Source organism: Rhamphochromis longiceps, linkage group LG6, assembly GCF_057381845.1.
Source record: "Rhamphochromis longiceps isolate RC_006_pf linkage group LG6, R_longiceps_female_GT1.1, whole genome shotgun sequence".
Classification (NCBI taxonomy): Eukaryota; Metazoa; Chordata; class Actinopteri; order Cichliformes; family Cichlidae; genus Rhamphochromis; species Rhamphochromis longiceps.
In genome coordinates, this window is record NC_140562.1 from 27,584,532 (window position 1) to 27,706,427 (window position 121,896).

The window sequence follows — 121,896 nt, forward strand, 5'->3', positions numbered from 1 at the left end:
TCAATTTCTAACGAACCAGCTAAAAATAAATAAAGCAAAAACAACTATATGTGCTGTTCAAGATTTATCTGGGAACACATGATATGACCCGGAAAAAATAAACAACATTTTCAGGGATTTCTATAAAACTTAGTATTTGTCAATATAAAATTGTACTTAGTAGTCAGTATAAGCTTTTAATGATATAAGTTTGCATATGATAGAATACTGCATGATGACCTTTTTATGACTTAGTCTGTTGTCCACTACAAGACTTGTTTTATAAATTCTTTCTCACAGCAATAATAGCTGAACAAGCTGTTATTATTTCACTCCTGCCAGGAAGAGGAGAGCTGGACACTCTTATCTGCACTCCCTAACAAGAAGAGGGGCCACGTCCTTCAGAATCACACACACACACACACACACATACACACACATACGCACTAACATTCCTCTGTCTATGAATAGACGTATTCACTGTTGTATTATTTTTGTATATAAATAAAGACAAGTGCAGCAACAGAGCGCACATCACAGGGCCCCCACTCTGGTGTGAGCGTTCTGTGATCGCCCTTGCAAGTAAAAGCTGCAGCGTCTGTGTGTGTCTTCACTCTTAGACTCTCAGCTGAAGAAATGTCATTTAGAATAAATCTCTTGACATTTATTCACCACAAATAAACCCATCTAAAAACGAAACTGATCAGTTTTTGAACAACATAACGCTTCCAAAATTATTAGACACTCAAGCAATGGCACTGGATTCACCACTGACGCCAGGTGAACTCCAGGAAGCCTTGATAAGTGTGCCCAATAATAAAGCTCCAGGTCCAGACGGCTTTCCTGCAGAATTCTACAAAGAATTGTAATTAATTCATTAATTCATCCTGACCAAACTGGTTTCATAAAAGGTAGGCACTCATCAACAAATACACGTAGATTACTTAATTTGATAGACTACTCATACAGTAAAAACATCGAAACTACAATATTTTCTTTAGATTCAGAAAAAGCGTTTGACGGAGTTAACTGGAAATTTCTATTTGCAACTTTACACAAATGTGGTTTTGGTGGACGGGGCTATACAATTCCCCAACAGCTTGTGTCAAAACAATAGTGATGTGTCGGTTGCAAACGAAATGGCTCTTAGAGCCGGGTCTTTGACATGAACGACGCGAGCCGGCTCCTTATCGCGAGCCATGGTTTGTTTTTTTTCTTTCTCTCACCCTCTCTCTCGCACTTTTTTCCCACTTCACTCCGCATGCGAGCCTTGTGCTTTGTGCTGGGCAGAGGGGGGAGGGGCGGTAGTTACACTCTCAGTAGCACAGGAACAGAACAGGAGGGAGAGAGAGAGAAAGAGAGCCAGGGACAACAACGTCACATTAGAAAGGTATAGTAATCATCCACAACTATTTTCAATTGCGGATGATAAAGGATTCAGAAAGTTTATTCATGCAGGTCCATATGACAGAGAATATGAATCTTCTTTTTGTTTTCATATTTTAATTTATATTTAATTGTGTTGTGGTTTGCAGCATTTTGTGTTATTTCATTTTAAAAGGAAAAAGCTAAAAATTTAAATAGTTGAAAGTTGAACTGTGACTAGTTGGTTTTTGTGTTATATGATTTATTTATTACATGTTATGTGGAGTGAATAAATAAAAGTATATTTATGGTGGCCCCTAGAGACAAAACACGTAAAAACTTCAAAACACGTACAAACCCTGAAGCACGTACAAACTCCAAAACACGTAAAAACTCCAAAGCAAGTACAAAACACAACAGAAGTGCTCCAGGATGCTAGGCCCAGTGTTGAGCTTTTGTTACCTAGAGGCTACACAAGCCAGCAAGTACCAACGACCGGATTTGGTGTGTGGTAGTAACAGGTAAATGAAAAATTTTTTTAATTTTTTGAATATATATATGAGTGCTTGTGTATAAATACACAAACAATACACATATGCTTTCAATCTTGTAATATAAGTGATCTAGGTAGCTCTGCTTTGGAAGTTCAGTTAACGCTAGAAATGTGTTTTGGAGTTTGTATGTGCTTTGTCTCTAGGGGCCACTGTATATATTTATATATAAACATATATAAATAAAACCACTTTTTTTTACATTAGTAATTCCTTTTGTGCATAATTTTATATTATTGTTAATAATAAATTAATTAAAGCAACAAAACAACCTGAAGAGCTGGTTCTTTTTAGTGATCCGAGCCGAAAGAGCCGGAAATCCCATCACTACAAAACAAATGACCAGGCATCCCTGTCTGTCTCCTGAGGGGCACCAGGCAGGGATGCCCACTCTCCCCTTGACTGTTTGCAATTTTTATTGAACCACTAGCAGCAGCAATTAGACAGAATACAGTAATTAAGGGCATAAAATGCAAGAACGTGGAACATAAAATCAGCCTTTATGCGGATGATGTGTTACTTTTAAATAAAGTAGAAGGCGATCTGGCTAGATGCAAAGGTCTAACCATATCACTCATGGGAAGGGTTGCCACTATAAAAATGATGGTCTTACTAAAAATAAATTATTTATTTTCAATGATCCCAACTAAATCTCCTGGGTTTTATGTGGCTCCCCACACCCTCTAGCAGATCATTACATGAAGGAACCTTTTAAATACAAGCGCGCTCATACTCACAAGTGTGCTCACAGACACAAACTCACAGACACAAACTACACCCTTTTTGGCTCCTACCTCAAAGCACACTATGCGCTATCGATTCTACGTGCTGCACAATAATATTCAATATTTAGTATTTACTGTTATATTCACATAGATCATCGCGATGATGTTGTTTATTATATTGCTCTCTCTTTTTGCTTTTTTTCTCTTTTTCTTTCTTAGCAGGTGATCCAGGTGATTGATATATGTATTTTTTGTCTGTTTGTTTTGTTGGTTTTTGCCCTTTATCACCGTTCCTCTTCTCCGCTGTTTTTCTTTCCCTCTTTCTTTCTCCCTTTTCTTTCGCCCAGTCATGTCTGTCCCATGTGTAGCAAGTGAAAATAAAATAAAATAAACAATAAAAGCAAAGGTGAATCAAATAGACCAATATGGCAAGGCTGGGATGGTCCATTTGGTAAAGTAAATCCATTGGGCATCTTTCTTTGCCTTTAGACAATAATTCTGATGGCAAAAGAACCAATCGGGACAGGCGGGGGGGGGGGGGAATTAAAAAATAAATAAATAAATAAAAGGTAGACTGCAACATCAGCAGAATACTTTCATGAAAGCTACAGCCCAAAATAATGCAACACTGAAAGCTAGCTTTGTTGTGGCTGGAGAAATGGCCCAAGTTTCAAGTATTTCGTGGAGGGTGCATTTTTTAGGTGCTGCATGCCAAAGGTGAGCAGGTAAGTCCCAAACACTACACTTGCTACATTCTTTTTGAAAGCTATAAATTTACAGTTGTGTATTTTTTCATAATACACATCAGACAATTGAAGTGTGAAACTGTCAAGACTGCAAAAAACACAACCGAGGGTAACGCTATGTTCCTAGTAACTTAATACAGAGACGTTTTTGACTGACACTCTACTTAAGTATCATCTGGAAAAAAAACTTTGCTCTTGATGTCTAGACAGTCACAAAACATCACACCAATAGAAAACAACCACAGAATGAAAGGTTTCATTCAACTAGCCAATCATGACTTGCATTTCCTTAAATGGAAAAGTTTGTGCAGGCAACACCCAAGAGTCAAGAAAGATGCCAGTTTTAGTGTCTTTTTGCTGCAAGTCATCAAACATGGAGAGGCTTAACACCCTTCTTGTCCTTCTTTTAGGTAATACTTTAGTACTTTTAATAAACTATTTATTATACTGATTCTATTTGGCAATCTACATTCACTTCTGTACTCAACAGCTACAAGCATTTAGTATGATAAAAAACACTGCCGACATTTGCTGTTGTGTTTGTATTTCAGGACATCGTTGGATTTTTGGATCAGTAGTGAATGTGACAGTGGGATCAGGAGAAAACATTACTCTGTACTGTGACTGTAAAATATTGACTGATGAAATTATTATGTGGTACAGAAACTGTACACATGAAAATCAGCCTCCTCTTGTTCTAGAAAAAGAAAAGGATCCATTCAAACCCACCAGTGGCCGTGCAACTCTAGTGAATTTGCTACCTCGCTTCCATTTTGTAGAAAACCAGTCCTCTAGTTCCTATGATCTACTGATCATGAATACTTCTGATTCTGATGAGGGCCTCTATTACTGTGGAACTGAGCGGTCACAATCAGTTGGTGGAAATAAACACAAATATATTTACGGATATAGCAATGCTACAACACGGATCCGATTCAGTAAGTACTCTTCTATTCTTCAATTTTTTTTTAAATAATACCTTTGCCTATGACAAATAAGAGAGTGTGCTCTTGTATTTAGTGGAAATTATATTCGATGGTGCAACATAACCCTCTTGAGGTTGCACCGAGCTTAAACTACATATACAGTAATAGAATATGTATATAAATATGGTTTATTTGAACAAGTTGAAAGTCAAAAGCAAAACGACTTGTGCTAGACAATAAAATGAAGGAGGCTAGAAGGAAAAATGCCGATGCTAATGTGATTATTTTATTATTTTTGCTATTTTAATTTTAAAAAGCCATCAAATACTAAAATTTTAAATACATTTTATACACATGTGCAGGTTAAATACCCCACGGATAGCTGCACTGCTGTGCATTGTGCACATAATGGCAATGTTGACTCATTATTAGCAAAGAAGAGCTTTTTATGAAAAACACCTTTGTGGTATAAAAGCAGAAAAAAATGGTTGCTATGTGTTTAATCTCTTTAAATAGCTGTTATCTGGTACTGATGTATGAGATTTGTGTAAAAGAGAAGTATAAAAATATACACAGAGCTAACTGAAACAGTTTGTGAACAATTTAGAGGCCAGTGAACAAATTTCAACTGATCACCCAACTCTACAAGACTGCAGCATATGTTGGAAGCTGCTGTTCATCCTGTGTCCAACTTTTGCTGTTCTGTCCTCTCTACTTATCTCCCTTCTTGTTCATCGCCTCTGCCAGAAAACAGGTAAATACTAAATGAAGTAGTTTTATTCACTGGATCCTTTACTTAATTCCATGACTTAGTTTTGTGATTGGTTCTATATGCAATATCAATTTTTTTTTCTGAAGTCTAAAAGGACTTTTAATTACACAATAAAGCTTCACATACAATTGCTACTAAAGTCATTTGTAATGTTAGATGTTATTGTTTAATAATGTTGTATTCCTTTTTGTGGCTAAAAGATGATCAGCCCAGATTTCAAACCAGTGGGCAAACAAGAAGGAATCAGGTAAATTACATCAGTATCAAATTTGATTTTTATATGTGTATTGTTTTAGATTATTTTTTTAGTCACTTTCATAATTCATTCCCTCTCAATTTTTTCTTTCCCTAAACAAACCAAATGTACAGGGTGGGCCATTTATATGGATACACCGTAATAACATGGGAATGGTTGGTGATATTAAAGTCCAAACAAAGAGAAACTTGTAAATAACTCATGAAAGAATAAAGCTACGTTGAAACCAAGCACACCATTGTTTTTCTTGTGACATTACCAATAAGTTTGATGTGTCACATGGCCCTCTTCCTATTGAAAAAACAAAAGTTGTATCCAAGATGGCCGACTTCTAAATGGCCGCCATGGTCACCACCCATCTTGAGGAGTTTGCCCCCTCACATATAATAATGTGCCACAAACAGGACTTTAATATCACCAACCATTCCCATTTTATTACGGTGTATCCATATAAATGGCCCACCCTGTAGAATGTCTGCAGTGAGTTATATGTATATGCAATATATGCAGACTTTGTATCTCTGATAATTACTCATCATAAACAGCATTCTATGTATTTTCTGCAGCAACAATCGCAAATAATAATTTGACATTATATTAACTTCTGTACCTACTTACCTATACATCATACCCTGTGTAGACATTAAAAAAAATCTTCCCTGGTATAGTGCCATGAAATTAGACTGTGAGCAACAAAATCCAGCAATGATACATAAATACTTATATACACACATAAGATGTGAACTACAGTGAATAATTTTAGGTGGTTAAGATTACTTTAAAGCTACCTGCTAGAAATGGTAGCCAAGTACTCACTGAGGAAGGAGGGAGGAGATTATTAAGCATAACAGAAAAGTACAGCTGTCTGGGTTAGGGTTAGGGTCGTCAGCATAGCAATGATAGGAATGTGACACAGGGGTAACTTATAAACTGAGCACAGAAGCGATCTAAGGATTGAGCCTTGAGGGACCACATCTATACAGGGTGGTTTATATTAATAACATACAGCTATTTATTTAAATTTGGTAATGTCTATCAAATCAGTATGAATAGCATTTGAGAGCAGTGTCAGAGATGCCAACCCAGTTTTATAATCTGTCAATCAAAATAGCATGACTATTGGTGAAAAACTGTGCACCTGAGTCAAATGGAATATTTGACTTTATCCAAACTCAAAAGAATATTGTCAGTAATTTTTAGTAATATTGTTTCAGTGTTTTCAGTACCCAGATTGGAATTTATTAAATATTGTTTTCCTTAACCGATCCAAGAGAAAGAGCGATAGAAGAGTGATCTCAAGATTTTTTTAAATGATGGGATCTAGCGAGGGTTTTGTTATTAAAAGGGAAAATGCTGGTTGTTACAAACGTGAGGCTTCACCTTCGTAATTCTGACCAGAAAAATGTGAGTGAGTGCTAAGCATCTGATTATGACTGTAAACAACAAATGTCCCCTCACAGGATGAAGATGTGTTTTATGCTACAGTGGAAACCCGTCAAGCAGCACACAAATCAAAGAAGATAACCTATAGTTCTGACATCTGCACCTATTCTGCTATCAACACCTCTGGCATATAGATTTAACAGTATTTCATGTTGTGAATTTGTCAGCATTCTTAGCTTTACCACAAGAATTGACAAGCGCTGGCCTTTTGCCGTTATGGAGAAGTTACCTCACTGAAAGATGAAGCAACTTGATTATTTGCAACATTGCAATAGGCCTGTGCTCAGAAACGGCCCTAACCAATCTGGCGCCCTAGGCAAGATTTTAGGTGGCGCCCCCCTACATCAGCAGTGTAGTGTAATGTTGTAACAAATAATATTTCTATTAAATAAGCTTTACTTTGCATTTTAATTAACGTGGGATTATTTTTTGTATTTAGAAATAATAGTACCAACTTTTTTTTTTTTCAACATTTGTGGCACTGGCGTGGCGCCCCCTGATGGACGGCGCCCTTAGCATTTGCCTATACGGCCTATGCCACGGGCCGGCCCTGCCTGTGCTGCTGGAGTGTTTCTTCTTAACTAAACTTTTTTTCACTCTCTGTGTTTGTACTTTGCATTTAGTCGTTTGTTATTATTAATCTTTTTTCCTGTCTTCCTCACCTTGTATCCTACTGGTTGTGCCAGATTGCTCCCCATCCCTGAACCTGGTTCTGCTGGAGCTTTTTCCCTGTTAGGGGAATTTCGCCTGCCTACATTAGTGCTTGCTCATTGAAGGTGATCTGATTTTTTTGTGTTTTCTCTGCATTATAGAAGCGTCTTTACCTTACAATGTAAAGTGCCCTGAGGTGACAGTTGTTTTGTTTGGCACCATGTAAATAAATTTGAATTGAATACTAAAATGTGATTTTATTTGTGATGTGACACTGTTTGCAGTGTCTGTTGTTTTGTGGTATAATTAGTAGTATAAGTAATAAACATGAAAAGGAACACGTACATGAAATATATGCTACACTTAAGAATTTTTTGTTCTTATTTATAACAAAATTCCTTCTGTCAGTTGGTGCAGGGTCTTTGGCACTCTGTATCAAGCATTTCTTAGCATTAAAATCATGAACTAACTACACAAGATAGTAATTATATATACATTTTGCTATATATATATTTTTTTCTTTTTTTAATTGTTAATATTGTATTATTAATAATATTTGAAATTAAGTTCGACAAAGACCTCAGCCATCATGAAATGTAGTCTGTGTGATCATTAAGCTATACAGGAATTCCACACCGACATGAGTATCAGTTACCTGACAAACAGATCCACTTGTGGCTACAAACAAAAACTAGGCTCATGAAAATCACTTTCTTCAAGAGTTAACTATTATCCAAGCATGAAGCCTTGAATGCTTATACAGAAAAAACAGACATTAGACCTAATGAGGTTGCACTTCCCTCTGAATGAGTCTCATTTACAGTGTTTCTTTCATCACTAATTAGTTGACTAATGTTCATGAATTGACAACAAAAACATTTTCAATTGGTAATTGGATTTGTAAAAGCTTTCAACACAGAAACAAAAATATTACTGCAGAACTTAGTCATTTCTGCAGTAACCTTGGGCATTTTAACATGAGACTTTACAACACACAGGCCCCAGAGTTTTTGAGAATTAACACATACATACTAAAATACCTCCTGTTGTATAACATATTTAAACACCAGGTATAGATATATTGCATCTTATGTAATGGTTAGCACTGTTTGCAATATAAGCTCTGTTCTTTTTTTTTTCTTCTTTTTTTTGACAAACTACTGATGTCATAGCTGTCGGAGTCAGAGGCTTACATGGATTGCTGTTTTCGGTTGCCTGCTTGAAATCATCTTGTATAAAAGTTACTGTAGCATTGCACGTTGTGCCATGGGTTCCCCAGTTTCACACATTGTGGCCAACTTGTACATGGAAGATGTGGAAAAGAAGGCTCTGTTATCCTACCCTGAAAAACCACTGGTCATTGGTTCAGGTATGTGGATGACACCTGGGTGAAAATCAAATCGCAGGACATACCGCAATTCACTAATCACATTAACTCGGTGAACCAGCACGTCAAATTCACCAGAGAGGCTATGAAAAGTGGCAGGTTAGCCTTCTGAGACTATGAGATTTCTATAAGTAATGGGGGTCATCTAGTCTATCCTGTCCTAGCCTATCGGTCTATTTACACCTACAAGCCACTCTTTCAGTAATGACAATGTGCACATCCTGCACAACGAGGAATGCTGGTTTGAGCATAGAACAAGGGGATCACTTATCTGCAAAACGAATGAGTTGAGTAGAGGACCTAAGGTTACTTGTTTCACCATTTTACAATGCTTTGACTGCATCCATTCCCCAACTCTCTATGAATGGTATTCATGGCCACTGATCAATTGTCATTAATCAGTAGTCTTTGATCAGTGGTTGTTGATTAGTGGTCATGACAATTTGCATATTACTGATCATGAAACTGACCTCACGGCCCATTGTTCATTCAGTGGTGAAGTTGTTCATTCAGTGGTAGTTTCAGTCATTGTGCAAATGCACTGTTTACAACAAAGGCTGTGGAAACCTGCAGTCAGCTGAGACTGAAGAAGCCACTTGGATGAGTGACAAAACATTTCTTCCATGAAAACACTATTTGCAGATGAAAAGAATGAACTATTTGGGATTTCCTTACCTGGATGATTGAGCATGCATCAAACCATATTTAGAGGAGTGGCTGAGCTTCAGTCAATGTTGGATCATTAAATGTCCAATATTCAGTAAAATCCTGGTTCATGAGTAAAGGTTTGTCTTAGCAACCCTTGGTAGAAACTTACCTTTCATTCTCCTTTCTGTTTAGGAAAACTGTGGAGCAATTTTGGAGAGAGAGCATTGGCCTTTGCACATAATCGCTCTTGGGAGATGAATTACTGGGAGCTGGGATTATCACTGCTCAATGAAATCACATGTCATTGATTGATTTCTGCTTTTCCCTAGTGGAAAAACTGACAATTTGTCATGTTGTATTTGTTCTATTTTTAATTTTGTGTTGCTTTTAAATCTGTAATTGTACTATGAATTGGTAAAAGATTTTGTGAGTCATGTCATTGAGCAGTGCTAAACAAATATATTTTGCTTGCTCTTTCCTAGACTGAATATTGGGTGGATTAATCTTATTGTTGATCAGCATCAGGAATTTAAAAGATGTTTGCATGTTTTCTTTGCCAATTTGTTATCAGACTGTTCATGCTCTAACGGTTAAGACTGAAAAGTACATATCTGACACACTGTCATCTTGAACACAAAAAAAATTGTATACTGTTACAACAGTAACGTCAACAGAAAACAACCACAGAACAAAAGGTTCCACTCAACGAGCCAATCACAGCAAGCATTACCTTTAATGGAAAAGTCTGCGCAGACCATGACATTCAAGAGTCAGGCAAGCTTTAGTGTCTTTTTACTGCAGATCATCATCAAACATGGATAGACTTCACGTTGTTCTTGTCCTGCTTTTAGGTATTAAACAATACATTATTTAATTGATTATATTTACAATCAAAATAAAATTTTGTATTTAACAGTTAAAAGCATTTGGCATGGTTTTGTGTTTGTATTTCAGGAGGTCATTTGATTTCTGGATCAGTGGTGGATTTGACAGTGACAACAGGACAGAACGTCACTCTGAATTGTGACTGTGAAGCATTATCTGAGGAATATATTGTGTGGTACAGAAATTGTACCCATGAAAATCAGCCTCCTCTTGTTCTGAAACTAAAAGAAGATGCATGGAAAAAAATCAGTGACCGAGCAATTTCAGTGAATTCTCTATTACGCTTCCACTTTATAAAGAATCAGTCCTCTGGATCCTATGATCTGCTGATCATGAATATTTCTGATTCTGATGAGGGCCTCTATTACTGTGGAACTGAAAAGGAACAGTGGGCAGATGCCACAGACGTTCAGGTCAGATATGACCACAGATATGCCAGTATCGCAACAAGAATCTTAATCAGTAAGTACTCATCTGATTTTTTTTTCAATGATCTAAAGGAATATATCCATGACTTAGCAATTAACATTATAGGGAAGTGTTCTCAGGTATTCAGTAGAGAATTATTTATTTATTAATGATGAAGTGACAAATGACCATTATAAAGTCAAATTCGGTATATTTAAGTGAGTTCAACCATACACTATTATGTCAGAGTAATATATCTGATTGCTCAGTAGTTTTCTTTTTCAAAGAGAACAACAGGGTGACCAATATAAAGCAAACTATCTGTATCTTAACAGAAAATAACAGTCAGGATCGTTTTCAGAAAGCATTTTTATAAAGGACAAAAGTGAAGTTAATAATACAATACAATACAATACAGTTTTATTTATATTGCACATTTAAAAACCCGAAGGCACACCAAAGTGCTTCACAATAATACAGAAAACCAACATAAATCAAGTCAACTTGCTCTTGATTTTCAATTTTTTACTGTAAGGGAAGAGTAATATACCATGATTGATCAATATGGTTATTTTTTCAAAGAAACCCACAGTGTGACCAAAAAAAAGGAAACCAAATTTGTATCTTAAAAAGTAACACTCAGATGAACAGAATCAACCTTTTGGTAACTATTTGGCAATTTTTATTTTAAAAATCCCTTAATATTAAAATGTTAAACACATGTTGCGTATATATCCAATTGATTACTCTGCAAATAGGACATACTGTGCAGTGTTTACACAATGGCTAAGTTAGATCGTTATTACAGAAAAAAGAATTGTTTACAAGCAGACAAATATTTTTTTATTGACATGGCATAATTCTTTTGAAACTAGACTGACAGGGTACTAATGTTTGAGTTTTGTGTAAAAGAGAAGTATCATAAATATACTCATACCTAACTGAAACATGTTTGTGAACAATTAAGATGCCAGTGATACAACTTCAACCCATGAGAGGACTCCACAGGTTGAAGATTGCACCATGTGTTGGAAACTGCTCTTTGTCCTGTGTCCAACTTTTGCCGTTCTCCCCTCTCTTCTTGTCTCGCTTCTTGTCCATCACTATTGCCAGAAAACAGGTAATTACTATAAATTGTACTTGTATTCAATTAGTCCATCATCAGTTCACTACATCACTGAGGTTTTTGATATACTCAGTTTACAATCTCAAATTATTGATCAAAATCTAAGAGTATTTTTAATCCCATAGTAATGTTGGATGTTGTTGCCTAATGATGTTGTATAATAATTTCTGTGGCTGAAAGTTTATCACCAAAGACCTGAAACCAGCAAGCAAACAAGAAGAAATCAGGTAAATTACATTCATATTCAATTTCTGTAATAGCACAGATAATTTTTTCATAATTATTTCTCTTTTTTTTTTTATTCTACATATGGCATTTGTAATGGCAGCAATCTACTTGGCAATTGTGCTTGATGACACACTAGTATGTAAAATTTATTGTGAATTCTCTTTAACAAGAACTAATCATGAACAGTGTCCTATCCATTTCCTTCAATGGTAACCCAAACCAATGACTTCATTTCCTTTTTGACTGACATATATTTATTATTTAATCAATACTATTAATGATAGTGATTAAAAAAAACTTTATTTGTACTTTTAGTCCTTTAAAACATACACACAGTTAAAAAGTGCTTCGCAGTTTGGATACAATAACATATTAAATATAAGTGATCATGTCCCACTGTACAAATATATATTCAAATACATTGTCTTACATTAATTCTGACATAAATAATTCTATACACATATTAGATGTGAACTATAAAGAAAAATAATGGGTAAAAGATTAAGTAAAAGCTAATCTATAAAAAAAATCGCAATGAAGTTTTCACTGAGATTGGAGAAGCTATCAAGGTTGTTAGGCTTAACAAAAAAGTACAGCTTTGTATCACTAGCATAGCAATGATAGGAGATGGCTTTGCAGCTAATAATTACATATCCCATGGGTAACATATAAACTGAGAACAAAACTGGTCCACGGATTTAGCTTTGCGTGACCCCTCATACAAGGGGCACAGGAGAGGACAAATTGGGATTTATATTAATTTTATGTCAGATGAATATGATGAGAACCAAATAATAATAGAGCCAGAGATGCCCACTCTGTTCCAAATCTGTCAATCAGACTAGCTCAATTATTGGTGAAAAAGTGTTCAGACAAAAAGGAAATTTACCTTTTACCAAGTTATACAATACAATACAACTTTATTTATAGAGCAAATTTAAAAACAAACGGTGTGCTTCACATAAAAGACAGAAAATAAGACATAAATTTTTTTTTAAATATCACAGAGAAGTGATGTGTTTCTGTCAATAACTAAATTGGGATTTAGCAAGTATCCCATGTCGCTCAACCAGTCAAAGTAACTGATGAGCAATGACTTTCTCAAAAAAAAATTCAAATGAATGGAAGTTTGGAAATGTAATTATCTAACACTGTGGGCGCTAACAAAGTTTCTGTTTTTTTAACAATATGTAATACACTAGCTCTTTTTATTTTGAGGCTTAAAATTCTGGTTGCCAGATTTAAATGTCAATATAAAGACTTAAAGAACATTATCACTGTCAAGCATTGGAGCATTTGGCTACTGTCCTGACTGTAAATAACAAATGTCCGTTCACAGGATGAAGATGTCTTTTATGCTACAGTGGAAACCAGTCAAGCAACACAGAAATCAAAGAAGAAGATAATGCATAGTTCTGATTTCTGTACCTATTCTGCTATCAACACCTCTAGGGTCTAGATTTAACTTTGTTTCATTCAATTATGCATAATGAATTATGTTTGTTAAACCAACTTTAATAATCCGCAAGGATTGACAGTAGGTCCTTTGCTTTTCCCCTCATCTATAAATGAGTGAAAACTGTAGTGACCTGACTGTATGCACATAGCCTAAACCACAATCTCCTCGCTGTCCTGTTTAGGCATCATATCAGAATCTCTAGGTGCCAGTACTAGATGTTGATGCCAGTAAATTAAAGTTATGCATCTTATCTGTGAATGTTCATGCTTTGGATCATTGGTATATACATGCAAAACAATTTGTATCATTTGTCTCATTTTTTTTTTATTGTTGTTCATTTATATATTTTTAAGCAATTATAATAGCAAAATCTAAATAGTTTTAGCTTTATACATTACATTTTTGCTTCTCCCTGAGTAAAATGTGTAATTATATATTTTAATTGAATAACTTAACAGCTGAAAAAAGAAACATTTACTAAACAAAAAACAGAATTTAAACAGAAACAGAAGTAGTTTACCAATGCAGAGATGTAATGTTATCTGTTGATGCAGTTAACATACTAGAGTGTGATTGTATTTGTGGTCTGATGCTCCTTGTAGTTCATTTTTATTTTGTTTATTTTGTCTAATTAGTATTTTAAATAACAAACATACAATTGTAAACAAATTCCACACTTAAATACCCTGTGACAACTAGAGCAGGGTCATAAACACTGTGTTAGAAATTTATAAGTACAGTGGTCCCTTCCTATGACGCAGTTCACCTCTTGCAGCCTTGCTGTTTCGCGGATTTTTTTTGGTGCAATTTTGCATGCTTTTTTTTAACAGCGTATTGTGTTCTGGGTCTTGATTGGCTTCAGACCATTGTCAATTAATCTCCTCTGTGTCGTGTCTCCTGTCAGTACAAAATGCGCTCAGCTTGTCAAATTTACATAAATCTTCGATCGCTAGTAGTGTGACTCTGAAGTGCTGTACTGTATGTTTGTAAGTTTTCTCCCAAACGAACACAACAATATCGACGAAACGTTTTGCACCGTAAAAAGGCACCTGCGGTAGTTCCAAAAAGGCAAAGGAAGATGCTAACCATCGCACAAAAAGTTGGACTTCTAGACATGCTAAAGGAAGGTAGAAGTTACCATATATTTTGGACAATAAGGCACACCGCATTATAAGGCGCATTAAGCAAAACAAAACAGTCAGATAAGTCAAACTTTACTCAACTGATTCTTCTTGCTTCCTCCACTTGATTCATTAATGTTGAATTCTCTCGCAGCTGTTCTATTCCCATGTTCTGGACCTGAAAACAGGGTTTGCTCTTTGGTTTCATTCTATAATACTGGACTTGCTTTTCTATGAAGGTTTGAACTTTGGGAGCGTTTAAGCAAGAGAGAAAAGTGTGAAAATGTTCATTCCTGTCTAAAAGTGTATAAAGTGTGTAGTGACAACTTTTGCGGCCTTAAAACATCTATAAAAATTGTAAAAATAAATAAATAAAGCTGGCTACTTCACGATACGATTTCACCTATCGTGGGTTATTTTTAGAACGTAACTCCCACGATAAACAAGGGAACACTGTAATGAAATTTGAAAAATAAAACAATACTTCGTGCATGGAACTGTGGTTTCATATTTTGTATATATTTTTTTAATTATGAATGTTAGAGAAGAATAGAAAAACCCTTTTTTGTCATTGTACTGTAGATGTACCATGTAATTATGCGTGCTCCACACCAACTGTGTCATGGTACTGGGTCATGTGACCCAGTATGTGGGTTGTTAGTGTGTCATTTTGTATTCATTTGTGTTCTAGTTTCAGTTTAGCTCATTCAGTCAATTTCTAGGTTGCTGTTAGTCCTTTGTTTCTTCCCCTGTGTTAAAGTTCATCTTGTTGTTTATTGGGTGTTATTGCTCATGTTTCTTGCCTGCCTGGTTAATGTTGTCAAGTTCGTGTCATGCCAGCTTCTTGTCATGTTTTCCTGTTTATTTTGAAAGTCCAGTTTTCATATCTTTGTGTTTGGGTTTACATTTCCTGTGCATCATTATGTTCATCCTAGTCAGCTGTTTCCTCGTGTGTCTCCACTCCCCCTGATCACCTCATGTGTATATTTAAGTCCTTTGTCTCTTACCGTTCTTTGTCAGATCGTCTGTTATCCTCGCCACAGATTTCATAGTTTTCCCTCTTTGTTTCACTGTGTTTCATAGCATTCCTAGTTACTCTGCGTTCATAGTTTTTCATAGTTCTTTCACAGAGTGTCATAGTCTTTTAGTTTACACAATCTTCTTAGTCCCCTTAGTTTTCCCAGTTTCAGTGTGTCTCTAGAGTTGTTCTCATGCCATTAGCCACAGTAAAGGCTCGCTTTATTTTTGGAAACTTAGTTCTGTCTCCACCGTGCTTTTGGGTCTACCTCATCTACACATCGGCGCAGCCCGCCGTGACAAACTGTGCAGGAATAAAATATAAATAGTAAGAGGGAGTAAATAACAAACAGGAGAAATATATATACATATATATACATATATATATATACATCTATATATATACATATATACATCTATATATATACACATACATATATACATACATTATATATATATATATATATATATATATATATATATATATATATATATATACATATACATATATATATATATATATATATATATATATATATATATATATACATACACATATACATATATATATATACACATATACATATATATATATATATATATATATATATATATATATATATATATATACATACATATATACATATATACATATATATATACATATATGTGTGTGTGTGTGTGTGTGTGTGTGTGTGTGTGTGTGTGTGTGTGTGTGTGTATATATATTTGTATATATATGTGTGTATGTGTATATATTTAAAAACAAGAGAAAGGCCCACAGTGGAGAACAAAGGGCTTGGAAGTGTCAGGGTACCTGGGTCCCTGACACAGTGCTTTTAGTTTGGACTTTTGTCACTGTTTATTTTCCCATGTGTTTCCTGTTTTATTTTGATAACCTTTTGGTCGCGTGCATTATTTTTAGTTTTACTTCCTGTGTTCCATTAGTTAGATTCATTCCAGCTGTGTTCTTACCTGTTTCCAGTCCTTTTTATTCAGTCTATGTGTTTTTCCGTGTTTTTCCTGTTCGCTCAGTCATCCGTCTTTAAACACCAGGCACTTTCTTAGCAGTCCTGCATTTGGGACCTATCTTTTCATTCTCCACACATCCGACCTTGACAGAGCGACGAGACCCGTGCTGCTAACACAGAATGGAACCAGTGGACTTCAAACTATATGAGCGGCAGCAGGCAGCGCTTTCCCTGTTGGAGGGGAAGCTGAGGTGGAAACCATGACTCATATAAGCATATCTTCTACAGGACTCATCTGGCTCTGGGGGGTCCTTGAAGCAGGCGCTCCTCCACCTGCTGCCCCGTCTGCACCCAAGCCTCCACAGCGGAGAGTGGGCATTACTCGATGATATACTCGGCTGCTCACTCTTCTGCCTCTCTGCTTCACGCCACTCATCCACCTGCCTCCTCATCAACCAACTCGTCTGCCTCTTTTTCAATTCTCCACACACCTGACCATGACAGGAAGTAGTGCAAAGGACTTGGACTGAGTTTAGAGTCCATATTTGAGTGGCTTGAGTAATGAGGATACTCAGACCATGGCTCAGATTGGTGAGGTGAGTGAGCAGGGGTGGGGTGTGGGGGGATAGTATTTGTTAACAGTCCAAATGGCCCAGGAAAAGAACCTACTTGTGAGTCTGGAGGTGTGGAACCTGGTGGACCTGAGGTGCAAACCAGAGGGCAGCAGGTCAAACAGGTGGTGGCCGAGGTGTAATTGGTCTCCTGTGATGGTCTTGTTTTTCCTGAGACAGGAGGATGGCCTCTGGGGGTGGCAGAGGGGAGCCACTGATTAATCTACAGTAGACTGAAACAATTTCATACAAAAAAAACCATTAAAAACATGTAATATAGATACCAAAAGAACTGATGTAAGAACTATTTTTGAATGCCTCGTCTGGTCCAGCCTCCGCTTCAGCTTCCGCCTCGTCTGGTCCAGCCTCCGCTTCACCTGGGGCTGCAGGGGCCACGCAGCCTTCAGGTCCCCTACTACCACCTCCACATCGTCGGTCATCTGCCTGGCCGCTTGTTGGGCATCTCCGCCACCGTGGACGCCCTCCTGAACGCCGCCACTGCCTTCCGCGTGGCCGGCCTCCGGACTTGTTTCCACGCCGCTGTTGCCGTCCGCACGGTCGGCCCCCAGAACTGTTTCCACGCCGCTGTTGCCGTCCGCACGGTCGGCCCCCAGAACTGTTTCCACGCCACTGTTGCCGTCCGCACGGTCGGCCCCCAGAACTGTTTCCACGCCACTGCCTACTGCGTGGCCGGCATCGGGACCTGCCCCGCTGCCATTCGCATGGTCGGCCTCCTGAACTTGACCATCTGGGCCTTTTTGGACTCTGTCCCTCCGTCCTGGGCCCCCTCCGCCCACCCTGGTCGGGTGCTTTTCTTTTTTGGTTTTGGTCCGTTTTTGTGTTTCTGCTGGGCTGTCTGGAGCCAGCCCTTGACGGGGGGTACTGTCATGGTCCTGGGTCGGTGACCCAGCGCTTTTAGTTATCATTTTCTAGTTTATGATGATGATTATTATTGTTTGAGTTCTGTGTGTTATATTTGGTCTGCCTTTGAGTCTGTGTCTCTGTCTATGGTGTCACCCCATCTGTTTGTGAATCTGTCTGTTTAGTTCAATGTCTTGTCTGGTTCCATGTGTCTGAGTTTCCTGTTTTATTGTGAAGGTCCGCGTCGTATGTGAGTGTGATCAGTTTACGTTTCCCCTGTCCCGTCAGCCCAGATTCCTCCCAGCTGTGTTGCCCTCCTGTCTCTCATCCCCTGATTACTGGTGTGTGTATTTAAGCCCTGTGTGTTCTCCTGCCTGTTGCCGGTTCGTCTGTGTTCCTCCGTGTCAGTCTGTGACCCTGTGTTCCACGGTGTCCTGTTCCTCGTCTGCGTCTCTCTGCTATTCATCATCCGTTGTCATATGCTCCCAGGTCTGTTATTTTTAGTTCTCCCAGTTTAGGTGTCTTTAGTTGTTTGTTATGCCCCACTGTTTGTTTGCCACTACACCTCTGTAAATAAAACCACCGGTATCTCATCCACTGCCTGCATCTTGGGTCCTCCTTCTAAATCCACACGGCTCGCCTCGGCAGCCGTGACAAAATGTGGTATTCTGGACAGAAAAATCCTGAACAAGGTTTCCAGACATGGATGAGCACAAAAGACGGGTAGCTGGGCAGGCAGGCAGGGGTGAAGTAAGGGAATCTCAAACCAAAAGGGGCTGATTATCACCATGATGGTGGAGAATAACCACGCAGTTCAGCACCAGTGTATAATTCATATTAAAACCAAAATTCATATTAAAGATTATTAAAAGATCTGAAATGAAACCTCATATATTTCTACACTGTGTTATGTTCCTGAATTGACTGATATGTGTCTTTGCTACACGATGAAGGCAAAACAAAAAAATTCAGATCAAAATGTGAGTCTGGAATCTGTAGGAGTGAGGTAAAGATCAAACTTTTCATTCTGTTTACTAACAGCTACAAGACAAAATGCAAGATATGTATTTTTCAAAGAATCCCCCATTTACCATTTGGTTGGCAGAAATCTGCACAATGTTGATTCTTGATATAAAACAAGACTCTTTTTTTTCTTGTAATTTTTTTTAAGCTACGCTTTAAATTTCCACTTCAGCTTTAACGCATGCCCCATATTTTTGGAAACTCTCACAAGTTGAAGGTGCTCACAAACCACCACCATTGTAGACGATATAGTGAGCAGTAGGCTCACAGGAAAACCACAGAAACAAATGTCTACTCGGACGACAGAATGCAACATGTTTTTGTGAACCCCGTACTTTATTCAATCTTTATTTTTTAATTCTAAAACCAAAAGACAGAACAGATTTCTGATAAGAGGGACGCACTCTGTTGTTTCAAGTACAGAAATCACCATCACTATAGACATATGTCATATTTTTATAACTCTATGCTAAGTGAGTTTGACCAACTCACGACAAAAACGTTACTCTTCAGTTGTTGAATGTTCCACTAAATTTACCAGCTCATAGCTTTTTATGCTGTTTTTGGAAAATAGTGTTTTCGATCATTGCTGTAAGACTGAGCCAAAGCAGTAATTCTACAGGCCATTGAGGCGACTTTTGTTGTGATTTGGCGCTATATAAATAAAAATTAATTTAATTGAATTGAACTAAAAAAAGAATAACTGAAACATTTTAGTAGTAATAGAAGTAGTTTCGAGTCAGATAAAGTTTACATCTGTATTCATATGCATCTAGCAACTTGATTTGTTCATTTTTATTGAAGTATGAAGCGGATATGCTAGCACACTGAAAATAGTTTGTAACGTGGAGATTTGTGCAAGTGTCACACTAGATCTTGGTAAACCTCCCCCAACCCTCTCCCTGCGTGGCACACAGAAGGTAACCTACAGCTGATAAAACCAAATGTTTCTGTCATGTGTTCTCTAAATAAATTACATTGTCACATAGTCATCATTTAATGAACTTAGATGGTCACATAGATGAACTAGAATACACGACATATTACACTGTGTCTTTATCTTAATAAATAATAATCAGTTCTGTTTGTTTGTCTGTTTGTTTTTTCAAATTGGGTCAAGAACACACCAGATGTAAAAATCAATAAAAGTTTTTATGGATCGCCTTCAAACTTCACAGTATGCTAGACCTTGGGGTACATGAGTATCTAGGTTGGCTAAGCATTTCACCTTGGCCTTTATATTGTTAGTGCTCAAGGTCAAAGTTGACCTTAAATAAAGTTTCAAGGATGCATATCAAGTAATATGTCATTTTACTGTACAGCAAACTTTTAACCTTTTTAATATGATACCATATGACATCAGAATGATGCCATAAAAGACTGATGTCAGAATGTTGTAATAAAAAAAATCATAGCTCATCAAAATTCATGTGTACCTCTTGTCCTTTGGGAGAAGATGCAATCCCTGAGTGTTCTTGTTCATGTCTATAATGGCTAAGACTGAAAAGCATGTTGAAAAGCAGTCTGTCATGTTAAAAGAACTTTAATTTTTACATCCAGACCATCACATGACATTGCACTGACACAGTGTAACCACAGAATAGAAGGTTCCACTCCACCACCCGATCGCAACTTGCATTTCCTTTAGTGGAAAAGTAATGTGTAGGCGATGACATTCGAGAGTCACACCATTCTTACTGTCTTTTAACTGCAGGTAATCATCAAACATGGACAGCCTTCATGTCATTCTTGTCCTTCTTTTAGGTAATATTTTGTACAACTAATTAAATTATACATTAATATTATAAAACATTAAATGAATGTGTCAACTCTATTTGGAAATCTACATCACATCTTGTACTCAACACTGGCAAAATTTGTTATTGTGTTTGTATTTCAGGAGGTCATTGGATTTCTGGATCAGTGGTGGATTTGACAGTGACATCAGGACAGAACGTCACTCTGAATTGTGACTGTGAAGCATTTTCTGAGGAATATATTGTGTGGTACAGAAATTGTACCCATGAAAATCAGCCTCCTCTTGTTCTGAAACTAAAAGAAGATGCATGGAAAAAAATCAGTGACCGAGCAATTTCAGTGAATTCTCTATTACGCTTCCACTTTAAAAAGAATCAGTCCTCTGGATCCTATGATCTGCTGATCATGAATATTTCTGATTCTGATGAGGGCCTCTATTACTGTGGAACTGAAAAGGAACAGTGGGTAGATGGCACAAGCGTTCAGGTCAGATATGACCACAGATATGCCAGTATCGCAACAAGAATCTTAATCAGTAAGTACTCATGTGTGATTGGGGTTTTTTTGTTGGTTTGTTATATATATGCATACAGTACTGTGAAAAACTTTTAGGCAGGTGAGGAAAAATGCTGTAAACAAAGAACGCTTTCAGAAATGGAAGTGTTAATCATTTATTTTCATCAATCCACAAAATGCAGTAAATGAACAAATGAAAGATAAATCTCAATCAAATCAATATTTGGTGTGACCAACTTTAAAACAGCATCAAATTTTCTAGGTAAACTTGCACACAGTTTTTGAAGGAACTCGGCTGGTAGGTTGTTCCAAACATGTTGGAGAACTAACCACAGATCTCCTGTGGATGTTGGCTTCCTCACATCCTTCTGTCTCTTCATACACTCGATGGTGAGATCATGGCTCTGTGGGGGCCATACCGTCACTTCTAGTACTTCTTGTTCTTCGTTAGGCTGAAGATAGTTCTTAATGACTTTGACTGTAGGTTTGGGGACATTGTCCTGCTGAAGTCTGTTTAACAAAGACATTGCTTCTGTGCATTACATCTACTGTATTTAATTCTGACATAAGCAAAAATCTTTACCCATCCCTCATTTTTATTTATTTTTTATTTTGTTCCTGATTTTCAGTGCAACTCTTGGGTAATTTGGCCAGTTCTTTGGTAGAAAGAGCTAAAATTGCTCTTATGATGTTGAAAGTTGCCGACCCCTAGCCTAGGTGAACCATACATGTATCAACTGAAGGGCCAGCTGCATTTCCAGCTGCAAGTCTTGGTGGATTGTTTTTTAACATTTTCTTAAGGAAATCACTTTCAAATGCAGTTCATTTGGTGTAGATAGTGTTTTAGGTCTTCCACTTCTTTTGTCCTGCACTTGTCCAGTTTCCACAAACTTTTAAGTACACACTGCACACCAAGTTTTTGGCTATTGTTTTTGCAACACCTTCTTAGTTAAAAAATACTCATGTTTAATATCCAGTAAAATACGTAAAGGAAAATAATAAACTGCAAATGATGTTAATATTATTAAACCTGAATTTTTTTCAAATGGGAATGCAAAGGTAAGTCTTGCTGTAAAAAATGTTTCTTAATGTGTTTATAATTTTATTTGCTGGTTTGAAGTGTTTGAATATGCATTATGGTATTACTTTTGTAAATAATAGTCCGTTTAGAGTAGAAAAGACGATAAAGCAGGATATACTTTAGTGTGGGGCTTTCTTGTGATTGAAAGTCTTCTTACATGAAGTAAACAGAGCAGTGTGCTTGCCACTTAAGACGTACAATAACTAAAGTCAGTACTAAACTAGATTGCTACACAGTGTTTCTATATTGTGTAAACTAAACACACTATACAAAGCACTATACATAAGTGGATTGTAGTAAAAATGTAGATCTAATACACAACTTATTTCATGCAGATTCACCTCACACAAGTCCTTGCCCTGATTCCAGTCCTTGCCCTGACTCCACTCTTCACTCTGACTCCAATACTCGACCTGACTCCACTCCTCGTGCTGTCTACGACAGAACCTGTGGTTCCAGTCTCGTGCCCTGGCTGATGATGTTTACACCAGGATTTTCTATTCTCATTTCATTTTTTTCCTTTATTTTTATTTATCAGTTGTGTCGGAAAACAGGTACTGTATATTTTAATTATTAGAATTTAATTTTTCGAATTGTTTGACTCACCTTCAAACACACACACACACAGTCCTCCACAAAACTATCTACAACCATTAAATGGCAAATTCTTAATGGCACTGTTGCTGCTGAATGCTCCAGTATGATAGTGCATTTTTGTTTATGCAGAAAAAGAACTTCAATTTTTTCAGAACAGACCAGATCACAATAATCAAAGGAGACAGAATGAGGTAAACTTTCTCTTCTTCATTTTCTTATCTACACTTGTTTTTGTTTTTTTATTGCATAAACAGCTGTGTGTGGGTCACTATTCAAAAGAGTAATGTAATACACATTATTATCAATTACTTACTATAAGATCATCAATTACTGTACAAAATTACAAAATGATGGATAATTTTTTTTAGCTAGTCATTACAATGTTTTTACATCACATAGCTAGCAGTTAACTATATAAACCTTCTGTTACAGTCCCACACATTAACATAATCTCTATCCTAATGGGAATGAACCCAGGTGATTAACTTTTAACAAAGAGAAAAGGAAAGGGGAAAAAAACTTATAACAAAAAGCTGACAGCGTTAGAAAACAGACCAAATAGAATAGAATAGAATAGATCTTTATTGTCACTGTTACAAGAACAATGAGACACAGTTTTGCACCATGTAGATTTAGATTCGAATTCTTTTAGGATAGGAGAATAAGATAAAATAGACTTAAGTTTCTGCAAAGTTACATAAGTATCTACACACAAAAAAAGGATTGGTGTTGTGGCCTGGGCACAGTTTCAACTCTGTCACCACATGCATGTCTTTTTGTGAAATAAAAATATCCAGTCTCTTTAAAATCTGTAGACTGCTGTACAGTTTATCGTTTCCCACCACATACTCTAAAGTGAGCTCATTATACCACAAATGCAAGGGGGGATAATTACTGATGTGACTCATGTGATTACTGAATTTATTACAGTTATTCATTACATTACTATACTTGAGAATTGAGTAGAACCAACTCTTCTCGGTAGTTCAGTTCCTTGGAATTCAGTTCACTTCCTTGGAAATTAACTACTGGGAATCCGGATCAGAAGATAGTGGCGAAGTCTGCAGCCTTTATATAGACATTACTTTTACTTTTAATGCACAAAAGGATGAGAGCAGGAGCAGAAGTGCAAACTGTGTCCAGAACAGAAACAATTGTACTATGCAAATAACATAACTTCAGTGCTTTGAAAGCATGCCAACGCTACCTAGTGCTAAGATAGCCAAAATCCCGGAGTAACATTAAAGTTAAATGAGTGCTGACCCCAGCAAAACAGCCAGATTTTTTTTATAACAAAGGAAGTGATTAGCAGTCAGGCTGAAGCCTCCATTTCTACCTGTTCATGTTTCAACAGAATCAAGTCTGTTTGTGCTTGTTTTCAACTTTGCTATGTGCTGTCAGCTTTGGGTTCATACCTAAAAACTAAGAGAAAGATCAATTGTGTGTCCTTATTAGCACAAGTACTTGTATTGTGTGTGAGTGGGTGGGGTGGGGGGGCTGTAGCTCATAGGTTTATATTGTTAAATGACCACTAATATCAGATAATTTCAGGATAAATGCGAATGTAATGTAATAAATTAATTTCATTAATACACTATTTCATTAGAGAAATGACTGCAACACTGATCACAACAAAGAGGGGAAATACCTGCAACATTCGCAGACATTAGTCCACACAGCATGAATAACTTGCACAAATGTAATGTCTTTGATATGCTTCTTACTGATGGTGCTGGCTCTCAAAGTGGAGCTGATAAGGAATAAAATTGATAAGTGATATCAATAATGGAATCAGAATTGCTAAATTCTTATCAATTCCCATCCCTAACTATAATGTGATTATAACAGTTTATTAGTTTGTAATACATTACACACAACACTGATAAACACAAATAATGTGTCAGTACTTTTTTAATGACATATGGCATTCAAACAGAACGTCCTTTTTAAAATTCCATATTGTTCTAATGATTGCAGTATTCATTTAAGTAATTACTTAATAAAAACAAATAAAAACAAATTTCCCACGTGTGGGACTAATAAAGGTTATCTTATCTTATCTTAATATCAGAAGAAGTTATGATTCTAAATGTCAAATTGTTTCTCAGGATGAAGATTTGTGTTTAACACAAGTCTGGTTCCAGGCTCAAAATGGACAAAAAAATCTTTAGACGGATTCAAGATGGAGAAAACGCTGTCTTCCACTGAAAATTATATACGTAGTTTGTTTTATTTATTTGTAACTGAACAGAGTTAGTCATTATTGAATTTTAATTTTTTGTTTTAATTGTTCTTTATGTTTTCCTTAAATTGTAGTTTTGGTGACTGTTGCATGTAAATAACTTTAGAAGTAAAACTAACAAAGTATCTAGAAAAAGAGTGATGAATTCTGATGATTTTGTCAGATTTGTGTAAATTACAGCGCTTATTATAGGAAACTAAATTTTTTAAATAAAAAATATCTTTTCATACCCATGGTCTGTTGAATGTCTTTAGAGAGTATACTTCCTTTGCCTTTTTTTAAATTGTTGATTTAGACTAATCCTTGAAATTATATACTCTCTAAAATTATTATCACTATTTTTTTAGATTTCAATCAGTTTTTGGTTATCTTTTGTGTCTGCGGACACACCACCACAAGCCTCAATATGCAAACATATTTTCACTGTTGTACTTTATAAAGATATTTATGCACAAGCATAACATCTCATACCAAACCAATGCTGTGTTCTAATATTTTCCTTGGCCTTTATTTGGAAATAAATTGCCATGCAAACTATAATTACAAAACATTTCATATCAAATCAAAGCAACACAAAGCAGCTCACGGGATTTGGAATATGACGATGTCTGCGATATCAAAAATACATAGATGGTTCATTTCTGAGAGAGATGCAAATGCAAAAGAAGGTAGATGGAACTGAGACAGGGTGAGCACATGGGACAGCAGTCATATCCTGGAAGACCCAGACAAAGTGTGTCAGCAATGCTGATCTTGTTACCCTCTGATAAGCAGTGTTGGGTAAGTTACTTTAAATTAGTAACTTAGTTACATTACTAGTTACTTCTATCAAAAGTAACGCAGTTACTTCAAGTTACTCGTTACTTTCAGAGTAACTAGTTACTAGGGAAAGTAACTTTGGTTTTTCTCAGAATTCTCTTGTTAATGTGTTGCTTCCGTAACTGGATACCCAGCAAGATTGCCAGTCTTCTAGCTTGCTTACTTGCCACAAGTGCACTGTGCCACCTACCAATAGAAAGGAAAAAATAATGTGCACATTTCCACGAGAGAAATCCCACACCTGATTCTATCCTAGCCTGCTTTTTACATCCAACACAAAAACTGCAGTCGTGGTGCTTTCGATTGTACTCAGAACTCGGAAATTCTGCCTTCTGAATAGGAAGATGTAGGTAACACCAGACTGCAGATGAGCTGCATACAGGGCTGGACTGGGACAAAAAAATTGTCCCGGGCATTTTGACTAGAGACCGGCCCACCATTATAGGAAAAATCATAAAGCCTTTGAATGAAAATAAACACTGTTGTGACAGTGATGTACACTGTTCTGGTGGTATATATGTATCAATCTATCAATTGTTTGTTGCAAGACTCAGATAATAATTTTTTTAAAAGTGAGACATTTTAAATGAGAATAAGAAAGTATTTCCTTGTGCCCCCCTTTCCCTTTTAATGCCCTACATGGACCCCTGGCAACACTTTGCTAGACCCACCCCTGCATAGTTACCAGCTGTCAGCTACTTAGAAAAGGATCCTGGGGTTATTTGTCTCTCAGAAACAGTTCATAACTTCCCTTCAACTCATTCATTCACCTAAAAGGTAAACCTGTTTCTCCATCACAGCTCTGATGATTCAGTAAGGACATCTCCTGGTTTCATCTTCACGTTTCCCTCTCATCACATAACCAAACCGATATCATGACCAGCAGGTTTACAGCTGTGGCTCCAGCCAACATCAGCTGATACTAGAAATTAATATTAAATAAATTCTAACAACAGCTGATCAAGCTTAAAAGTGCTGCTGTTGTTTACCGCGACATCCGCTGGTTTCCTCTTTCTGGCGCAAAGTGGGCGATAAATAAACAAGAGAGAAAAGCCGATCAGCTGATCATTGATCAGTTTCATGATTGAAGTAGAAACAGGAGAGGGAGAGGATGAGAGAAGAAGAGGCAGCTGTGCAGCGTAAACACAGAATAACTCCAGCTTTGTGTCTTTTTCATTGTAGCTGAATTACAGGACAAACTGTTCCTTTTCACCTCAATACAAAACGCGTAATATTTTCTCTGAATACGAGACGATTCCGTTTTTTACGGGATGGTTGGCAACTCTAATAATTAACCTTATGAACAAAATAAAGTTCAACATCAGTAACATAGCACCCACCCAGCTGTATAGAAACTCCGTCATGCTAGCTAGCACGCAGTACGAAAAAGTCAGCATAACGAAAATAAACTCCACCTAAACTTGGTTCATATCTGACCCAGGTGGACTGCAGGTTATAACTTCTTACCTGAAGTTCAGTTCACCTGACACTCGGACCAGCGGCCGCTTCGGGTCTCTCCTCTTGCCTCCCTTTTCCTTCATCCACCTGCTGGCTTCCACCACTTGCTAATGTTATTGAATCTGTGGAAGCTCCGCGATAGCCACCACACGAAGTAATGAATAACGAGCCTATCTAAATCCCAGTAACGAGTAACGCGTTCCTGGTTTTGGCATAATAACTAGTTACCGTGCTCGTTACCACAATAATAACGTAGTTACTGTAACGCGTTACTTAATAACGCGTTAGTCCCAACACTGCTGATAAGGGGACATTCTTCAAGACAGAAGGGGTGAAACAACAGTCTCCACCATATTTTCTTCACGGGGTTGGATGCCCTGCTACCCAACCCTGGATTAGCAGAGAGTTGTGGGACTCTCTTTTCCAACACCCTGGCATAGACTTTCCTGGGGCTGATGAATGTGATCCACTCATAGTTGGGGCACACACTCCAGTCCCCTTTCTTAAAGACAGGAACCACCACCTGGTCTGCTAATTCAGCAGTACTGTCCCTGATTTTCATGAGACACTGAAGAGGCATGTCAACCAAGACAAGGGATAGCGTGAGAAGTTTGGCCATTGGGGTGGGGCTCAGAGTAGAGCCGCTATTTCTCCACATTGAAAGAAGCCCGTTAATTTGATATGGTTTTTCTTTTTACATTAAACAGCCGAACACACACGGCCCCTTTAGATTCTAATTCAATCCATTTGTTTTGACGCAGAAATCTGTACTTCATAATATTACACTGACTCTTAGTTGTTATAAGATATCTTTTTAAAAATTCTGTACAACTTCACACGTCTTCCCTTGCACTGTGCTGGTAAGCCATAAGTTCAGAAAAATTACTGTGAATCGAACAGAATTACACTGTAAGCCTAACACACAGATGCCCTTTCAGTGGTCTCTGTTAACAGAGCTGCAGAGCGAGAAATATCTTAAACCAGAGAACAGAGTATGAGTCTGAGGATGAATGTGACATGATATAACTCTTTTCTCTTCTAGCTGTCTTTTTGTATTTGCAATGATTATACTTTAAATTTCCACTTCATCTTCAATCTATGAATGGTGCATTTCAAGGGTTCGAGATAACAGAGTTGACAAATCATAACCATAATGTAGACCATCTAGTGAGCAGCAGGCTCACAGGAAAACCACAGAATAAGCATGCCCTCGGACAGCTGACTGCAGCATGCAGAACAACACAATCTGCACACTGGTGGCCTGTTGAATGCTTTCATGCATCCTTCAATTTGTGCATTCTTGACTGATGGCCAGGCTCATAACATACATTACAATAAGAAGTAATGAAAAATGCTTTATTTTTTTCTATATGTTCTTTTCAAATGAGCCAGAAATGAGGAGTCTGAGGTTGAAATACTAATGAATCACAAAATATTTCTTTTGGTAAACACTGAAACGCAACAGTTAAACCTAAATGACAGTTCTGTTATTAGATGCCAGTTTTGCTCCTATTAATAAACTGCCATAACATACTCTGCATGCATATATGGAAAGTGGATTGCTTTGAACCTAAAGCTCAGAAGTGGTTGCTGCGCAAATCACACCCATATATGACCACAGATACACAAAGTATCAGTATAGCATAAGAAAACAGCATAAAAAATAAAAATAGTAAAATTACTCACACTTCTAATCTTCATATAGATTTATAATTTCTTAAACTTTTATCATTTTCATGATGATGCTGTTGGAATTTTGTTCACTTCTTTGGAATGTAAGCAAGAAGACTTCAGTGCAAACACTTTAGGAAGATCTACAGTTACTTTCCAATGTTAAGTGACCTCTAGTGGTTGTGTGAGGAAGTCGATGCTGAATGTTTTCAAGAAGTTTGGCATTTAGATCTTTAGCAGCATTATTTGGGATTTAAATATTACATTTATTCTGTTTGCACAATGAATATGTGCCATGGTTACTTTACCAGTAACAATAGTAGAGACCCCTGCTATGTAACAGACCACAAGCATTACAACATGATGCATGTGTGCCAGATATTATCTGCACGATACATTGTCAAAGTTTATAAAGTATAAAGGTTTATTTTCTGGGATTGTCTTGAGACTGGTTGATACATCTGTGTGATAATTTTGGAGAATGTAGTTTGAGGTTCTGTTGAACTGTGTTGCATTTTACAAAGGTATGTTGCTGTTATTTGGCCTACTCTCATTTACATAAATGCGATGGACAGAAACCAAAGATCTGCACCTATCCTGCAATCAAAAGACACTTGGGGACCAAAATATATGAATATATATAAATTCATTGTGTTTTAATTAATAATTTCCCCTACATGATATATTAAACAGGATGTGTAAATACATATAAAGCAGTGCTCACTCTTGTGTACTTCTGTGGGATGTTAAACAGAAACTGTCTGTATTATTTAAAAAATAAACAAACATAAATACTTAAGCCACTGGTGCTGCACATGTGATAAAGAAGATGAAAAAGTGTTTTCTGCAAGAGATACCAACACGCATCATTACACCCACGAAATTGGGCCAACAGGAAACCCACAGAGACAAAAAAAAAAACCTACATCTAGGCTGGTCAAGATGAGTGGCCTGTTGAAGGCGTTGCCTCATTGCTTTTTTGCACTTAAAATATGTTTGTTGACATGAAAAAACCCTAAAACCACAGACAACAGAATGCCCGGTTATGTTACAATAACTTATGCATTACGTTTGAAAATAAGTCATACTAGTTGTTTTTTGGCAACTCATTTGGTAAACTGATTATCTTTGCATGACTCTTTTTTTAACAATGAAATTCCATTTTTAAAAAATAATATGAATAAAGACATATTACGAAAAAAAAAATGTAAAACACCAATATAATGAATGCTTATCATGTGACTAATTGGCACAATGCAGGTTTTTTTTGCTACAGGGTTTTAGCACATTTGCTAATGTGCAGTGACAGTAGAAACAGAGAGAACAGAGAAAAGAAAAAAACAAGAAAACCTCATTGACACCTTTCGTTTTGTGTCAGTAATAAATGCAGGGTAACGTTTCTCACTGTTTCTAAAGCTCATCATCACATATAAGTTGGTTGCATAGTTTTATCTGAACATTTGTTTGTAATTATTGTTATTTGTCTCTTTTGGGTTAAAAATCTCACATTTTAGATTAGATTAGATTAGATTAGATTAGATTAGATAGAACTTTATTAATCCCTCGGGTGGGTTCCTCTGGGAAATTCGATTTCCAAAAAAGCACAGCACCGACAGAAGTTTCAGAGTTACAGAATATTATATATATATATATATATACACATACACATATACATATATATATATACACACATACATATACACATATATATATATACATACATACATACACATACATACACACATACATACATACATATATATATATATATATATATATATATATATATATATATATATATAGATATATACATATTATGGAATGCCCTTTAGGAAAATATTATATATATATTCCAACCAAAGTCTGAATATATAGAATGATCTTTTGAATATATAGAATGAAGCTTGAATATATAGAATGAAACTTGAATATATAGAATGATCTTTTGAATATATAGAATGAAACTTGAATATATAGAATGATCTTTTGAAAATATAGAATGAAACTTGAATATATAGAATGAAACTTGAATATATAGAATGTATGAACCTCTTTTTTAGAGATGATGTGTTTCTGAATTCTCTGCCTTTACAAAATGGCATCAGCTGAACTATTTCAGTACTTTTTAGAGCTTGACAACTGTTTTGCGACAGCTGTTCAAATTGCAAATGGTAGAAATAATTTGAATTTATACTACGTCACCTTGAAGAACACGTTTTCATTATTGCAACATTTCTAGTGCTCATGAATAATGTTCAACAAAATGTTTCTGGGAGAAGATTATGCACACTTCTTGAGGGAATTTATCAATCACTGATGGAGATGTCAACTGAGCTAACACTTCGAGCAGAAGCTGAAGCACATGTTATGGGCTCATTATATCATTCTACATCTCAAAGAGGAAGGTCAAGGTAAGTGATAAAAATGGAAACAAATTCATTCATAATGTGTATGGCACTTGAAAGAGTCAAGAGATGGCAAACAAGATAATGAATGCAAGAAATAAGAAAGAAGTTAACAACATATTTCTTCTTTTGTTTCTAACTCTTTTAGGTACAACATGTCAGTCAGCTACTCAGCTGACTGACATGCGAGACTTGGGGTTTAGTTGGATGGCCATATCTCAAATGTTGTCAGTAAATGTTGGAACACTGTACAACCACAGGATACAACTAGTGGACTATGGAAATTTGCAATTTGAACAGCTGTCGCAAAACAGTTGTCAAGCTCTAAAAAGTACTGAAATAGTTCAGCTGATGCCATTTTGTAAAGGCAGAGAATTCAGAAACACATCATCTCTAAAAAAGAGGTTCATACATTCTATATATTCAAGTTTCATTCTATATATTCAAGCTTCATTCTATATATTCAAAAGATCATTCTATATATTCAAGTTTCATTCTATATATTCAAGCTTCATTCTATATATTCAGAAGATCATTCTATATATTCAAGTTTCATTCTATATATTCAAGTTTCATTCTATATATTCAAGCTTCATTCTATATATTCAAAAGATCATTCTATATATTCAAGCTTCATTCTATATATTCAAAAGATCATTCTATATATTCAAGTTTCATTCTATATATTCAAGTTTCATTCTATATATTCAGAAGATCATTCTATATATTCAAGTTTCATTCTATATATTCAAGTTTCATTCTATATATTCAAAAGATCATTCTATATATTCAAGTTTCATTCTATATATTCAAAAGATCATTCTATATATTCAAGTTTCATTCTATATATTCAAGTTTCATTCTATATATTCAAAAGATCATTCTATATATTCAAGCTTCATTCTATATATTCAGAAGATCATTCTATATATTCAAGTTTCATTCTATATATTCAGACTTTGGTTGGAATATATATATATATAATATTTTCCTAAAGGGCATTCCATATATATATATATATACACATATATATACATATATATTAGGGGTGCAACGATATTCGTATCGATATTGAACCGTTCGATACAGTGCTTTCGGTTCGGTACGCATATGTATCGAACAATACAACATTTGTAATTTATTTTATCAACTTTCCTTCTGACGATGCTGTCTGTGTTGAGCGCTCAGTGAATCTGCGTTCGACTACTCCGCCTAGGCTGCACTGTCGAGCGCAGATCCACTGAGCGCTCAACACAGACAGCATAGTCAGAAGGAAGAGCGCAGGGCAAGCTAGCGAGACAGAAGTTAAGCTCTCCTTGCAAGATGGACCTCCCCCACCCTCATTCAGATCTGGCGTTTGGAATTATTTTGGTTTTCATGTGACGTATGACCCTGAAGGTAAGCGAGTCATGGACTAAAGTAAAACAGTATGTTGGATGTGCCATGCAATGCTTAATTACATTGGTGTGAACTAGTGTGTTAGCGCAGTTAGCTCGTTAACGTGTTGGCCGTCTAGCCCAGGGGTGGGCAAACTTTTTGATTCGTGGGCCACATTGAGTTCTAACATTTGACAAAGGGGCCGGAACAGGAGTAGATAGATGGCATGCTTTGAAAACATCACCTCATTGGGGGAAAAATACACATCTTGGGATATGGAGAAAACATGTGCTTTAATTTCCAATGAAAATGAAGAAAAGCATTACAATAAAATCTCTGACTTCAAAATGAGCCTTTAAACACTGAAAATCAAATAAATGAATATTTTATTTTAAAGCACTGAAAGTTCTGTTATCCTTCAGGATATCACATCACTCTCCTCCTAACTCTTTTTTTTTTTTCCAAAAACGGTAGGAGATGCAGATGTACTTGTCCTGTTCCTTTTATTCAATTTGTTTCCCCGGTGCCAAAAGTCAACAACGACCAGTGCAAGGACGAAACAGTTGCAGCAAGTCAGTCTGTGAAGCGTTATATTTGATCTGCGCGCACTGTTCATTTTAACAACATGCGTATCACGGAGAGACACACATTTTAATGGGAGCAGTGTTGTTGGTCTCCTTTTTTAGCCAGCGCATCAAAGTCTGGAGTTAGTTTTGTTGTGGCGATTCTCAGGATTGATCTGAGGTGTAGGTCTGTTAACTTGGATCTGTGGCTGGCTTTGTTGATGTTCATGACGCTGAATGTCTGTTCACACACGAAGGTAGAGCCGAACAAAGCCAACATCATCTGCGCTTTTCGCCTTAGATTTGGAAACGCGGCATCATTGAGTGAAGCATAGAAGTCATTTAGTTTCAGAGAGCTGAACTTCTCTTTTAAGGCAGGGTCAGACTGAAGGTCGATGAGTTCGAGCTGAAGCTCCTCTGGAGCTGTTTCGGGGTCTTGTGACAGAGGAAAGGCCACCAATTGAAGTGACTTGTCAATTTTATCGAAATCCAAAAACCGACGGCAGAATTCTCCGTGCAGTGCATCCAGTGACTCACTGTATTTCTTTACTTTTGCTCCGGCCTCTTTCAGCGTGGCTAGTGTAGGAAAATGAGTGAATGACTTGTTCAAAATCTGCCTGGAGAATAAAGCCAGCTTGGATTTGAAGGCTTTCACGTTTGTGTGCATGTCATGCACAAACTGCTCCTTCCCCTGCAGTTTCACATTGAGCTCATTCAAGTGTGAAAATACGTCTGTAGCAAACGCGAAGTCACACATCCAGCTCTTGTTGCTCAGCTCAGGAAATTCATCAGTCTTCCCCTGCCGCTCCAAAAACACGCCAATCTCCTCTTTGAGCTCCCACACTCGTTGAAACACTTTGCCCAAACTCAACCAGCGGACACGGGAGTGATAAAGCAGGTCCTGGTGATCCGCATCAGTTTCCTCCAGGAACGCAATGAACTGACGGTGCTGAAGTCCCCGTGCGCGTATGAAGTTGACAAGTTTCACCACAGGATTCACAACATGATTCAGCTGTAACACCGATTTACATAGAGATTCCTGGTGGATGATGCAGTGGAGGAAAATCACATCCTGGTCAGAGTTTTCATCTTTCACTTTATTCTGGATTCTCCTCAGCAGGCCAACGTTTTTTCCCGTTAAATTTGGAGATCCATCTGTGGTGACGTTAACAAGCTTACTCCAGGGAAGCTTCATGTTTTCGATGGCAGCAGACACTCGTTCAAACAAGTCCTCTCCCCGTGTTTGTCCTTTCAGAGACTCCATTGTCAAAAACTCCTCCGTTATTTCAAAGGTTTCGTTGATTCCTCGGATAAAAATGAGGAGCTGAGCAGTGTCTTTGACATCGTTGCTTTCATCCAGTGCTAAAGAATAAAAAGTGAATGACTTCGCCTTTTTGTTTAATATGCTGGTGATATCTTCATCTATTAGTTCTACACGGCGAGTCACTGTCCGCCGTGATAAACTGATTTTCTCAAATTTGTCTTTGGTCTCCGGGCACAAAATACCTCCTGTCTCTACCATACATTCTTTTAAAAACTCGCCCTCTGACAGTGGTTTGCTGGCCTTTGCTATTTTGAATGAAAGCATAAAACTGGCCTTGGTACTTGACTCTTGAATGGCAGTTTGACGGTGAAAAAAACTTTGCTGAGCCTTCAAATTAGCTGCCAACTTCTCAGCAGCAGATTCCCGTTCTTTTGTTGAGAGCTTGCTAGCATAATTTGCGTGCTTTGTGGCAAAGTGACGGCTAATATTATACTCTTTAAAAACCGCCACAGTTTCTTGGCATATCAGGCAAACAGCAGATGATCGGTGTTCAGTGAAAAAATATTTAGTTGTCCACTCCTTTTTGAACACTCGACATTCTCTGTCCACTTTCCTTTTCTTGGGTCCGCTCATCTTCATAGAGGGGCGGTAGGTCACAGGGTAAAGTGCAAACGTGGAGTAATAGGCCTACGCCGCTTCACCTCAACAAAGCCAATATATCTAGAGTGCGCCATCTAGTGAGGAAACATCAGAATTGCAGGGGAAATAAAACATTAACAAGGTTAATTTATTAAATTTTTTTCAAGTTTGGCGGGCCGGATCAAAACGGGCCGTAGTTCGCCCATGCCTGGTCTAGCCCCATGCACGGGGCGATCGGCGGTAGCTCGTTAACGGAGATTTGCCGTGTTGTGGCGTTAAGGTCATTTCAACGAGATTAACCTGAAAGCACTAGTGGGAACACAACGAATATGACTGCACATTTACGCCGACATCATCCTAGTGCAAAAACAAAAACAACAAGCATGCTACTAACTTTAGCCGAGTCATTTAGACAGCTGTTAGCACATGATTCTCCTTATGCTGCTGAGAATATAGCCCAGAAGAAGCGGATAGTATAGCTTTTATTTTGGAAAGAGACATTTCTCTGTAATAAACTCTCTTTTCCAAAGATGAGTGATTCCTCAATCAGATACAGGGCTTGCAAAATCGCTAGCCCGACGTCCCGGAGCTAGCGATCTTTCCAGTCAGGCTACAAAAATCTCTCTGCCCTGCCCGTCGGGCTATTGTAGGAAAAATATATGTCAATGCTTTTGCATTCTTTCAGAAATGTAGCTGGGTAATTATGTCATTGGCATCGGTGAGCCACTGTCAATATGTGACATATTGAAATCGCGTTTGAATTTGCGCTTGTTTTTTTGCTTTCACTTTGCAATGACAGCACTGATCTGTGAGTGATGATAATTTGTGCACCAATTCCTCTGACATCGTCTTATTAATCGTTAGCTTACTATGCAAACATGACAAGTGAAATCTCCCGCAGCAAGCTTAAACATGTGAGAGGTTGATCGCGCAGAGAATCGCTGAGCTTATGTGAGTCCGTGTGTAAAAGTAGCAGTATATATATTTTAGTTCTGCTGAGCCAAATAAGACAGGTCGGGGTGAAGAAGTGAGAGCCAAAGAAAAGCTTACCACAAAACGGAGAAGTTATGACAAATCAGACTATAAGGCAAAAAGAAAGTGCAGCTTTATGGTTTCATGGACAAAAGAATTTCTGTGGCTGCAATATGACGAGCTAAATAACCAGGGCTGCACATAAGTGGTCCGCAGGTGCGCATTCGCTGTCAAAATAAAAAACGCGCACAAGGGTTAGGGTTAAATTTAAAAACTGTACTTTTGAGTTAAAATATATATTTATAATTTTAATAAATGACAAATTAAAAAGGCATGAACATTTTTTTGTATCGAAAAAATATCGAACCGTGACACCAAAGTATCGAACCGAACCGTGAATTTTGTGTATCGTTGCACCCCTAATATATATATATATATATATATATATATATATATATATATATATATATATATATACATACATACATACACATATATATAAATACAGAGACAATATAAATAAAATATACGAAGGGGATAAATAGAATAAATAGGAATAAAAAATAAAAATACAAGTGAATGAATTGCACATTTCAAGTATTGAGTCTATTGCACTGTTGACTATTTACAAAAGTATTGCACAAAAAGGTATTGCACAGTGAGGTGAAGAGGCACTACAGCTTAGTTGTTCCCCCCTCCTTTGTCCTCCTGTTTCCCCTCCCTCTCCCCTCCAGAGAGGAGTTAAACAGTTTGATGGCGTGTGGGACAAAGGAGTTTTTAAGTCTGTTAGTTCTTGTCTTGGGGAGAAGCAACCTGTCACTGAACAGACTCTTCTGATTGTTAATAGCCGTGTGCAGAGGATGCCTGGCATTGTCCATAATGTCCATCAGTTTCTTTAATGTCCTTTTCTCTGCCACTGTCACCAGAGTGTCCAGCTTCATGCCGACCACAGAGCTAGCCCTCCTGATCAGTTTTTCCAGCCTGGATGAGTCCTTCTTTGCTGTGCTGCTCCCCCAGCACACCACAGCATAGAAAAGTACTCCAGCAACCACTGACTGGTAAAACATCCTCAGGAGCTTCCTGCAGATGTTAAAAGACCTCAGCCTCCTGAGGAAGTACAGTCGGCTTTGGGCTTTTTTATACAGGTGCTCTGTGTTGCATGACCAGTCCAGTTTATTGTCCACCCACAGCCCGAGGTACTTGTACTTGTTGACCACCTCCACCTCCTCCCCCTCTATCTGAACCGGCAGTGGACCTGCTCTAGACCTCCCGAAGTCCACAACCAGTTCCTTAGTCTTTGAGGTGTTGAGTTGCAGGTGGTTTGTGTGACTCCATGCGACAAAGTTCCTCACCAGACTTCTGTACTCCTCTTCCTGATCATCCCAGATACACCCCATGATGGCTGTATCGTCTGCAAACTTCTGAATGTGGCATAATTCAGAGCTGTAGCAGAAGTCAGAGGTGTACAGGGTGAAGAGAAGAGGGGACAGCACAGTTCCCTGTGGTGCTCCTGTGTTGCTGACCACTGTGTCAGACGTGATGTCCTTCAGCCTGACGTACTGTGGTCTGTCGGTGAGGTAGTCGGAGATCCAAGTGACCAGGCAGGGGTCCACCTCCATCCTGTTCAGTTTTTCCTGAAGCATACAGGGCCGGATGGTATTAAAGGCACTGGAAAAGTCAAGAAACAGGATGCCTTTTCCCCCATCCAGGTGTGAGTGGGCTCTGTGTAGGAGGTACAGGATGGCATCCTCCACTCCGACACCCGCCTTGTATGCAAACTGTAGTGGGTCCTGGGCATGTTGTACCTGTGGTCGGAGGAGGTTGAGGAAGAGCCGCTCTAGAGTCTTCATAAGATGTGACGTCAGTGCCACCGGTCGGAAGTCATTCAGCTCATTGGGCCGGTTCTTTTTGGGGACCGGGACGATGCAGGATGTCTTCCATAGGGCGGGCACTCTCCCCAGTCGCAGACTGAGGTTGAAGACTCGTTGTAGCGGCTCCCCAAGTTCAGCAGCACACGCCTTTAGCATCCTAGGACACACCTTGTCTGGGCCTGCTGCCTTTCTGGGGCGAAGCTTCCTCAGTTGTCTCCTGACCTGATCCACTGTGACACTGGGAGATGTTTGGGGGGAGGGGAGGGGGGGAGATGTCTTGCTGCTGAGAGAGAGATTGGAGGAGGGGGGTGTCATGGTGTCAGGAAGGGGGGGAAGCGAGGGAGGTAGGAGAGTGGGGAGAGGACTCTGTAGTAAAGGTGAGGGTGAGGGTGGGGGGGTTGTGGGCTGGTCAAACCTGTTGAAGAAGTTGTTGAGTTCGTTTGCCTTCTCCACAGTCCCCCCCACTGTGCTTTTCTTAGTGTTGTGGCCTGTGATGGTTTTCACACCATTCCAGACCTCCCTCATATTGTTCCTCTCCAACTTCTGCTCCACCTTCCTCCTGTAGGTGTCCTTTGCTTCCCTCAGGCAGCGTTTCACCTCCCGCTGTGCTGCTTTCATCTCCTCCTTCACTTTGCTCCTGAAAGCCTTCTTCTTCATGTTGAGGACAGCTTTGACTTCCTGTGTTACCCACGGTTTGTTATTAGGATAACACCGTACCGTCTTAGCAGGGGCGACCGTGTCCACACAAAAGTTGAGGTAGTCTGTAAGACAGTGTGTCGCCCCCTCTATGTCCTCACCATGTGGGCTCAGGAGCACATCCCAGTCTGTGGTGTCCTAACAGTCCCTCAGAGCATCCTCCTTTTCTGGGGTGCATCTCCGGATGGAGCGCGTTGTGACAGGCTGCCTTTGGACGAGGGGTGTGTATTGTGGCTGTAGGTAAACCAGGTTGTGGTCTGACTTCCCTAGTGGGGGGAGGGGGGTGGCTCTGTATGCATCTCTCACATTAGCATACAGTAGGTCAATTGTCCTGTTGCTCCTTGTGGGACAATTCACAAACTGGTGAAAAGCAGCCAGGGTAGAGTCCAGTGTGGCATGGTTAAAGTCTCCAGATATAATAATGAAAGCCTCGGGGTTTTGTGTCTGAAGTCTTGCTGTGACTGTGTGTATTTTCTCACAGGCAGCTGTTGCGTCGGCCCTCGGAGGGATGTAAACACACACACAGATCACATGACTGAACTCCCGAGGTAGATAATATGGCCGCAAGCTAACAGCTAGCAGCTCCAGGTCCGGACGGCATACCGAAACTTTAACGGAGACGTGTCCAGGGTTACAGTATCTGTTGTTAACGTAGACAATGAGTCCCCCACCTCTGCTTTTTCCGCTGGCCTGCGTGTCCCTATCGGCTCTCACGGATGTGAAACCGCATAGGTCTACGTTAGCCTGCGGCGTTAGCTCGGTTAGCCACGTCTCCGTGAAGATAAACAAGCTGCACTCACGGTATAGTCTGTGGTTGTTCAGAGCGCACAGTTCATCAATCTTATTCTGTAACGAGTTCACGTTGCCCATGATCACTGTCGGGATTGATGGTTTGAATCGCCTCCGGTGATCCGCTCTCCTCGCTCCAGCTTTGCAGCCTCTGTAGCTCCTCTTTAGCTCGGCCGGGATGTTGTGTCGCATGCCGGCAGTGTTGGGAAGGTTACTTTTAAAATGTATTCCGTTACAGAATACAGAATACATGCCCCAAAATGTATTCTGTAACGTATTCCGTTACGTTACTCAATGAGAGTAACGTATTCTGAATACTTTGGATTACTTAATATATTATCGTGCTTTTTACAACAACGTGAATGTACTATTGCTGTGTGATTTATTACTATTACTGAAGGTCCGCGACTCCGAACTGTAGTAAAGGGACCTCTGACTAATACGGCGGGGTCCCTGTCGGCTTATAGCCGAAAAATAGCTTTACTTTGTTGTGTGGGTCAATTTTTCTTGCGAGAGACAGAGAGAGGCGTTGAAAGACTGCTCCAACGGAACTTATTGTTTTCGGAGGAAAACACGAACACGGTGTACAGTCGAGTCTTAATAGCTTACTTACAACTGGGCTCGTCAGGCACTCTTCTTGGCTGCAGTGGTTATTATTATATTTACATGCTTCCAGCTCCCGTTTTTCCTCGACGGCAACTCGTACCTTTCCACTCGCCTTTTTCTCCCTCCTCGCGCTCACAGACACATAACGTGTATGGCAGTGCATTCTCCCTGCAACACGGACTATACTGCCCATGATGCTACATTCTTTAGAGCTATGCTTGTAGCATTCTGCCTGTTAGCTTAGCACAACAACGAAAAGGCGCTCTCTCACCCAGGAAACACACAGTCGCAGAGAGAGAGAGAGAGAGCGTCGCCCTGTAACCATGGCAACCGTAACGCTGCCGCCTGGAACAACAGAACGTAGCTGTCAAACAAAACCCAAACAGTCCTGACCCGCGACAAAATGAAACAGGAAAGTACCGCAGTGTAATCCATTTATTTCAACAAAGTAACTGTATTCTGAATACCACCTTTTTAAACGGTAACTGTAACGGAATACAGTTACTCATATTTTGTATTCTAAATACGTAACGGCGGTACATGTATTCCGTTACTCCCCAACACTGCATGCCGGTCTGTCCCTTTGTTTTTAGTGCCAGCAGCTCTGCTCTCGAATAGATGACGGAACTGGTTCCAGAAGTTTTAAAAAGTGCATTATCCATCTTGTATCGCTATATCTAAGAGGTATAAGTAGAGGAAGGTGAAAAAAAGTTTGAAAAGCCTAGTCTAAAAAAGTTAAAGTTAACAAAAAAGGTGCGGTGTTGCAGAGCTACTTGGAAAGGCTGCCGTCACTCCAGCGCCATCTTGATTTTAGATTCAACTTTAAAAACAAAAATTATATTCTCAATGCTTCATAGCTTCAAATCCTTCATAGCATTCAGATAAATTCTATGACAATGAAGAAAAGTATTTGTGATTATAAAATGTTCATCTTCGAGTCACCATATCTGTTTAGTGGAAGTAACAGTCTCTGTGGTGACTGCAAAATATTTGTTACACAACACATAGTTCTATTGTAAATTAAGTTAGAGTCTATTGCACATTTAGAATCCATTAAATTATTCAGAGAACAACCTTACACTTGTGAATATTGGAAGTTAGAACACTGTTTAAGGATATAATTAAAATGGCATTTATAGATGTGGTGGTAGCTCAGGAGGTAGAGCAGGGCATCTAGGTCATCTAGTAGGTCAGTTCAAAGGTTGGTGGCTCGATCGCTGGCTGCTCCAACCTGCATGTCAAAACGTTCTTGAGCAAGATACAAAACCCCCTAGTTGCTTTTTGATACATTTAACAAAGTTTGGTTGGTTACCTTATTAGTTTTGTAAAGAGCAACAGGCATTTCAATATCTCCACATTTTGGGATTCTGTTTGTATTCCAGGTGTTGTGTCCTGCATTCATAATTTAATCAGTGGATCAGTGTTGGAAGTGACAGTCAGACCAGAAGCCAATTGTAAAACATCAAATGGAAGATATATAGAGAGTTATTATCATGTGAACAAGTTTCTCTTGCTGTGAAACTAAACAGTGACTCATGGAAACAAAGCACTGTAGTCACGGCCTTATTTTTACTTCATTTAGAAACAGCCAAGGCAGGAGGCAAGAAAAAATACAATTACATGACAATATAACAACAACAATCCCATTCAATATGCATTCTACTCTAATTTTTCAGTCTGCAATATTAAATGGCTAACACTTACCAGGGTCAAACTATAACTGTAGTAGAGACCCCTGCTATGTAACAGACCACAAGCATTACAACATGATGCATGTGTGCCAGATATTATCTGCACAATATGTTGTCAAAGTTTATAAAGTATAAAGGTTTATTTTCTGGGATTACAAAGGTATTTTGCTGTTATTTGGCCTACTCTCATTTACATAAATGCGATGGAGAAATAACAGAAACCAAAGATCTGCACCTATTCTGCAATCAAAAGTCACTTGCGGACCAAAAAAAGCGCTTTCTGCAAGAGATACCAACATGCATCATTACACCCATGAAATCGGGCCAACAGGAAATCCACAGAGACAAAAAAAACCTACATGTAGGCTGAGTCCAGATGAGTGGCTTCTAAATGAAGAAATGGATAGGCTTAATGCAGCAGGAACTCAGCGCAATTAGCAGTCCACAAATATAATCAAACAGTATATGAGCGACTTTGGTCTTTGCGATGCATGGCGCTCCCTTGGCCCCAACAGTAAGGAATATACTTTCTTCTCACATGTCCATCACTCCTACTCTCGTCTGGATTATCTCCTAGTCAGTAGTTCACTGCTGAGTGATATCTCAGACACTGAGTCCTTAACATAAGAAGAACGCTACACCAAGTAAAAACTGGAGATTTAACACATCACTACTCAAAGATGGAGACGTCATCAAATAGGGCTGCTCAATTAATCGAATTTTAATCACGATTACGATCTGGGCTTTCAACGATCATTAAAAATGACTGAGCCGATTATTAGCCCCTCCCTCATGCTTTACTCTCGCGCTGCTCCGTGTGGTAAATCAAGCGCACCGCTCTCCATTTCGAACACGCATCACAACAATTAAGAGGACCGGAAAGCTAAGCAGAAGTTGTTTGGAGAGGAGAGTGACTGCCGTTGGTTGAAAAGAGAGGTAAAAAAAAAAAAACTTCAGTGGTGTGGAAACATTATGGGTTGGCGGAGTCAGACGTGGATCAAGTAGACAGTGTGTAAACTTTGCTACAGTGTTGTAGCTGCACCACAGAGCAACACTGCAAAGTTCACTACACATAGATGTTTACATTTTTCATTTATTTTTTATATTGCAAACATTTGCACTGTTATCAGTATTTGCACACTATTTTATATTATTTTTTTAAAGTCATTATTCAATACATTGTTATTGTTAACTCTTTAAAGCCGGTCAGAGCAGCATGCTCTGTTTTGTGTAACTATTTTTAAATCCCTGTAGAACCTGAACCATGTAAGCTAGCGCAATAATTTGTTTTGCATATGAAACCGGAGGAGTTGTACTTACATCTTATACCATCAGCTTGTCCTAGGTCACAGTTTCCTTCCACATATGCAAAAATTGCATAAAAAGCCTTGCAGGAACAAAAACATAATATTCCAGAAACACGCTTTGCCAATCCGATCAGCTGTTCTTAACACTTCCCACATTGAAAAAGAAGTCAGCGCGAACTATCGCGTTTCCTGCCCGAAACCGGAAGTGACGTCATTCTCGCGGAAAATGTAGCTTTTTACTTGTAGGCCTTAAAAGCCTATACTAGTGTTTTTATAAGTCATGTTTGACTTTTCTGAATAGTTGCTGGGATGCTTAGAACTCGAATTGCACTGCTGGAAATAGTTTATTTTGATGCACGTGCTGTTTTCTTTGCAAATTTGCATCATAGGATTGTTTTTTTGTTTTTCCTGCAGTATATAAAAATTGCTGTATCTCCAAAATAAAACTATGAAGACACTCAAAATAAATTTCCTGTTGTTGTAAACTATTTTTTGCAACTTTTTTGTATTTAAAGTTTTGAGGGATAAACCTCTTAAATTTCTCCAAGTAGAAATATATGTAAACAAAACAAAAACGATTTTCAATTTTTTTGTAGTTTATTGCACTTGTGGTAAATGGCCTGCATTTGTATAGCGCTTTTCTAGTCCATAGGACCCCAAAGCGCTTTACACTACATTCAGTCATTCACCCACACATTCACACACTGGCGATAGCAAGCTACATTGTAGCCACAGCTGCCCTGGGGCGCACTGACAGAGGCGAGGCTACCGGACACTGGCGCCAACGGGCCCTCTGACCACCACCAGTAGGCAAACACAGGGTTAGTATCTTGCCCAAGGATATTTGGCATGCAGCCAGGAGGCAGCCTGGGATCGAACCACTGACCTTCTGATTAGTGGCTGACCTGCTCTGCCACCTGAGCTACAGCCACCCCACTTGTTTGCAATTAATGTAGTTACTATGGACTTAATGCATACATATTATTAAAATATGGGCTATAACAGTTGTATTGATGTATAGCAACTTGAAATGCTCCCACAAATGGCACTACAGCATGTAAAAAAATAATATAAGCTCTGGCGGACTTGGTTCTATGGTAGGTCTTAAAGGCTTAAATAAATATCGTCAAATAATTGTGATCTCAATTTCAGTGAAAATAATCGTGATTATCATTTTTGCCATAATCGAGCAGCCCTATCATCAAATACTTTAAAAAAGAATGGACTCTTTATTTAGGCTATAATGACATCAGCATCTGTCTTCTGGTAAGCAGAGAAAGCTGTGATGAGAGGTAAAATAATTTCTTTCTCATCACATAAGAAGAAAGAAGAAAACAAAAATATTCAGGAACTAGAAAAAACCATCAAATCCCTAGAAGAAGCCTACGTGTCACACCAAGATCAAGAAATATTGAACAAAATACGCAAAACAAAACTAGAATTAAATATAATTATTAATAAAAAGACTCAATTCTTAGTACAAAGACTTCGCTTGCAAAATTTTGAACACGGTAACAAATCCAGTCAATTTCTAGCTAACCAGTTAAAAATCAATGAAGAAAAAACAACCATATGTGCTGTTAAAGATTTATCTGGGAAAACAATATATGACCCTAAAAAAAAAACCAAATTTTTTAGGGATTTCTTTTTTTTTTTTTTCTTTTTTTTTTTCTTTTTGCCTGTCCCGTTTGGCTCTTTTGCCATCAGAATTGTTGTCTAAAGGCAAAGAAAGATGCCCAACGGATTTACTTTACCAAATTGACCATCCCAGCCTTGCCGTAATGGTCCATTTGATTCACCTTTTATTGTTTATTTTATTTTCACTTACTGAATACGGGACAGACTTGACTGGGGGAAAGAAGGGGAGAAAGAAAGAGGGAAAGAGAAACAGCTGAGAAGAGGGACGGGGGAGAAGGGCAAAAGACAAAAACCAACAGAACGGGCAGAAAAAAAGAAAAAGAAAAAAAAATGCATATATCAATCACCTGGGTCACCTGCTGAGAAAGAAAAAAGAAAACAAGCAGAAGAGAACAAGAGTAATAGAATAAACAACATCACAATGATATATGGGAATATGACAGTAAATACTAAATATTAAACATTATTGTGCACCACATAAGATCAACAGAACACAGTGTGCTTTGAGGTAGGAGCCAAAAAAGGTGTAGTTTGTGGGTGTGATCATCCGTGTGTACACCTGTGAGCATGGACGCGCTTGTTTTTTTAAAAGGTTCCTTCATGTAATGATCTGCTAGAGGGTGTGGGGGGGCCACAGCCCCGTCCTCCAGGGTATGAAGCAGGTATGGAGGAGATCAAAACTCCAGACATCCAGAGGCCCCCAGAACACAAGAGACCAGGGAAGACCAACAGAGGGGCAGCCGCGCCACTGTCCCAGAAAGAGCTGAGGAGAGTCCCAGATGAGGGCTCACTCAGCAGCCGCGGAGCAGAAGCCAGGGGGAGTTGCAGTGACGCGCCCGTGAGCTCCGCCGGCAGCCAGCCGTGCCTGAGTGACCGAGCCCCAGGCCGAGAGGCCGGGGGCACCCCACCTCCGAAGTGGCCCGAGCGAGCCCCAGGCTCCAGGCCCCGCTAAGCAGCCGCCAAGGAGTGAGCTGGTGTGTACCTGGACGCCCATCCCCGGACACAAAGAACCACCAACGCACCGATGTCTGAGGGAGTCCGCCACTGGCAGGGGAAGTGGTGGTAGGGGGAGATAGGCCTCCAAACCTTGGAGGGCCTGAGATGTCCCCAGAGAGGTGGCGCCTGACACCCAACCTGACATATAGACACAGACATACAGGCACACACAGATACAAACATCCATTCCCACCCTCATGCTCTCATATGCACTTACTCCACACTCAACCAACGTGGAGACAGACATGAAGAGACGCTGTACACACAATCACACTCCACAAGCGTACTCTACAAACCGGGTCTAGGTACCCTTGCCCCTGGAGGGGGGAACTGCACCTAGACCCAGGTCTTTTTAGGGATTTCTATGAAACACCACAAATAAACCCATCTAAAAACAAAATTGATCAATTTCTTGACAATGTAACTCTTCTTTTCTAAATTATTAGACACTCAAGCAATGGCACTGGATTCGCCACTGACACCAGGTGAACTCCAGGAAGCCCTGATAAGTATGCCCAATAATAAGGCTCCAGGTCCAGACGGCTTTCCTGCAGAATTTTACAAAGAATTCTGGACAACTCTGGCACCAATGTTTCACAGAATGCTGCAGGAAATCAAGGAAAATGGCAGAAGACCACCAAATGTGAATTCTGCAAATATTAATCTCTTACTAAAACCAGGCAAAGACCCTTTATTTCCCTCCAGCTATCATCCAATATCCCTTATAGATTATTTTGAGATCCCTTGTAGATCTCAAAATAATCTGCAAAGCTCTCTCAAAGAGATTGGAGAAAATAACCCCCCTTTTAATTCATCCTGACCAAACTGGTTTCATAAAAGGTAAGCACTCATCAACAAATACGTGTAGATTATTTAATTTAATAGACTACTCGTGCAGTAAAAACATTGAAATCATAATATTGTCTCTTGATGCAGAAAAGGCGTTTGACAGAGTTAACTGGAAATTTCTATTTGCAACTTTACACAAATTTGGTTTCGGAAACTCTTTCATAAACTGGTTAAAAATATTATATAATTCCCCAACAGCATGTGTCAGAACAAATGACCAAACATCCTCCAGCTTCTGTCTCTTAAGGGGCACCAGGCAGGGATGCCCACTCTCCCCTTCATTGTTTGCAATTTTTATTGAGCCACTAGCAGCAGCATTTAGACAGGCTACAACAATTAAGGGCATACAATGTAAGAATGTAGAAAATAAAATCAGCCTTTATGCAGATGATGTGTTGCTTTTTCTCCAAAACTCAAAAAATAATCTCTCTGGGGTAATTGCATTGATAAACTCTTTCTCAAAAGTCTCAGATTATTCAATTAACTGGTCAAAATCTACAGTTCTTCCGATTAATTGCTCCTTCTATAATTCTTCATCTACCCCACTGCAATCTGGAAATATTAAATATTTAGGTATCAATATCTCTCCTAAGCTTGCAGAATTAACTAAATTTAAACCACATCCCACTTTTAAAGACAGTAGAAGGCGATCTGGCTAGATGGAAATCTCTACCCATATCACTCATGGGAAGGGTCGCCGCTATAAAAATGATGGTTTTGCCAAAAATAAACTATTTATTTTCAATGATCCCGAGTAAGCCATCACAAGATTGGCTCAGATCTCTAGACTCGTATATTTCTAAATTCCTTTGGAAAGATAAACCCCCACATATCAGCTTAAAAACATTACAAAGGACCAAGGACAAAGGAGAAAAAAGAAATTTAAACCCAGTGAAGCTGAATTACAAACGCCACAAAGTGTGGTACAATCTTTTAATCTAACCCCCCCCCCCCCCCCCAAAATTATTGTCTAAAATATACAGAACAATTTCTAAAACAGATGAATCAATATCCCATCCTATTGCAAGATGGGAAGCGGATTTTTTGATCAGCTTAGACCAAATCTTCTGGTCTCAGATATGCTTAAAAACCTTTCAATGGATCAGAAATCCCAGTTTGCAATTAATACAATACAAATACTATATAGAGTGCACTATATTTGTCATAGGATGTTCAAGATGGGCTTTACGTCTTGCAACAACTGCTCACACTATGAAGGCAATGCACCGGATAATCCACGCTCTTTGGTTCTGTCCACCAGTTCAGAAGTTTTGGCGCGAGATATGTGAAGACTTATCAAAGTGTCTGAAATGTAACATTCCAGCCTCCCCTTTAGTGTGCTTGCTGGGCAACTTGGATGAGGTCACTACAGAAATAAACACAGCCCACAATCCTCATTAACTGGAAAAATAAAAATAATCTTAATTTATATAGTGCTTTTCAATTCCACTATTCATTCACTCGCACACACTGGTGGAGGCAAGCTACAGTTGTAGCCACAGCTGCCCTGGGGCAGACTGACAGAAGCAAGGCTTTCATATTGCACTATCAGCCCCTCACCAGTAGGCAAAGTGTCTTGCCCAAGGACGCAACAACCGCGACTGTCTGAGCCGGGGCTCGAACCGGCAACCTTCCGATTACAAGACGAACTGCTAACTCTTGAGCCACGATCGGCCCTTAATTCTAAACAATTTAAAAGCCATCTAATACATCACATTAGTCTTGATACAGCCTCTGCCACCACATTTGATCAATCCCTCTGGGCTCCTTTGATCGCCTTCATCGCCTAGTGGGGGTGGGGGGGGGGGGGGGGGGGGGTGTCATGGTTTGGTCCTGCCTTCGCTATTGTGGTAGATATGGGGGTAGGGACAGGCTTAGGGCGTCTGGGGATTCCCTAGGGACGTTTTCCCTGGAGGGCCTAACCCGGGGGTTGTTGCCATGACCTGGTTAGGGGCTCTGGTGGCTCTTAGATGGTGTTTTCCTTGTGGCTGCGTACAGCGTAGATGGGGGAGGGTCTGTGCTAGCGGACGTTGGTTACTGGCCTGGTTGCCCCTGGGTGGGTCCGGGACGGGCGTGGGGGCTTGGGGGTCTGGATCCTGGTTATTGTGTCGCCAGGGTTGTGGGTGGGCGGTTGGGTGCATGGGGACTCAGCCCTGGTGCGGGGGACCTCTAGTGCATTGGCCCAACTGGAGGGTTCTTCAACCGGTGAGGAGGCTGTTACATCTATACAGGTGGTCTCCTCTCTCCAGGAGCTCACTCTGCAGGTGGGGGAGAGATATTGGAGAGGTGGAGAATGAACTCAACCTGGGTGTCTATTGTCTTGTGTAGTCTGGGAGATGAGTGGATGATGGGGTGGGTGCAGTTTTCTCTGCGGTGGGGTCGGGTGGGCTGCCCCGGACTCTGTGGGGCTGGGCGGTACTGCTGCTGTGGGTCCCGGTCCAGATGGGCCTGGGGGGCCCCTTGCCCTGGTGGGTTCCAGGGTGTGGGGGTGCCTACTGGGGTCAGTGGGGGAGCTGGCCCCAAGGAGGGGCCACATGCCCCTTCCTTTTTTCCCTCCCCATCCTCAGCTGCCTCCCTCTTCCCGCTCCACCACACCCACCCGCACATGCAGGGCTTGGGTTCCAGGTGTGTCACCAGGGTGCAGGGGAAGCACTCCCCCTCTGTCCCCTTCTGGCCGCCTGTGCCCCAATTTTATTCCACGACCTAGACATCCACATTACTCATACATATAGGGCCTTGGGGGTGGGTACGTTATACAGCATCCAGAGGATGGTCTGTGTATTCAAACCCATCTCTGGCGCTGGTGCCCAACCCTCAATTTTAAATGCATATAGACACTGAGGGTTTTCGGGAGGAGCCGTGCTGCTCTCTGGCAGGAAGCACCGTGCCCTCCTGTGTTTTAAATGCACTTTAGTACAACACACAGCAGCACTACATATGAGCGAGCGGAGGGAGGTTTGGGGTCTTCACTCAGATTGGGCTCTGCGATGCGGGGCCTCCCTGCTACTGCAGATAAGGTGGCTGTCTGCTTGCCTCCACCCCAGGGAAAACGGTTACATCTCCTGGGTCTAGGTATGGTTTGCCCCTCTGGGGGCGAGGGTACCTGAACCTGGGATATAGAGTATGTTTGGGGAGTGTGATTGTGTGTACAGTGTCTATTTCTGTCTGTGTACACGTTGGGTGAGTGCCGAATATTTGCTTATGTGTATATAGGGGAGGGAATACACGTTTGTGTCTGTGTGCGCCTGTTCGTCTGTGTCTATATGTCAGGTCGGGTCTTAGACTCCACCTCTCTGGGAACATCTCAGGCTCTCCAAGGTATGGAGGCCTATCTCCCCTCACCACATTCCCTGGTGGCTGATGCCCTCAGACGTCGGTGCGTTGGTGGTTCTTGGTGTCTGGGGCTGGGAGCTCATGTATGTACCAGCTCACTCCTGGTGGCTGATTGGCTGGGCCTGGCGCCCCTTCTTGGGGGTGGGGCGCCCTCAGGCCTCTGGCCTCTGGGCCTGGGGCTCGGTCCTCTCTGGCACAGCTGGCTGCCGGCAGAGCCCGTGGGCACGTCACTGCAACCCCCTCTGGCCTCTGCTCCGTGGCTGCTGGGTGACCCCTCGTCTGGGGCTCTCCTCAGCTCTTCCCAGGAGGGTGGCATGGTTGCCCCTTTGGTGGTCCTCCTTGGGTTCTCGTACTCTGGGCCCTTTGGATGTCTGGGGCCTGGATCTCCTCCATACCTGCTTCATGCCCTGGGGGATGGGGCTATGGCTCCCCACACTCCCTAGCAGATCATTACATGGAGAAACCTTTTGAATACAAGCGTGCTGATCCACACAGGTGTGCACACAGGTGTACACACATGTGTTCACAGACACAAACTACAACTTTCTTGGCTGCTATCTGAAAGGTAGTCAATCTTGCGTGCTGCACAATAACATTTAATATTTAGTACCTACTGTTAACTACTGTTAGCTAGTTTATTGTGATTTTGTTGTATTTATTATGTTGCTCTTTTTTATTTGTTTTCTCTTCTGTTTTTTTTTTCTTCTCTCGACAGGTGATCCAGTTGGTTTTTTTGTTTGTTTTTTTCTTTTTTGTTTGTCTCTCTCCCCTCTATTTTGTCTTTCTATCCCTCTCTTTCGTTCATTCTTTCTTTCTCCCTGTCCTATCCCCCAGTCAGTGAAGGTGTTGCCTCATTGCTTTTTTGCACTTAAAATATGTTTGTTGACATGACAAAACCCCTAAAACCACAGACAACAGAATATTTGAATGTTAGATAGAAAGAACTTAGTGAATGATGCATGTTATATAAGCTATTTGAGTGCTCAATTAGAGTAGAAAAGTGCTCCTCTTAACTAATCAGTTAAATATATGTATTTACCATGTGGTATAGCCAATGTAGGCCACTGGCTGTACCACTAACTAAGTTAATGTTAACTGTTAACTATAAAGTCACAGTCTCCACAGTCATTGTGCACAGCAGCCTCAATATAAACCACTTAGTAACTAGCCAATCAACTACATTTCCTGGAAAACTGTACATACATCATATCTGTGTGCTTCAGAGGCTGTCTTTCAACTCCCCATGGTCTTCACTAATGGATGGATTGCATGTTATTCTTCTTGTTCTTTTAGGTAATTTTGGCATTGAAGTCACAATCTTTTAATCAACAGACTTTCAGTGTTTTATGTTATTTGTCACATTTACATATAATTCTATTTTTTTGTAGGAGTTGTTTCCTGCAGTCAAAATGGAATTTCTGTATCAGTACTGGAAGTGACAGCCCAACCTGGAGACAACATCACTCTGTATTGCGACTGCAAAATGACCATTGGAGTACATATAATATGGTACAGGAAGTGTTCTCATGATAACACTGTTGTTTTACGGTACAAATCTGCATCTTGGTTTCCTTTGGAACCTTTGTCTCATTTGCACTTTGTGAAGAATGAGTCCTCTAATTCCCGAGACCTTGTGATTTTAAATATCACTGATTCTGATGAAGGTCTCTACTACTGTGGAACAGAAGAACAGCATGGGGAAAATAAAGACTGCAGATTTGTTTACACATATGGAAATTCCACAACAAGACTCAAATTAGGTAATTGAATTCAATGCAATTCAGTTTTATTTATATAGCACCTAATCACAACAAAAGTTTCCTTATGGTGCTTAGGTAAGTTTTTTCTTTTAATAAATGCAGTGGGTTGCATTTGTATGTATTAAGATTAAATAGGAAAAGATTTGCTGTTGAAAAGAAAGCAAAGTCTGTCATTTATCGAAAATATGCAAGATTTAAACTATTACAAAATTACCATGTTTCAATGTTATTATGCAATATTACTTTTTTGTTTGTTTGTTGGGCCTAAGGTGACAATATGTATGTTTTAGTCACTATAGGAAAACCATTAATCGTGCAAGAACAGCGTGTCATGGATGTTGGTGTAACCCGTCTGTCATGGATGATGATGTTCACTCCAGCCTTTACCATTCTCACCTCATTCTCCTTTATTCTGGTATATCACACTTGTCAGAAAGCAGGTACATACTTACTATCTTTCCTATTTTTGTGCATAATAGCTTTTTTTTTTTTTTTGAAATGTTTTATTCAGTCATTTTGCAGAGTCATACTTGTTATTTTTTTTCCACAAACCCAATAGATAGATGCTTTTAATCTGTTTAATATTACACTGCTGTTGTGTTCATTTGTGCAGAAAAGAAATCGCATCATCATCAGAAAAGATTGAGTATCAAACGACAATCAAGGCAAAATATGGTAACCAAGGTTCCCTTCATAATTTTGATTTGTGCTTTTGTACCTTATGCGTCACATTCACAGGTCGTTAATATTAACACGCTTGTTAAATGGAAAACTAGCATTGCAAAACTAAACTAACTAACTAATTACAAATGTTATATTGTTTTTCAGGATGAAGATCTGTGTTTAACAACAGTTGTGTTCCTGTCTCAGGACGCACAAACACATCATTCAGATGACAAAGAAGAAATAAATAACTAGCTTTGTCTTTAAGTTATATTTGTAAGGTTTACAATCAAAAGTACACGTTGTTTTTTTTCAATCTCTCATTTTTGGTAACTCTGTCACTGTGTTTTTGTCATCATTCCTGCAGTCATATATGTTCTTGGCTACTTCTTAATTAAAAATATATATACACTGCGTTCCAAATTATTATGCAAATTATATTTTTCTCTGTTTTTCCTAAATAGTCAATTCAAATGACAGTTGGCATAATTTTCGAGTCATCGACCAATAGAGTATATTTCAAATGTTACTGAACAAAACTCCCAATGAAAACAGTATGTTTTTCAAAAATAAAAAACTTAAAATCCACTGTTCCAAATAATTACGCACACAGAGTTTCAAAAGATTTAATAGGTTGTAGAGAATTGAAAATGGTCATTTGTTGAATTTGCAGCATTAGTAGATCAATTTCACTGAAATCAAAAGCTATTTAATCAAAAACATCGTAACAGGTCAAGTTACATATTAACATAGGACCCCTTATTTGATAGCAGTTTTACAATTCTTGCATCCATGGAACTTGTACGTTTTGGGAAAATGTCTACTTGAATGTCTTTGCAGGATGTCAGAATAGCCTCCCAGAGCTGCTGTTTGGATGTGAACTGCTTCCCACCCTCATATTTCTTTGCTTGAGGATGTTCCAAAGGTTCCCAATAGGATTGAAGTCAGGGAAGAATGGGGACCACACCATAAGTTCCTCTCCTTTTACCAGCCAATGATGCAGAGGTATTCCTTATAGCATGAGATGGTGCATTGACTTGCACGAAGATGGTTTTGTTGCAGAGGCACAGTTCTTCTGTTTCTACCATGGAAGAAAGTGGTCAGTCAGAAACTCCACATACTTTGCAGAGGTCATTTTCACACCTTCAGGGACCCTAAAGGGGCCGACCAGCTCTCTCCCTGTGATTCCAGTTCAAAACATGTCCATCTGGACCATCCAGGCTTGCACTGCACTCATCAGTGAACAAGACTGTTTGAAAATTAGTCTTCATGGAGTTCTGGGCCCACTGCAGCCATTTCTGCTTGTGAGCATTGGTTAGGGGTGGCCGAATAGAAGGTTTATGCACAACTGCAAGTCTCTGGAGGATTGTACACCTTGATGTTCGCAGGGCTCCAGAGGCACCAGCAGCTTCAAATATGTGTTTGCTGCTTTGTAATGGCCTTTTAGCAGCTGCTCTCTTAATCTGATGTATTTGTCTGGCAGAAACCTTCATCATTGTGCCTTTATCTGCACAAGCCCATCTGTGCTCTGACTCAGCCACAAATCTCTTAACATTATGGTGATCACGCTTAAATTTTCGTGAAATATCTAAGCTTTTCATTACGTGTCCAAGGCATTCAACTATTTCGTGCTTTTCAGCAGCAGAGAGAGATCATGTTTCTTTCCTATATTGCTTGAAAATGGTGGTCTGCTTAATAATGTGGAACATCCTTCTTTAGTAGTTTTTCCTTTAATTGGGCTCACCTGGCAAACTAATGATCATAGGTGTCCGAGATTGATTTCAGTGATGCAAAGAGTCCTGAGACACTATTCCATCCATGGGCTTAATTGAAAAACAACTTATTTAATCTTTATGACACTTCAACACAATTTGTATAATAATTTGGAACGTGGTGTATATATAAATTTTTGCATATTGAATAAGCAATATACTTTACAAAGATTTCTGAAAACAATATTTAAAAAAACAACAACAAAGTTTTACAGGTGGACAGGAAATATGATAATCATATCACAGCACAAGGTTCCTGCTTTGCACCACCTGGAAAGCTTAAGCTTTTTCTGTGAGTAGTGTGTATATTTTATGGTGAGCGAGCAGGTAGGTCCTGACCCTGCAGAACATAACACTAACACTAAAAGTCATGGAAAATTAGCACAATAGCTTCAGGAAAGTCTGTGCTATTTTAATGCAATATATGATAGTCAATTACTAACTAAATAATGCATGTGTGGTCTATATTCTCCTTTGACACTGATCTCATCTATGCCAAAAAATAAAACAGTCATTAAATATTAACAGATGCACTCTCTTACACCTAACAAAGGTAAAAACTAAATGCCATACAGTCTGCTACTATTAATATTTCATTTGTATCTTCTTTTAGTTGCTGTTTTTTATGACTTTGTTTTTGTGAGTTTAGTATCTGACCTGTTTACTCTTTGAGTAAGAGTTTGTGGACAGAAAGAACAATGCAGCATGTCAAATTAATCTTAATCTAATGAAACAAGCTAGAATTAGACAATATTAAGAGCAGTAAGTTTGGAAGGTTTTACTGAGTAAAAGGAAGAGGGGAGTGGGAGAGGGAGGGTTTCTGATCCCTCAACATCATGCAGAAGCATCACATGCTGACCTAGACAATCCTGACATCTATTGGAGATGACAGGTAATGAACTAAAAACTTCTTAACAAACACTTCTCTCAACAGTCAAAGCTAAATTATATTGTTTTCTTGTCCTCAAATGATTGCTGGAAGTTTGCATCATGACTGCGTGATATATATTCTTCATTTTAATGAATCTGTAATGCACTGTAGGGAAATCATTAATGAGTTTCCGTGTAACTGTGTATGTAGGTTCCTCTCAAATGCAAGAGGAGTATGGCTGCTGCAGTGACAATCTTTACACTAACTGTGATTTTAGTGTAGTGTTTTTGAGCCATTGCAGTTACTTCAGTTACAGAATTGACTGTTTTTATGTAGTGCTCTCCATGGAACCAGAGATTACAGCTTTTTAATAATGGTTTTAAGAGGTTTAAACATTTTATAATCATGATGTGTCCTGACCATGATATACTTTGATACCACAAAACGGAACTTGAGGATCTTTACATTATTCTGTTGAATTTTAATTAAATAAAATATTCAGGAGACAGAAGTCTTGTTGGCTATTCCGAAACACTTAGTTTTCAAAAAACTAAACACTAAAAATAAAAATTAGGAGGTCATTGTCTGCTTCCAAAAAGTTCATATCTGTGATTTTCTTCTTGACATCAAGGAAGTGCAGTTCACAGGCAGGTCTGCTTATTATGCAAGTGGGGATAACCAATATTCTGCAATTTGGAAGTCTTTTTTTTTTTTCACAAATGACACATTTAAGATGCTGTAGTTATTTTCAGGATTTTATTTTAACACAATGGACAGCATTTTTAAATTTTACCAATTTTGTAACCTGAGTTATCATCAATTTCATATAAATCAGTAAATAACAGCCCATTTATTCATGACACAGTTAATCAGTTTTTCTTTTCTAACACAGGGGAAAACATTTTACACTCATGGTACTTGACACTGAAACAACTTACAAGCAAAAGTGCAGTTCTCTTTGTTGTAGCATCAATCTGAGTTATTTGTCCCTCGGGTTCTGGTGGTAAATACATTTTTGTTGTTCTTCTATACATGAACAGGTCAGCTGTTGCTCACATGATAATAATAATGCACCCCTCTTGATACATTCTACCTGAATCTTAGTCATCAGGACCTAACACAGTCCCTAGAAATTTCAGAAGAGTTATCTCTTATATCATAAACATATTGTTTCTCATTCAGCCTCCTGTTATTTATTTTCATTTCCACAGTTTTCAGAGAGAAACACATGTGTAAAACCTCAACTTATAGATTATTATTTTTCTTATGACATCACTGACCCCCTTCATCAGGTCTGCTCACTTTGAGCCAGTACTTTGGACTGCTCATGGCATATGTTAATTAGTGTACTGTTTGCATTTTTGTGAATGCATCATCAGGTAGCTTTCTGATGCAAAAAGAGGGTTTTGTACTGTTGCACACCATTGCCAAATCTGGCTCTAAATATTATGATGACAGCTGTGACCACTCATTTTGCTATTAATGGCTTTCTTGCAAGAATTAGACCGAATTTCAACTAATTAATCCAACTGCGAATATTTTATTTCCTCAGTTGGAAAAATAGTGTAGCAGTGTTGTTCCTTTGCACTCAGCAGCACTGCACCTCTGATTACAACTGGTATAAAAATACTTAATTATTGAAGAAAAATCTTCATATTTGAAGCGCTTAAATAAAAAAACTAAGTTAAAACAAGAAAATGATTTAATGCCTGAAAACAATTAATGAGCTTTAATCATTCAATAACATAAACAATTTAGAAATTAAATATGTGATTCTTAATACATTAATTTCAGAAACTAAGACAGCTATAATAAAAAAAATTTACATTTGTTGTTTTACAAAAAATAAACTAATCTCTATGCTTGTAAGTTATCAAAGCAAAACTAACAAACAAAAAAAATAGGGAGAATTCTTAAAGAATAAAAACTATGATTATCTACTTTGTGAATCCTGATCCATTTCAAATCTTGCTACTCACTTATCTACTTTCTACTTTCTATCTACGACTACTTTCTGCCTAACACAGAAGTAATCAAAAATCCTCCATATTAGCAGTGCAAACAGTCAGCAGTTTCATTTGCGACAGTGCATCAGAGAATCATTTTGTCTACTTTGTTTAAATCTATCTGAAGGCCGTTGTTTAACCACACATCAAAAGTGCTGATGGCGACTGTAAATGCCATTTAATTGCAAAGGGGCTAAAGAAAATAATACTGAACCATCTATGAAAAAATATAGTATGAAACTATTACAAATATTTGTTGTATAATAAATGATTCTTTATTGTGCTGCATATTTTTAGAGCTATTCAGCCGTCAAACGTGTTTAAGGACTCTAACAATTGCTGTGGTAATTAAAATTAAAAAAAAAAAAAAATTAAATAGGTAAATAAAAACTGTCTCTATTTTAATGTTCATTTAAAAGCATGGAGTTTAACCCTAACCCCCTAAACCCTACACAAAATTCAATTCCAGTTCCTTTAAATTGTCCTTTAATGTTGATATATATGTACATTATGCAGCTGTACTGAAAATTTCCCAAAAATTTCTAACTAGTCAATTTGGATAAGTCTAGGAAGGTAAATTTAATTCGGACATCACAAAGTTTAACTCAGTTTCTTTTGCACAAGAATGTGTTAACTTTAGCACTGTATTAAACAGTTTTGATTGAGTTTCTAATCTTTAAAATGAATTTAAGAATTGCCACTGTCATACTGGAAAGAAGCATCTGTTAAAACTTTTAATCCTTCAACCACACATAACTATAAAAAAAAAACTAAACTACTATATCAACCATGTGTCTATAAGACTTAGTATAGAAAGTAAAACCAATTACTAGTTAGTTTGCTTTTTGTCATTTTGACTCTGTAGGAGTTTAGATAAAAGAAGATGGGGTTGGCTTTGAATCTTCTTTTAAGATATAACCGCTATTCTATAAACAAGATGGTCAAGATTAACTGGATACATGTCCGATATACAGCTTCAGAAAACATATAAAGAAACCTAAGGTGGTTGCAGTAAATGCTTGGCAGGGCATCTCAAAAGATTAAATGTAAAATTTGGTGAAATCCATGTGTTTTACATTTCATTAACTAAAAAGGACTTTCATCCAAGGATTAAAAACAGCCCTTAACTTAATCTTAACTTTAACCTTAACTATTTTTGATTACCCCTAAAATTGGGATAGCGTGTATAATAATATAATGACTCCAGTTCCTTAACAACTAATGCAACACTATAGTTGAACCCCTTGAGCTAAAAGGTTTGTAAAACCTTGACTACTGAATGTCATCAAAGACAATTCGAAACTCAGTTTCTATAAAATGTTCAAAAGAAAGAAAGAAAAAAATCAGCTGATTGCCAGAGTTTCCGAAGAGCACCTTAAAGCTTCTCTGGACTCGACTCATTTTTCTTTTTAAAGAGATTTTTGAGCTTTAAAGGTTTCTTGCTCTTTTCCTTTTCCTTGTTCTTGTCATCTGCGGCCTCCGAAGGCAATGAGGGAGCAGGAAGGACAACCCTTGGTTTTGGCAGAGGTGGCTCCATCTCTGCTCGCAGCCTGCCAGCAGAGAGGTTTGTTGCTGAAGACACGGAGCTGCATGATTTTTCAAGGATTCCATCATAAACGAGCTGGCTCAGTGGCCCAACAGTAAAAAAGTCTGATGAAGACTTCCATGGCACCTGGGAAGTTAACATGAGATCAGGCTGCACATTGTGAGCTGCCAATGAACTTGATTCTGATAACTCTTCCCTCAAGATGAATTGTTTAGGCATTTCCCTTGGGATATCAACTCTATCCCAAGAGATTTTTCCAGTAGGAGTGTCTATGGTGCTTTCAGCATCCTCTCTCGGCATTCTTGGCATTCTCCTTCTGAGAGAACCAGCAGACATTTCAAGTTCATTTCTCAGTAAACCTTTACTTGTTGATGGCTCTAAACAAAACTCTTGCATCTCTGTAGAGGATGAGGTGTCCACAAGTGCTTCGAGTCTCTCTCTGGGCAGTATCTTCATTGAAGCAACATCTGTATAATACTCCAGCTCATCTCTAGATATTTTTCTTGTTGGTATTCTGGTTGTCTCAACTATTTTGTCTTTTGCTGATCCCCTCACAGAGGAATCAAATTGATTTTCCCCTTTATGGAACGCATGTTTCCTGGAACCTGTGTCTTGGGAAACTCCCATTGAATCTCTAGTAATCCTTCTGGAGTCAAATAGATGCTCAGGATCATCCCTTGTCATCTTTCCTGAGGAAGTGTCAGTTGAAGAGCCCATCATATCTTTTGATATCTTCCTTTTTGCTAGATCCACTGATGCTTCTACTTCATCCCATATCATCTTCCTCACATCTATTCCCAAATCACTTCTTTCTCTGAATGTATTCTTTGAGGGAACTTCTGTCAAATCCCCCACTGTGTCCTTCTCTACTTTCCTGGGTGAAAACTCTGCATCTGTCTCATTTGAAATTCCCTTTTTAAGCGCAACATCAGTGGAAAGTCCAGTCCTGTTGCGTGACATCTTCCTTGATGTTGAATCTGTACATGACTCTTCTGCAGACATTTTTAAAGAAGATGTTTCCAACGAAGTATCCAAGGTTTTGTCTCTAACCATCTTGCTACAGGCAATATCAACAGAAGTTTCAAGGTCTTCCACTGACATTTTGTGAGGTGGCGATTCAACAAGAGCCTCTACTTCTTTAGTTAAAGTTTTTGTAACAGGGCTCTCAGCAAGCAGCTCAGTGTCATCGTGATAGAGCTTTCGAGAGGAGATGTCAACAGCAGAACTAGGGAACAGTTTGCTGAGAGGAGGAGAAGTCATATACTCTGAATCTGAGAACCTTTCTTGGGACTCTCTATTAGTGAGAGAAAGGAAAGGAAGCATAAGCAAAGAAAACAGGAGAGGAAAAAAAATCAAAGGACAGCTAAGGCTGGTATAAAGGTAGGATAAGAAAGTGGTTTAAAAATGCACAGCAAGTGCATTTTTAAAAGTTGGGAAAAGGCAGACATACTGTTTTTTTAGTGTTTTTCGAAAATGTTCCTCTTCCTCGTCATAGGAAGAGTAGGGAGTTCGGATGGGGATAAGAAGGTCAGGGTCTGGGGAGATCATGGTGGCTGATGGTTGAGGAATGATCCCTGAGCGACGTGACCGACGTATGGATACCCGTGCTCGAGGAGACCGTTTAAGTGGTGCAACTGCAACTGGTGAGAAACAATTATTAAAAATGAAGAATTTATGCAGAGCAGATCCTGTAAGAGCAGAAATTAATATGTACCCTAATTTTCATTCCAGAACACTACTAATTAAACTTTGTCTGTGAAGCTGCAGTAAACGTACGGTTAGAGAAGTTTGGTGATGTAGGAACAAGGATGGTATATACATATATGTGTACGTATACTAATAACACCCATTAACAATATAGTTAACAATTTCTTTTACCTCTTTAGTATTTCTGTTATTTGTGAAGCGTTATTAAGGAAGGAATCTGAGCTCTGTTATGAGTGCTTGTTTTTCTTTTTCAGTCAATGAGTTTGTGTATTCTTAGCAAAACACAAACTTATCAGCTACTTAACAAATCCTTCACTTTGGAAATATTTCAGAGTTTTGAGGTTGAACACTGCATACACTATTGTACTTTGATTCTGATCACAAATTCAGTTACTAGAGTTATTTATCTTTCATTCTAAAAAGTTTTAAATGTGCTGTAACTGGGATCCATTTAATATTGGAATATTTTTTGAGACAGAGGATAGTTTTGTCATATATCAGGTTGTTATTAAACTCATATTTGCAGGCAATACAAACCAAATAACTTAATGTGAAATATTAAATTCAACGCCTATTTGCATACTTCTGAATGCATTGATTGGAAGTGTGCAAATCACATATCACGTTCCAGATTCCAATCAAATCTAACGCTGTGTGACACTGACAATAACAAGGACTCAACTAAAGCCTTAAAAGCTCCTACTTCCTGTTTCTTACCTGGTATCTGAGGTAAAATAGGAGAGGTAGGCTCATCTAAAAGATCCTCTATGGAGCCATGAATGGAGCTGTGGCACGAACAAGATGACTGGCACACTCTAGGCAACCCCAGGGCAATTGAGTCGGAGTAGAGTTGAGCAGTGAGTTTTGCTAAACCCGGATTCCTGATGATGGGAAACCCACAGAGGAGCTCAATATGTTGCCAGCGATGAAGACGCTCCCGCAGGCAGGCTGTTACTTCAGACAAGGCATTCCTTTAAGAGATCCAAAAAGCTTTGTGATGTAATTTGTTGAATCTTTATATTGACAGACACAAATACCTGCACAGAGGTAACTTTGTGACTCACTTGGCCTCCAAAATCTTGTGGTCTACTTGGTCTAGAGAGGAGCTGTGGGCCACGTGGAGTGTCCCCAGCACAGAGTTTCTCTTCTTCTTAATCTTCTCTGCCTAGAAAAAAGCATACATATGAGTCTGGGCACTTACATATGAAGGATAGTCACTATAAGCATTATTACTCTTATGTTGCTATGCATTACCTCCTCCTTGGCAGTGGCAAGCTGTAGTTCTGCACTCTGCTTTTTAACATTGTAGTACTGCACCTCTACCTCATGTGTCAGCTGCAGCCACTGCTGAAGCACCTCTGTGACAGTCCAGCTGGCTTGCATGTCCTTCTCGGCCTGCTTCAGCGCTCCACGGACCTGAAGAGGTGGCAAATGTTAAAAATCATCAGTATGCAGAAAATAATTTAGGGTAAAATCTTCAGGCCTGCCAAACTAGGATGATGAGTGTCTTGCATTTGTGAAGTTGCTTGCTCTCGCTGCAGCATTTCTACCTGTTCCAGCTCCTCCTCTGCATATCTGAGGCGGCTCAGCTCACTAACAGCTCCCTGCCTCAGCTCATGCAGACGATGAGCCTCTTCCTGTGCCCCCATGATCTCATCTCTCATCTTCTCCTCTAGGCTCTGTTTTTCTTCTGCCACATTACGCTTTTCTTCCTGGGCTCGCTCCAGTCTGAGTAAATCAAAGCGTGTTTAGTTCAATCACACAAAGCAAAGGCAATCCGGTAACTTACAGTAGCTAAGAGACTGACAGAGAGAAGAAAAAAAAATCACAGTTCTTACTGTTCTTGTAGTTCTATGAGGCTCTGTTCAGCCCTCTGGAGACTTTCTAAATCTTTCATCATTTTAGATATGTGGACTTTGCTGGCTTTGTTCTGAGCCTGGGCAAACCAGCAGCCGCCGACTCCCATCACAACTGACACAATGAGCAGCAGGTCTTTCATGTAGTTATGAGGGGGCCCTATGATTGAATGGACATCAGATCGCTTTAAATAATAATCACATCAAAATGTATTTCTATAGCACAAAATAATACAACAAAGTTGAGCAAAGTGCTTCACACTCAGTCAGGGCAATAGCATAAGACAGAATAAAAGAAACAGTTAAAAGGAGGGCAGGATACAATATGAACAATATGGGTAAAAAAAAACCCCACATAACTAGCCACAAAATAGCATACTAATTTGAATCAAAAGCTAGACTAAAATAATAAGTGATAATAATAAGACGCAATTTAAAAGATTGGACTCTGAGGAACGAATATAAGGAGGGAGGTTATTCCAGAGTCTGGCAGCTATGACAGCAAAGGCCTGATCACCTCTGGACTTCAGACGAGACCTCGGTTGCGTCAGGACCATATGATTGGAAGATCTAAGTGCCTTATTAGGGATAGACAAATGGAGGAGTTCGCATAGATAGCTGGAAGCCAAATTGTTTAAAATTTAAGGTAAATTAAAAGGTAAGCAAGAGAATTTGGAAATTGATGCGATATTCAACAGGGAGCCAATGTAAGTTGGCTAAAACTGATGTGATGTGGGCATAATTTCTAGTACCAGCTAAGAGACGTGCAGCTGTGTTTTGAAATAACGATATGAACATTAAGTAAGTTGAAACGAAAGGCCTTAAATGTAAACCGATTTAGCAACTTTGCTGCCTAATCCATCATTTAATGCTGATTTTAGATTAAAGGTTAAGAGGAAGAGTAATACAAAAGTAGTTATGCAATGAAAAGAATGGCAACAGGACATGAATGTATCTTTCCTGCTTCAAAGACATCAAAGCTACTGTCTGAGGGAATAAAGTGAGGATTTCTTCTTACGTGTAGGTGGTCCGAACAGAACAACATCCAGAGCTTTGATGGTGAGCTTCTGTTTGTCTCTCTGGTCCTGAACTCTTAGCTGGCCACTCAGGAATGAAGGCTCATTAGCTGCAATCCTACAAATGGATTTTATGGTTTTTATTTTAATGGCTTATTTGGGATTACCAAAATATGCATACATGTGTGTTTTTAGGGTTTCCAGGGTGACGAGCCCTGCCTTGTATAACATATGTATGGTTGCCAGAAGAGAGTTAACAGTAGCAAAAGAAGAAGAACAATGGCGACACATGTTGACTACAGATATCACTGTGAATCAAACAAACGGGAGAGAATGTGGTTCCTTCAAAACTTAATCTGAGAATATAGTTTCTAGAAGACCAACTTGTTTATGTGGCGAATTGCCTGTACACCCTCTTCAGTTATTCTCACCTGGGGAGTGTGTTTCCATTGACCTTAAACTCTTTAAAATTTCTCTCATACTGTGGCAATTCAACAAAATCCTTCAGCCAGCGGAGCACGTCATCCTGAGTCCAATTATGTACTAAAACAAAACAAGATCAAGTTTCAGATAAAACATGATACTGGACACAAACACACACACACACTCTGTTACACCCGGATACCTTCGGATGACTTCCAGCTTCTCCAGAGCTCCTCAACTGTGATGTGCTGGTCTTCTCTGTGCAGGTTGCTGTGTTTGTTAGTCTGTTGCTGCTTCATGTCTTCAATAATGAACTGCGACATTGGAGAAAAACAGTACAACAGAGTGAAAATAGGACTTTTTAAAATTTTATTATGAGGTACAACACTAAAATGCGAAGATAAGTGTCACAAGGACATCATATTGTTTGAACTTTATGTCCAGGATAAATAGAGTGAGTGCTGGTGTGAGTCATGTGCTTAGATTTCAATCTAGGAATAAGGAGCGGTTGTTTTTAGTTTGCATTTATTTAGAATGGTTGCAGAACCATAAGTGTGTGTTGCAAACTTCAGGGATTGCGTGTGTGTGTTGGTGCTGTCTTGGAATGTGTGTTTGGCTCTAGACGAAGGCTTCATATGATGGCTAGAGGAATTTTGGGACTTTGATGAGCCCAGACCCCTCCTCTGACATCTCTATGGTAACTGCAACCTGAGCCCCTGGATACTGTATCCCTGAGCTGCATTCTGGAAGGCAAAGGCATTAGAGAAGTCTAGGTTGATTACCTGACGCACATACAAACAGTATAGCAGCATATTAACGTTGAGGTAGTTTACCATTCAAAGAAATCTCAGGGGGGAAAAAATTGTCATGACACACTGCTTACTGTTACGAATGACTACAAAGGTCACCAGTGTAACGGTTTTCTATTTGTGCAAACCAATTTTTGTCACTGAGCCAAAGGCAAAGTTATACTGCTATCCTTGAAGGAGCATTTGACTCTAGCAGCAGTGATGACACCTGTTGTTGCACTGCTAAACACTATGTGCATCAATCATGCAAAAACATACAAGCACAGGGATTAAGTAAAATAATTCAATAAATAAATAAAATAAGAAAATGGGTTACATATTTCATGAAGAGCAAGGTGTCTACCTCCACACTCTCTTCCACCTCAATCCCCCCATCTTGGTCATCATCCATCATCTGATGGATGCTCCGAAGGGCCTCCAAGCTGAAGCGATCAGCCTCGCTCATGCATGGTGGAGACACTACGGCGCAGGGGTCTGCATGGGTGGGAAAGGCAATAATAATACATCTCATTATTTTTGCTCAGTTTATTCCAAAAGAACTTTAATTTGCCAACTTTACATCGTTATTTAAGCTGATCTATAAGAGCTTTTCATTATTTTGGCTCACATAGCATCATCTATAATGTCCACAAGATCAACATGGAGAGCCTGGGATATCTTACTGTCTCCTTTGTGCATTTGGTAGTTATCACTATATCTCAAAAAAAAAAAAAAAAATCCCATGTAATAGCAATTCTAAATTGCATGTTCATCCGCTGGGAATTACACTGTTCTGTTTAAAAATGGTTAAGAGTCCCGAAGTAAAGTACAATAAATCTCATTGTCCTCTGTCTGATTCTAGGGAGGTACATTACTTGCATCCTTTTCACTCTTAATGTTTGCTTTGTTTTGTGTATGTATCCCTTTTTTCCTAACAATATACTTAAAATACAATCCTATCAACCTATTAAAATAAAACCAAAGTAAAAGCAACACCATTTCAACCCAGATAAATTAGAATAAAATGGAAGACAAAATGGAAATTAAACCAAGTGCCCAGTCAGTACAATACATTAGCTGAGAGTTAACAGTTTCCCTTTAAAATCTACTTATTAGTTAAACAGACTGCGGAGGTGGTTATTTCACTGGCTGCATTCAATGTCAAGAAGCATTGAATTTAATCGTTATGTGGTGTTTCTAATATAAATAATTTCATAAATACTGTACTCAAATTCTTTTTTGGTACTTTTAGTACTTTTTTATGACATTAGGAAACTACCCAAAGTCTAAAGTTCCAGTTTTCTGAATGAATTTATTAGAGTTAAATGGGCTTAAAACAGCTTTCACAAATTTTAGCAAACAAATAAGGTTTTAGGATCAAGCCTTCACTCCATGAAGCAACACACTATGAGAAAATGTGCAGGAAATACATTTCATTGAATCATAATGACGACTCATTATGATCAAATCGACCGTTGTAATTTGGTTTAAATCGTACAGTGAGTTCCTGGCTTGAGTACAAGTACACTGATGCATTAGAAGATGACGCATAGCTTTCCGTCATCTGTCAGTTTGCTGAGTCACAGCCCATTTTCATCTCAGTGACTCTCAAGTCTGAGTGTTTCAAGGGGCAAGAGGCTGAGAGTCAAAGGTCTGCTAGCTGAGCCCACCTCGAGCCACCTCCAGTGATGCTAACCACTCTGTGCCAAAAATGTAATGAAGAAATAATCCATGAGTAAAGAGAGAGAGAGGGGAGAAAGCAAGAGGGAGAGAGACTTCTATGGAAAAAACAAACAAACAGAGGATTCCCATTTCGCTGCATCCTGCCCTTAATCTTCTTACAAAAATATCGGCATTTATCTCTGAAGGTTCTTGTTGTGTTTTTTAATATGAAGCAAATCCTCTGGGAATTTTTGCATTTTTAGACAGTTACAACCACACGAGCCATATGTTTTCTTCCTGTGCAAGATTATCTTAAAACATACACAGATACATAAACACAGGGTGTGTTTTCAGAAGGTTTCTCAAGTAAGGAAGAACAGCAGAAAGTAGGAGTAAAATGATTTCAGATTATTAACTGTTTGAATGATGTAGGCATCTCCTACTCAACACAAGTGATGTGCTCTTTTCATGATAAGTAGGAGGGAAAACTCATTTAAAATGTTATAGCAGAACATTTGGTAAGCCGATGTTTCACTTGCTGCTGTCATAACAGAAATCTATGACAGTTACAGGCTATATGTTTTTGTTCTTCTTATCATCACCACAGGCAGGAGAATCTACAGTAACGACATATTTTATAAAAGCAAAGATATTATCCCTCGTTTGCTGATGAAACTTGAATTCCAGAATAAGGAGAAGCTGCTTCGATGATGGAGCTTCTTCTGCCTCACAAGGTGGTGTAAACAAAGGGACCTAAAACAGTGTTTGTGCCTTTACTGCTCACTTTGTGTGAGAATTGATGTGTGGTGCTGTTAGGAATCACTTATATTTAGGGACAACAATTAAAATGAATTAATTACTGCCAGGGTTAAGGTTGGGGCAGCAACGAGTAGAAAAGGATTCCAGGAAATAGCTGTAGGTCGACGTAAATGTCCTCTGTAGCGATGGGAAACACAACTGTGAGTTTGTGCGCAGGGGATTGTGTGGGTTTAACGATGTCCCTGTAGGACCTCCACATAAAAACTTTCCACAGGTGAGCGGAAGCTGCTGGAATCCTGAGAGAGTGGAGCACATTGTGGCACGTGTATATTTAGATTAAATTGTCAGAACGCTATTATTAACCCCAGCAACAAGTTTGTGCCCGATTAATGGACACGTGTTTGTTTGTTTGTTTTTAACAGATAAATAAAAACAACAAACAAAAAGTTCCTGTTTCCTAAATATATTTTTGGCAGCACGTGCAGGTTGCACAAACACCCCAAAACGGAATTCTACTAACAGATGCTCTAATAACCTGATGGATTTCTTTTAAAATAAACAAACAACTAAATGATCAAGGTTAAATTTCCAGGTTAAATTTTAAAAAATGAGTCTTTCCTTAAGTGTAAGTGTCAAACAGCCGACTATTACCGCTATAATCGACGCAACATCAACAGTGATAGTGCAGACTTAAGATCCAGTTTAAATACTTAGGCATGCTTTAATTTCTTTCGTGTTTTCTCTTTTGTTGGCGCCATGCATCATTCAGTACATACGCGCCGGGTCGAAACTTGCGCTCTCACCGGGGATGGTAACACCCTCGAGGTACCCGGCAACTTGTGCGGCCCAGAAGAGCGCAGCGGGGAAAACGAGCAGTAGCGGGGACGGAGGGAACATTTCACACGGATGGCAATGTTGTCGTCCAAAGCTGAGAAAGTTCTCAAAATAAACGAATAAAGAACGTATACATAACCAAACCCCCGTTTCGGAGGCACCAGCGACGGTCTGCGAAAAAGTGTTAAGCGATCTGCGTTGCTATTATGGGTACATCCAGAAGGGAGATGTGATAGGCTGCTGATGTTCACTGGAGAGATCTGGCAGTGGCACTGGTGTGCAGATTGAAACGTAAAGTTTAGGTGGGTAAAAATGATATATAAAAAAGTTGTAATCGAAGCGTAATTCAAACACAAAAAGGATTAATCAAAGTTTTTCAAACTTGCGCATGATATTCCAGGAAAAAGACAAAAACAACATCAAAACATCTGATTCAGATATAATAAATCCATATTCAGTGTGATATAATCATCAGAATAAATGGTCCTGGGTGAGATACAATTTTTTTTTTTTTTAAAAAACAATCCAGTTACAACTTAAAGGCACAGCAGTTTAAATGGTGGTTGATCTGTTTTCTGATTTTTATAATCCAACTAGTCGTACAAAAGGTTCCCTGGCCTCTCTCTCCCTGCAGCCCTTTCCCAGAGATGTCATGTTCTTCCTCAGAACTCCACCCCCTCACTCCATTTGCAGCATGGGGGCCTCTTAATTAGTTTTCCTAACATATTTCCCAGCCATACAAATGGGGGTCAGAGTTAGTTTCCTTTTCGTTAAGGTAGGGACAACCGCTATAATACACTGTACACTGTCGAGTGTAACCCTTAATGTTTGGATGAGGATCAATTAAATCCCATAGATCTCACTATTGGAAGTATTTCCTGAGATCAGCTAATGATTGGCTGTCCTGATATCATCGCCTGACTGTCTGGGCGAGGGAGTCGTATCTGTGATTGGAATTCTTCAAGCTATTTGAAAGGGTTTTGCCAATGTTTGCACAGCTGTTCATTAATGATGTCTATATGTAGCTATGCCATTTATTACATGCTCAGATGCACACTCTTGTTAAAGTAAAAGCATTGCTAGAAGCATAAAGAGAGATGGACCAAAGCAGACCACACGGATACACAGGCATACACACCAAACACACAAACATTAACAGCAACAAAGTGTCAGGTTTCATTCCAGCAATACGGCTCCCAGTTTAAAAATAAGTCAGACAGATTTGACCTCTATCCCGGGTAGCATGCTTCAGTGGATAGTGTCTAAGCAGGCCCCAGCAGGAAGTGAGTATACAGCATGTTTGGTTACATGATAGACAGAAACAGGAAAAGAGTGCATACATATTCATCAAGATTATGCACAGATACTGATATTATCAATTCACCAAGACATGGACACTGGAGGAAAATTGAGTCAGGATATTGTGACTTGGTGATGCAGTAATTCACAATTAAATATTTCATCAGGTAGGTATATTTCCAAATATCTTAAATACCTCTGCTCCTGCAGACCAAGAGAAGGATCAAAGACATCAGTTTTTTAGGGCAATTAAAGTTGGAGCTTCTAATTTCATCATTAGTGTTTAAAAAAAAGAAAAGGAAAAAGAAAGAAAGGAAGAAATTAAGAGATGATTCACCTATTTTACATACCGGATGAGTCCAGTTGTTGTATGCTTAGAGGATGGTCACAGAAGGGACATTTACACTTTGTTTTTACAGTCTAACCCTTTACTAGAAGCACCTTTTGTCACATCAACAGCTATTTTGAAATAAGTAATAATTCAATTTAAGCTAACATGTCTTTGAAACAGAGCACCAAGTAAAAAAAGAATCATGCATATACAGACAGAACAAGGAAAGCCCACATAGAACAGTCTCAGGAAGGTTTGACTCAAGACTGTTCATGCAGGGCTTGAAACAAATAATTCACACTGGGAATTCTTCTCCTACCCGTACCCTTCTCTTCATCGTCTCACTCTTCTTATCTCTTATTCTTGGTATAACTGGTACTAAACTAGTTATTATTGCCATGAAAACGCATTTACAACTTATACAGCATAACAGCATAATGCAATAATATCTTGTCAGCTTGTACAAAATTAAGCAAGTCAGATCCTGTAGGACTAGGATGTTACCACCTTGGTATGATTGTTCAAACTTTTATCCTGTACCTCTGGGAAGTCGTTTATGGGGTCACACTCTGACCCCCCCCCCCACACACACAGTATTCTTTGTTCACATGTATACCTATGTAAGATGTTATATGTTAATGACCCTATGCATATTCATGTAATCACAATAAAAGGAGTGCTATGGGGAACCTGGCTGAGAGTCTGACGGAAGTCAAGTGGTGGAACGACACTTGGCTCCAGGCAGGTCTCCCTCATGCATGAGTAACAAGAACTTTGCCTACTTCGTGTCTTGCTTGCTGTGTAATTATATTGTCTTCAACGTTCCAGCGAATAGGTTCAAGCTACAAACCTATCAACCTCATCACTTAATGACCCAAAGGGCAGCCAAAGATGACTATTAGCTCTGCTGAACTTTTGTTCAGGCATTGTTTGAAAAAACTAAATTCAACAAAAGGTCAGCATCAGTATGACACTAATGATAAATTGGTTTACTGGGAAGAGATAGTATTTCTTTCCCCCAGTACATGAGCTCACTTTAAAACCCTTTAAATCTCAGCTCAAACTAAAGATCAGCTCTTCAAGAAAGCAAGACATTTTTGACATTCCTCCTTTGCTTCTTGACTTTCTCTGAAAATATGCAAGCGATAAGACACTTTTTATAAAAGGCTTCACTTATATGTGGGAGAAAAAAATGACTGCTGCTGTATGCATTGCTATGGTAACAGGAGGAACTGCTTGTTTAGATTTGAGACCCAGTACAGAGAGTACAAAAAGAGCAAAATCATTAAAGAGAGAACACTCTGACAGTGTATTACAGGCCTGCCCCCCTCTCTCTCTCTCTCTCTCTCTCTCTCCCTCTCTCTCTCTCTCTCTCTCTCCCTCTCTCTCTCTCTCACACACACACACTCACACACTCTACATTCATTAAAAATTTCATCTTTGATATAAAAGAGAAACCAAAACTGTTCAGTGGCCTGGAAAACATAAAACAGCCAAGCCAATAACTGCAAGCAGACAGAGATATCTTCATTTTCTAAAGTGCTTCCAAAGACTGACTGACTCTTTTTCATTGCAACACACTCAACTGTTAACGACAGCAAGTAAGCTTTAAAAAAAAGAAAAGAAAAAGGTGAGAAGCTGTTGTCTGACTATTACACACATGAAAAGCAATTTTCATCTTGACTCAACTGAGAGAAAACAGGAATGGGAGGCAACAATATGAAAAACTATCTTGGTAACAAACTGATCTTACTATGCAGTGTATCATACAAAAATGTACCTCAGAAAAAACTTATAAAATACAATATGAATAAAATAATATAATAATATTCCTTGGTCCATAAAACTATGTTATTCTTACAAATTTTCCCTTGCTCAATGCAATTACAAGTTTGTGTTCATCTGCAAACATAATGCTGGTAGTAAGAAAGCAGTTAAAGTAGCTTCCAAACCTGCCAAGTATATAAAAACAAAACAAAAAGGTTATTTTACAAATGATGTTGCTATGGGAGTTAGATAGTTCACCTTCTTTTAGATGAAGAGCATAGATATCACGTTACTCTGAGTGGAGCTTATGATATATCCACATCAATCCACAAGAGGGTGATACAGTACAATCAGAAATCACAACTCTTGCTTCTGAAGTTGTCTTTTTTTCCTCCTCATAGTTTCACAGTTCCTCTAACAAAGAACTTCTTAGCTTCTGTGCAATTCTTCACAGGTCCATGAGCCTCTTTGGAGAACATGCTCACATTTTCTCACTCAGTCACTGAGAGCACAATCACAAAACACGTTTTACTATGACAGCACCGACATAGCTGAAGTCCCAGACGACATGCCAGAGTCACTACTGCTGTAGGCTCCGTGGCCATCCCCAAGCACACCCATCAAAGATGAAGGTGAGGATGAAGATGCGGGTGATGATGAAGAGGTGCTGTGTGACCGCAGAATAGCTCCAGCAGCACTGCAGTGAGGTCTTGGCCCTGGTTCGGGGGTATACGTGAAGGTCAAGGCAGTGGCGTAGATGATTCCATCACTGCGAACCAGCGTGACAGGGACCTGAACTGGCTGTCTCACCCAGCGCCAACCCTCCCTAAAGGCAGAGATGTCTGGCACCACGCAAAGGATGCTCTCCCCACATCTAAGGAAGTAAGCGGATGGGACAAGGCTTAAAAAAAAATGAAATGAAAACACACGGGAACAAAGTTAACACTCGCAGACATATTTACCTGTACATGGTGTCTGCCTCCACATCTCCAAACCAAACTCTGAGGTTAGGGGTGAAGTTCTGTCCTGTCAGCTCCAACATAGCAACATCTCCTCCACCATTTAACTGGACAGAGACAAACATAAAATCAATCAAGTCTTAGAAGATTCATAGTAGTTGAATAAAAACAAAAGAGACGTATACTTGGGTATCAAGAGTGTCACTCGTGTTTGCTGGTAACTAGAGCATATCTTCCCCGGAAAAGGCTGTATGTGTACCTGCAGGCTTTCAACCACAGGGACAGGTGTTACTGGTGTGGGCACGGGGCCCATGCCCTCATAAAAGGTGTACTCTGCTTTGTCAGTACTAATGATAGTCCATGAAGCACCATCATTAATCATGTCCTTGTTGGTCTCTTTGGAGCACGGTGTAGCCTGAAAAACAAAACAAAAGAAACACAATTAATTTTAATTCCGTACAGTTATGTCCAACCAGGCACCATCATGGTGGCTGATAGAGGCTCGGACTGTTATGTTTAACTCTAGAAACTGGTGCTCAAATCATACAAATGGCTGCTGTAAGTACTGCTCTAAAACAGCTCTATTAATATTTATCTGTGACAAACAGATTCTTCTAATTATTGGTTTGTTTCAAACACACCAACACTGTTTATATTTATACGACCAAATCTGTCTTTGCAAGAAAAACAAAACCAAAAAAAACTAAAACCAAAATGTTTCTAATAACAAACTCTTAGGTAGCCCCATGCCAAATAAAATCATACATAGTTTTTATTTTTAAATTACAATTTCTCTGGATAAGAAAATAAAAATGTCAAACTCTTATCTGTAAAGAAAAAAAACCTTCAGTAATAATTACCTATATTTTTAACTGAACTATATACTGATTATTTGCAGTAGTATATAGATACATTAAAAAAAAAAAGTAGGAACAGCCACATATAACACACAGCAGGTCATCTATGGTTTGATTTGTCCGCATGTGTCAGACTGGATGGGTTGTTACCAACATCTGGTGAAAATATCATGTCAACAGCACTTTTAGAAATATATTTACTTTGAAAACTGATGACGTGTTCAGTTCTCATTTTACCTGCTGTATACAAAATATATGAAGGAAAACGTGGCAGTTAAATATTATTCACACAGTCATTAAAACATTTGTCAAAATGTTTGACATTTGGTATTCACGGTCCTGGTCAAAAAGGTAATGTAAGTTCAACATTACATTCTAAAATGCGGTCATAGGTTGTGCTTTTCCTGATGCCTTCATACAGTATGATACAACTCTTCTTTATGTAGCGACATTACCAAAAAACCAAAGGGCTTGGAGAGGAGTTGGTAAAACAGTTAGGACTTTCTCTTAAGTACTAAAAACATGTTACTCAGCTCATAAAACATTTTACTGACTATTCTATTGGCTGCATTTCACAACCCAAATATTTACAGGTAGTGAAATGCTCCAAAAAGTCTGTGAAAAGCAAAACCACAAATGTTTTCTTAACTCATTATACTGTTAGAAATAATAAAAAATAATAATAACAACAAAAACAAGTCGCTTGTTTCTATTATTTAATCAATTTTTAGAGTCAGAATCGCAGCAACATACTCACCAAGCCTTAGCATGAATCCTGCCCCAAACCTAAGACTTATAAATGCTACAGGGGATAAGTATCAGTAGTCTTCCTGTATATGAAGTTGCTACACCTTCAGCTTTCAAAACCTTTACTGCAGCTGCTCTTCCTTGGATTGCAGAAATTGCAAAATAGTTCAGCCTACTTTTTTAAACTTCCTAAGAATGAAGAACTAAAGAAGGGGTTTGTTTTAAGGAGATCCACACTGACAAAGACCTGATGACCAACACCAACATCAACCTTTGCAGTTATCATTTTACACCAGAAAACTATATTTATTGAAATAGGCTAGGACACATGACTAACTTTCTCTGAGGAATGAATCATCCTGACCCATTGACATCAGCACTACTAGTCACAGAATACAGACTGCAGTTGGCAATTCAGCCCATAGTAACTGTTCCTTAAGAACACCAATAAAATTATTATGTATAAATTGCGATTTTATGTTAATGTAAGTAGCACACCACACTCCAGTGGAGCTGACATGAGAGCTTGCAAGTCAGCACTACAGATATGCCTTAAACATTTCAGAGCACAGAATGCTGATTATTTCTTCTTGATTTCCAATCCTAATTTTAATATCAAGACCTAATTTTGTGCACTTCTCTCTTTTTTTTAATAATTCAGATTTACTAGCTGCATTTACCAGCTGAATAATTCATGTGGTTATTGCATTTTTCTTTAGTGATACAAACTCAAAAAATATGTTTACTTCTGCTTTAGACATACTTCAAACCTGTTTAATTCTGGATCAGTCTGGATTTTGAGTCAGTCCATAGTCACCCTTCAACAAGAAAATACTCCAAACGGCACTACTGGCAGATTTCCTCTCCTTAGCAACAGCAGCAATTTATTACTGTTTTGATACCTGCTCATCACAAAAAAATTCTAATATAACTTGATTTCACAAAAACAAAGTTGAAATAATTGAATATATACATGTCTATGTGTGTCAGACTTTGCACACCTGGAACTGGATGATCCTCTCCTGTGATAGACAGAGATACATCCTGTCTGTATCTTTCAGGTAAAAGGCACACTTGTGAAGCTGGGACACCGGGTCATCAGCATCCATTAAAGCTGCTTGCTTGTCCACTTTTCGAATGATCTGGGGATCATAACACACTTATTGTAAGTACTGGTCACTAGGGGTGGGTTTTGATAATCGATTTATCGATTAAAATCGATTCTGGCTTGGATAACGTGATATCGATTCATTAAAATCTTGAATCGATTTTTTTTAATATTAATTTATTTTGCCCGAAATGCCAGAATCTCAGGTTAAACCTCACAAAATTTCAAGAACCACCAAACAGCTAAAACAGTAAATGAGAGCAGGCACACAGATTCTGCACAAAGATGTAAACACAAAGCTCGGACCCGCCGACGGACCAGAATCAGTGAGATGTCGCCTTCTCACCCGACGGCACGGACACGGTCGGGGCTGAAAGCCGACAGCTCGCTGATACCGATGTTTCGGCGGGTCCGCGCTTTGTATTTACGCCCTTTTTGCGCTGATTCTAAAGCTGTTAGTTTTATCTCTCTCCAAACATTATTGACCGAACCAGCAGCAAAAGAGTTACGCTTCAATAAAAAAAAAAAAACAAAAACGTCATGAATTCCCTCTGACTTTTGCTGTTTTGCTTCAACCACACTTCATGCACAGCTCTCTCTCACTTTCTCTCTGTACTTCAAGAACAGTTTCCCGTCTAAAAATCTGTTTTCTGCATTATTCGCTTGCTTGTTACGCACAAGTCTACCGTTGTTTACAGCGCTGTCGGCCGCTGTTTTTTTCCCTTTTACTTACTACCGAAAATAAATCCTCATTTCTGCTGTTCAATAGGCTTCTGAACAAATGTAAACTTTTTAAAATTATGCAAAATGCAAAACACTTAGCTGTGTCTCTGATAAAACCCCTGTAACTTCAGAGGTAATGTTCATATGTTGATTAATGGTTTTCTTTCGTTTTTGATGTACTGCAGAATATTTTTATAAAATCCCAGGCCAGGAAAACCACCTTCATGTTTTTCCTGTGTTTTATCTTCAGCTACTTTGCTTACACCTTTGATAAAGTTTTGCGAGTGTCAGCTTCCTTTTTATAGATACAAAAATATGTAAATGTACTGATCTGAATTATAATATTTCTGACTGTCTGAGGCAAAATTTCCAAGATTTAAATTGATTCGAATCGAATTGATTCGGGACCTTGTGAATCGGAATCGAATCGATTCTAGAAATCAGTGACGATACCCAGCCCTACTGGGCACACACATGAATGTCAGACTATGTTAGGAAACCTTGATTTAGACTGTGTGGGCTTTTACTGCTATTATTAATCTCTTTGTCATTTCTGCTTTCCCACGCTGTCAAACTTGCATCATTCTTCATTTTATCATCACCTCTCTGGTCCTTGCTCTCTTTCCCCCCAAATCCCCACTGTTATTCTGCCAATATAGAAATGCAGTTCCTTGACTGGCCACTTGAGGCTTTGCTCTACAGGTGAGTCAACAGACTCCGATGTGAATTTGGCCAGCTGTCCAGCAAAATTAAATTTGTTTACAGTTTTGGATTCTATATTTAATTTTGTAATTTATGCCAGGCTACAGGGAATACCCTTTTTTGTGTGTTTTCTTTTATAGAAATCACTCATTTGTATGATACAGTGACACCTGGACGCCACTACAAGCAGCTCATTTTCTCACAAACAGACAACAGAAATAAAAAAGTGCCACATACCAGTCTTGGCAGGGCCATGCCAGTCACAGAACAAACCAATTTGACTGTCTGGCCATAGTGAATATAGCCATCTCTTACAGCAAACTCCTCCCCTTCAGACTCATCATCGTCCACTAAATAAAAGAAAATAACAATTTAAAAAAAGATTAAATGTCTCTTATTTAAAATCTTACACGATATAAAAGAAAAAAGTGTAGCTCACAGAGGTGAATGTAGAAGGCACCCCACTGTTGAGAGCTGGCATGAAAGTTTCCCCCCTCCACATGGAGATACCTGGTACTGACCGTCTGGGAACGCAGGCGGTTAAACAAGGCCACCTTTGTCCCAGATGCTATACATACTGGAGGGGAATAAAAAACAGAAAGTGAAACTGGAAAAAGAAAATCATTTTCAAATCCAACTTAAACATCAAGCTGTTGTGAAACCATTCAGCACTCTTCGATTTATGTGTGTCCAGCAACTCACAATCAGCATTTTTCAAGGACTGTTTCTTCTTGGAGGGCTTGGAGATGACCTTGATCCTCTTGCTGAAGAAGACTCCAATGTTGGCACTGTTTCCATACAACATCTTTACAGATAGCATGAAGTGCTTCCTTTTATCTGAGTCACTGATATACAGCGTCTTAGCTGTGCAGAAGTGCTACCCGGGGAGAAGACAAAGGTTAGGGGACTTTTATTTTTGCTTCTCTCATATCTCCTACTGGAGAACAGGCTCATTAGCAGCATCTGTGCAATGCGAAAACATGCCGATGTGCAGTAATATCAGCTACAGCGTGAACATGGTTAATAAGGTTGGTTTCTGGTTTTCATGGTTTCTGCAGCAGCCAACAGGGGAAATTGCACAGCAAAGCATCTGTATATCTGACCCCTGTGGTTACTTCTGTTACTTTGCTTAGCATAGCACTTATGGAGCACTGAGAAAAAGCAAGCGACCTGCTTATTCATCGGCTGAGAAAATAATCAAAAGCTGATCTAAAGAGATAACATCTCTTTCTTCTCTATCTTAAAGATCCAACGTGAAGAGTGTTGTCAGGGAGACAATAAATCTTCACTTAAAAGAACCATTTTAACATCTGTCAACCTCTTATCACAAACTGAACACAAATTTAATCATACAAATTGTAACTGGATCCCACACAGGAAAATTAATAAGACAGCAGACAAACATCAGGCACTGCCATCGATGGAAGTCATCTTATCTCAGAAAAAGCAAACTCCTGATAGCAGTCAACAAGGCAACTATCTGACACAGATGTTTAGCCTCTAAATCACTGAATCTGTAGTGCCATTATAACTACCCACCTTGCCCTCCAGATTGAGCTGCTGCATCTCCTGCTCACTGTTGCCAATTCCAATGAAGGCACAAGGCTGGGCCTCCTGCTCAGTACAGCCCTCCTTCTCCATTTTTTCCAACTTCTTTTGCCATCCGGTGCCCATCAGATATACACACGGTGGAGGACAGAAAAACCTAAGTGGCACAAGAAGAAGTAAAGTGAGACATTTTTCTTTAAACACAATGAAACTTAGCAGTGCCACACAAACCTTTTTTCATTGCCATATGACTTTTGTGCGACTTTTGCGTGTAGAATGAGCACCGTTTGATCATCTTTGTCCTTCAAGTAGTTCCTCATGGCTTCCCTGCAATGTGGAGAAACGCATTAAACCTTTTAGAGCACTTTTTAATGACATGATCATTTTTTCCCCTAGATTATAAAGTCTAAGATTGCACGGGGAACAGCTGGCTGTGTTTCTCACACTCCACCTTGTTAATCGCTGTGGCTGAGGTCGCTCACCAAACTTCCTGCAAAACAAAAACATCAGGGGAAAAGTCTTTTACACGTGGTTTTAGTGCTGGGGTTAGTGCAGCAGAAACGTAAAATAAGCTTGAGGGAGAGTATGTAAGAAAACAGATTTAATAGAGGCGATGTGATTTTCTTTAAACGTTTTTTGGATTAGAAGAAAATTAGGAAAAACGCTGAAGAAAGAAAGCCTTTGAACAAAATGGGAATCGTTTGTTTTAATGAGCTAAGCCAAATTTTATTTCTTTCTTCAGTATCTGACAAAGTTGCAGTTTTCTCTGAGGGTGTTATGCTGATGTAGTCAACTCTTAAAAAATATTAAGCCAAAATAAAAAACTTAAACTGGCAAAAAAAAGTTTCTGAAATTGTTTGAAACTTTCTTGATAGGGCAGTTCAATAAACTGTATAGAAAGCAGGCGATACTTCGAAGAATAGTTTTGCACAACTGAGCCCGCACCGTGCCACAAGGTAGTACTATTATGTGTGATATGCCTACTAACAACACCGAAAAACATCGCTCCCCCACCAAAAAAGTAGTACCAACTGCCAATATCTTCCCCAAATAAAAACAGTCAGGTTTTGAAAACATACAGCTTTAAATTTCTGCACTTACCCCGTTACAACGGGCGCCATCTTCCGAATAACTCTCCCCCCCCCGGAAAAAAAAAAGTCCCAACAATCGCGAGATCCCTCCCCCAGTTCCCTGACCAAAGCCAACGGCACAACAGAAGAAGAAGCAGACTGGAAGGAAAAGAAGGGAACGAAAGAGGGAGGGAGGGGAGAGTGACGGGGCAAAAGGGGGTGAGAAGAGGGCGAGGGAGGGGCGACGGGCAGAGGGCAGACGCCACAACAACAGGCGTGGGAAAGTTGCAGCGTCGCGCGAGAACGGAAAAACTCTCACAATACACACGCATGAAGGAAGGGTAGTTTTATCGCGAGATCTACCGCCTTCACAACTCGCTCTGTTTTTTTCCCACAGGGCGCGCGCGCTGTAACTCGATTCCCACGCTTATTGAGCAACGAAGCAGGCTGCACCTTTCTGTGCTGAGGAGCTAGAAACACGGCCACGGGATAGATATGTGTTATATGAACTACAGCACTGGAAATATATGGGAGAGTGGAAGATTAAAGCACAGACCTTAAATGGGAAGAGTGGAGAATCACAGTGAATGCAGATGCTTCCACAGAGCCTGTTACAAGTAAAAGAGGCCAAGAGGGAATATCTACAATAACGTAGTCTAGAAGGAGGGTCAAAGATTGCTTAACCCGCTTGAGTTGTAATAGCGAGTAAGGCAGCTGGATTTAGATATATGGGATACATCACCACATTTAAATTGTGATTCTCAGGCACACTGTGTAAAGTGTCAGGAAAAACTGAGGAAGAGTAGCTCTTCCTCAGTTACATCTTAATGCAGGATCATTAATAGAATAATATAGATTTTAGTAGATTGGCAGCGCATCATTACAAAAGATGAGTTCACATGTGGGGCAGCACGGTGGCACGGTGGTTAGCACTGTTGCCGCACAGCAAGAAGGTCCTGAGTTCAATTCTACCATCAGGCCGGGGTCTTTCTGTGTGGAGTTTGCATGTTCTCCCCGTGTTTGCGTGGGTTCACTCCGGGTACTCCGGCTTCCTCCCACCGTCCAAAGACATGCAACTTGTGGGGATAGGTTAATTGGATAATCCAAATTGCCACTAGGTGTGAATGTGAGTGCGAATGGTTGTCCGTCCCTGTGTGTTGGCCCTGCGACAGACTGGCGACCTGTCCAGGGTGTACCCCGCCTCTCGCCCTATGACAACTGGGATAGGCTCCAGTGCCCCCCGCGACCCTGAAAAGGATAAGCGGAAGCGAATGGATGGATGGATGGAGTTCACATGTGGGAGATCAGTGGTGGATGTGGAAAAAGGAGAGCAAATGCATTTGAGAATCAGGATACTGTATTAACCCCTAAGGAAATTATGTGGTTAGTGTTGCTCCAAGACAACAAGAACAGTAACAGACTGAACTAAATTAAATAATGCAATATGTTACAAAATATAAGAAATAGCTGTAACATATACAAAGAGCTCAATAATAAATATCCAGAATATTACACAGATAAAATATAGATGACTGACATTTTACTCTAAATTGTAAAACCGTTTTACTTTCAATGTAGAGGATATGTAAAAGGTTGTAACTATTGCAGTGTGTACTGTGCAGGTTGTACAGGGAGGAATGATTTGTCCTGCAGTGGTGCATTGGGGTAATCCCATTCTCTCACTGAACGTGCTCTTGTGACTGCCCAGCACATCATGGCCTGGGTGGGAGGTCCTCATGATGTTGTCCTTATCTTGGACAACATCCGCTTCTCTGACACCAGCTTAAGGGAATACAGCTCCATCATGGAAACATTACTGGCCTTGTGGATCAGTTTATTGAGTCTGTTAGCATCTGCGACCCTCAACCTGCTGCCCCAGTATGCAACAGCATAGAGGATGGCACTGGCCACAACAGACTCACAGAAAATCCCGAGCATTGTCCTGACAGATGTTGAAAGACCTCAGCCGCCTCAGAAAATAGAGAAGACTCTGGCGCTTTCTGTAGAGTGCAGTGGTGTTTTAACCCAGTCCAATTTATTATCTATGTGTTTCATAGATCAAGACAACCACACAGGCCTCAGTGCTGAACCCATTCAATGACAACATCTGTTGGCTCCGTTACACTGTTACTGCCCTTGTTTGGGTCTACTTCTTCTCTTAGAAAGAGGGCACACTTCAAATAAATACATCATTGTACCAATTACTTGACTTTTTGCCACTATTGAAATAAAGAGAATCGGGTATTAAAACAAATACTGGCACCCTCATCCTCCTATTAGATGCACATGTGGTATAAATTTGAAAATCCCATATGATTTTCAAAAAAGATGACCTCTGAATTTGAGGTCAATGTCACTGGGATTCAAACCTATCCAAGATTTAATCTGTTTAAAAGTCCTACGTTCACCTGGTTATTGAGTTGTTGCATTCAGAAACTTGGGTGACCACGTCACCTGCCTGCTTGCCCAATGACATCAGCCTTTTACAGCTGAGGGGTAAAAATGACCATCTGAGAGAAATTTCATCTCCTCCTCATCACCACTGTAACACCAAATGAGGGAATATTTTTTGGAAGAATGGCTCTCAAGTAGAGTTTTAGGACCTGTAGCATTAAAGCTGCTCTAGTGCCATGTGGTGGATACCCACTGTTGTTTTTTCTTTTGTGACATGTCACTGTGTTGCTACACAAATCCCCCATATGACATTTTTTTGTTTAGAATTCTTTCACATATAGAACAGAAATTACCATATTATAGGAAATCAATCTCGAACTATTTTTTAAAATATAGATTTTATTATATAAATGTATTTTCGAATAGTGTATATAAAAAAATTAGATAAAAGTTTATCGAAGTAAATGTCATGAAATAGAAATGGTGACAGTACTACATGAGCAGCCCCCCCCCAAAAAGAAAAATATTATCCACAGCATCTGGATATTCTATAGACTGAACAGATGATTCTGCAAAAACAGGTGGTAAATGTTTTATCAACTGCAGATGGTAACAGCGAGCGCATTTACCCATTACGGTGGGAGTAATGGGAACAGTCTTATGATAAGACTCCATCAAATATATTTATGGTGCTTTTTCAGATTACTGTGTAAGGAAAAAAAGCACATTTGGCAAAACAGCAGCAAAAAATTTGGGGAGTATTAAACTAAAGATGATAAAAAAAAATGCACATGTAACACTAACACACAAAAAATAGCAGCACTGTGACTTCTGTTTTTTGAAGACCATAAACCCCCCCCCCCCCCAAAAAAAAAAACCCGTGCTGCTTCCACATGAAACCAAATACATAACATTGCTAACATGCCCTCTTTTAACTCCCCAGAACATTTGCAGCTTATTTAATTTGACAGGTCATCTTAAATGTAATAGAGAAATGGAAATCAGAACAGTTTGGAGGTTTTTCTCGTGTCTTTCTTATGTTTGGTTGGTTGGTTGCTCAGTTACCCACATCGATTGTGAGATGTACATAAAATAGGAGCACAGTGAAGCCAGCAGTTATTCATTATATTCGCAAAACAGAATCCAGCGATGAACATGAGCTATAGCTATAGTGCTACGCTCTGAGCAGCACAGACACTACGTGCTGGGTGGGGGTATGGGATATATGAAGCATCTACTTATGATATCCAAAAACCTAACGTCAGCCTTTAGGGTAAGACCACAGCACTTCACATGACAACAGAGAAGTCAATAGGGCCTGTTAAAGAAATACTGCAACACCCTGCTTAAATACTCTGCCATTTAAGATGTACTGGTATACCAAAAATAGTTTATTTAAAGCTACTTTGGGCTGCTTCCTTATTCACAAGAGGTTACCATAGCGGTAGCTCCGCATAATTGATTTGGCACATTTTTACACTGGATGCCCTTCCTTATGCAACCCCATTATACTTGTGTTTCCTGCCGGGATTCAACCAGGGATCTTTTGCTTTGTAGGTGCATGTGTAAACTACTACACATTAAAGATGGTGTATTTACAATCCAAACTATTCTTCAACTCTTTTTTTCCTGAATCACTAAGGATAACTTTGCTGGTGCATAACTGAACAAACTGTTTATGGTAGGGCTGTGCGATATGACCAAAATCTCATATCCCGATATAAGACATCTATCGTCCTGATAACGATATAAATCACAAAAATAAGAAAAAAAAAAATCACAAAAATTTAACATGTTCTGTAAATTCTGTGAATCTCGACTTGCGTGAAGTGTTTCCGGCTGGGCGTCGTGTACCTGGAGTCGAGTGTTTTAACCGATGCATGAAACAATACATTTTTAGACATAAGTTGCAACGGCCGCCGTTTTCTTTGTGAGTATTTATTATTCGGCGTGCTGCGGGGAAAAACCTGTTCTAACGTTTGAGTCTAAGGTTTAGTTTTTAGCACTGGACGGCTCTTTTTTTGCTTCTCATCCGTAAACACTCTGCATAGTCTTTCACGTGATTCAGTTTATTTTGAAAAGTCTCAACAGGATCTTGAGCTTTATTGTGAAAGGTTTATGTGGAAAATAAACAAGCGGACATGCGATGGTTTTACTGTCATTGCTGCTAACAACAACACATAAAAACAGGCGCTTGTCCGTCTGTAATGTGGTTATATTAAATATAAGAGAAAGAGAGAACTTTAAGAAATGAATATAGCCACTACAGTGACCATCAAAACGATGAAAAAATATTGCCATAAACAGTTTATTTTGCGACACCACGAAACAAACGATAGCGTAAAATGAAACTATAGGCGTTTTTATATCGTCATCCGATATATATCGTTATATCGAACAGCCCTAGTTTATGGGAAAAAATGTAAAAAGAAAGAAAGGATAAATAACCTAACAGAATAGCTATGTGATGAAAGAAACCCCATACATGATCAGAGACAGAGATTCATATAATTATGATATAACCTTGACATAATTAATCTGCATTCTGTGTCCAACCAAATGCATTCTTGTTGTGTCTCCAGCATCTATGATGTAAACAATGTCCTGTGCTTTTGCTGTCCTGTGTTTAAATTTTCCAGAAAATCTTCTTTTTGTAAAGCAAATAGGAGATGATGACCCAACAGGAAATGGCCACAAGGTTCTGAATGAGATGCTCAGCATGGGATTGGCTGTTGGACATCTGCCAACGGAAGGGAAAGTAGTCCTCAAACACTTTGTGGCCCACGTACACAAGTATGGAGTTCATACCTTAATGAAACACACAAGAGAAAGTGAAGTAGAGGACGCAATGACTACACAGAAATTCACAAGGAAAATAAATATTTGGCAGATTATATTTCCAATTGCATACTAATTCACACTGTGACAGAGCAGACTTCCACATTCACATCAAACCCCAAAAGTACAACTGTAACTGTGCAATCAAAAGCTGTCTTAGGCAAAAACTGTCTATTAAGCTTTTGTGTGATTCTAATGCTCACCAGGATAGTAGAAAGGTGCCCCTGACCACCACTTATTTACATCCACTATGTAGTAGATCAGCATTAGGAGCACAAAGGCAAAGCAGGCCAGTGTTGTCACGTAAGACAGAGACCTAGAAGTGAAACATTAAGACATTTTTTAAAAAACATTTATATGCTGTGCAGCATCAGGGTGCTTGTGTCAATGTCAATGTCCATCTCTGTCTGCCTCATTTTATGACAAAGACTATTTGTACTCCATCCTTTTATTATGTCTCCCCCCATTTGTTTCCCACCTGCCTGTCCAGCCTTAGTCATTGTCATACTGTATACCACATATAATGTAATAAATGAAATAACACTAGTCCCAGATAAACAGATAAACCCTGAACAAGAGGATCATGTAGATGATTTATAGAGCTGATCTGGGAAAAACAAAATGTTCTTGGCGCGCAACAGTGGATTCAGATCATAATTCTGATTGCAAAATCAGCCAGAAAGGACAGGACTTAAAAAAAGGGCGAAAAAAAGATATTTATCAGCACTGCACCAGCTGAAGGTCTGCCAATTTTTTAAAACTTAAAATCACATCTAAAAACATGCCGTTTTTCATTCAGTTTATGCACTCCTGGATACCTTTAATACCTTTAATGTTTAACTCTCTAATGTAACTATGCATGTCAGAGAGTGTGTAATCTCGATGTTTATAACTATTTATGCATGAGTTTTACTGGTACAGCCCGTTATGTCTAAGGTGATTTTGGGCTATGTAAATAAACTCTATATTGGCGTGATAGACCACTTTAAATATTTGCCAAGGGTATTGCTGTATATTTGATTGGTTTCCATTTTTTATGAGATATTCTACAACTTCTCTTTTGTCTGATTTCACAATCCTGTGGCCACAAAGTTGTGAGAACGTAAGATGCTGGAGTGGAGAGCAAATGTGGAAAACCTAGTCATAACACAAATTATGTGACATTAGGTATTCTATTATATCTGTATAAAATATTTTACGCATTTTAAGTGGGAAAAGACTATAAAATCTAACGTTTGCCAAACTTAAAAATATTACTAGTGCTGCTTATTTTGCAGCAGTTTCCAAAATATTCAATTAGAATTTCCCAAAGTGCCCATTGCTTGAGTAAATGTAGTTCTAACTGTAGATATAAATAAAACATGGCCCTTACCACAGGTTTTTGTTGACAGGAATGAAACCCTGGTCTGTGGAACATTTGGTTAGAAATGCTGATACGACACCCTGAATGACAGAAGACATTTTATTATTCAATCATAGATGCAAAAATGACTTTATATAGATCTCTCTCTCTCTGTTTGCTGTTTGCTTTGTTTGTTTGTCTCTTTTTAATTCTATGTTGTTGTACTTTTTCAACATGTTCAAAATAAAGATTCAATTAATCAATCAAAACAATGTGCTTACCAGTAAAAGACCCCATATGAGGAACCTCGACATAATACTTTTGGGGCGTTCTCTGTAGTGCAAGATTATTTTCCCTGCCTGAGGACAATTAAAATACAAAAAGAATGAAAGCCAACCATTTACTTCCTTTAACCTTTCAAACGGTTTTATATCTTTATTTGAATAAACAAGAAACACAAGGAGGCCAACACCAGACAAATATAAATTACAAACCTGTAATCCCAGAAAGGCCATGAGGATAGAGTTGATGCTGCCAAGAACACCTTCTGGATCATACGGTATACGAGTTGCATAAATCACCTGAAATAAAATGTAAACTGATTGATTTTTATCAACATCAGATGCAGTCTATCAGTGTTTGCATTATTGGGGTTAACAAGTGTGTACGTGCCCATCGGAGAGAAATCTGACACATTAAAATAACCTTAACATTTCAAGTTACAAAAGACTATCATGAAGCTATATTTGGGATGTTTTGGTGGTTACAAACCCTTGATGATGGATTCTGGTACATGTGCTTTTCTCCCAGAAGCAAGCGGTCAATGAAACCAGCAGCTCCACCGGTGCAGTTCACATACAGCCCCATGTCCCCAATCCCACCTGGACCCAGATAACCTCTGTACCAAAGAAATTAGTGCAGTCAGTGTTGTTAATGTAGCACTGCACCAAGAGGAAGGTTAGAAATTCCAGTTTATTAACGCTTAATGCTAAAAGTTCAATTATTGCAAAAACGTACGCAAAATAATGAAGCACTACACTTCACTGTCTTTGACTTACGCTGGGCAGTCTGGCACAGGAAGTTGAAATGTGAGGAAGAGCCAGAGTACTTCTAGAAGAATCACACACAGCCAGGCGGGCCAATACAGCAAGAAATCAATAGCTGGGGACCACCACGCATCCTGGAAAATAAAACCCACTCCATTAAACACATCTCCTTTCCTCAAACACAAATTTAACATAAACCTATTTAGCATAAAACAACACAGACTGTTAAACAATGCAGATGAAAAAAATAATAATAATAATAAAAAAAAGGCTGACCACTGTGAGGACGTCAAGTTGTCCTCTGGCCACCAGTAAATCCAAGCAAGCTACGACCAGATATGACCAGGCGAGGCGCTGCAACACACCCGGGATCCGCAAGTTTTCCCAAGCCACTGTGGAGAAGATATAAACACGCAATAAAAATGCAAATGAAAATAAATAACCACATAAGTTCAAGTTTGAAACAGTATTATAGTATATGGTTTAATCATCCACCTAAAGAGCTTGGAATACTGCTGTAAAGACGGAGTTCATACTTACACGCTCCCTGGCAGTAGTTTGGGTTGATGACTAGGACACCAATGATGAAGAGCTGCAAGCTCCGCCACACAGCTTTTCTGAGCAATGAGCAACGGGTCGCGCCTGCACGCAGCAAGGCATTGATGGAGAGTGCGATGGATGTGCCCATTATGAACACAAACCTGGTGGAAGAAGGGACAAAATGAGTGTTGGTTCTACACTTAAAAGATCTGCTGAGGGAACAAATGGAACTTTATTATTTCTATTTTTTTTTTTTATTCATTCTGTTGGATTTTCCTTTTTTATACAATTTTTAAGCCCCTTTTAGTCCAGTGACCACTTTAAAGAAAACACCCTTTATTTCTTGTGCACATTCAACTATGTAACTGGGCCAGAATTTGTTAATGGTCCCTGTAATCCTTCTGAAGAGAATTCTGTCACCATTACAAAATAAAAATACACATTAATACAAATACTGCACATTTATATTAACGTGTGAGTACAAATAAAGACAATCCAACTGCATATAAGACAACTTTTTATAAGAATCTTTAAATTAAGCTTACCAAGGGAAGACTAGGTCAGCAACAGTAAGGCCTGCAAGATGAGAAATGGGGAAGGCCTGGTTTAAAATCAACAACATTGCAAATACCAAGGAGAGCTGCAAAGATCTGTAAATAATGAGGAAACTGCAACATGGCTAAAAAAACTAAACAAAGAAACCACACTGGGCTTACCATTCCAGCTTTCATGTCTGAAGAACCAGTATCGCCCCCCTCCATAGTTCACAAACACCATAATGACCAAGGAGATACTGACAGAAACACAGAAAATGCCACATTTACCGAAAAGCATCAAGCAAGGAGTACATGTTTATTTATATTAATTGATGAATAAAAATAGGCAAAAATATGAAAACATCAAAAGCACTGGATCTAGATTTAATACTGCCGGTGGTGGTTGATTAATAAGGGACAAATTCAGTGTCACCTACCACACTGTAATAAAAAACAAACAAGCATATGATACAGTATAATGATAAATAAGACAATGAGGACACTAAGCTGGAGGCACAAGAGTGAGGGTGGGGTCAGGAAGCTACCCTCTGAATGTATCCAAAGATCGAAGCCTCTTGCTGCTCGTTAGCGGGGGAGGGAGGATGTTATCAGTGACTGGCGGCACTACCCGAGTGGGGCCCAGTTCCTGGATGATGAAGTCAAAGCTGGATATTAACATAATTCTACTGGAAGTATAGATTTATCACCTGATTTATTATTAAGACAAAAACACACAGGATAGAAGCAGATCAGTAACTGTAAATCTGCTATATTAAAACTATCTGGGTTCTTATTTCATTGTCACTAAAGCACTCATAATTAAACAAGGCCAAACGATTGCAGAACACTCACAGAATTGATGAGTCTCTCTGTTTCCATGGAACTCCCAAGTCGGAGGACCAGACCTCTTACTGCATCAAGCCTGGACAAGAAACAATCAAGATCTTGATTGAGGGGTTTTTTGGAGTACAAACAAGCTCAGTTGACTCTCGAGACTGTGTGCTTCAGAGAGAGACAAGACTGGAAAAACGTTCTTCTTCTTCCTCTTTCAGCTGCTCCCTTTAGAGTTCGCCAGAGTGGATCATCTGCCTCCATCTCACCCTTTTCCTAGCATCCTCCTCTGCATCTCCTCTTTCACTATATCCATGAACCTTCTCTTCCTGCCTGGAAGCATCATTCAGCATCACAAATATCCACAATTCCTCCTCTGCACAAACACTCTCAGCCCTGCCTCTCTAACTTTGTTTTTAAAACACTCAGCCTGAGCTTTCCCTCTGATTTAATCATTTCTAATCATCGTGTCCATCACGGTCGCTTCCACTGAAAATCTGATCATCTTCAACTCTGTCTTTTTGTCAGTGTCACTCTCTCCAAACCATACATCATAGCAGGTCTCACTGTCATCTTGTAAATCTTCCCTTTCACTCTTGTTGCTATGTTTCAGTTAGCAATCATTCCTGACACTTGTCTCCGCCCACTACACCCTGTCCGTACTCTCTTCTTCACCTCTCTTATGCAGTTTCTAATTGCTAGATGGTTGATTCCAGATATTTAAACTCATCTACCTTCACTATCTCTGCTCGTAATGGCTCAACAATGGAAAACACACATTTTCTGTCTCGCTTCTACTGACTTCCTCCTCTTTCCAGAGGATACTTCCACAAAGGCACAGAGAATCTCTTTCTGATGCATCTGCAGTGCTTACTCTTAACATTTTCAAACCATTCAAAAAATATCCACTTCTTTATATTGAAATTTACTGAATGAACATCAAAACAAAAATCAGGCTTACCCCCAAACCTTTTTTCCAATGGCAAACACCAAGGCCAGGAGAGCATAGATGAGAAAAGCAACCAAGATCGCTGTGTGGAGAGATATTAATTAAGTGTATATTAATTATTAGTTAAAATAAAATCTTTTTCTCTGTGTGAGACACTCACGTATGTAGCTATTCACAGGGTCCTTATCAGTAACTACAGAGCAGTTGACTCCAAAAGATGCGTTCAGGGTTTTCACCCACAGGGAGTAGTTACCATGCTCACCAAAGTGGAAAGGAATTCTGTGAATTTAAAAAAAACAAAGGAAAAAGATTTATGTCATCAACAAATAAGCCAAACTCTGATCCTTAATTTTATATAACCAGAGTGTCGTTCTTTTTGTAAGTTGGAAACACGACCGTATTCGTAAACGTACTTGCAGAGCTCCAGCTCGATAGGTGTGCTGTTGATCTGCAGTGTTATTTCATGCTGTGTGCTTACAACAAAGTTTACTGAACTGGGCTGACCAGGCTCAAGCCCTGCAGGTACCACCCCTAGCTGCTGGTACAAACACTAACAGGCGAGAGAGCAGAAGCCAAGTTTAGAACATTATTGAACTTAAACCACACAGAAACAGAATCAAATGAGGGGAAATATCTGGCACGTGTGAGCCCACCTGGTAGCAGCGCTGTGACATCCAAGACACCTGCACCTCATATGACAACTCATTGTTGACCGTCAGCTGTGCCTCATCCATCTTCAGGGACAGGTGCTTATGATGATGTATATCAGCTAGAGTGAGTAAGAAAGCGCAGCAGGCATTGTGCAGATCAGTTGAAACCCAGCAACACATCAATTTTCTGCATATGAAGGTACAACGATGCTACAGTCTACGGTTTTCTATTGGTGACCCCACCCAAGCCGCTGTTCATATAATTAAAATCATCAGAAAACCATAACAGTGTGCATGCCATTACGCTGGTTATTATTCGATCAAAATGCGCAAACGTGCAAAATAATCTCATCTTTCCCGACTGCACAAATGTTATCAAACAAGTCAGAGAACTAATAACGGGTGGTCGTGATGCTTTTCGTTTTAATACGCGACACAAGAAGCCATCTTTCTGTAATTTGTCTCAAATCTATCGACCACAGCCGATGCTAAGGACCACAAACCTACTCCATACCAGTGTGCGGTAGCGAAGAAGCCCAGTTTGACAGCAAGCTACAGCCAGAAAGGTAAAGCTAGCGTCTGGAGGGAGAAAGCATGTGATAGAGCCAGTGGTCACATGCTGCATTAATCCCTAATTTACCACCGAGAGGGAAGTTCAAACCGCTGAAGCTCACTTTTCCATTATCAGCTGTTCTCAGTTGATACCGTTTTACAGTTAGCCGCTCGATAGCAGGTTAATAATTAAACATTTAAACCGCTTGTTTGTTGGAGTAAACCTTCAGCTATCGTCAAAAAACCCATAACCACTGCTGCTGTAATATAATTTCAACAAATACGGGAGTTGGTGTAAAACACTACTAAACATTAGCTTGCTCGCTAGCTTGCTAACCTGGTAGCAGTAGTCTCCTGCTTTTACTTTCTTTCAGTTCAGGATACTTACACGAAGATATTTCAGCTGCTAGTGGTGCCACGCAAACAGCCACGACCAAAGCAACAGCAGCAAGGGCAAAAGTGGCACTTTTCTCCGTTTGTGCCATTTCTTTCTGGCTCTTTGGTTTAACCGATGCTACTGAATACGAGTGACATGTATTGTTTTTCTTAAGCTTCCTTTTTGCCATGGCAAAGGTTACTTTCGATCCGTGTACTTGTTTTGGCACTCTAGTGGGAGCGAGAAGGGCCAAAGTACTATACCTGTTCTACTACCCCAATAATTGTTAGGTAATGGAATGGTTATTGCACATATTCATGTTTGCGATCGGCACTAAAGTCGCACAGTATTCCCAATAAAACTGTGGTACTGGATGAGGAACTCAGGAGTGCCAGAGAGAAATATGTGAGGGTGGTGCAGGACATGTATGAGGACAGCGAGATAGTGGTGAGGTATGCCGTAGGAATGACAGGTGGCTTCCAGGTGGGGGTGGGACTACATGAAGGATCGGCTCTGAACCCCTTTTTGTTTGCAGTGGTGATGGGCTGATAGATCAGGCCAAGCTGGAGTCTGTGGACAATGGTGTTTGGAGATGATATTGTGATCTATGTGAGCAGGTAGCATGGTGCATGTTTGGAGACGGTGGCACTGACAAAAACACAGGAGGCTGAGATGGAGGTGAAAGAGCTAAAGATGCTGAGATTTTTGTTGGGAATAACCAAGATGGACAAGATAAGAAATGAGTATATAATTTCTAATCTTATCACAATGTCTCAGTTTAAACATTTGTTTTCAGTGGGGGTTTTTTTGTAATAAATGTGAATAAAATATGATCAAATCATTTAATTGTGTGAAAAAAGAAAAGTAAAGCTGTAACAAGAAACATTGAAATTGTTCCTACATTTTATGTTTAAATATGAAAATTAGATATTGTCTGTCTAAATATATGGAGATCTGTACACATTTCCACAATCTGAAAACTCCATAAGCCAGGAAACACTTTTAACATTGAGAAAAAATAAGCTATATAAAAAAATTACACATAAATAAGTTTGGGTGTTGTTGTTCTTTTTTTCTCCCTTTACGCTTGTACGTCCGCTGAAACGTCAAGGACTCTAAATCGATGATCGAGTGGCTCAACGGTGCCTCCCATCGGACTTCATCGTTCACAATGGCAGACAAACAAAATGCTCAGAAGAGGTAATGTGTACATTATTGCGAACATGACTTTTAGCGGCGTAGCTAAGCATAAAATCCATTAGAATAAATAATAGAAGTAAAGAAGAATTAGTTACAGCGAATTGAAGATGCTGATGTGGCCAGTTAAGACAGCTCAATGAAGTAGCTAGCTAGCAGCGTTAGCTAGCATGTACAAAAACATTTCTCGTTTCTGTTGCAGTGTCAAGATAGCAACTGGAGCCGTGGTTTGTGTTGAAAGCGAAATCCGAGGAGACGTTACCATAGGTAAGACTATGCCCAGTAATCGGAGTTCAGAAAACTTGCTTTTCTCTCACAGCAGATCAGTCCCAAGGCAGGAGTTGAATGGCTGTCATCACTGTTCTTGATTACTTGCTGCACCTCTGTTTCTCCAGGCGCCAGGACCGTGGTCCACCCAAAAGCTCGCATCATTGCTGAGGCAGGACCCATTGTCATCGGAGAAGGCAACTTGATTGAAGAGCAAGCTCTGATCATTAACAGGTTATCTAAGGCCTCGGTGTACCATGTTTTCCACTAGGTTAACCATCGTTGACCATCTCTGGTGATCTGTCACTGTTCTTACATGCGAGCTTGTGTGATCTTCCCCACAGTTACCCAGAAAATATTACACCTGATTCTGAGGTGGAACCAAAAACAATGACCATCGGTATCAACAACGTCTTTGAAGTTGGCTGTGGTATCCTTTTATCTAATCTAGCCAGTACTGCTCCATATATGATTTTTAAATTGTAACACTAAATCTTTGTAAAAGAAATCATGTTTTGCCTCAACTGACAACAAACAGTATCGCAAGCTTTAAAAATTGGAGACAACAATGTGATTGAATCTAAAGGTGGGATATTGCCTTCCGTTTCTTTGGCTTTCAGTGAGTGTTCAAGTCTGTATAATTTCGATTAAGTCACTCACGTTACCAAATATCCTTTTTTGTTGACTAGCGGATGTTGGCAGGAATGTAATCCTCACCAGTGGCTGTATAATTGGAGCCTTCTGTCAGGTCAACACTTGTGAGGTCATACCCGAGAACACGGTCATCTACGGCTCTGGATGTATGAGGAGGGTGCAGACTGAGAGACCCCAGGTATGGAGATCTGTGACTGGAAAACATCGTTGGTGTAGTCAAATAACCTAGATGTAGCATTAGCATTGCAAATTGAATATCAAAGCATTATATTTTGAGCTTCCAAGTGGGCTAATCACATGTATGTTTTCCTGATGAAACAAAAAATCTGATGTTTTATTAGATTCAGATTTTTAAAACTAATTCTCCCTCTAACTTGTATCTGGGATCTATATAGAAAGTTTTTAATATTTTACAACTGAGCATTTCGTACAAGTGCAAGACAAATGCTACATTAGCCACACTTGAGTTTCATATGGATTTGGGTCACATTTATGATGCAAATAATTGTTTTTAAGCATTCAGCATTAGAGCTGAGAAACACAGTAACACCATGGGCAAAAACTCAGCATCAACAGACTGTCTGAAAATGTGTAAAATATTCAGTTTCTCTCATTTCCGTCACATTCACCAAGAAAACACTGAAGTGATATTTCATATTTAATGTTTTTATGTAAGATTTTCATACATGCCCACTTGTTTAAAAGTTTGTGTGCAGAGAAAACTTTTGTGCATTATGCTCATCATCATGTCTGTTATCTCATTTCAGCCACAGACTCTTCAGCTCGATTTTCTGATGAAGATCTTGCCAAACTACCACCATTTGAAGAAAACTGTTAAAGCAGGCCATGCTGCTAGCTAAAATTACACTTTATACCTTTTGAAATGCAGAGAATATCAATGTTTAACTAGATCCTGCTGGAAGAAAGCATGAATGTATATAGTTATGTACCTACCCTGTTTTTGCTCTTCAATTACTGATATTTTCTACTCTGATCTGCAACAGAAGATTAAGCTTCTCATCTTTCTCCTGCTATGCCGATGTACCTTTTGTTTTTTACGATTAACTTATAAGGTACACAAGCTGTACTAGATTTGCTCATTTCTTATGATGGCAGTTACCAGTATTTTTATCATTAAGTTGTAGAAGGTAATTTCTGCCATTCTGATAAAGAATTTACACTAACAATAAATGAAACATTTTAAATATTTAGATGGATTCAAATGTTGACTTTTTTAAACGCATAATGTTGACACTTAAAATGGCAACTTCAGAATCAGAATACTTTATTGATCCCTGGGGGAAATTATTTTTTGTTACAGTGCTCCATTTTAAACCATTTATTGATCTAATCAAAGCAGTTTTGTGTAGCAGTATAATTTATTTGAGTTGGTTCAAAAATGCTAATATTTCTTAAACCACTACATCACGGTGTTGCAAAGTAAAACGCATTTAAATATTTTAAGTTCCACAAAGCTGAAGACATTTCCTGCTGGATGAGTTTTCAGTGTGATGCGATACACTGCACAACACACGGCTGTTTTTTGCAGTTATTACAAAAGCATAACCGTTGCTAACCATTCAAATAAAAACCTTCCACACACTATACTAAATATATACAAACAATATGAAAGAAAGCTACACAATTCAACCTTATTTACTTTAACAGTAAAGTTGTGGTTTCCCCTTTAATTGGTGAGGGCGCCAGCTATCCTAATGATCCAAGTATTCATGTCCTTCACTGACTTATACTCAAAAGGTTTCCACAACACAGCAACTACTGACTCCATGTAACATAAAACCAGAGATTGTTGAGAGGAATGCAAAGAAAGGGGGGAGAAAAACAGCTAATGTTTTGAAATAACATTCATCAGCAGTTTTTATGTTATAGTGAGTCTAGAATAACCATCTCCATGCATTTCTGTGTTACATATGGGACTGAATGAATATATTTCACTTCTTTATAGGCACGCCATCTGAGTAATCCTCCAGTAATCCAGCCAAATGGTTGTTGTGCGTCTTGAAGTTTCTCTTCCTCGGTCCGGCTGGCTTCTTTCTCTTTTGAATTGGTAACTGTGAAGAGCAAAGATAATCAGCTCTCATTCATTTCCTTGAACAGGTGTAACCATAAGAACTGCATATTAAAGACTTTCTTATTTCTTTCTAACAAATCTCTCTCTCACACACACACACACACACATACATATGTGTGTGTGAATTAAAAAAACAAAAAAAACACTGACCACTTTCTTTGGTCCCGTTTCTTGCATGGAGGAAATGCCTTGTTTCTTCAGGTACTCTTCAATCTTGTCCTCATCTATAGAGTCAACTGGAACACTCCTCCACAGCTTCTGAAATTCTGACATTGAAAGCAGCTACACTTGAAGAGCCGGACACATAATCTTAACTAACCAAACAAGTCACAGACCTGAATGAAATGCATAATATGAGTTTTACAAAACACTTCTGATATAGATCTAATACAACAAACATTTCATTTCACAGTTGAAGTAAAGTTGCCTGAATCTTCGTCAAAGCCAAATTGGTTTTCACTTTGCACATGCTCCACCTCTCCAAATAGCACTGAAATTTGGCAAAAACATTATAGCTTAAGTTGCAGACAAAGGCAATATAAAGCATGCTGTACCCCCAACATGGATCACAAGTAACATCGGAGGACAGAAATTCAGATCATTATGAATGTTCCAGTTCTAACTCGCGAAAATGTATGACGAAGACTTCCTTGATGTTAATTCTAACAACTTACCCAAGTCAAAATTGATAGCATAAACGTAGCTATTGTGAGATTGCCCACCGGTTTGAAGCATGTAGCCTTGAGAATTTCTGGACCTTGGTTGTTGGTCACTCAAGTGGTTAGCCAATGAGTTGTGTACCAAGGATAATCCTCCGTTTGTCTGATCTTATTGTAAAGCACTTTGTGATTTTTATCTGTGAAATGTGCTATATAAATAAATTTTACTTACTTACTCCGTTTTGAAATACAGTTTGACCAGGATTTACAAAATATACTTTTTGATTTAATATGATTAAAATTTAGTCATAGTATAACTGAATCCATAAACAACAAGAAAATGTTCACAGAGTTTTAGCTGATTTCAGTTCGACTTCTATAGAACTGATAGTCTTTTTGCAACCACAGCTATCGCCATCTGGTGGCATTCAGTTAGAATGCAGGTTTTCAGACAATTCACTAGCTTATTACTTATAAGCTACATCCATTTTTTTTTTTTAAAATCTCTATGGTGATAATTTCACACTTGGAAAATTCTTACATGAAATGAATGCAGAGTGAGGGCCAACTGGGTATGCATAGCATGCATAATAGTCAGTTTAGGTCAAAGACGGATACACAGAGAAAGAGGAAGACATGTCACCGTACAATTTACGGATAGACCAATACCGATATACCAATACTCACCTTCATCTACCGCAAACTGGCAATGCTTGTCATTGTAGAACAAGATCTTTTTCTTGTCTGGTCTTGTAACAAAGATGATCTGATCCCCCAAAGCCTGTGAACGATCACACAAGAAGTCTTTACCATGCTTTAATTGTTTAGTTGCCACAGTGTTCGCACATCACCGAGTGGCATCTTAGTGGTGTTTCCCTAAAAACTGAATAATGTTTAATACCTTGATGGCCTTGGCTGAATTGGGCAGCCCTTCCTCTACATCTTCTAGTAAGACTCCTCCCAGGCCCAGTTGGTCGTGCTTATCCAGCAGCCTCAGTAAGGCTTTCTTGTCCTTCAGGTTGTATTTAGGCTTGAAGCCATAGGTTCCATCCCGGACTTCAATTTTTGGATTGCTGACCAAGGCCTGAGATTGGTAGGTGAAAGTAAAGCACAAGATTATATATAACCCCCCTCCAATAAAAAACAAAATATAATAAAAACTGACACCTTGAAAAGACTAAACAAATAGTACAGTAGCTTTTTCTTCTTCGGTAAGTGTAGCCTTCCAATGTAAAAAGATGGCTTAATGTCATACGATGTATTATCAGCTTAATTTCTCATCACTTACTTTCAATGGCTTTTTTGTTTTGCAACATACCGAATATGTTTGGATGAGAATAACTTACAAATTAGCTTGAGGGGAAAAAACAAGTATTGTGTAGATTTAAGGTGAGACTCGTAAAAGAAATTGCTCAGAGAAAACGCAATTGACCTTAGTACTACTGACAATAAAAGATAGAGGTATGGCATTAAAAATAGCACAAAAGCACCTCATTCATGAGCCACTGTTTCTGCTTCATGCTTATGTCAAGAAGTTTGGTCTCATCAAGAATCTCATCTAAGGTCAGGAAGTGCGTGTCCCCATTCTGATGCCTCGTCTGAGAGATTAAGGACAGAAAAGCAGACATTAGGTAAACACACACACAAAACAATATTCACAGCTCTCTTATTTTCTGCACCATGGAGAAGATTTTAGGCAAATATCTACAGTAATTTTATAGGATTCAGAACTGTGCATTCAACAGGTGGCACAAATGCACACATTTAACAGGAAAATCTGTCAATCTGAGTGTGAGTTCTTCACCGAGGAATGAGTCAAACAGCTAGTGTGACAAGGCCTGGCTGCCTGTTTGCAGAGCCACAGCATGATAAACAAGCTGTTAACATACCAAAAGAAAGACTGGGGACCAAATGTTAACCCAGCGGGCACAAATGACTCACTCATGTTTTACAACAGACAAATGTCAAGCTTTATTATTAAACAGTTTGGTGAAAAGATAAAATCTTATTATTTGTGTTGGTCCTGCTGAAAAAAAAGGTTTTAATGTCCCCCTCAAAATCCTCATTACCTTCATGTAATTTACTATCTTGGCCAGGCAACCAAACTTGTACCCAGAGCTCGTCTTAATGTTGAAGCTGCCATTAGATTCTGTGGAAAAAAAACAACAACATTTAAGTTTAACCAATTTATTATCGCAAGACTGAATGTACAGTGAGATTTGAGAACTACATGGACTGACATATTTGTGCAAGAACACTTTGCTGAAAATGTATTTCAGATAATTGACTACTGTCATGTCAGCTCCTGTCAAATGAGCAGCGAGTGTTTAATGAGGTCATTAAAATCCTAACTGCATTCATTATTTGACATTTTCTTATTGTCAATATTCAGTGAAAAGACAGAAGCAAACAATGCATTTGTTTGCCACTCTCTATTTTGCCTGTCAGCCTTCATTTGTTCCTATTGAAGACGCTATCATCTGAAACAGGTCAAAGGAACACAATGACATTGAGGCTAATTCAGGTTTTAAGCAAACCTGACTCATACGAGAGTTAATGCTGGGGACTACTTCCAGATACAAAGTAACACTCCAGGAAGCTAGTGAGTATTTACAGCTGCAGGGTATGTATTTTGGGTAACACAGAAACACGTCACGCAGTGCAAAAATGTGGCAGATTTAAATGTTTGCAACATTAAAATACTACACAAGTCATATATCAAGCCAATCTGATTTAGTTTGACTTGAAGTCCGGCCAGCTGGTCTTATTCTCTGCTGGAGTCCAATAATGCTGCTCCCCTCAGAGACTGACTGAGGTCTGGACTCGGCATTCACCAATCAAAGCTGAAAACAGACACTGATTCATGAATGATTCATTGTGTAGGCGGGAGCTTCTGTTGCTTTGAGCTGCACAGTAGGCAGGACGGTGAAACTGTGACAGACCAGCTAACGAATGGTGCAGAGGCAGGGCTAATAGAAAGGAGCCAATGATGTAGACAATCCTGTGCTGTTCAGCTGAGACATGAAGAGCTGCAAGGAGTGGCGGTGGAGGAGAGCGACTGAAAGTGCACGAGAGCACTGAGGAGGAAAGCAGGTTGAAGAGTGAATGTGGAGGAGGGAAAGAGTGTAAACGAAGAAGATAGGTGGAGCACCAAAAAGAGGAGAGACATTTGTCGGCTTACATCTTCTAAAAACTGAGCCAGACACACAGGTGAGTCTGCATGTTTTTCTGAACACCATCCTCTGAATAATGTGCGTGACATCAACAGATCATAATAATCCACAATATAAATTTAAGCTACAGGCTACAGGCTGCACTGGGTTTTCACTATGAAGATATGAATATGAGGATTTTTTTTTAGAGCGTTCTAATATTTGCAGGATGAAGTCATGCATCTTTAAATGCAGTGGATGTATTTACAAAGCCAGGTCCTTTTGCGTAGGAATTACAACATTTAGACTGTATAAGTGAACAGTGGATTAAATATACATGGATCTGTCTGCTTTCTACCCACTTGAATACCAAGCATCAGAACCTGTCTGTGTGTACTTATGGATATCATGTATGTGTTTGTTTAAATGCATGACTCAAGACAAATCAATGAAGGACTGAGTGCTGTGAGGAGCCAGCCAGGGGCATTAGGAGTGTGTGTGTGTGTGTGTGTGTGTGTGTGTGTGTGTGTGTGTGTGTGTGTGTGTGTGTGTGTGAGAGAGAGACAGCCACTGTGTAGAGAGGAACCTCCAGCTCTACACCTTCAGAGCCTGGCTGGGGTGGGGCTGTTTTGGTGAGTGATAACAGATGCAGGAGTCAATCTGTCCCTGTCTGTATAATTGCTCTGACAAAAGAAAGGAGGGTGACCCCCCCCCCGGGGGGGGGGGGGGGGGGGGGGGGGGTATAAATTAGTAACAGAGGTTGTTGTAAAGCCATGACTTGAGGTGAAACTGATATTAGGAGCTGGGTTTGTAACAACAGGATCAAAACAGTTGATTCAACGCAAAAGAAAACAACACAAAACCCATACTGTACACACAACTTCCAGACAAAGTGGGGAGAATCTGGTGAGGGCAATGTTCAAAGCTGTCCTTCCTCACATGTAGAGCATAATAAAGGAGACAGCCTGTCCAGCAGTCACGTGCTACCTGTGATCTCAAATGACAATTACCTTGACTACTCTCAATTGCACACTGATACACACTGCATGGACTTTTTCTATTCTTACATGCACTTCCATCAGGTGTCAAGAGAATTTCAGACTAAGATGAAGCAACCAATGAAAATGTCTCACCAGGACAAGCCACTAAGCTTTTTCACATTTAAGTTCCCAGGTCACCTGAAACTCAAGTTACAAACCCACTAAAATAAACACACAAACAAGTCATATTAAAACAACACAAGTCTATGCACGATGGCATGTGTTTGCACACATTTAGCCTTATTAAATCTCTAAAGGAAGAGATGGTGGAAAGAGATGCACTCACGCCCCACTCCTACAACTGGGTCATCTGCCTTCGCCTCAATATTTCATGCACAAATGTCTGTGATTGTCTGCATACAAGTGTGTGTTAAGAGCATGTATGTGCACTTTTGTGCATGGCTGTGTGGGCAGAGACACTCCACAGTGTGCCCCGAGGATTTTAAAATGGTAGGTGTTGGCTAAAAATGGGAAAGAACAGCTGAAGTGAGGCAAATGTGCACTTGAAGGATCTCTTAAGTTCATTATTTTATTACAGTTCCGTTACTACATTTGTATAAGGCATTGTGGCCAAAGAGCTGCACACCAAGCATAGATGGCACAGTTCTCTACACACCCATCCTTTATTACCAGCCTTTTAAGGCTATTTTTGTTCTGAGCAGATGGCCTCAGTAGGGTTTCTGGTGTTTTGCAATATAACCTGTGCTATAATAATACACCATCTTCTCATTTCACACAAAAAATATGTCTGTAATGACAGATGTAGACTAGGTTTTGTTTACATACATACAAAGCAGTTTATCTTTTTACAACATGATCCCCTTCGTGACTGATAACGAAGCGTTACATTCATTACAACAAATTACCTATAAGAGTATTTGATAGTTTTATGAGAGTAAATGAGTTTCCATGTCTGCCTGCTGTCTCGAGTGGAACAAATTCCTTTTTCAATATCAGTATCACAAAGATCATTAGTTTTAGTTTTGTTTTTAATTATCACAATAATCAGGAGCAAATGCTTCAAAAAATCCTGGAATAGAGCCAGGCACATCTGGTTAAAAGCACTGCATCACAATGTGTTATGCCCTGAAGACAAATTCTCCCATTACTGTCATTTTTTAATCAGCCTCACACCATGAAAACACGAATTTAACAACCGCTGCTTTCATTTTGAAATTTGATCTGCAGTAAAACCAAGACCCAAACACTGTCATAAGCATTAACAATCTTTTTTTCCTTGTGTCTTATTGTTTCCAACCAGAAATCATGACCAACATCACAGCTACTGTTCATCCAAACAATCTCCCACTGCGAGAAGAGGGAGTCCCTCTGTCCCTCGTCTCCTTTCAGGTCCAGGAAGTCTACCCATTTCATGATGGCTGGAATGTGGCCTGTTTTGTCATCCTTCTTCTTTTTATTCTCACCGTCCTGTCCTTGGCAGCGTTGGCTGTGCTCTATGAGCTGCTGGACTGTGGGTGCTGCGCCAAAGGGAAAACACACCACCAGCTACAGGAGGAAGGGCCGGGAAGCTGCAGCAAGCTTATGAGTAGCATGTGCAAGGAGCCAGAATCCCACACTGAGGTGGTATAGTGGCAACAAGGACGAAGTAAAGAATAATAGGAATTTGGATATTGTTGCTCATTTGGACAGGACCACACTACTGACTAAGATGTTTGCAAAAATGAACTCCCAAAACCCCCCCAAAACACTCAAAGTAATTCAGTTGTTCACAATTAGAGGTGAAAGCTGGTGACTGAACGATATAAATGTATCTTCCCACATCTACCGCAGACCCCGAAAGCCATATTTCACTTCTGAAATACTCCCAGAAGAAAAGAAGATCACCTGAGTATTTATAACATGGCTTAAAAACACAAATTTACACTACTTAAAGTACCCATATTATGCCCTTTGAATTATTCCCTACAACTTTATTCGAAGCCCATTTCTATGGAAGCCCGTTTCCGCCACTAAAAAAAAAAAAAGCTAGTATCCATAACTCGAAATTTCGAGTTATTTTCTCGAAATTTCGAGTTATTTTTCTCAAAATTTCGAGTTATTTTTCTCAAAATTTCGAGTTAGCTCTGCCAATCAAAAATATACGTGAATGAGGTCGCTTTCTTGTTACCTGGAAGCATATGGCGCAGGACCGCGCACTCAAAAACGGATCCCAACAAATTAAAGTATGTTTGCTGATAGTAACACCATGTGATTCAGCTAATAACACAGGGATTTCATCATTTGTGAAGCCAGGCTGAAAACACTCAGCAATCTGTGCATTCACGACTGGATGTAATACCGGTAGCTTAGCTGTAGCATTTGTAGCTGAGGGCTTCAGCTTCCGGGTAACATGGAAATGACGTCATTCACGTAGATTACTGATTGGCAGCGCTAACTCGAAATTTCGAGTTGCTTTTCTCAAAATTTTGAGTTAATATGTCGAAATTTCGAGAAAATAACTCAAATTTTGAGTTATGGATCCTTTTTTTTTTTTTAGTGGCGGAAACGGGCTTCCATACATTTCAAATAACTTATTAGTGAGAAAACTTTGCCTTTATTTTTATGGGAATGTTGCCAGGACAACAGAAAATCCCCTATGTTTAGTGCTAATACAGCTAGAGCTTCTGTACTCATCTCTTGCTCACAGAAATTGTATTCTAATACTGCAGAATTTCCAATAAAGCACTTCTCATTTACATAATATTCTTTTTCAGGTGTAAGCAAATAATCTCGATAAACTAGTCATAAACAGCCTGTTACCATAAACCATATACTATTTTTAAGCTATTTTCCACCCACTCCTCTGCATAGCTTAGGTCCTCACAAAAGCAACACTGGCTGACAAAAACAAGCTAAAGACTACGGCTCTACTTTACATTATATTGAAAGAGACATGAGCAAAACAAAGGGTAAAAGACGTGCTGCAGCAGTGTACAGTATAACAAAACTAATGCATGCATGTCCGTGTGTTTTACAAGTCTAAGCTGATGACTCAGCTAGTCCTAAGCACCAAGACAATAGTTAGCTGATGCATCTCTTAAGGTTACTCTTCATCATATATAAATGAGGCAAATTGTTATTCAGTTATTTTCTGCTGATATACACATGAAATAAACTCCTCGTGTCTACAAATCTGCCTCTTCTGCCTGCCAGTGTACGATGCTACACAAGCAGCTCAGCTCTTTTATCCATGTCATATAGTGGGTGGCTAGTGCTACATCAATAAAGTGTAATGCTTAATTGTTTTGAACACTCTGCCTTTGGGTCGAACAGTTTTCCTGGACGAAACCCTGTAAATAATCTTATCCTGGTACACCACTAAAATACATTCATGGGCTTGTTAAGGGGCATGACATGGGGACTTTAATATAGGCTGTGGCAGAATGTGTTGCATTAAATGGGCATTTTCTTAGTTTGATTATTTTGGAAACTGATTATTAAGTTGCATGGGAAAAAAAACGTTGGGGAAAAAAGCATTTTCTTACCCTGCTATATGGGTGTTAAAAAAAAAAACCTGTTCAGAAAAAACAACTACTGTGTGAGTGCTTTTTTTGTGACCTACTGGATGCAGTGAGCTTCTTCAAGACATGCTGTTTCTGAAATTGCCGTCCAAATCTTATTACAACAATATCTGTTGATCAAGCCTAGTCAGATGAAATCATTGCTTAGGATAAAGCTGGTGTTCTTCAGTAAATTGTAAGCCAGTGTTGTCAACATGTTTAGCACTGCAACATTATCTCATGACAAGTTCGCATGCTGCACAGTGATGTACGGTAAAATGTTATATTGAGCACTATGTGTAATTTCATGCCTTACCACAAAACGCCTAATAAAAGCTGACTCACTTTTCTGTTAACAGAAGTAGCTTTTTCTTTAAGAGTATATGGCGTGACATTGCAATTTCGAACGGATGCCAAGAGGCCACTGCTCACAATTCTTATGTTGTATATATATTTATGCATGTTGCTTTAATTCATCTGAAAGAACATTTTAAATGCAAAAGTGTCATAAGTATCACTTGTAATCCAATTTTCTTTTATCTAAATTTGACTGAGCAGTAAGAATTCTAGTTTTTTGGGTTAAGCTAAGGATTTAGAATGAGAAAAGATCGTCACCTGATTAATTTAACCTGTGAAGTAAGGTTCTTTCTTATTAGAAATAACAACCAGGAGAGTGTATTATTCCAGTGTCTTGGTTGTCTTGTTGAATCACAGTTAGGGCTGAACGATATATCGCATTTGCGATAATATCGCGACATGATCAAGTGCAATTTTCTAACCGCAAAGGCTGCGATTATACTGCGATTATATTATACAATTCATGGGCTGCATCCTCCTGAGGCCGCATTTGTAGACCGATTACGTCACAGCGACGCGCCGAAGGCTGTCCAAATTACTACCATATCCCAGAATTCATAGCGCGGCCCAGCCAAACTCCAGTTTCCAGCAATGGCGGCCGCTACTAAGTTTTAAAATTACTCATACTAATCTTTCTGGGTCACAAAATAAACTTTTAACATATTTTCAGGCGAGAAAGTAGTTGTGTAAACATCAAATATCTGCTCGGTTTATCAAGATATCCCATATTTGCAAAAGTGCTTCGACGTTTTCAGAGGCGTCTGCTACCCACCAGCTCGACAGCTAGCCGGGAGCTCGAGGGTTACTGATGCGGCCGAGAACGGCACAACTCCCGGCACATCATTTTCAGATCACCGCGGAGTTTCGCTGCTCGGGTTAAACGTAATATATAAGTCACTTAGACAACCTAAAAATGTTATTGTTGGGCTTTTTTCAGTGTTTTGTTTGTTCGTGAGTAAATCGGTTTGGCTGAGATTAAAGTTATTAGATTAGATAAAATAAAACTTTATTAATCCCCCGGGTGGGTTCCTCCTTGGTTTTCACACAGCTGACTAAACGTCAAACAGAAAACTTATTAAACAGAAGTATGAGACAGTCGAGAATTTACACCAGTGTCTGGTTATATTTTAGATAGCAAGAAGCAGACGGCCGAGTTTATTAAACTCCACCGAGACAGCGGTGACGCTAATCAGAACTAGACCGTCCAATTTCACGCCTTTAAACTTTAAAGGCGTGTTTGTGTGTGTGTTTATACAATTGCTATTATGTTTGCACTTTATGTGTAATGTTACTGACTGCAGAGATCAGTAAGATGTGTGTATTTTTTATTTATTAGTTTTATTTATTTAATATTATTTTTTAATTGAATGACTGTCTAGTAGTTCACAGATGTCGAAAAACTGAGTGTGGTAAAGCCACTGATTTTTTTTATGTATATTTCTGCAATCTGCACATTGTACTGACTTTCATTTTAATGTTTACACCAGGGTTCCTTGTCAGCACTTTATGCTCAGATGTTTGTAAGCTAAAAATAAACTATTGTGTATGTTCAAATATACTGTTGTGATTGAAGAAGTTAAATAAAAATGTCAGTCATCAATTCATGCATCACCTCATGTCATCATAACAGAGGTCTGTCTTCCAGGAAAGAACAGTTTAAAATTAATGTAATATAGTATTGGCCATACTATATGATGTATTGCTTGTCTTTGTTTAATAATACAGAAGACAAATACCTTAAAAAATAATCGCATATCGCATCGCAATCGCAATATTGGGGCAAAAAAATCGCAATTAGATTATTTTCCATAATCGTTCAGCCCTAATCACAGTAAACTGACACGCACAACTTTAATTACATGGATCCTCAATTTACTGTCAAGTCTTTAGGGCAGATTAATTTTGAGTATCGACCCAGTTGAAAGTTCCTTCATCCACTCTAAAATGTCTTTTGGTTCACTTGTTAGACTTTCATAATATAAAAAGCTATATACTGATGAGATGAGATTATTTTATTCAAAGCTAAAGCAACTAGCATTGGTGCATATTTAGGCCTTCGATTAGATATTAACCAGCTGGATGTGTGAAAATTGTTTTGGTGTCCAAATATGAGCAATCCGATTGTACAGAATAAGCCTGTTATGTTGCGAATAGATTTTGATTTTCAAAGAACTATAATTAATGGCACAGATAAACAAAAATCTACTTTTCTTCATTTAAAAATATGTTTTCCATTAAAGAAATTATTAATATTTATTTTCCCAAATCGTATTAAGTTACAGGATTTTCTGAATCAACAGAAAATAAGGTGATCTTCAAATAATCAATAGAAAATGTTTTTAGTTGTTGGTTTTTTTTTGTTTTTTTTATTCACTCGTGTCCATAATTTTCCCCTCATAGTTACTTTGAGCCATACTGAGGGTGCTCATTTGTGTCTGGCTCTGAGCTTTGTGAAACTTTAGCGTTAGCCACATTCCCTTTTCATATTTAAATGTCTAATTAGATTTCTTGTTTATCAATGTTTTCTCGCTGGTACCCCTACAGTGTACTTTGGTGAACTTTGTCTCTTCACTCACAGTGAGAAGCTTCCACACTAACACCATGTCAGGCTGTGAGAGTGCATGTGAATATTTTCCTACACTGCTATACAATCAGTTATATGGGAGACTGAATGGCCAGTCACTGGGCGGAGCTAAGCACTGGAAATCTGCAGAATCCAGTCCCTGGCCAGTCAGTCGATGCATCTCCTACTTGCCAACATATATCTACAGATGCTAGCCAGTGGTGATGTGAACCAATAGAGACATTAAAACACTAACAAACAAGAATAAGTGGTTTACAGCAACAAACATCACCCTTTTCAAGAAAATATTTTTCACCTACCACTACTAAGTTTGGAACTAGAGGAGCTCTCCTTGTCAACTTTGGGTTTCTTCTTTTTGTGTGATCCAGAGTCTGAGGCAGCCTGTCTCTTCTCTACAGTTGGGGTGGAAAGTGCCCTTTTCTTAAAAAGCTCCCTTTCTCTCAGTAGAGCAGGATCCATCCTGTTTGAAAGATAAAAAAAAAAAAAGAAGAAGATTCATTTAACAAAAGGCAAAGCAACAAAGCTCATTTTGATGGATTCAAGGAATCACATTCTTAATATATGTAAGTATACGTGTAAGTAGCAAGAACCTTTGGTGGCCTTTAGCTTCAGGGACTTATGAGCTGTCACCTGGTTGATCTTTTTGTAATAAAGCCATCAAGAAACGGTTTTTTTCCCCGATACCAACAAAACAACTGATATATTAAAAAAACTAAAAACTAAGCTGAAAAGTCATACAGCCAAATACTGTTCGGAGACGAACCATAGTTATTAAATTTTTTAGAATTAAATGGCGTTAGAGGGAAAACAGTCATTACCCCAGAGCCACAAACATAAAGCTAGTTAAACTAGCTAACAATAGCTAGTTTATTTTCAATTCCGATTACAAACGGCTTTCAGTTGACTTTGTGATCATGTAAATCCCATAATAACTACAACTAACATTATGTTAATAAGAGAACGTTACTGAGTATTATGGGGAAACCAGGATAAATAAACAAACGTGGTGAAACACTGTACCAGAAGCTTAGTAGTTAACCTAGCGTTAGCATCACGATTAATTCAACATTACCTGACACTTTGTTCCTGTTCTCACTCAGAGAAAGAAGAGGGTTAGTCCAAGAGCACTAACTATATGCTGTAGATGTAAAACAGAATGCGTCCTCCACCGAATCACTGTTTTTTGTCGTTCCTTCGGAGACAACACAAGTAAACTTCATACACAATTTTACTCATGCTGCACTTCCGTTTCTAGTTCGATTTTTCCGGTATCGACAGCGAAGCCTGTATGGCGTCATTACGTACGTACGACAAAACGATGATTTACGATGAATAAAAAACTGCACGTTTAGAAAATATTGATGACAACAATTTTCGAAATATATCTTCTATTTGTTTGGGTCCCTCTCGACAGATTAAATGTTTTGTTTTTTAATCCACCACAAAATCACATCAATTTACACGTTTTTTAACAAACTATAAAAGACAAAATATAAAAGAAAAAAAGATCACGCAGTAATTTTTGTTTGTGCAAAAGTTTGGTCTCTCCTTTATGCTATTTTGCTATAGTATTACTCGGGATTTATACTAATTGTCACATCCATATTCTTATTAACTACTGAAACGCTAAACAGGACAAGCCATAAAAATCAGAATCAGAATCAGAATCAGAATGGGGTTTATTGCCAAATGTTGAGCAGGTTTACAACATTAGGAAATTGCTGCGGTGCTTCAGTGCAAACATGGTGTCATAAATAACACTTAAATAGACATGGAAAAAATAAAAGTAGGGATAAGAATTAAAAGTGCTACGTGGAAAGATATGTGCATGAGATATACATGAGATATATACATGAGAGTAAGAATTAAGAGTGCTACGTTGAAAGATATATACATGAGTGCAGGTGGTGATCAGTGCCAAACATGGAATGATACAGTGAACACAGCGTAGGGTCATGTGTTAGTGGCGGGGACAGTCATATGGTTATTGTTCATGTGTCCAACAGCAGAGGGGAAGAAACTGTTCTTATGGCGAGAGGTTCTGGTGCGAATGGACCGGAGCCTCCTGCCTGAGGGGAGCACGTCAAACAGACTGTGTCCAGGGTGAGAAGGGTCAGCTGAGATCCGAGCTGCACGCCGCAATGTCCTGGAGGTGTACAGGTCCTGCAAAGATGGGAGTCTGCAGCCAATCACCTTCTCAGCAGAGCGCACAACACGCTGCAGTCTCTGTTTGTCCCTGATAGTGGCTCCAGCGTATACCACACGGTGATGGAGGAGGTGAGGATGGACTCAATGATTGCAGTGTAGAATTGCATCATCGTCCGTGTTGGCAGGTTGAATTTCTTCAGCTGCCTCAGGAAGTACATCCTCTGCTGGGCTTTCTTGATGACGGAGGTGATGGTGGGCTCCCACTTCAGGTCCTGGGTGATGGTGGTACCCAGGAAGCGGAATGAGTCCACAGAGGTGATGGGGGTGTCAGTCAGGATGATGGGGGGGAGTGGGGCTGTGTGCTTCCTGAAGTCCACAATAATCTCCACTGTCTTCTGGGCATTCAGCACCAGGTTGTTGTGGCTGCACCAGGACACCAGACGTTCAACCTCCCTCCTGTAGGCAGACTCGTCCCCGTCCGAGATGAGTTCAATAACGGTGGTGTCATCTGCAAACTTGATTAGCTTGACAGACTGGTGGGTGGAGGTGCAGCAGTTGGTGTACAGGGAGAAGAGCAGAGGAGAAAGAACACAGCCCTGAGGGGAGCCGGTGCTGATGGTCCGGGAGTCCGAGACATTCTTTCCCAGCCTCACGTGCTGCTTCCTGTCCGTCAGGAAGTCAGTGATCCACCGGCAGATGGGATCAGGCACATTCATTCAAAATATATATCAACATAAAGTGTTTCTAGCTCACAGATTCCACTGCATGATAGTTGAATAAAAATGGGAGTTAAATAAACTTTCATATAAAGCTGCTAGTCTATTCGTGAATTGGGTTCATATAAGCAATACGCTATCGCCTAATATGCACCAAATCTAAATTTATGTGTCACAAATAATTTTTTTGTTTTACATGGACAAATTAAAGTCTTCTTTCATTTTACTTCTTCTGTTCTTCAGTTCTGAGTAAAAAATAAAAAGCAACAAAACAGGATATTATTACTTTAATTTATTTTTGAGTGTGTTTTGTGTAATTTATTTATTTATTTTTAATCATTGGACTTCTTGTTTTTTTGGGAAGAGATTATTGGCTCAGCATCGCCACTTAGAGGTTGTTTTAAACCCCTGCTTCTCATACTTAAGATACTGCCTTTATACGTTATTCAGTGTGAATGACTCAAGTAATAATTAGTAAGAAAAATAGTATCAAATCGAAAGAAAAATGCTGCCTACCTTTTAATGGCATTATCTATATGTTAAAACAAACAAGCTACAGAGGATGTTTCATGATCCCGTCATGGCCATCCTCTGTGCTGTGGTGTGATGGGGTACAGATAACAACAGACTCGATAAACCGATTTAAAAGGCCAGTGATATTGTGGGTCCAGAACTGACTCTGTGACAGACGTTTTAGAAAGAAGGATGCTTTCTGAGTTATGGTGAATATTAGACCGCACTTTGTACCATCTTCTGTTGTGCTGGGGAATCACAGGAACAGGTTCAACCATAATGCACCACAGAAAACCACGGGAAGTCATTCCTATGTGTGACCATCAAACTTTTGGGCACCTCCTTATGACACCTGTATTATTTACACTTGCAATATCTTGTATATGATTCATTGTTTTAACTTCGGAGTATTTAACTTTAATTTAATACAACACTTTAAGTGAATGTCTGTAACAAAACCATTTCCACCTGGTGTAAATAAAATATTCTGATCACAATTCTTTAATTCAGTATGGAAAAAATGTTACCCAAAACATAAGACACGTGACAAAATGTCCGAGTGCATAAAAACTGGAATGCAATAAAAGATTGAATGATTTTTTAGTTTTCCAAGGATTCATTTAAAGAGAAAAACAATCCAGGAGTTAAAAACAAACGACTGTTTGCAGCACTATACCTCCATTGTTATTGCAACAAAGCTGACTATTTTTTATGCCTGTGGCCACAATTTGTCTTGCACCCTGATGAATAAAACATGATTTGGCCTTAGTTGTCGCCACTCATTGTATTTAGAGAGAAAATTTGAATCGGTTCAAACTTAAAAAGGCCACATGTCCCCCCCTGCTTTTTTTGTTGGTTTTGTTATTAAATAAAACTCAGTATATCGGTTCATATGACTGAAGCCAGACTGCTGACTGAGGAAGGAAGGGGACTCCACTAGTGGGTAATCAGTTGTGAGAAGAGGTGAGATAAGGCTGCAGTATGCTGTACAACCAAGTCACCAAAGAAAATGAGAGAGCTAAGCACCCAGGAGCAGAAGAATGTGGAAGCCATAAAACAGAGCTGGGCCACAGTGTTCAGCTCAAACTGAAGCAGTCATATAAAAGATGGTATTTCTGAGTTTGTGCTCATTTGCTTCACATGCATTAGCTTTATACATAGACACAATGTCAAAGGAAGGGTGCCTCCTTGTTTTATTCAAGAGTTAAGCAGGAGCTTGCCTAAATCCAAAAGTTCTTTGGATGTTAAAATCAAGCACTTCATAGTTTTCTTTTTTAGTTTGATTGGCTTGAAAATAGTGTCAGAGAGCTTTCTTTGTAAGTTCAGCTGCTTTGTGCAGCACAGTGCATCGGGATCTTTGTTCCACAGCATTACTGTGTCACTTGTGTTTCACACTGTCTGTCAGCTTGAAGCCTCTATAAAGATCTGGTTTCAGATCTTACAACATTTTATCAAGTTAAAAAACACAGCTTATCCTCTGCATTGGGACTGTGTGGGTTGTTTGGTTTAAACCGACTAAAACATGCTTTTAAAAGACAAACACAGAAATGCAGTGAACTCGCATGTGAATTAACCAATTCTAAAGTAAATATAGTCACTTAGATTAAAAGCTGATGATTACAATTGCAGGAGATCTTGTGGGGGAAAGTATCGTTTTCACAAGACTCTGTGCAGTCCTGTGGAAAAGGAAGTGCACTCCATGATTCAGTAGCTTGTAGAATCAGCACTAACTTAAAGTAATTGTTTCTTTTACAACTCTCACATCCTTGTGGAGGATTTTGGCCCACTCTTCTTTGGATCATTGTTTCAGTTCATTAACATTTGCACTTTTATGCAAAGCTCCCTTAAGGTCCTGCATCAGCATTTCAGTAAGGTTAATATCTGGACTTTGGCTGGGTCATTGCAACTTCAAGCCATACTTGTTGAGCCTTTTTTCAACATTTACAATCTACAATAAATCGCTGACTTTAGGCCGGTTTAATACATAAGTCTTCCTGTAAGTCATGCTGAATTTTCTATATGAAAAAAATAAAAATAAAAATCAACTAAAAAGGTGAAAAAAATAAGAACCCATTCCTATTCATTTGTGTATTGCACTGACATACTGTACAGCTTATTGACTGTTGGTATTCTAACCCCTGAGTGAGAGAAAATGCACAATACTGAGACTCGGTTTGCCTTCCTCTTGGCAAACTGCATGCTGTATTGTTATCTCATGTGTTTGTTATTAGAATGCATGTAAAGTAAGCAGGGATCAACAGCTCTGTCAGATTGATGTCTTTTAACAGAAAAGATGCTTTAATATGCTGGGGAAAAAAATACAAGCTATAAAAAGTGTATTACCAGCAGCTACATGGAGATAGGGAAATATGAATAGGTGTACTGTATGTGTGTATGTGCCTGTGAACTTTGTGTTGGTGGACATTTATGGGTAAAAAAAATCTTATCCTCCATCTGTTCCTGCATAATATTGAAAACCTGAGTTGTTGATATCAAAATCTCAACATAGTCCTTGGTTTGGTGTGTCATTACCCCCCCTCTCAGTCCTTACAAACAATATCTGCACGTACATCAGCTCATCAAAACTTTCAGTTGTCCAATGCCGATCATAGAACAAATTAGCATCTCCAAAACTCCTACTTAATGATTTAGTGGGCCAGTCAAAGAAGTGAGTCCACATAAATGATTAAAGATGCGCTAACCTAATTTAGGCCCTAATCCATAATTAATGAATTACGCCATATAGTCGTAGCAGAGAGAGAATGGAAATGCGAGGGATACGATTTAGACGTCTGGGAATATTAAGGATGGTGAAGTCACACGCGTAAACTATTCTGCTTCAGATGACTCAATCACACCATTACCAAACAACTGCAGTTGCTCTCCAGCCTACAACCCGGGCAAATATGTGCAGTCAGTCAGTCAGTCAATATTCTCTCTTTATAGAGGATCAGTAGTTGGTTGTTTTTGCTTCTTCTTTGTTTTTTGTTTTTGGCAGATTTTGGTTGAGTGAGCGTATATGGGAAGGAAACAGCAAAGGGGGTTGTGTATTATGTACTACAGTGGCAGAAAGAGGGAGAGAGTGGGTCTAAAGGTGAGGAGTAATAGCAAAAAGAGGAGATGAGTGAAGTCCCAGAGCCGCAGCCAAGTGCAAATCCCTGTGGAGGAGAAAATCTCAAAGTGACAGCTTTCAATTACAACAGTGTGAACAAAGTTTCTGTGTGCGTGTGTGCGTGCACGTGTGTATGTGTGTGTGTGTGTGCGCGCACGTGTGTATGTGTGTGCGTGTGCATGTGTGTGCGTGTGTGTGTATGTGTGTGTGTGTGTGTTACCTGTCAGCACTTCTAGGCTTCACTGACAGTTCCATGTCACAGCTTCTGAATTGAAAGTAGCTCTTGTACACAAAGAAACCCCACACACATACACAAACACACACACTGTGTTTCTCTCTCATCTTCTTTTTCTATCTATCTGTGCACTTCTCACATTTGTCTGCACTGAATTCTCAGGTGTCTGGGTCGAACTGTTGTTGGACACTTAAAAAACCAAAAGAAGAAAAGGCAGGTGCAAACTGGCATGCACTACTGCAAAACATGTGTAAAGTAGGTGTATAACATCTGTGCCTATAACTACACATACAGCATGTAACAAGATAGAACCCTGCAGCCTTTACTCAGGAAGCAGTGACAGCAAGGGATGATATCAGATTTAGTTATTTGTTTATCCAACAATGACTCTATTGAAAAAAGAAATATTACTTTGGGAATAAGAAAAGAAATTCAATAGGCACAGTCAATATACTCAGTGTCATCTAGCTGAAGTTAATTTCCAGTCCTGGTTCAGTAAGTGTGCTGCTACCTGAACAGGCACTATATACTGACCTGACTGACAATGGCAAGAGTACTCTGACACCTGAATAAATATGTGTACAAACCCCACCCCCACCCACTAGTAACTTTTTCTAATCTCTTTCAAAAATTATTCAGTGTCAGCGTCTTCGCTACCACCTGTAGTAAAATGTACTTAAGGGATTTGCTTCCCTTAAGTAAGGTCTTACTTACCTTAACTGATAAGGGCAAGTTCCATTCTGAACTCTGAACATGATTTCTTTATGGACCAGGCTGTACACGCATATCCTGTTAAAATTGGCTGAAGCAGCAGATTGTGTTTTAGTACTGTATGCTGTGGCATAAGATTTAGCTCAACAGGACCTAAAGCTTAAACCATTTAAAACAGCACGGGACAACAAAAAAAAGCAAAAAAGCCACACAGCATACACTGTATTACAACAGTAAAAGTACATTTCTGTGTGTGTGTGTGTGTGTGTGTGTGTGTGTGTGTGTGTGTGTTTGTGTGTGTGTGTGTGTGTGTGTGTGTGGAGGGGGGGATTGGAGTGACCACAAGGTGGCAGTAGAACAGCATTCATTTCTTCTGCAGTCGAGCGAGTGACTCATCAAAGGAGAGAAGCTGCAGCCTCTCCGGCAGACAGAGGAGATAAAAACAACCAAACTTGCTGTATTGACCCCAGTCTCAGAGCAATATCTTATCTGCTAACCTTTCAGAATGGAAAGCACACAGTGGCTGCAGAGGCATCCAGATTTACTTGTTAAATATAAATAGAAGAGATCATGGGACGAAGCATCTCTAATAGAGGAGACGTAGAGGTCTGACATGCTGTCATGCTCTAAACCAGGCCAGCGGTCTATATCTTTGTTCAGACACTTTTTAGCTTGCCCTTGCTTCAAACCTTGCATCAAAGAAATCAATGATCTGATTTTGACTGACTTGTGAGAAGTGCACTGGTCAAGCCAGGCAATCCTTTGCTATAGCTGACAATTTTAAAAGCGGAAGAGATGCCCCCTTAACGATTTTGAACAAGCTCACTTACTGTGAGGTGGCTGGTGAGGTATAGTTATATAAGACTGCACATTCAAGGATGGGACAGAGTTATGTTTTAGAGGCAGTTTTTCAACTGCCTGTTCACTGTAGCAGAAATAATGTTCCACAAAGGGTCTTATAGGCTTATGAATGTCAGAAAATAAACAGAATTGTTGCATTATTTATTTCTGCTTTTATTAACTGGAAAAGCTACATTTTGATGAATATGAATCAAAGGTTGAAACTCATGCCCACTGCTATAAATGTGAGGACCCTAAATTACTATATTTATTCCCATGTTGCCAAAGCAGTTTTTTATATTAACCTTTATCGGCAAATGTCAAACAATAACTCTTAATCTGTCCGTGTATGTGCACATGCTATATATCTGTGTGTCTGACTACCATGCGTGTGTGTGTGTGTTTGTGTGTGGGGGGTTATGTGGGTGGCACCTGAGAGCAATAGGACAGCCAGGTGAAACGAGTGTGTGCTGTCCAAACCCTGCAGGGGCAAGCTAATCCTGATTCCTGATGTTAATCTGAGTATTGAGCTTCTGTACGGGGGGGCCATGCTGACACCTGATGGCGTGGAGGTCAAAGCAGTGTGTGTGTGTGTGTGTGTGTGTGTGTGTGCGTGAGTAATGCTCCTCCTGCCCTTTCCAAATGTCACAGAAGGGCCAACTCCTGAGGAGCGGACCCATAATGTGTACCCACACCTTATGGGTTTGTGTGTGTGTCATGATAATCTCCACTATTAAGCCCTTCAAACGTATCACTGCCACTGAAGTTTGCGTATATCTGCAGACTAAAAAGGCCCGCGAACATGTTTGCTTTCCGCTTGTGTGTAACTCTTTCTTCTGCAGCCCATTCTCTATTCTCTTATTGCATCTTTAATACCCATCGTCCACAGCACAGTGCAATTCACAAACAAAGTCTTCAAAACAACATCTGCTTACCACAACATTTCAAATAGATTTTCATATATCTTTCCCCAGTGGTTTAGAGTTAACCATTGATTTATATTCATGAGCCACTCCTAAAGTTAGAAAAAAAAAAGTCAAAATATATTCTGTCTGGCTTTCAAGTACTTACTTTATCAAGTGAATTGACTTTTTCTTACAGTGCTGTGTAACCCTAACTGATTTTTTTTCAGTGTTTTATGATGCAGAAGTGAGGCTGTTATGAAAAATTCAGTTTATACATGTGGAGTATTAAACACCGTCAGGTACTCAGAAATCCACAAGCCTGGCAAAGGATCATGAATTCCCATTAATGTTTTGATTAAGATGTATGCCTTCCCCATGTGACTAATGTGGGTGAAAAACAAAAATGAACGCTTCATGTTGGTGGATCCGGGCTAGCATTGTCCGCCTACAGTCTGTCACCAGTTGGTCCTCATTTATTTCTTGCTGCATTAAAAAAAAGCAAAGAAAGAAAAAAAAAAAAATTAACAGAGCTGCAGAGCTTTCTTGAGAATTGCTGACCATCACTGCCAATAAGAAACAGAAAATGTATGTGTCAAACTTTGCTTTACAATACTAACGTTTGGCTTGGACTTCTCAGCAGCATACCAATTTCGCCATCTGGGAGTGTTGAGACACAAACAATGAAAATGTCACGATCTGGTACAGGGATTCAACGCAGAGCGGTAAGGTATCTCCAAGGTGTGGTTTATTTACAGTGCAGTGCAATATATGTACAGTGAAGGGATCCAAAACTCCGGGGGGAATCACAGGGTAACTCGCTCACGTCTTCTCCGCTCACACTCACACACTTTCCCGTAGCAGGGAGGTCGCAGGTCCGGGGGGGGGGAGATCTGAAGCAGACGAGAAGGCAGGTCACCAACAAATCACAAGTCACGGATATGAAGCACAAGAGCTGTGAGAACACTAACGTTAGGGGTACAATCATCCAGCGACGAGAGGATCTGTGTTCCAGCCTCAAATAGTGCTCCCGGTGATGATGGGTGAGTGTTGTCAGGTGTGTGTGTGGGCCAAGGGCGGGAGCCCACAGTGAGCTCCGCCCAGGCAGAGAGGGAGAGAACAGAAACAGCAATTGTAGCCTTGTGGGGCCGACCGGGCAGGCACGGAGACCATGACAGTACCCCCCCCTCAACGGGAGCCTCCCGGTGACCCACCAGGCTTACCTGGATGCCTGCGGTGGAAGTCCCGGAGCATGGCAACATCCAGGACAGCAGCTCGAGGCACCCAGGAGCGTTCCTCTATCCCGTAGCCCTCCCAGTCAACCAGGTACTGAAAACCCCGACCCCGGCGCCGGGAGTCCATGATGCGGGTGATATTGTAGACCAGCTGACCATCCACGAGCCGGGGGGGCGGCGGGGCCCTGGAGGGAGGGCACAACGGGCTGGAGAGCACCGGCTTGACCTGAGACACATGAAAGACATTGTGAATGCGCATGTTGCGCGGCAGCTTGAGGCGGACAGACACAGGGTTCACAATGGCCTCAACGGGAAAAGGGCCAATAAACTGAGGAGACAGCTTCTTCGACTCAGTCCGTAGCGGCACAAAACGGGTAGCCAGCCATACCTGTTGACCGATGGTGTACACGGGGGCCGGTGTCCGGCGACGGTCAGCGAGGGTCTTGTTCCGCTCCTTAGTATGGAGCAGGGCAGCCCGAGTCGTCCGCCAGGCACGACGGCACCCGCGGAGGTGAGCCTGTACAGAAGGAACGGAGTGCTCACCTTCGATGGCCGGGAGCAAAGGTGGTTGATAGCCCAGGGACGCTTCGAAGGGAGACTTGCCCGTGGCAGAGGACGTGTGGCTGTTGTGGGCGTATTCGATCCATGGAAGCTGTTCACTCCAGGTCGATTGGTTGTGCGAAGTGACACAGCGGAGGGCAGCTTCCAGCTCCTGGTTGGCCCGCTCCGATTGCCCGTTACTCTGTGGATGGAAACCGGAAGACAGACTGACCTTGGCCCCCAGTGCGGAGCAGAACTCCCTCCAAACACGGGACGTGAATTGCGGCCCCCTATCCGAGACGATGTCCTCGGGGATCCCGTGAAGACGGAACACATGGGAGGTGAGGAGCCGGGCCGTCTCCAAGGCCGAGGGGAGCTTCGGGAGGGCAACGAAGTGTGCAGCTTTGGAGAAACGATCGATAATGGTAAGTATGGTGGTGTTACCAGCGGAGGGCGGCAGGCCCGTGACAAAGTCCAAAGAAACATGGGACCATGGTCGAGCTGGTGTAGGGAGAGGCTGCAGAAGACCCGGTGGAGGGCGGTTCGAAAGCTTATTCCGGGCGCAGGTCGAACAGGCGGCTACATACTCCTTGGCATCCCTAGTCATAGCAGGCCACCAGAAGTAACGTCGGAGGAACGAGCAGGTGCGGAGGACCCCAGGATGGCATGAAAAGCGGGCGGTGTGAGCCCACTGGAGAACCTGAGAGCGGACGGCTGAAGGAACGAAGAGGCGACCAGGTGGACCAGTGCCAGGATCCGGTTCGGTCTCCTGCGCCTCTTGGATGAGCCCCTCGATCTCCCAGGAGATGGCTCCAATTACGCAGGCGGCCGGGAGGACAGGCTCAGGGTCCGAGTCCTCCCCAGTGATGGAGAATTGCCTGGACAGGGTGTCTGGCTTTACGTTCCGTGTTCCTGGCCTGTAGGTGATAGTGAAGTCAAAACGAGCAAAAAACAGCGCCCACCTGGCTTGCTGGGAATTGAGACGTCTAGCCGAGCGCAGGTACTCCAGATTCTTGTGATCCGTCCAGACGATGAATGGTTGTGCCGCTCCCTCCAACCAATGTCTCCACTCCTCCAGGGCCAGCTTGACGGCCAGAAGCTCCCGGTCCCCGATGTCATAGTTACACTCTGCTGGGGAGAGACGGCGAGAATAAAAGGCACACGGGTGCAGCTTACCGTCCATCTGTTGCGACAGAACTGCCCCAACCCCGGAGTCCGACGCGTCCACTTCCACAACGAACTGCCGTGTAAGGTCCGGTTGCCGGAGTATGGGAGCGGTGGTGAACCTGTCCTTGAGCAGGGCGAAGGCTCGCTGAGCGGCAGAATCCCACTGGAAGGGAACCTTGGGAGAGGTGAGTTTAGTGAGAGGGAGAGCGATTCTGCTGAAATCACGAATGAACCGTCTGTAAAAGTTGGCGAATCCCAAAAAACATTGCACTTGGCGGCGATCAGGAGGAGTAGGCCATTCCACCACAGCTCGCACTTTCTCCGGATCTGTCCGCAAGTCCCCCTTCTCGATAATGTGGCCCAGAAAACTCACAGACGACACGTGGAAGTCGCACTTCTCCCCCTTCACAAAGAGCCGGTTCTCCAGAAGGCGTAGCAGGACCTGCCGGACATGGACCTTGTGCTCCTCGAGCGTCTTAGAAAAGACCAAGATGTCATCTAAGTACACAAACACACAACGGTTAACAAAATCACGAAGGACATCATTAACCATCGCCTGAAACACCGCGGGGGCGTTAGTCAGCCCAAACGGCATCACGAGATACTCAAAGTGGCCCCGATGCGTATTGAACGCGGTCTTCCACTCATCCCCCTCCCTGATGCGCACCAGGTGGTAAGCGTTGCGCAGATCCAGCTTGGTAAAGACGGTCATGCCCTGACGCAGTTCAAAGGCGGAGAAAAGCAACGGCAAAGGGTATTTGTTCTTAACAGTGATCTGATTAAGGCCCCGAAAGTCAATACACGGCCGCAGCGAACCATCCTTCTTATCCACAAAAAAAAACCCAGCCGCGATAGGGGAAGAGGAGGGGCGAATCAACCCCGCCGCCAGCGACTCCGAGATGTAACGCTCCATAGCATCCCTCTCAGGCCGGGAGAGGCTGTACAGGCGGCTAGACGGCAGCGGAGCTCCAGGAAGAAGATCGACGGCACAATCGTACGGGCGGTGCGGGGGAAGGGACCGCGCCCGATCCTTACAAAAAACATCCCGCAGATCATGATAAACCCGCGGAACCATCGAGAGGTCCGGGGCGTCCGACGGCGAGGCCGTGGGTGGGAGCGAAACGGGGGAAGCCGCAGCCCGGAGGCAGTTCATATGGCAGGCCACACTCCAACCTAGTACGGCACCCTTCTCCCAGTCGATATGCGGGTTGTGGAGGACAAGCCAGGGGTGACCCAGAACCAGCGGAGTGAGAGGAGCCTTAAACGAAAAAAAAACAAATCCTTTCTGTGTGATTGCCAGAGAGAGATAATGAAAGGAATTCAGAAACATGAGTGATGTCAGGCAGGCGCTGGCCCGACAGTGCGTGAACGCGGAGGGGGCGTGACAGAGGCTCCAAGGCGATGTTCAGTTTGGCGGCGAGTGAGGTGTCAATAAAGTTCTGCTCAGCCCCAGAGTCAATGAGAACGGAGAGAGAATGAGAAACAGTCCGAACACGCAGAGTAGCCGGTAAAAGAAGTCTGGGGAGAGGGCTTTCACTCGACAGATCGCCCACCAGCACCCTCACGATCACTGGTGAGCGCGCCCTTTTGCCAGCGTTGGGCAGGAGGAGACAGAGTGGCCTTTACGGCTGCAGTAAACGCACTCACCGGAGGCAAGGCGGCGCTGGCGCTCCGCGGGCGACAGCCGCGAGCGCCCAAGCTGCATGGGCTCTTCCCCATCCCCGGCGTCGGCGTCACACAACCCATGGGCTGCAGTAGGGGTCCCACAAAAGTCCAGCGGGGCATGCCCCGAACGCGCGCGTGCACTCCGATGTGCGCGCACCTGATCGTCCACCCGCATACACAAAACCAAAAGCGCATCCAGGGAGGAAGGCAGTTCTCGGAGCATAAGTTCCTTCCTTATTTCCTCATTAATATTAGTGAGCAATGCACTTTTAAGGGCCTCTTCCCCCCATTTCGCCTGTTCAGCCAAGGTAGAAAAGTCAATAGAAAAATCAGCCATGCTGCGTTTACCTTGTTTAAGCGCAAGCAAGCGCTGGCCGGCGGTGGCAGTTGTGGCTTTCCTGTCAAACACACCTTTAAACTTAGTCAGAAAGTCAGAAAAGGTGATGTCCGGCTCCGCCTGAAGCGCAGCTTGAGCCCAGGTTAGAGCACGGTCCTGGAGTAACTGGACGATATAAGCGATTTTAGCACCATCAGTAGAAAAGGCTTGCGGTTGCTGGCGAAACTGAAGGGCACACTGAGTGAGGAAACCAGCACATTTATCAATCTCTCCCGTGAAAGCCCTGGGAGTGGGGAGGAATCTGTCAACGTGAACAGGTGAGGGAACAGGTGGCGCGACACTTACAGCTGGAACTGGCGCCTCCAACGGAGGAGCGGCGACCAGAGGAGCGGCCGGTAGCGGTGTTAGCTGAGCCACGGCCTGTGTGAGGTTCGCGAGCTCTGCTCGAAGGTGAATGAACATCTGCTCGTGGCATGCCAGCATCGCGGCCAAAGTGGCGAGGGTGGGAGTCGAGACCGCTGGGTCTGCTGAATCCATTTCCGTGGCTGGATGATTCTGTCACGATCTGGTACAGGGATTCAACGCAGTGCAATATATGTACAGTGAAGGGATCCAAAAACTCCGGGGGGAATCACAGGGTAACTCGCTCACGTCTTCTCCGCTCACACTCACACACTTTCCCGTAGCAGGGAGGTCGCAGGTCTGGGGGGGGGGGAGATCTGAAGCAGACGAGAAGGCAGGTCACCAACAAATCACAAGTCACGGATATGAAGCACAAGAGCTGTGAGAACACTAACGTTAGGGGTACAATCATCCAGCGACGAGAGGATCTGTGTTCCAGCCTCAAATAGTGCTCCCGGTGATGATGGGTGAGTGTTGTCAGGTGTGTGTGTGGGCCAAGGGCGGGAGCCCACAGTGAGCTCCGCCCAGGCAGAGAGGGAGAAAACAGCAACAGCAATTGTAGCCTTGTGGGGCCGACCGGGCAGGCACGGAGACCATGACAGAAAAACTGCAAGCAAACACTGGTTGACACATTCCTTCTTTGCTCTTCGTTGCTTTTTCTCATTTTTGTTCCTTCCCTTTATTTTTGCCTGTGCGAGAGAGAGAAAGAGTAAGAGTCGTTACAATCATTAAGCTGTCCAGAATTA

The 121,896-nt window shown here is 39.9% G+C and overlaps 11 protein-coding genes across 14 annotated transcripts; 6 read left to right on the forward strand and 5 right to left on the reverse strand.

The window, feature by feature from the left end:
• The first annotated feature begins 3,719 nt into the window (after positions 1-3,719).
• On the forward strand, positions 3,720-7,626 carry LOC146668157 (uncharacterized). Its single transcript, XM_085408608.1, has 5 exons — positions 3,720-3,776; positions 3,918-4,304; positions 4,900-5,046; positions 5,265-5,311; positions 6,781-7,626. The coding sequence occupies exons 1-5, from the start codon at positions 3,740-3,742 to the stop codon at positions 6,895-6,897; spliced, it is 735 nt and encodes a 244-aa protein (XP_085264734.1). The 5' UTR covers positions 3,720-3,739; the 3' UTR covers positions 6,898-7,626.
• A 1,054-nt stretch (positions 7,627-8,680) lies between these two features.
• LOC146668158 (uncharacterized) lies at positions 8,681-13,555 on the forward strand. Its single transcript, XM_085408828.1, has 4 exons — positions 8,681-8,783; positions 10,404-10,796; positions 11,710-11,825; positions 13,436-13,555. Exons 1-4 carry the CDS (start codon positions 8,681-8,683, stop codon positions 13,553-13,555), a joined length of 732 nt encoding a protein of 243 aa, XP_085264954.1.
• A 7,313-nt stretch (positions 13,556-20,868) lies between these two features.
• LOC146668159 (uncharacterized) lies at positions 20,869-25,301 on the forward strand. Its single transcript, XM_085410005.1, has 5 exons — positions 20,869-20,923; positions 21,060-21,452; positions 22,850-23,068; positions 23,241-23,302; positions 25,220-25,301. Exons 1-5 carry the CDS (start codon positions 20,887-20,889, stop codon positions 25,280-25,282), a joined length of 774 nt encoding a protein of 257 aa, XP_085266131.1. The 5' UTR covers positions 20,869-20,886; the 3' UTR covers positions 25,283-25,301.
• Positions 25,302-33,535: 8,234 nt separating this feature from the next.
• On the reverse strand, positions 33,536-40,069 carry LOC146668160 (general transcription factor II-I repeat domain-containing protein 2A-like). Its single transcript, XM_085408829.1, has 2 exons — positions 39,760-40,069; positions 33,536-35,008 (listed from the first exon to the last, which is right to left on the reverse strand). The coding sequence occupies exons 1-2, from the start codon at positions 40,067-40,069 to the stop codon at positions 33,735-33,737; spliced, it is 1,584 nt and encodes a 527-aa protein (XP_085264955.1). The 3' UTR covers positions 33,536-33,734.
• Positions 40,070-51,553: 11,484 nt separating this feature from the next.
• On the forward strand, positions 51,554-53,080 carry LOC146668161 (uncharacterized). Its single transcript, XM_085410006.1, has 5 exons — positions 51,554-51,590; positions 51,686-52,057; positions 52,357-52,497; positions 52,671-52,732; positions 52,886-53,080. Exons 1-5 carry the CDS (start codon positions 51,554-51,556, stop codon positions 52,973-52,975), a joined length of 702 nt encoding a protein of 233 aa, XP_085266132.1. The 3' UTR covers positions 52,976-53,080.
• A 3,038-nt stretch (positions 53,081-56,118) lies between these two features.
• On the reverse strand, positions 56,119-68,789 carry LOC146668162 (stromal interaction molecule 2-like). 2 transcript variants are annotated; one of them, XM_085410007.1, is made up of 12 exons: positions 67,930-68,789; positions 65,070-65,200; positions 64,120-64,231; positions 63,926-64,037; positions 63,497-63,612; positions 62,461-62,638; positions 62,173-62,350; positions 61,877-62,038; positions 61,687-61,787; positions 61,340-61,593; positions 60,366-60,555; positions 56,119-60,209 (listed from the first exon to the last, which is right to left on the reverse strand). In XM_085410007.1, the coding sequence occupies exons 1-12, from the start codon at positions 68,021-68,023 to the stop codon at positions 58,745-58,747; spliced, it is 3,093 nt and encodes a 1,030-aa protein (XP_085266133.1). In that variant the 5' UTR covers positions 68,024-68,789; the 3' UTR covers positions 56,119-58,744. The 2 variants fall into 2 exon arrangements, with proteins under 2 accessions (XP_085266133.1, XP_085266134.1); XM_085410008.1 differs by having other exon boundaries at positions 67,903-68,789.
• Positions 68,790-69,121: 332 nt separating this feature from the next.
• Positions 69,122-79,211, reverse strand: LOC146668163 (recombining binding protein suppressor of hairless-like). Its single transcript, XM_085410009.1, has 11 exons — positions 79,103-79,211; positions 78,453-78,491; positions 78,233-78,328; positions 77,993-78,158; positions 77,156-77,330; positions 76,893-77,030; positions 76,691-76,803; positions 74,922-75,062; positions 72,576-72,731; positions 72,320-72,423; positions 69,122-72,231 (listed from the first exon to the last, which is right to left on the reverse strand). Exons 1-11 carry the CDS (start codon positions 79,120-79,122, stop codon positions 71,889-71,891), a joined length of 1,491 nt encoding a protein of 496 aa, XP_085266135.1. The 5' UTR covers positions 79,123-79,211; the 3' UTR covers positions 69,122-71,888.
• A 3,117-nt stretch (positions 79,212-82,328) lies between these two features.
• hgsnat (heparan-alpha-glucosaminide N-acetyltransferase) lies at positions 82,329-91,778 on the reverse strand. Of its 3 annotated transcripts, none has more exons than XM_085410011.1 (18): positions 91,138-91,512; positions 90,201-90,316; positions 89,961-90,097; positions 89,708-89,826; positions 89,560-89,629; positions 88,620-88,689; positions 88,313-88,413; positions 87,948-88,024; positions 87,777-87,807; positions 87,232-87,392; positions 86,968-87,083; positions 86,704-86,825; positions 86,417-86,543; positions 86,140-86,226; positions 85,927-86,004; positions 85,676-85,746; positions 84,507-84,619; positions 82,329-84,273 (listed from the first exon to the last, which is right to left on the reverse strand). In XM_085410011.1, exons 1-18 carry the CDS (start codon positions 91,313-91,315, stop codon positions 84,092-84,094), a joined length of 1,956 nt encoding a protein of 651 aa, XP_085266137.1. In that variant the 5' UTR covers positions 91,316-91,512; the 3' UTR covers positions 82,329-84,091. The 3 variants fall into 3 exon arrangements, with proteins under 3 accessions (XP_085266137.1, XP_085266138.1, XP_085266136.1); XM_085410012.1 differs by lacking the exon at positions 91,138-91,512 and adding an exon at positions 90,712-91,095; XM_085410010.1 differs by having other exon boundaries at positions 85,927-86,226; positions 91,138-91,778.
• Positions 90,628-94,454, forward strand: LOC146668165 (dynactin subunit 6-like). The gene is made up of 8 exons (XM_085410014.1): positions 90,628-90,763; positions 92,237-92,325; positions 92,525-92,589; positions 92,718-92,823; positions 92,934-93,019; positions 93,128-93,175; positions 93,279-93,421; positions 94,011-94,454. Exons 2-8 carry the CDS (start codon positions 92,249-92,251, stop codon positions 94,101-94,103), a joined length of 618 nt encoding a protein of 205 aa, XP_085266140.1. The 5' UTR covers positions 90,628-90,763; positions 92,237-92,248; the 3' UTR covers positions 94,104-94,454.
• Positions 93,889-107,882, reverse strand: gtf2e2 (general transcription factor IIE, polypeptide 2, beta). The gene is made up of 8 exons (XM_085410013.1): positions 107,700-107,882; positions 106,927-107,087; positions 98,064-98,143; positions 97,485-97,592; positions 96,896-97,078; positions 96,682-96,775; positions 95,486-95,601; positions 93,889-95,315 (listed from the first exon to the last, which is right to left on the reverse strand). Exons 2-8 carry the CDS (start codon positions 107,084-107,086, stop codon positions 95,196-95,198), a joined length of 861 nt encoding a protein of 286 aa, XP_085266139.1. The 5' UTR covers position 107,087; positions 107,700-107,882; the 3' UTR covers positions 93,889-95,195.
• On the forward strand, positions 98,922-104,047 carry smim18 (small integral membrane protein 18). Its single transcript, XM_085410015.1, has 2 exons — positions 98,922-99,204; positions 101,448-104,047. Exon 2 carries the CDS (start codon positions 101,453-101,455, stop codon positions 101,774-101,776), a length of 324 nt encoding a protein of 107 aa, XP_085266141.1. The 5' UTR covers positions 98,922-99,204; positions 101,448-101,452; the 3' UTR covers positions 101,777-104,047.
• Positions 107,883-121,896: the final 14,014 nt, after the last annotated feature.

What these genes read in the sequence shown, in the direction of transcription:
- LOC146668157 (XM_085408608.1), top strand. Translation starts at nt 3,740, where the DNA reads ATGGAGAGGCTTAACACCCTTCTTGTCCTTCTTTTAG. An exon ending in TCGCCTCTGCCAGAAAACAG is followed by an intron (nt 5,047 to 5,264) that starts GTAAATACTAAA and finishes TGTGGCTAAAAG; the next exon opens with ATGATCAGCCCAGATTTCAA. An exon ending in GGCAAACAAGAAGGAATCAG is followed by an intron (nt 5,312 to 6,780) that starts GTAAATTACATC and finishes GTCCCCTCACAG; the next exon opens with GATGAAGATGTGTTTTATGC.
- LOC146668158 (XM_085408828.1), top strand. Translation starts at nt 8,681, where the DNA reads ATGGGTTCCCCAGTTTCACACATTGTGGCCAACTTGTACATGGAAGAT. An exon ending in ACCACTGGTCATTGGTTCAG is followed by an intron (nt 8,784 to 10,403) that starts GTATGTGGATGA and finishes TTTGTATTTCAG; the next exon opens with GAGGTCATTTGATTTCTGGA. An exon ending in CGCAACAAGAATCTTAATCA is followed by an intron (nt 10,797 to 11,709) that starts GTAAGTACTCAT and finishes TGAACAATTAAG; the next exon opens with ATGCCAGTGATACAACTTCA.
- LOC146668159 (XM_085410005.1), top strand. Translation starts at nt 20,887, where the DNA reads ATGGACAGCCTTCATGTCATTCTTGTCCTTCTTTTAG. An exon ending in TCAGTTGTGTCGGAAAACAG is followed by an intron (nt 23,069 to 23,240) that starts GTACTGTATATT and finishes TTGTTTATGCAG; the next exon opens with AAAAAGAACTTCAATTTTTT. An exon ending in ATCAAAGGAGACAGAATGAG is followed by an intron (nt 23,303 to 25,219) that starts GTAAACTTTCTC and finishes ATTGTTTCTCAG; the next exon opens with GATGAAGATTTGTGTTTAAC.
- LOC146668160 (XM_085408829.1), bottom strand. Translation starts at nt 40,069, where the DNA reads ATGCGACACAACATCCCGGCCGAGCTAAAGAGGAGCTACAGAGGCTGC. An exon ending in GGCCAGCGGAAAAAGCAGAG is followed by an intron (nt 35,009 to 39,759) that starts GTGGGGGACTCA and finishes TTTATTCTTTAG; the next exon opens with CACTGGATGAAAGCAACGAT.
- LOC146668161 (XM_085410006.1), top strand. Translation starts at nt 51,554, where the DNA reads ATGGATGGATTGCATGTTATTCTTCTTGTTCTTTTAG. An exon ending in CACAACAAGACTCAAATTAG is followed by an intron (nt 52,058 to 52,356) that starts GTAATTGAATTC and finishes TAGTCACTATAG; the next exon opens with GAAAACCATTAATCGTGCAA. An exon ending in TCACACTTGTCAGAAAGCAG is followed by an intron (nt 52,498 to 52,670) that starts GTACATACTTAC and finishes TCATTTGTGCAG; the next exon opens with AAAAGAAATCGCATCATCAT.
- LOC146668162 (XM_085410008.1), bottom strand. Translation starts at nt 68,023, where the DNA reads ATGTTCCCTCCGTCCCCGCTACTGCTCGTTTTCCCCGCTGCGCTCTTC. An exon ending in AGGTGGAAGAGAGTGTGGAG is followed by an intron (nt 64,232 to 65,069) that starts GTAGACACCTTG and finishes CCAATGTCGCAG; the next exon opens with TTCATTATTGAAGACATGAA. An exon ending in AATGGAAACACACTCCCCAG is followed by an intron (nt 63,613 to 63,925) that starts GTGAGAATAACT and finishes ATCCATTTGTAG; the next exon opens with GATTGCAGCTAATGAGCCTT.
- LOC146668163 (XM_085410009.1), bottom strand. Translation starts at nt 79,122, where the DNA reads ATGGCGCCCGTTGTAACGGG. An exon ending in CAGCCACAGCGATTAACAAG is followed by an intron (nt 78,329 to 78,452) that starts GTGGAGTGTGAG and finishes TCCACATTGCAG; the next exon opens with GGAAGCCATGAGGAACTACT. An exon ending in GTCCTTGAAAAATGCTGATT is followed by an intron (nt 77,031 to 77,155) that starts GTGAGTTGCTGG and finishes ATTCCCCTCCAG; the next exon opens with TATGTATAGCATCTGGGACA.
- hgsnat (XM_085410010.1), bottom strand. Translation starts at nt 91,315, where the DNA reads ATGGCAAAAAGGAAGCTTAAGAAAAACAATACATGTCACTCGTATTCA. An exon ending in AAACTACTGCCAGGGAGCGT is followed by an intron (nt 87,084 to 87,231) that starts GTAAGTATGAAC and finishes TCTTCTCCACAG; the next exon opens with TGGCTTGGGAAAACTTGCGG. An exon ending in CCTGTGCCAGACTGCCCAGC is followed by an intron (nt 86,544 to 86,703) that starts GTAAGTCAAAGA and finishes TCTTTGGTACAG; the next exon opens with AGGTTATCTGGGTCCAGGTG.
- LOC146668165 (XM_085410014.1), top strand. Translation starts at nt 92,249, where the DNA reads ATGATCGAGTGGCTCAACGGTGCCTCCCATCGGACTTCATCGTTCACA. An exon ending in CAAGCTCTGATCATTAACAG is followed by an intron (nt 92,824 to 92,933) that starts GTTATCTAAGGC and finishes TCTTCCCCACAG; the next exon opens with TTACCCAGAAAATATTACAC. An exon ending in CGTCTTTGAAGTTGGCTGTG is followed by an intron (nt 93,020 to 93,127) that starts GTATCCTTTTAT and finishes GACAACAAACAG; the next exon opens with TATCGCAAGCTTTAAAAATT.
- smim18 (XM_085410015.1), top strand. Translation starts at nt 101,453, where the DNA reads ATGACCAACATCACAGCTACTGTTCATCCAAACAATCTCCCACTGCGA.
- gtf2e2 (XM_085410013.1), bottom strand. Translation starts at nt 107,086, where the DNA reads ATGGATCCTGCTCTACTGAGAGAAAGGGAGCTTTTTAAGAAAAGGGCA. An exon ending in TAGTTCCAAACTTAGTAGTG is followed by an intron (nt 98,144 to 106,926) that starts GTAGGTGAAAAA and finishes TTTTTTCCACAG; the next exon opens with AATCTAATGGCAGCTTCAAC. An exon ending in CCAGTTTGCGGTAGATGAAG is followed by an intron (nt 95,602 to 96,681) that starts GTGAGTATTGGT and finishes TTTCAATGTCAG; the next exon opens with AATTTCAGAAGCTGTGGAGG.